The sequence below is a fragment of the Vidua macroura genome, chromosome Z, assembly GCF_024509145.1.
Source record: "Vidua macroura isolate BioBank_ID:100142 chromosome Z, ASM2450914v1, whole genome shotgun sequence".
Lineage (NCBI taxonomy): Eukaryota > Metazoa > Chordata > Aves > Passeriformes > Viduidae > Vidua > Vidua macroura.
The window spans coordinates 57123887-57268065 of record NC_071611.1 but is presented as its reverse complement, the minus strand read 5'-3'; the positions used below and the strand labels follow the sequence as shown (position 1 = coordinate 57268065).

The following is a 144179-nucleotide window of genomic DNA, read 5'->3' as shown; positions in this document are numbered from 1 at the left end:
TGTTTTGTTTTTGTTGGGGTTTTTTTTTGTAAACTAGCTTTAAAATTTGTTTCATTTTTCTCAGAATGCGCTACCACACTCTTAGCACCTGTGCCGTGCTACTAACATGGGTCCATTGTGTTTAAATCTCCCCTTTTACTCCCACCTGAGCCTTCCTGAAAATGGAAGACATGTTTCCTGAAAAGTATGTTCCTCACACATTTTTGCAAAACCTAGGAAATAAAATACTACTACTTAAAGGGAGGAGAAAGGAGAAGATGAACAAAATTTTGAGTTGGTTTCCTCCTCCCTAAACAGCAATGGACTTCTTAAAACTGCCTGAGAGCATGGGTGAGATGGGTACAATTTCTCATGAAGCTCAGCTTCATGAAGTAAGTTTCTTATAGTTCTATTTCTTTAGTGGTCATGGAAACAACTAGTTCTTTTTCTATATGTAAACAGAGTTCAGTGGAAACAGGTAGAAATTAAAAACTGAATGACAATCTACAGGTCTTAGATGTCTTCCCCCTCCTTTGCAGACCAACTCTTTCTTTCAACTCATGTTGTTCATTTTTGAGTATGCTACAAAGAAACCTTCTGGGCACTGCATACATTTTAAATATTATTCACCAACCAGGCAAATGGCATCCAAAGGTTCAGCAGCACAAGTATACTTAGAGGGAAGGAATTATCTGTTGCCTCCAAGGACAAAAAGAGGTGGACACCTGTAGGGTATCATACTCTTTTATGTTCACTGGAAATAAAACAGAGAGTACAGTGCAGAGATAATTTTCCAGCAGCAACTGATTACTTACCCAATTTATTAAATCAGCTTCAAAATTAGACATTTTTATATACAATTTTTCACATTTTTGCTTTATTCTTGACATTCATAGAATCATAGAAGGGCCTGGTTTGGAAAGGAAAGATCATCTAGCTCCAACCTCTCCACTACAGGCAATGAGATGCCACCCACTATGTTCAAGTTTCTCAGGGTCCTCTTCAACCGGGCCTTGAACACTTTCAGGGATGAGAAACGCACAGTTTCTCTGGGCAAAATGTTGCTGTGCCTCACCACCCTCACAGTAAAGAATTTCTTCCTTACATCTTGTCCAAATATCCTCTTTCAGTTAAAAAAATCTTTCCCCCTTGCCCTATCACAAGATGCCTTTATTAAAGAGCCTCTCCCTCTTCGTTTTAAGTCCCCCTTATGTACTGAAAGATTGCAATATATCTTTCAGTATACCATCTTTCAGATTGCTGAACATCCCCAGATCTCTCAGCCTGTCTTCACAGCAGTGGTGGTTCAGCCCTCAGATCACCTTAGTGTCTCTGTCTGGATTTTGTCCAACAGTTCTGTGTCCTTCCTATGTTGGGGACCGCAGAGCTGAATGCAGAACTGCAGGTGGGGTCTCACCAGAGCAGAGCAGAGCAGAGGGGCAGAATCCCCTCCCTCATTCTGCTGCCCATGCTGCTCTGGATGAAGCCCAGGATACCACTGGTTTTCTGGGCTGGCTGGCCCTCCTAATCAGCATAGTCTGTTGGTAAAAGGTTTTTACAGGTCAGTGAAAATCTATAATCCACATTACCTTGCATTGCCAATTTCAGTGTCTACCTCCACTTCGAGGAACAAGATTCTGGACACTAAAACTGCAGATCAGTTACCAGACTCAGTGAGATGTCTTCCTAGACAGCATCTCCACAGCAGGATCAATGCCAAAACAAAAAAATCAAAAGCCAACCAGCAGATTTATCCTGTAAGAAGAGATATACCTATAAAGGAATGACTGATGAAAAGAAGTACAACATCAGATAAACACCCAACACCAGAAAGAATGTCTCTTAGCCAGAAAATCTGTAAATGGTCAGTTAAAAATATGTGAGAGTCAAAAAGGAACATGAGAACTAGAAGAGACTATACAGTCCCAGTTTTCTAATGGTTTCAATGTTTTCCTTCCTCACCAAATGAGAAGCACTGGTAGGAATATTTTGCAGCTCAGATTGACATGACCTTGGATACAGGCTGGTTCATGGAGACTGGTGCATGCCCATGCTGTGAGAGATGATGTCAGCACAGTGCAGTATGACTGAGCATGGTACTGCAGAGTTTGAAAATGAGGAAATAGAGAAAAATTGAGCACAATTATGCTGGGCCTTCAAATTAAGCAAAGGAATTTTGACAATACTGAAACATAATTACTTTGATTGCAGTTTGGTTTTAGTAAAGTTGCCCCCTGAAGCATATAAATGCCACCTTTACTATGCTTCTCATGCTGATGGAAATAAAATTGTCTCATCAATGAAAGCAATTACACATTTAAGAACATAAATGTACACCAGACTCAAGAGGTAGTTATGCATATATTTTAATAAAGATTAAAAGGAGAATGACATTCCTTAGGATGAGAAAATATCTCATACCAATCCCTGTCTGGCTCTCAAGCTCCATATTTCAATGCATGATCCTCTGTCCTCTTCATAAGGAGCCAGTGCTGGTCAATGTTGCAGACAAGATTGAACCATCTATGAAATTTTTCAATACCGTAATTTAGATAAATACCTTCATGGTTGAACTACTTAAAACACTCTTTGATTCTATGAGCTGAGAAATCATTACAATCAGTAGAACTTTAAAAATTTCCTAAAATATTTGAGGGCTTAAAGTATATTTTAAAGTAATTTTTGAAAAGTATGCTATGCAATATTCATGTTCCTTTGGGTCTTAGTAAAAGTCACTTTTGCTGAAAACAGGAATTTACACCATTTTGCTGTTTCATAAATAAGACATCATAAATTGCCTCCTTCTTGATAATTTAAAGGTTAAAAAAATAACCACTATACCTAATGTAGGTAATAAAGTAAAAGTATGTTCACCTAAACACTTGCTTATACATGCCATATTTTTAGAGATGTATACTAATAATTACTGGGCAGTAGAATCTTAATGATGGCCAGAAATTGCACAAGAAACTAGAGAAATAAAAAGGTGATGATATAAAGAGATATGATATGAAGAGAGCTCCTAAACATGTATTTTCCCTGAATTCACTGTTACAGGATGACATGTCACCAATATTTTAAGATGTGGTAACATTCAATAATTTATCTGAGTGCTGCCTTTTCTTTCTTAGAAAGTTCTCATTCATCAGTTTCTTTAAATACCTGGGGGGGGTTGGGGCTTTTTTTTGGTTGGTTTTTCTTTGTTTGTTTTTTGTGGTTTTGTTTGTTTGTTTGTTTGTTTTGTTTGTTTTTTTTTCAAAAATCCTCATTGAAACATTTAGAGTATTTAATTTTCATATGGCTGCCTATTTAAAATCTGAACTTTAGGCAGTCACATCCTCCTCTGATTAAAAACACAAATGTAACTAGTTTTGATCCCTGACTCAATCAGTGAAACTTGTAAAACTTCAAATTCCTTCTGTGGAGCCGGTTACTGATAACATATTTAAGCTTCACATTCAGCAGTAAACCTAAATTCTTCTTGATATATTTTTTGTTCACAAGCTTACACTAAGAAGCTAAATACAACAGAAACACAAATGCTGACATTAAGCAATGAATGTTTATTACAGGAAAAGTTAAAAGAACCTTGTTTTGATCAAATACAGCTAGGAAAACTAATTTTAAAATCTAACTTAATGTTTAATTCGTTTTTTTACATCCCTCTCTGAATACTGAATTGGTATGAAGTGATGCAGTCCTATTAGTACATCACCCTATTTAGGCAAGTAGAATGTAGGCATTTCAAACACAGTAAGAATATTATTTTATAAACTATCTTATGTCATTTAGTTATCACAGCTTTTTAACACTGGAAACTACAGAGGACTCCTGGCTGTCAGTCAAAACCACTGTGCATGAATATCCAAGACTAAGGCACACAGCTGGTCATAACCAATTCAAGCCACATGATAAAAAGTGTTCTAAAATAGTGTGTTATGTTCCATGGCACCAAACACAACTGAAAAAAAAAATAGGAAGTTTCTGCTGAAATACTAGCATACTTTACAACAGGACAGCCTTCCTATTTCCTTGTAAAACATATTTTACAAGGAAACATATTGTTCTGGAGACAAGTCCTGGATGGCAACAGAACAGTGAAGTATTTGCATTTTCCAAAGTGCCAGTTGTTCTCACTGTAATGAGAAACAGCTGTTTCAGGATGATTTTTCATAGTCTTGAAATAATATGCAGATAAACACATGTAAATATATGAATACAAACCTGAATTTGAAAATCATTTTAGAGGAAACTATAACACTGGTAGAGAAAAGTATCTAATAAATTGCTTACATTTACATAGTTTAGAATATATTCACTTAAACACCCCAAAATCTATTTTTTACTTACAGAGAAACAAAATAATTCAGATACTTTGATGTTACTGAGTATTTGACACATTGTGGTGAAAGTAATACTTTTATGTAAGCATTTAATTAACATTAATTTTTGAGATTTGCAGCACATACAGTTTTGAGGGAAATATTAAAAAAGAAAGCAACAATATTAACAAAGAAAGCACCAAAAGAAGCACCACATTTTAAACCAAAATGTTTAAAAACACAAACAAACAAACTTGATCAAATGGTCATTGTTACTTTATTTATGGATTCCTACTATCCTCTGTGGCAATTACACACTTGAATGTTAGCTGTCTGTTGATATCCACATTTGTGTGTGATAAAAAGCATAAAACCCTCATTAAATCTGTGAAAATTAGAAGAAATTGAATTTACTTGCCATATCCATTTAGAATTCCATTGTTTTCATAACTCTTTAAGAAGATACACATTTACATTTGTGTTCTGCCTCAGATGATGTTACAGATGTCTGCAACTCTGGTAAAGAGAGGGGCTTAGTGAAAAACAAACACTTCTCCTACTATTGTCCAGAAATTTTACTTTCCCTATAAAATCAATCATTTTCCAGTTTTCAGCCCAAATTATTCTTTTTTATGTTCACTAGTTAAAATGAATAGTTTTCATTTAATTTAGAGTAAGACATATATATCCAAACTTTCCTTACAGCAGTTCTGGTAAAAATGCTTCATAACGCTTAGTCCTTTATGGATGAGATAAATTGCCAAAGGAAGACACTATCTGTGTTTGCCAGTGATGTATTTTTGATAACCTAAAAAAAAAAAGTTCTCTAAAAAGGGTCCAAGATACAATTGCACCCATTTCCAAAAAAAAACATTCCTCATGGTTATGCCTTCTCCCTGTCATTTCAAGATTAATAAATGTATCCTCCATAATTTTAAAGTATGAAAAAACAGAATAAAAGTATTTTGTACAATGAAAGGAAATCTCAGTGACTTAGTATTTAGCATCATTTTTTGCGGTTACTATTTTTATAAAGTTTTGGAGAGCAAGGCAGGTATGGTGAGCTTATACTCATCCTACTTCTGAGAAGACTAGCCCAAGGCTTTTATTAGTCAGCAACTCTGATACAATCATCACGCTGTAATAGCAATAACTTACTGTTTTTAACGAACAGCAGCCTTTGTTTTGAAGGGATTTGTGTCCCTCTTGGCTCTGTGACTTATCAAACATCCAAGACATCCAATAGTGTTTTAAAATGCACTGCTGGATATGCCTGATTGCCAGAAAGTAGATTTTTCCTTCTAGTATGTAAATCCTCCTCTCATTTTGTGCCTACTTATTTTCCATATATATTATTTTGCATCTTTCTTCACCATGCAAGACAGACAGAAAGTGTATCCAAGGAATGGTCTAAACAATCCATGAACAATATTTATAATAACAAATATTTTATTAAGCTACTTCTACCTGACTGTAAAGTTAACTCATAAAACAAATGAATAAAAAGGTTCTATAATGTGTACATAATTTATGGTGAAACATGTATTTATTATACTTTTTAAACACCTAGCTTATACTTCAGCACCTCTAAAATTGTAATGCCTTTAAAGCAAAAAAGTACTTTCATTCTTGGACTGTAACTAAAGACATCAAGCACAAGCAGCATTTTAGTTTCTCCCAGAGAAACTGCCTAAAGACTAACAGCAAGTGTCACTTCAGTTTAATGTCTGTCTGCTTTCAAGGATGTATGTTTTTCAAAACAGGGTCATGATCTAATATGCCTTTCGTACTGATTTTTTTCCAAGGCAATTTAAGCTGTCTGGAGGTTTGGGGATGTTACAGATTCTCATTTCATAAAAGTGGTAACACTTTAGGTAGTATCAAAACACCTTGCTTGTTCAATGCCAACAGAAAGTTCAAAGTATAAAAATACTGTGTGTTTTATAGATGTGTAGGAATGGCATATTCTCAAAAGTTCTAGGTAAATAACATTGAAAGGTTAAGAGTAGTAAAAGATGGTATAATGTTCTATCATTTAGTGGAAGCTGCACAACTCACTGGATTTTTTAGAGTCCTAACTTGCATGACTGCAGCCATTTAAAGAACAGTTGGGCCTTGCAGCTATGCAGTCAACTCTTGCAGTCAGTTGTAATCCTCAACATATTTCAATAACAAGACCTTTCACTGTGCACTGGGAATCATCCCTCAAAAATGTTTACTTGATAAATTCTAGTTGAGAGACATGCTTATGGCCAGTTATGCAATACAACTGTGTTTTTATAAAGCTTTATTAATAATACAATGTCTGAAAACTTCCTATTGATTATATCTCAATTCAAAGCTGTCAAATGCTTTAACATTAATAACTATTAAAATATCTGAGGTGTATATTATCCACCTAGATGTATAGATCAGAAACTTGAGAAACAGGCAGGTTGAATGATTTTCCCATCTGGTCTCTGTGTGCTTTGGAGCATAACCTAAATATAGACATGTGGAAAAGTTCAAGTAAAATGCTAGCTCCACAAAAGGCAAAATAATTTTGCTCTTTGATTCAACAGAGACATAATTTTATCCTCAATTCACAAGAAATTTCCTGACATTAAAGAAAATCTGGTGACCTTCCCAATTACAACTCCACTGGGTACAAGACAGATGCAACCCAACATACGGTAGTGAACAGGTTGATATAATCTCAGATTTCCTATGGCAGCTTATGGACTCAAAATATCTCTTTTCAGGACATGAAAAATTATAAAATGTAGCATGACAGACAATAGTTCAGGGTGCCACACATTTAGACTGGAATTAATAATTTATAGAATGACTTTTTAGTTTGGTCTAGAATATAAATGAACATGTCCATGTCATACTGGCACTGAGTTTTCTCATTTGCAATAAAATGATATCTAGTGCCTTTGAATTCAGAAGCCTCTCTTTCCTGTTTAACCTATTATCTAGAGTAATATAATCTGTGGAGCACTTGGTAAGTCACTTTTCAACTATCAATCATCCCTAAATAGTGCTCTCTCATTTTAAATCAAAAGAATAGAACAGATTTCCCCTTTTCTCCATCTCAGAGACAACAGTAGTCAATAAAGCCATCCATTTCAAATACAAGATTTATAGCTGACAGAATTTTTATACTATATACTCTGTATTTCTAAACACAATATTCATATTGGTAGAAAACATGCAGAAAATGCCTGTAGCAGCATCTAATGGGATTTTAACAGAATCCTGAGTCTTATGCAGGTACCTGCTAATTGACCTGCAGAGGAAGCATTTCATTGTGTGCAGCCAGGCAGCCTTGTTTAGATAAATCAATAGAGAAAAGAGAATTTGGGAGTTTTTAAGCAGAGGTTAGGGTTAATCTGTAAATGTGTTTTATCCCTTGAAGGATTTGTATTAATCCAGTTTTGTCTCTGATACCACTGATTCAAAGCTTACATTACAACTGAAAATCTTCTCTCTGGTGCTTTTTTATTTTATAAATACTCAACTACCTAAATGTGTGCTGCACAACAGGAGAGCAAGGAGAATCTTCTGGTAAATCTTTAAGTAAAACCCACATAGTTTTTAATAAGCAAACAGTTAGACTTACGGGAGAACGGGAGAACACAGGCCCCCTGACAAAAAAAATCCTGATTTCATTTCTGTCCTGTGTTGGATTTTTTTGCAGTTTGTTTTTTTCCTTATTGAAATCTTGCCTAATATTCTTCTATACCAAAAAAAAAAAAAAAAAAAAAAAAAAAACAAAACAAAACAAACAGAGTTGTTCTAACATAGGAATCTAACCTAATAGTCTTTGACATAATTCAGGAACATCTCAAAATCCAGGGGAATGAAACAAAAATCTGGCTGATATCTAGGATACAGAATTTTATGGGGTAGAATAGAATTACTGTTTCAAGATGAACCCCAGTAGAAAGATCATAAATTTTAATATCAAATGGTGGCTGCTACAGTTAGAAATCTCTACTTAAGACCAGGCAGGAGACAATTAACTATTCCATCTTTGCTAATGAGGTCCTGAAAAGCACCTTACTTCCTCCTAGACAGTACCTCATTGCCTTGCTCTCTGAGGGTCCCTCCTCAGAGCACAGCACCCTGACCTGCCAGTCCAGGTGCCACAGAAATGGCCTGGGGCACTCCTATCCTGCGGTAACAGCCACACGACAAAGGCAGATGGCCCCACAAGCACTGCTCTGGCTGGGACCATGCACAAACTACAGCTTCTGAAGTCACAGGTTCCTCTGCAAAACATGGGATGGTACTGGGGGCATTCAGAGCAGAAAGACTTGAAACCTCTCAACAGCAATAACCCACTGTGGACAAAAGAGCAGCTTTTGTCATCAGCAATATACCCATGTTTTATTCAATCTGTTCTAAGGCAGTAAATGATGGTACTCTGCTCCATTTCATAAATTCATCCATTTTATATAACACAAAAAGCCCTTTGTATGTTTTTGGATATATCCCTTATTCAAGGCACTGTAATAAAACAAGACTTCTGTTGCAAGAAAAATAAAGTACCACCACTCCTTCACTGTCCTGTCACCTCAGTTTCACATTATTCCTGCCCATAAGCTGACATTAATGTCTTTCCTTATCATGACATTTATGGTTTCCATTATTTTCTGCAGCACTCTATTGATTTTGAGATCTATAGGTCTTACATGAATTGTCCTTCAGAGCTCTGTCATTACTCCTGCTTGTACAATAGGTACATGCCCAAGGATTCAGGATCAAATACAGACAGCCTAGGCATGTGAGGGCTAAAGTAGTGGAGGTACTCCTTTTCCCTCAGGTGAAATTCAGCTTCCTTAAAATTGTAAGTATGCTTACATTTTAATGAATAACAAATATACTGATCATCATTATATTGATAATTTTTTCTCTCACTCCTAAATTCCTCAGGCCTTAAAATGGCCTCACAAACTAATTTTAAAAAATGTTAAAAACATGAACTTTAAAGCCTCCATAACGGAGTAACCAGAGCAAGAATAAACAGCATAAAAATGTGATGGTCACAACCAAAATAAGCCTATGCCAACCCAAGGCAAGACAGATTTCATTGCTGTCCAGATGGACAAACAGAACATTGTTAATGCCAGTTCTGAAGATGGAATTGTGTTTGCTCCTCTCCAGCATCTCCTTTCTAGTATGGTGTTCCTGTCTTATGCCTGAATTTGGGATCCCTTTGTTGGTGAAGGTGAGTACAACAATAAAGCTCAACAGAGAGAATTTCAGTTTAGGCTTCACTGATACTACTGACACTGATTCCACATATGCACAAAAGAAGCCAGTTATCGGAGAACACTCTTCTGAAATATTTCAGTTAGACCAAAAGCTCAGAAAATCATAAAAGCATTATTTCTTTCCTTGGTATTGATGGCTAAATTAAAAGCTTACCTATCCAGGCCTGCTTATGATTGTCAAGACTGAACTGGATGACTGGGTGCTTCACAGCAGATCTTTGTACCAGCAGGGTTCAAAACACCCTGTGGTATGACACTGTGCAAAAACAAGAGGAGTTTACAGAATTACAGACCAAGTCTTGATATCCTAGCATATGGGGTCAAGACTCTTCTGAATCTTCAGTTTATGTTCCTTTTGTGTACTTTCCAGCTATATCTATTTCTGTTTAGACTCATCACACTAGATGGATTCTTTTGAAAACAAAAGTAAGTCGTGAACTCCAGTGTGAGGTTTCTTTAAAAATAAGCCTGACATATTCCCAAGCAAATTATTTTAGTGTCATGATCTCAGTTAACTTTCTCAGAATTATGGTATTTCAAAAACATTTTGATAACACTTATTATACAGCCTTAATCCCATAAACTTTTTGCCATCCCTTTTGTTCTTGTTTATCACTGTATAAAAGCACCACCCACCAGCAAAAGTGGGTTATTTGCACATGCAGACAGGTAAAATGTCCATTGTCAAGGGCAGAAAATCCTTCCCCAGACTTCCTCTGACTTTGTGCTTTCAGAGAAGAGTCATGCATTTAAAATGCTATCATAAATAAGACAGAGAAAAATTTTGTCTTCTAAATTAACATAAATTATGATATCTGTGGCTAATAATTTAAGCAGCTCCACTTATGTAAACCCATTGCAGGACTTTTGAGGCTATTTGTTCCAAGTACATGCCATGAAATTACATACTTCCACCTCTTTATTTCAGACACAATTCATCAAACTGCAATGTCAGGTCTAAACCTGGGCTTTGTTTCTTCAGAAAAATATGGGTTTTCCTAAGAGAGCCCAGCACAGAGAGGCAGCCCTCCCCAGGCACATTTCCTGCGTCTGCCTGGCAGTGCTTGGTGCAGCACTCCACTGAGAGAAAGGGAATTCTGTCATCATGTTACTGTGCTAATAGAGTGTCTGCTGGCAAGCATCAGTAGGCTCTCCAGAAATATGACACAGTGAGATAAAGCTTATACAAACTGAGAGACATAAACATAACCTACTTGCGTTAATCCTGTAAAACCACAAGTATATGACAAGGGGAGGCAGCACTACAGAGTGCTGCAGTCTTTGATTCTCCATTGCAGGCTTTCACTCTGAAGAGACAGAATATAAATGCAGGTGTGTCTTCTGCCAACAAGACCTCACTTCTGTGCTCAGGGTAAGGCCTCTTTGTATCTCAATTAGCACCTGACTAACTAGGCTGGTTAAGACCCACTTTCAACACACACAGGAAATAACACCACATCCATTATGTTAGCGATCAGAGCCATACAAGTTTGTAGATTGTTTCAAAGATCAAAGACAGTCTGTCAGACTTCATTACCAGAAGAAAAAAGGGACTCTGACTTCAAAAGGCATTGCCTTGTCCTTTGTTTCCTCCTCAAAAATAATTTTGAACATGGTGAGCCACCTCAGAGCAATCTAAATTAACAAGGTTTTTGACTGTACCTTCTAGCTCTGGCTGCAGTTTGATCTTCTCATTCTTTTTCCTTTTCCTTTATGTCTATATTAAGTAAATGCTGATTGTTTGCCCCACTGGCTTAATACTGACACACATTAAGGAATAAAAATTAAAGCACTTCTTCAATCTGCTAGATACCTAAAATTGCTCCCACTGCCTCCCCCGGTTGTTTTGTCTTTCTCACTGCAATATTGTCTGCAAAAGGCTACTTGAAAATGTCTTTAATTAGTTTTTCCATTTTCCTGACTGAAGTGATACCTTCAGTCAGATTCATATAACTAATTATACTAATAATGAATATAAATAGCATCAAGATTAGAAAACTTGGATGCTGTTTGAGCTGTAAGTCTTACGGATGCCTTTTTAAAGGGGAGTCGTGAAAGCACTCACATTTTCCTGACTGTTTTAAATATCTTTAAACTATTCATAAGGGAATTTTTAGACTTTTCATAATAACCCACAAGGCAAAAAACTCATCCAGTTACACAAAGATCCAAACCTGAATACATTTGTTCATATGTCAATGCTAACACTAGTACAACAGTATACCTATACCCAGGGCTAATTTACACTATCAGTGAGGTCTCTACTGACAGTTCCCATAGCTTCCATCATAAACAAACTGACAGATCTAAGTCAACAGCACTGAGAAATTTAATCATTCTAGTGCAGGACGAACAGAAAGTATGCATCTTCATTTAATTCAATTTCTCTACAACAGTCATTCAGATACCACTGAGGAAGTGTGCCTTTTTTTGCCCTGTGGGATCTAGTTTTACATTTCAGAAACTGTGAAATGGGTGATGTGAACAGGTTTTTCCACTACCTGTAAGTACTTAGCTAAAATATGGACAAGGTGCTGATTTACCACTTCTTGGGCTCCTATCTTATAGGTGATGATCACTCATCCATCTGAAGTTACCCTGTAGATATCTGATAACATCCCCTTCTTAACATGTTGCTCTTATTCCTGTTACTCTGTGGGTTAGTATCACTGTAAATAAATTCCCAAAATTTACTTCTAGGTAACTCTTCAGGCACAGTTGATATTAATGATGTCAAAACCATGGTGGAAAAAGATCTACATATTTGCTAGAATGTAATACACTAATAAATATAATAATAAATAATAAACTAATAAATTTACACTAATAAATGTAAATGCCTGTGGAAACATTAGGATAAAATTAATGCCCTACACAAAGTGTGCTGGACATGCACTGCAGGAATGGAGCAAAGCCAATGTCTGAAATGGTCTTTATATTTATAAAGTGGTACATAAAATCAAAGCAATAGGTCCACAATTACTCAGAGGAGATAAGGAAAATTGGAAAAGCATTCAACCAAGCTGTTCCTTTTTCTTTCCTTTTCCTTGATTTTTTTTCTTTAACCTAGCATTTAAAATTTCTCATTTTGCACAGGCATAAAAACATCATTGGTGTGAAGTCTCTCTCAAGTCACATCTTTCTTAATAAGAATATTTTGTTGCATAATATTTTAGACTACATAGATCAACTAAATCTAGTTCCTGACAACTCCATGTTATACTTCTTCATGGTTTTTCCCATGATAATCCTTGAAGCATCATCCAAAATTTGAGGCATAAACTAATTAGCAAGGTTAATGACAAACAGCCAAAATGTGAAACTGCAAACAATGTCTGAACAGAGATGTTTGGTCTTTGACCACTTTTGCCTAATTTAATATCCCCACCTTTGTTCTTTCTCAAGTGTTCACATGAAGATAGACCTATACTTTTTTATATATATGCATATATAAAAAGCATATACACACATATATATGCACATAAGAATATATATAGAGATACACCACCACATTCACTGAAATTATATATTTATACGGATATAAAAATTAAGACTGTTCTCTTCAGAGTTTTCTTTAAGGTCTTCTTGCTTAGAATGTGTCTGCTCTGTGCAGGATGCCTGGATTTGTTCCAAAATTCACTTTTACTATTACACTATTACTATTTTCACTACTACACATGACATTTTAAACGACATTTGTGAAATAATAATTATGAGTTGCAAATGTGAGTCCCCAGCAGGCATGGCAGACTGAGGAGGCAGACTGCTGCACATAGCAGTCTCCAGGCTTCCTTCATAACGTGCCCATAGCAAACCATGTCAAGCTGGCAAGAAGGTAACCTGATTAAGGGTCAGGACAAAATGTACCTGGAAGTCTGCTAGCTAGGAATTCTTGGCTTTAATATACTCATAAAGACAAGACAGACTTATAAACTCTTCACAGTTGTCTTGAGTCCAAACAGTGAAACTTTATCCACTTCAAATCACTTTTAGCTTTTGCTTCCTCATAAAAATCATTGACAGAATCAAAAAGAACAGAACAGCAACAAGTGAGGGATTCAGTTTCTTCTCTGCATGTACACACACACATCTGTCTTAAGAGGTCTGTGATTTGGCCTCAGGTAAAGAAAAGCAAATCCAAGACTTACTAATCAACTTCTTCATGTCCACACTATATTTTATTGTTAAGTCTTGAAAACAATGGTGAAAATTTCTCTCTCTAATGGGCAGCATCCAAAAGTCAGGCAGTCTGCAGCCTGCATAAATAAAGGGCACCTTCTGCTACAAGGATGATATGAGGCTGCTCTGCAGCAGTTCATGGCTCAGAAAGTCACTTTGAATGCTGGAAGTGATCTTGACACCAAAACCTTCAAAATAAGAGCATGGTCTTCTGGTTTGTAAAATATATGAACTAATGGACTCTTTTTTATATGTGTTTATTAAGCAAAGTGTGAAATTGTTTTTCTTGTCCAGTTAATTTCTGCCTCCCTTTGCATATAATACTGGTTTGCTCACAGAAAAGGATGAGTGCAATCAACCATATGACCTAGGTAAGTTTAATGATTTTGCTGCATAGCTTGGGCCAATGACTGGCTATGCAGTTAATGAAAACAGCTCAGCAAGTCCATGAATTAGAGAGCACAAGTTAGATATTTATTTCTCTGTAAGAATACGTTTCAGATAGTTTGAAAAAATTGCACATAAATCTAGTCTTATGAAACATTCTAAAATAGGATGTCTTCTTGTTTCAAGATCTAGTTTTGTCTTTCATGACTATAAAAGCAATAAAGAGCTGAACAAAGACCAAGTTTGGACAGCAATACTCATAAAAACCATCTGCACAAAGGAAGTATTGGTTTTGCTCCCGCTTGCCCTATCCTTTTCTTCATTTTATTTCTTCCCACACACTTCCCCAGCTAGCTGGCCTGACTGGTAAAAAAAGCCTGACTTTATATATTGTCATCTTTAGGTTTTACAACGGTTCTTTATGTAAACAATGTTCAATTCCCAAATACGTGTAATGTTCTTGAGGACCACAGGCAGTTTGTATTCATCAGACCAGAGCAATAAGCAGAATCCTAAGCTAATGGCCACCTTGCTCATTACACACAAGCTGGCTGAATTTAACAGCCTCGTGGGAGCAAATGCTGTTTGCTGCCTGTTAGATAATGCATTAAAACGTGATTCTAGTTAGTTAAGAGCATTCAGATGCCACACAAGGAACACTGCACATCTGCATCTGTGAAATGGTCTCCCATAAAGAAGTACTCACAGGTTTTTTTAAACATTAAACTGCTTCAGGAAGAATATTGTGAGTGGTAAAGGCAAAGGAGTAGGTAAGGATTTATAAAGAAATTTCTTTCAAGGTCTACAAGAGAGTTTCAGAGACAGGGCAGGAGCAATTCTGTGACTCACCCAAGGATCACAGTACCATATTTTGGTACACTTGGCTTTATGCCATACAGGCAAAAGTTGTCTCCCTTTACTTTTCATTTGTGCAGAACAACCTGGGTGACAGCTTTCTCTGAGAGAGAAACTCCTTGTGGTCTCTGGGTCAAAAACCCAAAAACCTCTTAAAAACACTAGGTGTTTGAACAGGAAATGCCATAAACAGGGACCTCATCTATTTGGAACGGCAACTGGGAACAGCTCATCACAGATGTGTTCTGGGTTTTCAGAGGTACCACTTGCCATAAAATGTCTTTCATTTTCTTTTTGGAAAAATGTTTCAAACAAGTACCTTAATGTGACTTGTATTATAAGAGTGGCTCTCTCATAATAGTAAATATGGTCCCATCACGCAACACACATGACCTTTTCTGACAATTAAAAATAATGAGCCTTGGATTGAAAAATATGTTGAAAATAGTTTTAGAGATGAGCCAGTTGGCAGAACACAACCATCAGAAAATATCTAAAAAAAATATTTCACCTACCCACACAATCTCCCTGTGAGACTGTTCTGGGAAAGATGCACACTTCTCCACAGCTATTTGTGCTTGGTGATAAAAGTAGAATAGTGGGGCTCTACAGACCTTGTGGAAAGATTAGTAGAGGGGGAAAATAACGAAAGCCAACATGAGTTTGTTGTTTGTTGGCAAAGGTTGTTGGTTGTTATCTTATGGCTTGCACAAAGCTAGGCAGGAAGGACAGGGTAATCTCAGAATAATTCTATGTCCTTTAATGTCAATGAAATCCTGTTTATTTTACCAATCTAATGAAGCTCATTAACACAAATACATGTCTGCACAGATAAATTTAATATAAAGTAAGATATAGTAATTTTGCTGATCATTTATTCACAGGAAAAATGCATCTGGTTTAGGTGCCGATTGATTTTTGTTTTCTTCTGCTTGTCTGGGGCACTGCCTTGAACCCAAAGAAATGAATGGGCTCTGGACCATACTGACCAGACTATCTGGGAGATCTGAGAGGCAAAAAGAGCTGGCATTCAGGGTGTAAAGACAAGAAAAGGCACCAAAAATAAAGGCCAAACTGCACGAGTACAATTCCCACAAAAACCTTGTTGCAGGCCATAGTGGCCACTATTACATAATCAATAGTTAGATTTTGCCCCTAGAGTTGCATTGCTGCAGGAGAAGTGCCTGGACTAGAGCAGCTGGCTGGGTTGACATTGTAAAGAGTAGCCTTCCTGCACATGAAGTTACTACTGAGCTCAGCAGACACTCCAGGCACACCTTCCTTCATGCATCAGGACAGTACTGTAGAACTTCAGATAACATTGTGGTAACAGTTTTCAGACATGGTAACAGTTTCCAGATTTTCTTTTAAGCCATGAAATACCAATCCTTTATTTTTCAATACTAACCTTTTTTTTTTCTATATTATGATCAAGAATAAAATCAATAGATGAGGTTCTAAAGAAAAAAATGCAGATAAAATCTAAACATTTCTGTAATTTTCTCAACATTATTAGTAAAATATTTCACAGGATTCTCATTCATTAAGGTAACCCAGGACTTCTTCTTGTAGGGCTCTCCCTGTTTCTTAACACTTTGTCTAGATATGCTAAGGATGAAGTTTCCTATGTAATTTCTAAAATTTAATTTCAGCTACAGAATAACTAGTCATATTTTCTGAGTAAAAAATAGCAGTAAAATACTAATTGCTTTTTTCCATGCTGAAAAAAAATAATTTTTGAAAAAAAAAACCATATCTATTAGTGTGCTCAGAGACTGACGTGAGTGCACTGCAAAAAGAGCTGAATTCAAGTTCCCCAGGCAACTACCACTTTGGCATTTTCTAACCCAGTTTCCCACTTACTTTTCCCTTAATACCACTATGAGACAGCAAAGTACAAAACACATACACCACATTTAGCATAGGGTATTTCTCCTTACAGTTTTCTTGAAGCAGAGGTGTATTTATAAGTGATTGGAGGCTTGGGGGCTTGGTTAACTCACTGCTGGAGGCCTATATGTGGATTTGAAGTCTTAATAGATTGCTAGTGCACAGTAAATCCACATGCAAAGGCCAATTTGAAATTCATAGTTACACTTCAACCGGGGAAGGCAGTACTTACAGTGCCTTGGGCAAGCTGTATCAACAGCTTCAGCAGGCATAAGGGCAATTTTGGTGGGCTTCTTTTTCTTATGGGCATTTTGTCCCACAGCAGCTTGGGTAGGAGATGGAAGAAAATCTCACTGCCATGTCCTGTTCATTACCTCTAAGGATAAATAAAATAGCAGAACATCTCACATAATGGCAAGCCATGGAAATTAACCTAAGCTTTATGCAGGATATTAAGAAGAAGCGAGTTTTGGAAAATGAGGAGAAAAGAATCTGATGTTTCCAAGAGAGTTTGACTTTATCTCAAAAAAATGTGACATGAGAAAAATGTGGGTCTTTGCACTGGAGGGGTGTGAACAACTTCTCAGTCCTATATCACTGCCAAGATTTGACTGAAGGCAATTCAGAACAGCAGAGAAATAAAGCTAGAGAAACCTTTATCCTGAATGTCTAGGTAAGCCAGACTCTGGAGGCTGATCCATACAACAGAGTGTGCTGTTCATCCCACTGCTTAAATGAAATGGCTTTTATTTACTGAGCAGAGACCCTGCTTGATCACACCATCATGTGGTCAAGCAAATTGCTCACATGAAATGAGGAACTAGCATCCTAATTTTTAATTCTCCCACCCAATCACCCCCAGAGAAAGAGGGATTAGGTCCTGGGAAATTGCTTCATAAATTGGAAGCAGCGTGGAAGGAGCTGGCTATGGAGTGGCACCACCATTTGGCAGCACAGGTGCTGTTTATAGCAGGGAGGCACTGGCATCCTCAGCATGCTCCTCATACTACATGTCTGTGCATGTTCACTGGGCTGCCTTTACAACTGGAACAAGATGCTAAATCTGTCATTGTCTGTCTCTAACTTGACTCCAAATGCTGTCTGCTGGCAAATGCTGACACACAATGCCTGAATGAGGGCTCTGTGGAGTGTGCACTTGCGTTGCCCAGTCCACCCATCTCATGTTTCCAGTCTGATGAGATTTGGAACAGTCTTTCAGGAGCTATAGGTGTTAGATGAGATGATAAGTCTCATCAAGCACAGCTGGGAAATCTCCATTTTAGGATGCATATAAGAATAATCAATCAACAACTGTTCAGATTATTGTAAAGGCAGTTTGTTCACGCTCCCTCACACAAAAATATACATATTTCCCAATGCCTCCAGGGGTCTCCTAGAAATTATAAAAATAGGAGAAAACCTTTCACAACAGGTTTATTGTGACTGATGTGCTACTGAAGTGTAGCAGATTGAAACTGCATGGCATGTTGTGCCATAATGTCTGTATCTGGATTATTCCCTCTTTCAGCAGCTATCAAATTTGGTTTTATCTTCTTTTTTTTTAAGTCATTTTTGCTGAGTGAAAGTAATACAGTCCCTCTGAAGCTTCTGAGGCTTATAAAAAAAGGTACTTTATTTTTTCATTTGTATGCACACACTTGGGGTTCCTACAGTTTGTGCTCAATCAGTAAAACTGAATGGAAATAAAAATGAAAAATGAAAGATGTAAAGCTCACAGATTTATTTTTATCTTGAGAACCTTCAGGAAGGATGATTTTTCAGCCTCTAATCTTAATGATACAGCAGTTAAAAGGAGTGATTTTCTCTGTGATCTTTACACATTAATTAAGCTTTATTGTATATTTCTAGTTGAACTAGTCCTTGTTAATACCACCTCTATGAATCTCCCCAATTCAAAAAAAAAATTCTAGTTGCAAAACAATGCTTGATTTAAACAAGGCAATTAGAAGAGTTAGCAGTCTATATGAGAATAGCGGATTTTATAGTCTATTAAGAGTAAAATCTTTTCAGCAAAGTCCTGACCTATCTGTTTATAAAATAAGTGTTTTGAAAGAATGCATTACTTTTAGATGATTTTGTGTGGGCATCCTAAATGCTCAAATGCAGCCATAGATGCTCTACATAACAGGTACAAATTTACAACAAAACACAGTTCAACATATGTGCATTTATTGTCTTTTAGGGTGTCAAATAGTTTTCAGCACAGTATTTCGAACAGGATTCAGCACATCTCTCAAACATCCCAGTACTGTGAGGTGACTGGTGCTGCATTTCTCCTTTTACTGAAATAACAAGGTCAAAATGTACCATTTTGTGTGAATGTTCAATATAAGACAACTGAAGCCTTATTTCAGAAAGTACTTAGCATTCTATAGAGCCTCATGTTGAAAGCAGAGTTCAAGGATCTCCCTGCAATTTAAAGGTCTCTGTCAAGCACAGAGAGCAGATGTCAATCATCTGTGAAAAACGTAATCTAGGTCCCCATGGCAAAGGCTGAAATAGCCATATCTCTATTGCAGTGTTTCCTGCAAGAGGTTTCTTTCCTTCCCTTAGCCAACCTCACTGCACAGCCTGTCTGGACTCTGCAGAGAGGGACGTATGGCTCCTGCACAAAACAAAACAAAGCTACATACTCTTTGTACATGGTCTTATCTTAATTAAAGCAGCCATTTGAAGTCCTCCCTGCAGCTTATGCATTTTCGGCTTTTCAACTCCTGATGTGGTCTGGAAAAGGATGCAGCCTAAACATTCTTTGTGTCACTTGCCATTGTGTACTGCTCTGTATCATGGAGGTCTGAGGACACACCTAAAGGAAGCACCAATTTAACAGACACACATCACTAACTGCAGCAATGGATGGTGTTGCCTATGACTCCTCTCATTCTTCTACAAGCAGCTTCCCCCCTTCTCATGCCATTGCACCACTTGGCTGCACAATGCATTTGATCACCTCCTACCCTGGAGCCTTTGAAAGAGCCATGCATTTCACCCATTTTCCTGACTTTTCATACCTACTACCATGTATTAACAGTAACAGGACATCAATCTTAAACTAATTTTTTTTCGAAGTTCTTTGAGTGTTTGGTTTGAACTAGACGCAATGATAGGAGGAATCACTCCACACCTCCTTAGCACAAACTCTCTTCAATCAAAAAGAGGAATTTAAAAATATTCATATAGAGATTACAAGAAAGATGAGAAAAAGAAAGGAGATGTTTTATTGCTTTCATATTCAACACACAGCTTTCCATTTGTAACTCCCTAAACCAGAAGTTACAGCCTGAATGCAGAATTCTGCTTTGAACTACTCAAAAAAAACAGGGCCTCTGAAAAAACGAAGTGCCCAAAATGTCAGCGAGCCATGGGCTGCTTTGGTGAGTCACAGCTCTACAATACAAAAAGCCATCATTATGATTGCAACCAGCTGTTGGCTTGATACTGTTAAAAAAAATATTCAATATTCCGACTAGATTTTCTCCTACAAGGGGCATCTAATGTACATGCTACCATTTTACTTATGTTGTCCTTATTAGTGTATGGTGGGACATAGCAGTCATTCTAGAATAGGAATGCTCATTTTTATGGGGACTTGTAACATTAACTTTTTATTTGGGCTGATTGTTTTCTTTTTATCCTATAGTAGTGATGGGAGATCTCTCATGTTCTGCAGAGGCAGGTGCTTCAATTTATATATGCCTGATGCTGTGTTTACTATTGTGAAATATGCTTCCTTCATGAAAAACCCTGTTGGGACCAGAACAAAGACAAATCAATCATTCCAGAGACTGGAAATGGATATTGGAAGAAGTGTAAAATTATGAATTCCAAGACTGAGCAGATAAATCCAGCCTCTGATTTATTTAGCAAGTCTTTGCATCTCTGAATGCACCATAATTTGGGTTCAAGCCTCCATAGGGTTACTGGAGCAATATCTCCCTACATATCTAAAGAGCCTCCAAGTGGCTTCCTCTCAGGAAGTTTTTTCCTCTGAGAACATACAATTTTTTTTTGTTCGAATTTAAACAAGTTTCCAACTGCATTGCAGGCAATTAGCTATTTATTAGTGAAAGCATTGCCCTGTGAATTCTGTTGCAAGTAATGTATTACACAGTGACTCAAGACAATAGACATAAGATCAGTAGTTCCCATTCAACATCTATGGAGTAACAGTCCCCAGGATAAAAATGGGGCCAGTTCATAACAGTGATGCAAAAGAAATGCATGGAAAACACCCTAAAATTGAAAGCCAGTGGTACAAACCAGTTACCAAAGAGTAAGAAATCTGCTCTCTGAGCACAGTGGTGTTCAGAGGTCATTCCTGCTTCTCCTTTTCTTGTTCTTGGTGAATCTGTGATTAAACAAGTGAGGATTCCATTTAGAAAGAGAATTATGTATGCCTTCTTTCTCACTAGCACCTCAGTCACAATGAATCAACTCTTCGTCTACAAAATTCTAAACCTTCCCCAAGATTTACAGTAATTCAATAAAAAGATAAAAGAATTATCAAGACACTAACCACTGTGAAGCCCTGCTCACGTTACCTTGGTCATTTGCTTTCCAGCTGTCCAAATCCCATTGCTCTCTTTTGGTTTCCACCATTTCAACTGGACAAGCACACATTTTAGACACTCTGAAGGGTACCTACCATACTAAATACTGACATAATGAACACCATTAATATAGTACGTCTTGACAACAATGCCACTCAACACATATGCTAAACTGGTCTTAACATGCCAAGTGAGCAAGTTAAAAAAAATCAACTCCAAAAAAGTCTGTACTTAAACTGGTACTGTGCCCCCCCATTATTTCCTGTGCATTTTTAACATACACCTTCTATAGCTTAAAAAAATAATTACTTTCATTCTTGAAGTGATTTGGAAAAGGTATTTGCAAAACAGTAGGATTGCAATAAGACAGATTATTGTTAACAATGAAGAAAATTGCATTAACCGATTAGCTATGTTTATGTCTGCCAAACATGTAAGATTCTATTATTGACCCTCTGAACCTTGAATTTCTAATGACTTAAAATTTACAGGAGTATTTAATTTTTTTGCCTACCATTGGTAATAATGAATAAGTTATAGCTAGCATAGGAATAAATGAGATAACTCAGGAAAATTGCAACTGCTTTTTCTTACATTTCAATATAACAAATATAAAAAAATGCAAATTCTTGTTTAGCGTTTGACCATTTTAGACAAAAGTAGAAGAGCAATTTTCTTTACTCCCTTTTTAACAGGAAATGGGAAGGTAATTTTGAAATCTCTGCTTTTACTGAAACCAATGTGCAGCATCTTCATTTTTTAGTCACTGCTGATTAAGTTAACTCTGGGTAAAGTATGAGTCATTCACCACTATAGAAATTTTTGTGTTCTTGTGTTACATGAAGCAGAATAGAAAGAAGAAATAGTTCAAAATATTTCAGCATTTATTATTTGCAAGACCTTAAACTACAGTCAGGCAGAAGGAATAGACAGCAGTGCTCAGAGATTAATATATACATTTTATAGCTTGGCCCTCAGGCTGGCTTTTAGCCTGTGTGCTCCTGACTCCACACAAGATTTCAAACAATACTAAGTAATGATGAAAGAGGACTACATTCTATGAGAGCCTCAAGTAACTACTACACCAAATTCTCCTAATTTTTGAGGTATTGATGTATCATCCTCTATTATTTTCATAGGAGCAGAGGAGTTAACAACATGAGGTACTCTTTCTGTTTTGGATATCAATGCAGATAAAGATTGTTTCAATATACAGCACATCCCCTTTGAATGAAAGACCATTACATTTTACCTAGCTGACCTTGTAAGTCTAAAATCAGGGATGTTAAAGTCTAAACAATGTCCAGCTAAAGCATATCTTCTAAACAGTCTTTCAATCTAGAGCCAAGAACAGCAGGATAGGGAGTATTATAAAAGAAACAACACTTCCTTTGACAGCTTCTCCAAGTGATCCATCCCCCTCCCTCAAAGAAGACATAAATTGTTGCATCCTGGGTTTGGGTTCAGATTAGGGGTTCTGATCTGTGTTACCTAGCCGAGTTCTGTGTACCCCCGTGCACCCCCCGCAGTGGTCAGCTCTGGGCTTCTTACTATTGGAGCTAGCCCACGCCAGTCTTGTAACAACTCCCCCATCCACTCCTGAGAATTCTGTGCCCGTCACCCCGTTCCTGCAACCCCATTTGCCCCAGAGCCCTGTGTCCGTCCCTGCTGCATTCCCGTTGGTCGCCGTGGTCCAGGTCATCGCCACAGCGCCTGTCCCCATTGGGCGGGAGCCTCCTGTCCTTCCTGCCCCACCCCCTATATCATCCCGCTCCTCCCCTGTCCCGTTGCCATTTTCGTCCACACAGAGTTGGGAGAGGTCTGCGGCTTCTCCATCATGGCTCCCGCGGCCATTAAAGCCTCCAGCCGCCACGTGGACAAATTTGGACAATTCCCTCGCCTCTTTATTTTGCCCCTTGCGCCAATGGCAAAGCACAGCCAACCCGCCCTGGTGCACAGCAGCAGAAGTGCCCGGGAATCACAACAAACACCGGCTTCGCCGAGAAGTAGAGGCGCCCAAGCCGGGCACTTAGGAGTTGACCAGGGCCGAGAAAAATAATGCATTGTCGCTACAAATTCCCCTTCCTACTTGAATTTGTCTTACTTTTGGTTCCAGACATTTGTTCTACCTTCTGGTCTGTCTCATGAGGGTTAAGCACTCTGCCTTTCCTTCTCAGGAAGTTGCTGTTCTCTCTCATTATGCTGCTTTCTTTGATATCTAGATGTATTGAGGTAAAGGCTCTCACATTAATGCACTTTACATTCCACATTCCGATGGAATTTTGTTCTATTGTTCCTTATTCTTTAATTCCATTTTCAGAACCAGACTACAGAACTGTGTACAATATACACTGTTCCATAACCAGACATACACTTCCCATTTTCTCCCACTGAAGATTACTCATTTCAGAAAAGCATGTACAGGTGTTTTAGGAATGGAAACTCACTGATAGTTTCTTCTGAGTTCATGTTGTCTGCGACATCCAGATTTTTTCTTTCACATTTATTAGATATTAATGTTAGCAAGAAAGAAATCTTAACCAATGGTATTAGACTGTAGCAAATCATCCAGGCTTTCTGTCTGTAGTGTTTATTTTAAACATTGTTAATTAATATACTCCTTAGTGGATGAGAAGGCAGTATGTCATCCTCGTGTGATAGTGGCACATCAGCTGATTTTGTTTCAGATACAGAAGAGAAATGGTTATGAATACTTGTCTCTTCCCTGCATCATTTTTTAACACCCCCATATATAAATGGACTTTGCCATCCTTTGTCTATTGTATACAGGAAATTTTAAATATTTTTCTGCTCTTATCCTTTTAAAACAATTATTCTAGACTCCCTCAAGAGTGTTCTATACAACCCTAATTTTTCAGGTTTTATAGTTATTCATGTTTCCCCTCTTAGTTAATGCTTTGATTGTTTTAGCTGAAAAATTTATTTCTCCACTGAAACAGAAAACCTCCATTAAATCTGAGCTCTTCCTCAGACACATTATTGTAGTTTTTTTCTCTTCCCCATAAAATGTAAGATCAAAACTTTTATTCACATTTTTCCATCTGAATTTTATTTATACTTATCTTTGATAAATAAGGCTTTTTATAACCTAAAGTAAATATTTGACTGCTTGATGTCTTCCCTTTTCCTTACAATAAAAGCAAACAGATAATAATGATTGATTTAGAAACTACCAGCAAAAATCCAATCCAGTCATAATATTAAATTTATCCATCAATTTAGGGCTCTAAATGTGACAAATATATTCATGTTTTATCATTAGGGAAAGAAAAACATCATCAGTAATTGTTATGGACTTCAATGACTTTTATACAATGACTGTATCTCTCCTCCAAACTGAAATTTCACAGTAACAAAAAAGTCTCATTTTTAAATATTCAAAACAGTACTTGAACAGTAACTTTTCTTTTTTGTTCTGACTAAACAATCATTAAATATTCCCAGAATTCCAAAATTTACAATATTTAACCATAATTATTACAGCTCTACCTCATATTTTTATTGGTGTATTGATTACATGTAATCAAGAAAAGGAGTTTTATCACACCACATTCCCCTAAATGTATCACTAAACTACTCCAAATGTCCTAAGTATAATTTGCCAATGAACATGACTGGCTTGTAATGTCTCAGTACTGACAAATAGTTCCAAACAGGTATTAGGAAAAGATTTCTCCCCAGTTGGACTTACAACTTCTCTTGTCTGTTGTTATGGTATTTTTATTTCTATTTTTTTAATATGCATATTTTTCATTAGTTGCAATTCATCAAAATTAAATAGAAATTTATGGACAATATTTTTTAACTAATTGATTTTTTTTCCATTTAACAAATTGGTTTGCCTCTTAGTCTATATCAGACTTGCTGCTCTAGCACTCTTTCTTCTGAATTACATCATTAAGGCTTTTTCAAATAGTCTTCAGATTAATCTGGATCCCTCTAAAATGCAGACCACAATCCCAAATCTTGAAGAATACTGTCAGAATGAATATCTGAGCTCCTTAGTGTTTTCTACCTTCTCTCTTTCTCAAAAAACAAAGTTGGCTTTTTTTTTCTGCTGTCCTTTGCAATTTCAAGGCTATCTACAGATAGCATTGTGCAACTATCATGTAATTGGCTCCTATTTAAATAATCAATTTGATTAAATTTGCTGTACACTCCATAACCTGGCCTACTTGTGTAAGTATAATTTAAGACTTTCACTGAAGAGAAGTTCATATTCCTACTGCATAAAAGTCCTCTTTTGCATTCTCAGTATTTTTAGTAACAAGTCATCAGGCATTTCAATATTAATAAGTTTGTTGTTTCAATAGGTGTTTACTGAGAGGTTAAATCATGGTGCATTTACAAGAATAAATATTCCTAGCCAAGCTGAGCAAATTCTGTTTGTCATTTTTATCACTAGAAATCTCTAGCCTATTAATTTAATCATAACTATTTACTGTCACTTTAGTACAACTTTATATTTTTAAAGCTACCCACAGCAATATCTCTTTAACCTCTGTTTCCTTGAATACTACATAGCACAAGAATTTGCATTTCCAAAATAAACATTGTCTCCTACAGCTTTTGGCACAACTTGCTCTTTGCAAACCAGAGCTTTGTTCTGTCTGTGTTTCAGAACAAAAAACAATACAAAAACTTTAGGAGACCCACTAGGAGCATATTAAGAAACATATGCAGTATCAGAACAGGGTAAGAGTGTTCAAAGGAAGATTTCTTCCCAGTGACAAACATCAATCAGAAAGCATGTTTTTGACAGGAAAGGCTTCAGTTAAACAGGTTTTCTGCAAGTAAAGAATTAGTAGGGAAATAATTTTGAGACACATTACAATAACAGGTTATACGCTGTACGTATGATAATGTTAAGAAATAGTCCCAACAAATACTTGCAGTTTAGTAGATCATAAAAATTACTGTGAACACTCGCAAGAAATAAAAGTTATCAGTCAGGCCTGCCTTGTTTTCCAGGGGACTTTCCTTGATGTTCAGAGCACGGCACCCTCCATTCGGGCAAACAGCCAAGTTGAAGCAGTGGTCTGATATCAGTGAAGTTCTGATAGATAAAAACATAAGAGAAGAGACAATCTATCTTGAAAATATCCTTATTGAGAGCAGTGAATAATCCTCCTGAAGTCATTCTCAGTTTTCCAAGAATTTCATTAGACTAATATTTATCAAAGTACAACCTGAAATATTACCATCTCTGAAACTTATTATAAAGGGGGAGAAAAGCAAGCATAGAAAAGGATAATAGGGGTCCTAAAATTTTTCACTTTGTCTAAAGCATCTGGATACCACACATCTGTAGTTATCTCGCTAGTGGATGCCTCAACCAAAAATTTTCTAGATAGAGATGATAGTAAACATATTTCCACCTTTTAGGGTGAGTTTTCATTGCTTTCAAATTACTCATTTCTTAGTCAATCTGTTTCTCTTTCACCCTATAAGAAAGAGTCAAATCTGCACATTAATTTCAGTGGCCTTTAAGAGGTGCCACTGCAGAAAAATAAATCCTAAGTACTAGTCCTCCTTCTCCTGGGATCTTCTGCACGTGTGCAAAGTGGACGTGAAGTACTGTCATGCTCAACCAGAGAGAGTGGCCTCACAAGTAAAAGCAGAGACAACTTGCAGCATTTGAAAAAAGAGAGCCTAAGTACTGCTGAAACTCTGCAATGGAAAGCAATATTCCTCCCCTCTGGCAAATCTCCACCACTGGGACCATCCTGATGTTACTGCTGATCAGACACCCATTCCTACAATTTTAGCCTACCAGCAGTGTTTTGCTCCCCTGCCATAAAACACTGCACACGTAAGATAGATTTCCCTGCAGCTCTAAATGTGTATTTCACCCCCTCTTAATTTTATCATTACTTCTTTTCTTTCCTTGTCTTTTCTCACACATTTTTCACCTCCCAAAAGTATCTGTGCAAATTAAAGAGGAGTTTGTTTCTGCATAGCAGATTTCTTCTTTCTTGGCAGCTGTGCTTTAACCCAGGAAATATTTTAATCAGGCTTCTGAAGTAATAGGCTTGAACGTAAGCACACCTTCAAGAGAGGAGTACATCTCTAATAAATTTTGAAAGTAGGCCATAGGTGAAATAAAATACATTAACCTTAAAAAACACCATTCTTCTTAGATTGGGATGCCATGTATATATGTACGCAGCACTCTAATACACATTCATGAGAAGGCATTTGCCTCATCTAAGATTTGAAGCAGGTAATTCATACATTTCTGTAAACGAAAAGAGTCTGAAACACACTATAGACCTCAGTACAATGACAGTTGCTTTTTTTTTTATTATTTTCAGAGGAACTGATGGGCTATTAGCCAGGGAATAGTGGAGCCTGTAGGCTCTTTTAGTTTACTTTGAAAGTGTGACCTATGAGTTTTATGTGTGTACATCTATGTCTCACAAATCAGCTTCAACTGTGGAACAGTTTTCCTCTGTGTATACATAGATAATGAATTCTTCCTGTTGCAAAGTGACCTCTAGAGTCTGAGAACTCAGTTTCATTTCAATTTGTGTTGATGAAGTACTTGACAAATTGCTCTATTTAGAATCACGTATATCCTGGATTTCAGTGCTGAGCACTGCTACCCCTCTGACAAAGACAAATCATCCTATAAGGTTTGCCCTGTATCTTCATGTCATGGCTGCAATTACAGATGTGAGTCCAAAGTGTAGTCTCTGAACAAAACAGGATGCATCACAATGACATAATATTTGCTTTCACAAAGATAGAAGGCATTAAGCAACTTGCAGATTTTAGAAAAAGCTTTAAACAGAACATGTGAACTAATTCAGGAAAACCATACCTTTTAACTATGTAAGTGTATATTGATTTTTTAGGTAAGTGCATACAGATTTTTTTGTGTGGTTTGTTTTTTTTTTCCTTTAAATTAATATTAGTTAGATTCACTGTCAGTTCAATTTAGTTTTGAGGCTATAGATTTAAGACTCTCCACGACATAAAAAGCATTTCTGGAGCAAAGCCATGTCTTGGCTTCTTTTCTGACTCTGCAGGATCCTCCTGGAGGATCCATAACCCAATCCTCTTTATTAACCAAAAAAACTCACAACAAAAATTGTGTACTGTTGCTCTGAAGGCAAAGCCTTCACCACAGAGATGATGAAATCATGCACTTATGATTTGCCCTTCCATATGCTGCATTGATACAAGCCAATGATTCTTGGAGCAGCTGGCACTTGTTCCTTTTCTCCTTGCTCCTAAATTATTTCAGCTTCACCTGTTCCTTTCTCAAATTAGCTCCAAATAATTTTTCATTTCTAGGGTTATGCCAACACTAATAATTGTACCAACTGGTACCTTGACCTGAGATCAGTGGGCCACTCCTTTCTGAAATAGTGGGTTCTTAATTTCTTTGAGTAGAATCAAAGTTTTGCAAAATTATCCAAAAGATTCAAAAAGAATGGGTAATTTCCCTGAGCAATATATATGCAGCGTACAAACATATACTATTATGTATCTTGGATTCAAAAAATATATTATGTCAGGTCCACAAAACTGAGTGATCAATTAAAAAAGTGTGCCTAGATTAATTGGAAATTGTCTGACTCCAAAATCCACAGTGCAACTGTTACAAAGTTGATAAAGCCTTCAAATACTCACACAAGTAAAAATTGGACTATTTCACCAAAGATATTTTCTCTTTTTAACAATTTTCATCACATTAAATTTTTACTGACTCTAAAGCCATTAACAGTCTTTACCTTGACAGTATCAATTTAGGTCTTATACAAAAATTACTAGTTAAAATTACAGTCAAGGTTCATATTTTCTAACAATTAACTACTTTTGTTCAGTAAGAGAAAGAAGGCAGATACATGCTTGGTTTGCATGCTTCTTGAAAGCGAGAAATAAATCTTTACTCTTCTGATGTTTGTGAAGACCTGAGCATGCAGAGTTTGCAATGTAGTGGTATGTAGTCCACTTTTACTTTTATATTATCTGTTATATTTACTGGGAGTTTTTTTGTTTTTTTTTTAGAGTCTACTCTTTCTTCTTAGCATTTGCAAAACAGTCTCCTCCTGTTCTGCTCTTCAGTATTATGAGATAGTGGATTCTAAACTTTCCATTAATGGCTTTTAATTCAACTCTCATAAGTCCTTCATTACTGTGTTCAGTAGGAGCTGAACACATCTTAAAACCTTGAATAAGTCTCATTGACTGAAGGTTTTAAAAATAATTCAGTTCCATCTATCATTTATGGTCCAATGTGATTCAAAGACACCAACCACAATTCAGAATCTCTATGACTTTAAGAGAGTTCCTAATGCAAAAGCCCTAATCAGCTCCTAAAAATAATTATCAGTAGACAAGATTAAGAAGAATCCCTTGTTTATTTATATCCAAGTTTTATGTTTGTAAAAGAACAGATTATTAGAATTTTCCATATGTTTCATTTTAGGGACTGACATAGAGCTATCACTGAAAAAGTGCCCCTACAGGCTCTGAAGAACTGAGACAAACCAGTGGTGAAATCCATGTCTTACTCATCTAAAAGAAATCTCAGAAAAAATATATAGATAAACTTCAGTATACTCCAGTCCACCTTCAACAAGGACACTTTAAAAAATATGAGTATCATTACAAGTAATATTGCAGATATTATTTTCAGGGGGAAATAATCCCCCACAACCTCCACAGAACCATGTTTTCAGCAAGCACAAGTGTTCTTGCAGAAAGTGTTCAAGCAGCCTTCTTATATATAGCCAGAGTAAATCAGAGCAGACTTTCATGCAGATTATGTTAGAAAAGGAAGGAAGAACAACTTAATTTGGTGCCATGCTTGTTTTTGTATTTTTAACTGGGGTTAAGATTAAAAATTTTTTAAATTATATTGAAGTAGTATTTAGAAGAGACAAGATGTCATACGCAGGGTCACTAATCAAACACAGCCAAGATAACATGCACCATGTCTTGCTCAATGGGAACTAATTACTATAACATTAGCTTTGCAGTGTTTAAACAACCATTTCATTATATTTTTTTCTACACTGATTAAATTTTCTCAGCATTTATAATGCATCATTACATCTGCTTTGTGCACAGATAATGCACAGCATAGCTGATCATTAAAACTTCACTGCTCTCCTTAATTATTTTAAATAAATCAAATTTGAATAATTTGCATAAAGTTTTATAAAAAATTGCTAGTCCTTTATTAACACCACATCTTAGGTGTGAAGTGACTAGACTTTGCCACTTGTCAAAAGCAGGGTTTTTTCTGTTTCAGGGCCTCAGGGAACTATACATGCCAGAGGTAAATAATAGTAAGATCTAGCAATGAATATTGGTACACTACAGCACAGCCAAGCATGGTATGAGCACATGACCTTACTGCCGTTCTCCTTGTTGCTATGGCATTTTGTCTCAGGAGTGCAGTAAAGGACAAAAATTAAAATGTTAGTCTTGCAGTTCATAATAATCTTCATGGATGTAAGGAATACTTCAGAGAACATCGAAGGAAATGACTTGTTGAAACTCTTTCAAGAAGTCTGTATTCTCTCCAGTAAAAAGCTACAATGTAGCAGGTGTAGTATAAGATTGTTGCAGTGAAATCTCTGAGTCTGCAGGGGGAAAGCTACTTTTATGTTGTTTTAAACTAAGAAATTAAAAGCTGAGCTTATTTTTTTTAACATTGTGAAGCAATAATTTCTATTTGTAATTATTGACCATGCAAGACTTTATTTCTGTTTGCCATTTATGACATACTATTTTTTCACATCTCCTAGACCTCTTAATTTTAATGTATGAGTGTTAAATATTCTACTTGGACAGCATAATTTGCTGCCAGGGAAGACAGATCTGGGAATCCTGAGGGCCCTGGCTCCCAAATACACAATTGTGAATTACCAGGAATTTGAAGCACCACTTCAACTCACAAAGCATTATGAATTTTGGGGGAAACACTGTAATCAGAGTAAAAGCACTCTTCTGGAGGACATCAGAAAAAAATATCCATCTTCTTTCATCTCTACATCAGGAAGTTATAAATCTTGACAAACAAGAAGACTCAATCAAAGCTAGGCTCAGCTTTCAGTGACATTGGCATAAATCCAAAAAATCTTCACTCACTTTTAAGGAATAAAGACAGTAGTATTCAAAATGGAGATTTACCCTCACATGTTTAATATTTCTATTATTTTAATTAGAATAAGTCCTAAAATGGGGTGCTGAAGAAGATGTTAAATTTATTTCCAGTCTAACAATTGCTCTTCAATTATTTTACTTCTGCAATGAACCAAAATTATGACACAGATACTGTTAAATTGATTATTAATGGTTCTAGTCAAGATACTGTATCATCCCAAGAAGAATCCAAATAAATAATTCCATTGTCAGCATAGCTGTGCAAACATTGGTCACTCCCAAGGAATTATCTTATGACAAAAACAGTGAATTGGACAAATGACGGAAATATATTAGAGACTGATTTAAAAGATCATTGTGATGATGCTAATGATGAACATTTTCAACTGGGCAACATTTATTTTTTTTTTCCAAAAGGCATGTTTTTGTTTTGTTTATTTGTATATCTTTCTTTTCAAAGTCCCTAAAGCCTACTTTCCTCTTGTGTGGAATGTGATCTGTGCTCAACAGATTGGTTTCTCCTTGCTCTGCAGGTACTTCACAACAAGAAAAGAAAAGTAACTTCTACTCTTTCTATAGAAACAAACATTTTCTCTTAGAAAAAATTAAACATTTTATCTGCTGAGTAAAATATAACTCATCCTCTACCTTATCCTCAAAGAGAATATTTTTTCAATGGGAATTAAACAACACCAAATTATGTTAGATATATCCAGTCTGTATTAACTAGATAGCAGTAAAAGTTTTGTACTAAATATGAAAGCCCAACACCAGTTTCAGCTTGATAGGCATGCTGCTAATAATTAGTCCTCAGCAATATTTGTCTCAGGGAAGATTGTTCCTTTGTCCACAACCAGCTTTTTCTGAAGGCAGACGCTCTTGAATTCCTTTTTCTGTATTTATACACAACTATTTCAAAATAAAGGGCTGGCCTGTGAGCAAAGAAATGCATGCTCCTTCCCTTTCCTCCTCAGAGACAGCACACTGCTTGAAGTTTCTCAAATAAGCCAAACACACAAAAAGAAAAAAAAAAAAAAAAAGGAAAAAAAAACCCACCCCACAAATAAACAAAACAAAACAAACAAACAAACAAAAATCCCAGAAACCTGAAGGAGCCAGAAGATTGTAAAGAATACCAGAGAGTAACCTCCGTCTTAAGACTCAGAACCATTCTGCAGTGGTCCTATAATGAAGGCTTCTAAAATCCTTTCATCAGAAATAATTACAAGTTTCTCTCTTTAAGAGAGCAGCCTTCTTCAGAAAGCTTTACTCCCCTGTACCTTCAGCTGCCAGAAAATCAGAGGCGGGAAGCAAGAGTCTTAAGGGCCAAGCAAACCACAGACCTTTCATCTTCTAGATCATGAGACCAGATCCTTCAGCACAGCTCTCCAAACAACAACAATCTCTCATTCTGTGTAAACAAAAAAAGTGACAATGCCCTAGGGCTCATTTAAAACTCTTCAATGGAGCTGATTCTTCCAGTTTTCCCCTTCATTTCCCTTGAACCAATTTTACTTCATTTTAGGCTCAGAACAGCCCTCCCTCACACCAAAGGGATTAACAGGTGCCTTTGCACAGAGATCATGTGAGCTGATCCTGTGGCAGAGCAGGAGAGGCAGGATGTGTTTGTCTCCAAAGCAGGACAAATGTTCACTCTATCACAGGTTCCTCCCTGACACTTGTAGGATTTGTAGATGAGCACCCTTTTACCTTTGGTAACAGTAATACCTACTGCTCTCAGTAAAGCTAGGAAGGCTATGCCAGTGACAGTCTTTTTCCTTATGTTTTTTTCGGTTTTTTTCTTTAAATCTTCACAGAGCAAGTGGAAATGAATGACGTGGACAAAAGCTGCCTAAATAACAAGGAATCAAACTATGATAAAAATATATCAGTCAGGAAGTTCAACAGCTCTTAAGTCAATGAAAGAGATCAGGAACATATAAATGTAACATACTGGAAGCTATATAATTTTCTAACACAATTTTGGATAAAAAATCATCCCTGTTCAACTACAATCAGTGTTGTATTCAAAGAATGGCTAAAGGATAGTTGCTTCATTACTCTGATCAATATCCTAAGCCAGGCAAAGCTTTGCAAAATAGAGAGATGGAGAGATAGATCATATAATACATATAGAAGTATAATTCAGGCTAAATACTTATGTTCTCCCTACACTACTACTCTAAACTAAGTCAGTTACTTTTCCTGATCACATTTCAGCTCAGCTAGCAGTAAAAGATCCTTAACAGCTAATGCACTGTATTATTTGTATTTACTTGCAAGTATCCTACAGTTCCATTGACCTGCAAAGTTCCTGTGAAAGAAAGAAATATGTAGACAAATGTAGACCAATGTACAGACAAAACAACAAATTCAATCTATGAGTTTGAAGCCAAATTGTAGCATAGTATGAAGGATAACTAAAATTCATAGAGATTAATTTAATATGCAGAGTCAATAAGTATCAAAACCACCTTGGTTAAGAAGTAGAAGCAGTAGAAGTTCAGTTCAAGGTAAGTTTTAGGGTATTCAGCTCTGCTTTTCCTCATGTACCTACTATCTTCGCATCATGGTCAACTGATGAAGTTCTGCCTCAATGCAATTGCATCCTCTCCCAAAACCTCTGGGTTCTTTTCTATTACCAACAAAATTCATATTCTGTTGTGCCTGGTTTTACTACCCCTACAGCAACTATTTACCATTTTCTGGAAGCAAAATAAAAAAAAAAACAACAGCAAAATAAAAATAAAAAAAAAAAAGCATTATCTTTCTTTTATACATTTAGCATAACAGTACAGGACTCCAGGCATTTGACTATAAGAGATCCCATTGTACACTGTGGCCTCCTCAGTAGAGACTGCTATCTAGATCACACAAATAGGGACAGATCAAAGAAATAACAGAGAGCATCTTCACACAAAGCTTTTCAAAAAGCTCAGCTGAATCTGAAAAGAAACTTTCTAGAGCAGGAGTGTTTTTAGAATACAAAAACCATGAAAGAAAATACTTGATAATGAACTAACATATTCTCCATTAAAATGCAATTCTAATGAAATCATTGTTTGATACTTGCGGCGTGGGTTTTCGCTCTCCCCGGCTGCACGCGGCTCTTGGGAGCCCAGCTGTGGCGTAGCTTCCACGTGCTGCCGGGGTTTGCTGCCGCGGGTTCCCGGACACGGCTCCGTGTCTCGGGCGCGTGGGCTGGCCAGCCGCTGTTACCGTGCGCTAGGGACCCGGCAAAGAGGAAGGAATTTGTCCATTCACTCCGTGCTTGGCAGGAACGGTTTATTGGTCACACATGGCGCGGTTCGATGGAAAGACGCGACCGCTCCCGGCACTCGCATGGGAGAAAATGGCGTCTGACTGCCGGCGGGATAGGGCTTTATGGAGGGGCGGGGCGAGAGGATCCACGGCCTGCCGGCCAATAGGGGCGGCTGCCGTGGCGGTGACGCCAGCAACCGCGACCAACCAGAGAACCCCGCAGGGGCGGGCACCGAGCCGCGGGCTGAGCGGGATCGTGTGGCCAGCACGGGGTTTCCCGGGGCCGGATGGCAGGGTGGTTACAGGAGCAGCAGAGGGGTAAGATCCGGCAACAGGCAACATGGGGCCAGAAACCGCGGGGGGGGAACAACGCGGGGGAAACGCGGGATTACAGAACTTAACTTATTTTAATATAAATTAAAAACCCTAATCTAAACTCAAACTCCGGGATGCAACATCTCCCCGCTTAATAAAATATAAAAAGAAAGCAGTGGTGTTGATTCAGTCTCTCAAGCGGTGGCCTCTTCTCCTAGCTTCTTTTGCTGCTGCAACTGCAGTGACTGCTACGCAGGTGGAGAGGGCCTGGAGATGGTGCTGGGGTTGGTTCTTCTCAGGGTGTTTAGGGATAGGGAAACTGGGACAACTTTATTACAAACATGGGGATTTGGGACACACACAGACTGGTGATTTGGGGAAAAACATTTTTTTTTAAGGAGATTGTAGGGTCCTTTTTCTTTTGTGTCGCCTGCGGTTTGATGCAACCCCCCGATTGGTGGGGTCATCTGCCACGCTCAAAGGCACCCTGATGTTCTGAACTACCACCTGCACAGTTACCTGATAACTCACAGCTCCCCTTAAGGTGCTGTGGCCTGCCTCACTTTTATCTTCACGCGAGGCAGGTGCGCATTGTTTTTTCAGGTTTTTTTGGGGGGAATGGGGTCTCCCTCCCCCCCTCTCCCCCCTCCCACTGTCCCTGGGGGTGCCCTGCCCAGAAACGGACATTGAACCACAAAAAGTCCTCTTTGATTGCAGTGGAAGCACTGGCGTCTTGCTGGAGGCTGCTTCGGACCAGCGTTCTTTGGAGGCACGGCATCCAAGGCAGCAGTGTTCATGGATGCCGCTTCCAGGACAGACTTGTCCTGAACCTCCGATCCCTCTACATGCCTCTCATCTGTCGGCTCGACCCGTTCCATGGAATCTGGAAAATGCTCAGAGACCCACATCCCCCTGCTTCCCTCCCTCACGGGTCTCCGGGAACCCTGGGACTGCAGAGGCAGGGGGCTCCGATTCCCCCCCCTCTCCTTTTCCCTCCCGCCCAGACATCTGGGGCCCATGGGAACTTGGAGGTAGGGGTTCCCGTCCCCCCCCCTCTCCTCTTCCCTCCCGCCTGGCTCTCCGGGGCCCGTGGGAAGATGGGGATAGGGGTTCCCGCTCCTCCCTCCCCCCTCTTCCCTCCCGCCCGGATCTCCAGGACCCATGGGAAGATGGGGACAGGGTACGGGCAATAGGCCGGGGGCTGCCTCCCTCAGGCAGCGGGGTGGAGATGGCAGAGCTCTCCCCGGTGGAGGAGGGCGGAGTCGATGACTCAGCAGGGACGACATGCAAAGGACTGGAGGGAACACTCACTCGAGGGGGAACAATGGGTGAGGGAGTAACCTGACCTCCCGAGGGGGTGGCGCCCACGCCCACAGGGAGGCAGGTGGGGGTTGGGTCAAAGGCGGGGACACCGGGAACAAAGAACAGAAAGGGGTTGTGGGAAGAAGAGACCCTGCCATGTGGCTGCCCTCCATCTTGGGAAGACAAAGGGATCAACCACGTGGCCTCGGCCTCCTCAGAGGAACAAAGAAAGGGGTTTAAAGAAACAGAACTGCGCGGGGTAGCGCCGAAACTGGGATTTTCAACTGGGAAAAAGGGATTGGAAAAGGGGTTTAGGGTCGTGGCCTCAGCGAATCGACCGATCTCGCTAAGGCAGGGACGCCGGGATGGCTTGGGGGAGCCAGAAGCACGATCCACGTTTGTGGAGCTGCCCTGCGTCTCAGATCGACGGGGTGCTCCCCCTTGCCCACCCGGGTTAGGGGAAGAAGGGGTAGGAGAAGGGGATGGGGAAACAGATTCAGAGGGAGTAACAGATTTTCCGGATGGTTCTTTCCTTTCCCCAACCGAGTTTCGCGCGGGGTTAGTTTTTACTACATCTGAGATTAACAAATGGAATTTAGGGAAGCAGTCATCTATGGAGGGATCCCTACCGATCCCCTCTGCTAGCCTTTTTCCCACTTGCTCCCAAAATTCTGTTTTGCGCGCATCCTCGGTAGACAGACGGGGGAAAGCAAAGAACAACCACCGAACAAATTTCTTAACTAAATTTTTTGGGTATCGGCCCTTCACCAAAAGGATTTCCTTAACTTGGGAATAAAATTCCTTTTGTTGGGCAGATAGCACGGTCCCCATGCTTCTTCCACCCAAACCACCTCACCCCTGGGGCAGTAAAAAGGAGAAAAAAAAAAGCAAAAAAACGCAGGCGACTCCAGCGGCTGCCGTTCGTGCTGCGCGCTGCACGTCCCAACCTCGGGAACACGGCCAGCCCTCCCCGTATTAGCTGGACACGTTTCCACGACTAATACTTACCAGACTGAAGTCTCTGCAAAGAAAAGCTGCCACCAGGGTCCGGGAGTCCCGGGAAGTGTCCTTTCTGCTGCCCTCTTGGCTGCGAAAGTTTGCACTTCCTGTCCCATGCAGGACACACTGTCTGGTCCCCCGTGGGCGACGGAGACTTCACTGACGTACTTTGGAGAGCCCCTGCTCTCGGTTTCCGTCCGGCACGGAGCTGTGGTCCGGCACGGATCGCTGCCCGCTCTGGCTTGGCGGCGGCGCTCCCCCCTTGGCGGCGGCGCGGCCCGTGGCCGGCGGCGGCAGCTCCCGGCGCTGTTCCTGAAGCTCCACGGTGAACCTCCGTCCACGCGATCAGCTCAGCGCTGGCCTCGGCCCCACGTTGGGCGCCAATTGTGGCGTGGGTTTTCGCTCTCCCCGGCTGCACGCGGCTCTTGGGAGCCCGGCTGTGGCGTAGCTTCCACGTGCTGCCGGGGTTTGCTGCCGCGGGTTCCCGGACACGGCTCCGTGTCTCGGGTGCGTGGGCTGGCCAGCCGCTGTTACCGTGCGCTAGGGACCCGGCAAAGAGGAAGGAATTTGTCCATTCACTCCGTGCTTGGCAGGAACGGTTTATTGGTCACGTGGCGCGGTTCGATGGAAAGTCGCGACCGCTCCCGGCACTCGCATGGGAGAAAATGGCGTCTGACTGCCGGCGGGATAGGGCTTTATGGAGGGGCAGGGCGAGAGGATCCACGGCCTGCCGGCCAATAGGGGCGGCTGCCGTGGCGGTGACGCCAGCAACCGCGACCAACCAGAGAACCCCGCAGGGGCGGGCACCGAGCCGCGGGCTGAGCGGGATCGTGTGGCCAGCACGGGGTTTCCCGGGGCCGGATGGCAGGGTGGTTACAGGAGCAGCAGAGGGGTAAGATCCGGAAACAGGCAACATGGGGCCAGAAACTGCGGGGGGGGAACAACGCGGGGGAAACGCGGGATTACAGAACTTGACTTATTTTAATATAAATTAAAAACCCTAATCTAAACTCAAACTCCGGGATGCAACAGATACTGGAAAAAAAAAAGTTTTCTTCAGTGTAATATAGTGTTATCTGATACAAAAATTTAATTACTATCTTTGTTGGAAAAAAATTATGTGCAACTTATCTGATTCATTCCCTTGTGGATAAAAAGCGGAACAGCTTCCAACTGAAATTTTTCTCTATATGTCCATTTTTTGCACAAAAATGCTTCTCCTTTTCCCACCCATTTTCCTCATGGTTTTCATCTTGTATAATGATAACATCATCACGATTCCTGGAACTTAGCTAGGCCAAGTGGCTCAATCCATTTGTGCAAAGACATGAATTTTGCATAATCTAACAGGAGCTTAGTGGCATTTGGCTCATTAGAGCTCAGAAACTTATGGAACACTTCAAAGACTTTACTTGTGAGAATGACCAACCACTGGAACAGGCTGCCCAGAGATGTGTGGAGTCTCTCTCTCTAGGGAAATTCAAAAGCTCTCTGGACACAATCCTGTGCCACGTGCTCTGGTTTGACCCTGTTTGAGCTGGGAGGTTGGACCAGATGACCCACTGTGGTCCTTCTCAACCCAACTCAACCTGACCCATCCAGTGTGAAGGGGGTGGGAGTAGATGTGCTTGTGACTCTGCAGGATCTCTCTGTGGGAAGATGTCTTCTATCACTCTAAATATTTTCACTCCTGTGAAAACAAAAAGGAGTTCACAGTAATCCCTCTTTGGCATTTTGAGGATTGAGCCAGCAGTTCTGCGCAAATGAAGTGCCAGCTCAGGTCTGGCTGCGAGGCACCAACACAGTGAGCACCACTGTGTCTGTGCAATGACATCTTCCACTACATCCGTTTCTCTTTCCAGTCTGGAGGCAACAGGAATGTCCCCAGGTGCTCTGCTCCCATCTCCTCTGTGGCCATGGCTCAGTCAGGGCAACCCCTTCAATGCTTTTGACTGTAAAATTCAATCGTGATTTGGTTTTTTTAAAAAAATTAAAAAGCTTGTCAAGCTTAACCAAGAAAACTGAAGACTTGACAAAATAAAGAATTTGGGCCAGGAAATAAGTCAAGTTTAATTGCAAACAGCCCAATTCTCACCTGGCAGGAGTAAGGTAGCACTGCCAAGAGATCTAGCAGGTTCGGGACAGGCAAAGCTGCCTCACAGAGGATCAGCAGGTGCTGTTCTACAAAGACCTCATCTCTATTTGCAGCTTGCTCTTTGGAGTTAGGGTAGAAAATATTTCAAATAAGAAAAAAAAAAAAAAAGGAAAATTAATGTTTTTTTATTGTTCTGCTCTGCTAAGGAGAACTGAAATAAAAATAGAATCTGGGGCAGAGACAGCATTACATTATGGTAGCGAACACATTCATTTCTTCCTGAAAGATAATACTATCTGTCAAGATCTAGCCCATAAAGGGTTTCATATGCTACAGTTCCACTTCCTCATATTCATGCTGAAAAGTTCAGAATTTTTTTTCTAGGGGCCCAAAGCCAGAAATCATTCTTTCTATCTAGGTTACCTTAAGGATGAAAAAGGTTAGCAAGTCCAACAAGGCAGTGAATAAAAACTGGTATAAAGTGGAAACCTGAAAAGATATGAGGGTAAAGGCAGTATTCACAACATATTAGACACAACCTACCAAAGAGTTTCAGCAGGGGCAGGAAAATTTGGTTTAGCATAATCAGCTGCATTCATAGCAATTCCCACAGAGAGATGTCGAGAAATAAAACAAACAAAACTTTACTCTCATGTACCATTTTAAGGGTTACCACACCAGAAACCAGCCCCATGAAAATTTTCAGACAGAATTCAGGTACTACTTCTAAAAAAAGCAAAGTTACCCATGGGAAAGGACTTGTATTAAGATCATCAAAGCACTCTGTCAATTAGTTATTCTGTGCCCAGACTCAGGCACAGTTATTCTGTGCTCAGACCTCAGGGCTCTGAATGAGAAAACAGCAACCATTGGCTTGTGCTAAGCTTTGCTGTTTGTGGCTCATTGTGACTTATGTGTACAAGTCTGGAGCATTCTGCAAGCACACAATGACTGCAGGTGTAACACTGAGCACAAGCCCTTGAGACCTCACAAGGTGACATCCCCAGCACAAACATATTCCAAGTACTAAGTAGCAGCAGAAAGACACAAAATTTAGAGTTTTGTGATGCATATTTGGTACTATAGACTTTGGGGAGGATCCTTCATGTCTGCCTGATATCTTTTCCCATGTGGGAAAACGATGGCTGCTTTCTATCAGCGTACAAGCAATGCAGCATCTGTGATTGGGGAAAATAAGACCTTGCCCATTTTATGTCTGTGACATGTTTAAACTGCTCAGAGTCCTGTATGTTACGTAAAAATATAAAGCAGCCAGAGGTACTTTGCAGTACAACCCTCAGTAGTCCTATTACATAAAAGAGGGTCCTCGGGTACATGGAAACTCTTTGGATTGGATGTTATTTTAGATCAAAGAGACTGATGCTGGCAAAACCCTTTTTAAAATAGAAAGCCACTCAACTGTTCAATTAAATTGAGCTCTATTGCCTCATTCATGAAGCTGGACTGGAGCTTCACTGGAACAGACTGTAGAGTTGGGACTATGAGCTATTCAGTCTCATACATTCCTCAAAATACCTGCACAAAATCACTGAAGTCTCTATGCTGTGGCTTCTCCATGTTTAAACAAAATAATTGTATATAGTCTTCTCTACCCATCAGAAGACATAGTCACAAGCATCTCAAACTCATTTACATTCTTTCCATTCTTTTTGCCATCTTTAAACATATAAATCTCAAAATATACTTGTTGGCAACAAACAGACTAAAACCAGAAAAAGCCAAAAGCATTTCAGTAAAAATTCCAATGGCCATATTGGCATTAAACATCGTAGGACACAATAGACTAATTTCATTCCACTTACCACATTTTCAGCTTCATCTACATATACAGAGGTGCCAGCTGTATATTTTTCTTTGACGCTTTAGGTTGTGGAAAAAGCATGAGTTTTTTTGACTGGTACACTGTCCACAGTTAAGCCATTTGTTTTAAACTGAACACATTAAAATTTATATTCATTAACTTTCCCCTTTCTCAGTCTCATGGAAATGGGAAAAAGGTAGTTGAAAATTTGCATCTGACCACTCTGACAGCTGTTCTTATGCAGGTTTTTCAATCTAGCATGATCTATAATTTTTTCTGGTTAGTGAATAAATGTAAAATTACTTTTCAAATTTCTTAAAGGAGTGGCACTCTTTATTTTAAAAGAGTTGAAACTGCATAGAAAGGGACCTGGGGGTCGTGGTCAATAGGAAATTGAACATGAGCCAGCAGTGCCCTGGCAGCCAGGACGGTCAACCCTGTCCTGGGGGGGCATCAGAGACAGCATCGTGTCCTGCTCTGCTCTGCACTGGGGCAGCCTCACCTCGAGTGCTGGGGGCAGTTTTGTGTGCCACAACACCAAAAAGACATTGAGCTGTTAGAGAGTGTCCAGAGGAGGGCCATGAGGATGGTGAAGGAGCTTGGGGTGAAGCCATGTGAGGAGGGGCTGAGGTCACTTGGTTTGTTCAGCCTGGAGAAGAGACTGAGGAGAGACCTCACTGCAGTTACAACTTCCTCCTGAGGGGAAGAGGAGGGACTGGCACTGATCTCTTCTCTATGGTGACAGTGACAGGACCCAAGGAAATGGTCTGAAGTTGTGCCAGGAGAGGTTTAGTTTGGATATAAAAAGGTTCTTCACCCAAAGGGTAGTTGGGCACTGAACAGGCTCTCCAGGGCAGTGGTCACAGCACCAGCCTGACAGAGCTCAAGAAGATTTGGACAGTGCTTTCAAGCACTTGACTCTTGGGACTGTACTGTGTAGAACCAGGAACTGGACTCAATTATCTTGTGGGTCCCCTCTAACTTAGGATATTCTATGATTTCATTCTATCATGTATGATATATAAGAAATAAATGAAAACCTCATAACAAATTACTAATGCCGTTATAAAACACATAAATCCATTATAAATTCTGAAGTTTGTCCAAGTGTTCAATTTTCTTTCCTACATAATATGATCTAGAGAGTAGAATGTTTTAATGCATTGAAATCTTCTGGATTTCTTTACAGATAATTCATTGAGTAGTTAATGCTTACCTGAGAGATAGATTTGCAGGATTAGAATGACAAAATCCAAAACTTGAGGATATATTCACATAGTTCTGAACAAAATAGAATTAAAAAGGAGAAGAAACACAAAGAAAAACTAAAGGTAAAGATAAATTTAAAAAAATAGCAGAGTTGTTTGCTCTTGTTTTGTTTTGGTTTTTTTTAATTGGTCTGTTTGAATCTGGTTTTGCCACGATTTTGAAGTTCAAAGATCAATTTGTTCTATCAGTTTCTATGTCTTTCTGTAGTCTTTCTCCTTAAATTCACCTCTATACTGCAGCACAGTAACATGCAATCTCCTCTCACTCTTCTTCTAGTCCTTCCCCAGCATTCCCCTTCCCGGACTTCAGCTGTGTTACTGTCACTAGCCCAGATCAGCATCTACCAGAACTGCAAAACTCATTTCACCATAAGAAAAGGTGGAGAAAGGGGGCAGGAAACCTCACCATAAGATTAACTAGAGTGGTTCCCCAAAAGTTTGTAATTTGGGGATTTCAGCAGGGTGTAGTCTCCTAGACTTCTGGTGCATCTCTATCATTGCCTAGTCAGTGAAAATATTGGTGGCTGCTGTAGAATTAATTGCTCTGTATGCATCACTTAAACAGGGAAGAGCCAAAGACTATCATTGCCACAATTCAAATTATGCCACAAGCTAAGTCCTTATGGAAATTATTCTCTTCCTAAGGAGATAGCTCAATTTCTGAGCTGTAAAATGTTTGAATCAGATGTCTGCTTTTAAATCTGTTACTTCTGGCAAGGTTTTTGAAAGTCACCTCAGGGAGCAGTTGTGGATGAATAGAGGAATTTTCAATAAAAGTTTACAAGAAGTCGTTCTTTAAAAATACCCTATGCTGTACTTGATCATTATATACATTTTCAGTAGTGTACGACTCCCTCTCTGTGGGCTTCACCTCATAGAGACAGAAATTTGTCAGGTATTCATGGATGTTTTTCACTTGAACTTTTCCTGTAAACTGTAACTGGGGAGTCTCAGGTATTTTGGAAAACAGTGGCAGGTCTGCTCCTTTTCATACCACTGGCAGAGTGTATAAACAAAAAATCAAAACCAGGTTTGCTCATTTTCACATCCATTTACATAACATGATGTAGAAGGAGCTAACAATAACTGAGAACTCCCTTCTGTAAGCAGGGAGTCAGTTAAAGGCGACATCAGCCATCAGAGATCAACAGGAGCAAAAGTTAGACCTAGGGTAGAACTGAGTTACTGGATTCCCTAACCTGTGCATCTCAAAGGACCCTCACTTCGTTTCTTACAGTGTCTCATTTCCCAAAACATCAAGTCACAACATCAAGCAGGGACACACCTCAGCTGAGGGACCATCTTATTGGCCGGGAAGAGCCTTGACAGACCTCTGAGATGAGTGACTCTGAGTCAGTGAGTAAAGAGGACACAAATGGCTAAGTTAAAGCACTAGGAACACACACAATTGAGAATTTCTTCACTGTTCACATCCCAGATTTCACAGCCACATGATGAAGCACCTGCTATGAAATAAAATCCTGCCCTGGACAGGCTCCAATATCTAAAACAGGTGCTAATGACACTAACTGAGTCACAGTAGAAATCTGAAGTCCTGCAGGGTAATCATAAAACAGAAAATGAGAAATAGAAATACACCAAGAAACTATATAATTTATCAGAAATGTAGCATGTTTATACAAAAGCTACTTAAAACAGGTTCTAAAAGTAGCACTTAGGTCACTGATACTATATACAAACCTTGTTCTGTTAGAAATTAGAGGTTAAAGCGAGGTTTTTGATTAAGTATCTTATTCTTCCTTCCAATATCACAAACACTGGATCATGACATTGTCGTACCTCATCCCAGTCTGGCCATAATTTGCAATCTTTCTTTGTTTATTCATATCTGCCAGGGAAATAGTTGAAAATTTGGGCAGAGAGATTGTAAAATCTGAGTGTGTAAAATCTGTCAGTCAGTGCCAGGAATGTAACACATGACCTCACATAGACATATTCTTAGTTTTTATGTAAATGAATTAATGCAGAAAGATAGAAATTAATTAATTTTTTGTTTGTTTGGTTTGGGGTTTTTTTTGTGCATGATCCTTCAAGGGTAAAAAGCACAATGCTAAATCAGTACAGCAATTCACTCAGATATCCAGGCCTTAACCTTGTACCATTGAAATAAACAGAAGTTGGATCACTGACTTCAATGATATGATGGTATACTGTAATACCTGAAGCTTCATAGATGCATGCCAGAAATGTCACAGGGGAGTATCAGAAAACCACTGTAATAAGTCAGCATATCACTCAAGTAATATCATATGTGTTCCAAAGCACCTGTATCAAAACCTGATTTTGGAACACTCCTCTTGAGTTGGTCATTTCTCCCCCAGCAACCACATTTATAACTCTGCATCATCCATACATCTGAGACTGATAAATATGCTGAAAAGGTTATGTCATGCAGCAGTTGCTGAAGGGATATTACAAAAGGCCACAAGTAATAAGTCATGTAGGAAAAATTTACTCACTAATCTTAAAACTCTTAAAATCCTTCTTTGCAGAATGGCAAAATTGCTTGCAGGAACAGTGGGTGCCCCTGCCTAGATAACACTTTTCATTGCCTTCCTTTTCAAAGTAGTCTTCTATGACACAGTGTTTGGTACATTTTCATTGTTGAGTTGGTCCTTTTACAACTGCAGAAGAAAAGATGAGAATTTTGCATAGGTACATTTTAGCATGGAAATTACCTGGCTTTTCCAAATATAAGATGTGTATAAGGTATCACAATTTCCAGTGACTCCCAAAATAGTCTCAGCATATGGGAAATAACAAATATCTATATATATCTAAATATATAGCATGATTTCTGTTCTGTCAGCAGTTTTAATTAAACTATTTACTATTTCATTTCAACTCTATCACAGCACATTTGATGTCAAAAACATAAGCAGAGCTGTTTTTCTTCTATTTCCCCTTACCTACTACAAAATAAAACCAAAGAGAGATTTAACTGTTTGGTGTAAGGGTAAGCTCCAGAAATGAGTGCAATAAATGCTCTCAAAGCATTTTTTGTCTTTTGCAACACGGCATGGATATTGGAAACTCGTATTGGATACAGACTGTCTTTTTGATGTAGAAAGCATATTTAGAAACAAAGTGTATGGAATATCAGCTTACCTCACAAGATTAAATTATGTGAATATTTGCTTTGGCAGAGCTCACATGGAACTGGTTACTGTTTTGCAGGAAATTTTTAAAGATAAAATAAGGTTTGGCTCATCAAATAAAGGAAACTAAACTTCAACAGTTAGCAATCTAGGAAATTAAGTTTCTCTATTATAAATTTTGCTGTTGTTTTTCCGCTCAGGGGCAGAGATCATTTAAAATTATAACCAGTAGTTGAGCTAAAAGAAATCTTTTAGATTAGAAGAGCAGCTTCACTAGAAACTAGAAACTAGCAGCTTCTGCTGCTATAAACTTGCAAATGCAAATGACACGAGACACGAGTATCTGGCTACAATAGTGCTCCCAGGTGACGTCCTTGTTTCAATCTGCTTCTCTTGTGCACCAATGCCACAACAGCACAGAAATGGACAGTCCCCAGAAGCTCAGGACTAGTGGCTTGGAGCTAGAGTTCATCCCCTGGAAACCCTGTGATGCACATACAAATCCCACTTCAGCACCAGAAATGAGCAGGCTGTATGGGATGTGAGGATCAGTCCAGATTTGTCTCTTCCCCAGTCCAGTGGGAAATCAGCTTCTGCACAAAGCACATCTGATGGATGCTGCACTGAAGTATCATCCTGCTGGGACATCAGGACATTCTTAACTAGGCTAAGAACAAGGAGGGTGATTTGGAGGAGACTTTACTGGGTTTTTTTTCCCATTAGACTGGAGAGTGCAGGAAACAAGGGATGACCTTAGTGGAAGAGAGAATACTTCAAAGAAAGATGTAGTGAAGGCAAGTTTCATGAATTTGCTGCAGTATTACACAGGTTCATTCTGTACATCTTTAAAAGATGTACATCTTGTAAAGATATACATTCCGTACATCTTTAAAAAATGTTTCATGTAAAAGTATTTATTCTGCTACCAATATTCACCAAGTAGAAAAATACTTTTTAAAAGTATGCTGACTACAAAACTAAGCATGGAGTGAGAAACATTTCCTATGCATCCACCTTGTCATTCAAGAACTGAAACATTCCTGCAGACAATTCCAAGACTTTGCTTTTGAAAGATGCCTGATTGGGTACTAGAGTTTTCCCAGTGTGCATTGCTGTTGTTGCACCCATTTCAGTGGACACAACAAGATGGCACAGGTGTGTTACCAGTATACAAGTATGCCAGAAAGAGTTCTTAATCCAACATATAAAAGATTTAAACACATCTTCATTCTGTGTACAGGGAAAGGACCTGAAGCTGCAAGCACTCAGGACATTACAGGACAAAAGTCCTGTAGGTCCCTATCAACAGTGTGATAGCCTTCAGACCAGTAGAGAAGCACAGATTCCAATTCAGATACAAGGATTTGTGTTTGTTTGGTTTGGTGTTTGGTTTGTTGTTCTTGGGTGGGGTGTGGGGGGCAGGGGAGGCAGAGGGAGTGGTGGTTTTGGTTTGGTGTTTTGGAGGGCGGTATTTCTTGTTCATTTTTCTTTTATGGATTTGTTGGTTGGTTTTGGTCAGTTTGACTTTAATAGGGAATAAAAGTGTATTTTTTAATTGTAAAACCTGTCCTTTTAAAAACTGCCTGTTCTGAGTATTTAGTCAAAAATAGGAATCCTCAGCTAGCTGTTGCATCTCAGTAACAGCGAAAAATGTTTTAAACACCTACGATTCCAGCTGTCTGTGTAATTTCTTTCCATAAAAAGAAGTCAGACCAGCCGTAACTTGTTGTTTTTGAACCACTTAACCCCAGCATCTGAAAGAGCCATCTCCTCTATAAGATTAACTGGCTGGTTGACAACACCCTCTAATATGAAGATTCTACTCAGTAAGGATAGAATAGCCAGGGACTACCTCAGGAATTGTGTTTTGATTGCTCCTTACTTGTGTTACCTTGCAAACTTAATAGACATTTTGGGCCTATTTATTTATATATAGACTAGATTGTTAGTCATGGGGAAGCTGTGTTGACACCACTTAAACCCGACTGGCAACATTAAAATCACTGCCATTTGGAACATTATATTCTGACTACCTGTGGCACTCCAAGTGCAACAAATTTGGACATTAGCCTCTGGAAACAACCAAAGAAATTAAAACAGACTCTCCATCCTTCAAAACTCAGCATTTATCTAGCAATTTTCAAGTCAGTCAGAAAAGACACAGCCATAAAAAGGCAAAGAAGCACTTTTTTCCAAGCTTTGAATTAATTGCAAATGCCACTGCGCAACAATATTCAGAATTAATGCAAATGCTGAGGGCTGCTTGAGGTGATTGCATAAAAACACACAGCCATTAGGACTTTTCTGTTTAGCACAGCCTTAATGAAGTACAGCATTTTCCCATGCAGAGAGGCAGGATCTGCACTATTTACAGGTTGGTTTTCGTTCTTACTGCTGGTTTTTGCTCCAAGTGCAAAGGAGTACTTCAGCTGCCACCTCCTGGCTAATCAACCCTACTGCACAGCACCAGGCTGGCTCCCACCTGCCCTCCTCAATCCTGTAAACAAAGACCAAATAGGTTCTCCTTTAATCCTAATCCAAGCAGGTACTTTACTAATTGTATTTTTTACCAGTGGTAACGACTGAAAAACAACACTGTATTTTCAGACTAGGAACTTGGATGCAGCACAGAAGGAAAGTGACAGGTCCACTGGAGGGTGGGACAGGTACTACAGAGCCCCAGTAAGATGTCAGTACTGAACTAAGGGGCCAAGATCTGTTCTGCCAAGATCTGCCACATCCTGTAAAGTCTAACCTTCATGGGGAAGGTCAAGGATCTAAAAGGAGAAATCACAGATGATTTTACCAACATGATGGGGTAAAACTGGCCATTAAATAATACAGGTTGAATACAGGTTTGTGGTGAGGGAGAGGAGGATATTTACACACATAGTTTTTCATTTGATTACTATCATGACCTCAGTTTACAGGTAAGCCAACATACCATAGTCATTCTTATTCTGGAGATAGGAGGTAAGAGTGAAGTAAATGTCTTTGGGTGTCCAGTGCAATAGAGCACAGAAGCTGAAGCCTTTGAAATTCTGCATCTTGTTTACATAGGACTATGACCCTAAAGTAGATGGAAATGAAAAGGATTTGGGGCCTCTTTCAACAGGAATTTGTAAGGTTGCTGCTTCTACCTATGTATCTGTGGAAACATGAACTAAAGAGAAAATGCTTAGGATAAATACAGGCATTTTACATTGCTAACTCAGACTGACACTAAAAATTGTAAGATTCTACTCATAAAACTGGAATGAGCAAGAAAGATATGCACCTTCAAGATATCATGTTTCAAGCAGCCCTCATAGTACAAAAGTCAACAGAAACTGAGAATATGATAACAGATCACCCTTCTTATCAGTCCCATTCAATTCTGTTGAACAAGGCAGAAGTTGGACAAGGGTGGACATTTGAACCAAAGAAAGCACCATACTTAGTTAAAAACAGGCCCATGGAGAGTAGAAAGTCACAGCTACAACTCCATGTATAATTACAACCATCAGTAGAATCTAATATCTCCTCAACACAAGTCCTCAGCAGCTTGGGATGTTCTGGCATTGTGAAAAGAAAGTATCCCACTCTCATGCAAATACCTCAGACAAGGCCATGGCTGCATGCTCTATTCAAAACCTCTACTGATGGATGAGAAGGCCAGAGAAGTAGAGCAGTAGACTTAATCCCTGGGTTAAACAAGCAGCACTATTTCATTGTACTGTACACTGACTTGCAGCCAAGATGGACAACACTTACATAAAAACAGCATATTACAATAAAAATTGCTTGTACATTTGAAGTTTCCCTTTTACACTCACAATCTCCCTTCAAATTTTCAATTGTTGCAGATTTTTTTTTCTTTTCTGAGTTATGACGTTGACTTATCCAGTGCTCTGTGTGTATCAGTGTGTATCTGTGTATATCAGTGCATGTGCATCAGTGCATCAGTGTTTGTCTCTGTGTAAAAAGGCTGGGGGATCTCTGGCTTAAAAACATGAACATTGTTAAAATATTCTCTCCTGAAATTCCTAATATCTTAGACAGTAAGATGGGAAAATCAGCACCAACAATCAATATCAGATTGAAATTAATAAATCAACATGATAAAAATCAGAAAAGTGGGCTTAGGAGGTTTATCTGAGAAGAGCATGTCACTTACTCACACTAACATCACAAGCTCCCAGGTTTCTAACACTAAATATCAGCCTTCTATTCCCATCCAGTATTTATTCCCCACTAGTCCACACACATAGACTCCTTCCTCCCAGTCCTGATACCAGTCTCTCGAGAAACTCCTGACTCTCCAACTCCCCTAGCTACAGCCACCTTTGCTCCATGATCTAATAAAGGCAATTTTGTTTATCAGCAATTTCAAAGTAATTTTCAAATATGGCGTCTTGTCATAGGTAATTTGGCCTATGCCATGCACTGTGTAGGTTTGCATACAAGCCACAGTTATTTGCAAAACACTTCAAAATTATTCTTGATGATATGAACTGTATAAATAATATATTATTTCTTTACAAACTGTACTAATGCTGTACCCAGTTCTGTCACAATGTTTCCCAAGTTTAGAGCATTGTGACAAGGTTCTTATAAACTGTAATTACTATTTTTTAAAAATTAAACAAAACAAAACAACAAATCAATTCTCTTTAAATCATGTAGTCAGTTTTTGATTGAACTTTGGAATAAAGGCCAAATGGAACTAACCCCATTATCCATCTCTCTCTCTCTGCTTCAATCTGTGTTTCAATCACTTGTCACTAAGATGAAGCATAGTTTAAAGGGAAAAAAAAAGCTTTCCCTTCTGTCTGGGAAAGAAAGGGCTTGTTGAAACAGAATGCTTTTTCATTTGGGGGCTGACCTTGCTTTCATTTCCTTTCACTTTTAATCTGCACATCACTACAGCAATGTTACTAAGGCAGGGAGATAAATATCTGGCTGTTGTACGAAAATAACATCCAAAAAGTACAAGCAATTTATACACAACTGTCGGGACACAAACCTTTGGAATATTTTCCTTCTCTCCACTAGCTGTACAAGGAATCTACAACATCCTGCATTGATGATCTTGCAACCACCTCCTGAGCTCACAGATAACTGTGGAATTCTTGTTCTTTTTTAGCACTCTTAAATGTAAAAATGTGACACAGGAGGACAGTATTTTACTGCAGTTTCCCAAGAGCACCAATTAGTTTCCTTTCTTTCATCTACACTCGCTTGGCAGGCAGGAGTGACACTTTGTCTCACTGAAAAGGACACATCACTGTTAGGGTTCACAAACACACAAAGAGCACTGCTCTGAAGAAAGAAATGCAAGGAATAAACATGAGCATGTGCTCAAGGAAATGCAATGTAATACAGCTGCAGGGTTAAATATGGACACTGATAATTTTTCTGCTCCATCATCCTGATCTGCAAGTAATACAGCGCGGAACTGATGTTTCATCATTTGTTTCATCATTCATTCCTTGAGGAATTCACAGCTATGCAACATCAGTCAGAGTCAGATCAAAGATCCACTGCTAAAGGCAACAACTTTTTGGTCTCAGCTTGTTGTGTTCAGAAATGCAGTTTCTCTGCAAAAGCCAGACAACTGAACTAGAAAATTCATCAAGCTGTTCCTTTCAATTAGTCATCACGACATGCAGGATGGGTTTTAATGCTTCTCAGCATTCTGTACATGTTAGCACTGTTTTGTGAAGATCATTTTGAAGAAGCAATGCTGGAGGGAGGATCAGGTAGGTCACTGTCATTAAAAACACTTTCATTGACTTTTGCCAAAGTGAAACTGCTGATTGTTCATTAATGCACTAATCTTCTTTCCATACATTCAAGACTGCTTCACAACAAGACCTTGAAGCATGCATTCCATTTGGTTTTGTATTTCTTGCTCAAATCACAGTTAGAAAAAACACACTTATTTATTATTCTCATTAATAATCTTTAGCAGGAAGAAAATGTGTCAACTTTATCCCTGACTGATACAATGCCTGTGGGGGTTATGAATGCATACATGTACTGTTTCAAAAACAAGGAAGCTTTGGGATAAAACCAAATTACATTCCAAATCAACCTGAAAAAAAGTCAAACTAGGACCTCTGCATAGAAAATAATTCAGAACACCAATTAAATGCAGATTGTGATGGGACAGCTCACAAGAATATAGAGCAGGGAAGTAAAAGATTATGCATGGGTCCTCCATTTCATTATAGGACAGAAATAATAGTCATCTGCTAGCAAAGTGATAGCACCAAGACTTCTCGTATTTAGCTAGACAACAGAAAAAAAATAGCTTTAGGCTAAGCAGCATCAGCATAAGAGGCTAGAGGATAAATTTGAGGACAAATTTGAGAAAAAATCTTAAAGACTATCATTATGCCACCTTAGCCAAGATGAAGTAAGGGGAAAAGAAAGTCATTGGATACAAACATCTGAAGGAAGAAACATCAAAGGAAGAAGAATCATTTGCTGAAATAGAAAACTTGCTATGTTGAACAAAGAGATGAAATTAGAATAAGGACATTTAATACAGTTACTACCAAAAATAGCTTGTGTTAAAATATATCAGGATATGGAATATATCACAGCAGAACTGAAACTTCATAACAATTTAAAGGTAATTTCTGGAGGCAGAAAAATACAAGAATTCTGCAGTAGAAATGTGATGTTATGGAAAGTACCAAATAACAGTAGTCCTAGAGCACTTTTGTCCCCATACATCTAACTAATAGGACTGACAAGATATTTAAAAATTGCAAACATGTAAATGCTGCATTGGTAATAAGGCTAAATAAATATTTTTCTAAAAATGTTGGAAAATCACCAGGGCTTTGAAATAATTTACACATTTTTTCCACTTTGTGTAGACATATTGGGAAACATTGGTAAATACAACACAAGAGTATTTATGCAACCTTTTGGAGTAGAAGCTTTGGGCGTTTTTTCCTCAGTTTCAGTCCCTACACTGATACCCCAAAGGGAAAGAGTTCTACAGCAACCACAACAGAACCTCTGTGATACAGCACCACACCACCCAGGGCACACGAGTGTCGTTTGCATTTGGATGGAGCCAATTCCCAGGGGATGCCACCCTCCTGCAGTGCTGTGGCAGCACAGGCACTGTAACAGAAGATACTCTCGAGGGTTTTAAGTGATCCAGAGCTGTTTACATTATTTATTTCATATTATTAAAACAGTGACAGTCTGACAAGAGCTGCAGATTTTCAGACAGATATGCAGAACCAAGTGGCATAAAGCTTGCAGCCTGGCTGTACACAAAATTAAAAATGAACTGGCTACAGAGACAGATGCAGTCCCTCCTGACCTTAACAATGTTGATGTTTACATATGAACCTCCCCACTTGACTGCAGATAAGGAATGACAGACAATACTACAAATTAGTGAAGGTCAACAGAGCAGGAGGCAACAGTTAGTCAATTACAAAAGCAAACTCTCCACTAAAGCACCAAGTCCTGTGTTTTCTCAGCATAATCAAATGCCTGAGGCATGGGGGACTAATGAAATTGACCTGTTTTTCCTTTATCTAATCGACTGATGCCTAGAATTGCATGAACTTTAGGAGTGATAGACTTTAAGTCTTAGTATCATGTAGCAAAAGGCAAACATCTAATTAGTTAATCTTCAGGTCTAATGGTTGATCCTGCAATGTGCAGTTCCATCCAACCATGACAAAATTTTCAGTTTGAAGGGTTTATAAAGACAAAAAAAGTTGTTTACAAGCTATGTATGAACTCTACTGTGTGCTAGTAAAGTTGCTACAGCAAAACAGCTCTTGTGTAAAGAACAAGGATTGAATTATAAACAGATGTTAAAAAAAACAAAAACAAAAACCAAAACCCAAAAAACTAATGCTTTCCTCAGGCAAGATGTATTCTTTCTTTTAGAGATTAAAAAATCATTGTTAGTGTTCTTGAAATATCAAGGTGTCAAAATTTTCCTGATCCATTCCCCAGAATAAATTACTCAAAATCCTAAGTAGCCTTAAAGATACAGTTTTCCCCCTTAGCTCTATGGGTTGTCTTACATAACTATTCAGACACTTTAAAAACGTGTATATAGCTTCAAGATTTTAAAGGTTTGGTGTTTTTTTCCCACACATTTCCTACATATGGTCTTCAGAGGAATGGTCTCAGATCTTTCTCCCCACTGATAAGTATCTACAACAGCCCTGCTGCTTGGTGGCCCCTGCTTTATCCAAGACACTTGTGTGTGCATATTAATTTAGACGGCACTGCTGAGCTTTAACTGAAATAAGCTGGATAGTGGTTGCAGGTACTGTTTGACAGTTGGATTTTCATAGATTTCCATACACCCAGATCTCCCTGCAAGAGCTAGTAGCCAACAAAATCTGAACCCAAACCAGAAGATACCTCACAGATTTCCATCCGTGGCTCAATGAAAAAAGTAGTTGGACATGAAAGGCTCAGTAGGTTTTCTTTTACTGAAGGCTCTATGATACTCTTCCCCTCCAACTACACTCACTGAAGTTAGAAAATGGAGAGCAGCTATCAAACTCCACTATTATGTCATTTTCAAAATGAGAAGACAGATGTTATGGTTGGACACTGGCGCCATGCCAGCGTCCCTATGAAAATGTACTTTTTTAAAACAAATGTTGTGAGATGTTATTAGGAATAGAGTAGAGCAGGCCTAAGTTTAATAACAAAGGAAAAAAACTTTATTAAATTACTACTAATACAGAAAATACATAAACTAAATTTAGGATGAAGACTTTTTAAAACACCCCTCTTCTTCTTAATTTTTAAAAATACTTATTATGAAACATTACCTGGGATTTTTGATTAAATTACTATTTTTTTAGGTAATCTATATTCAAACTATTAAGGGAGAGAGAAGTCTCTCTTGCACCACAGACCCCCCAGGAAACACAGCTGCTACTCTGTGTTTCTCTGTTACACATGGCAACCGCCCGGGAAAAAAATCTGTTAGTGTGATATTCTTTATTCTATGTCACAGTGCTCTTACTACTGTGCATGGACAGACTGTTTATAGGGCTCTTTTAAGGATGCTTTGTTACAGGTCTAAAGATATAACAGTTTAGTTTTTCATCCTGGGATTACAGTCCCTCTTATTTTCCCCTGGGGATGAGGGGTCTAAAAATAGGACTTATTTTTTTTCTTGAAGATAGAGGGTATTACTATTCTTTCTTCAGCTTCTTTTGGTTTTTGCTACTCTTGTGTTGCTCAAAGCTGAAACAGGTTTCTCTGGGTCTACTGCATCCTCTTAAAATGCAGTCTCTATTGTAGGAGATTTTAGTTCAGTCTATGGTTAACAAGAAAAGTCTAGCTAAAAGCTACTTCATCATCTTCTCTTACTTAAATATTTCTTCTTCTAACATCTTAGGTCCTGGACTATCTTTCTTCTACTACAAATTAAGGAGGAGTAATATTTTTAAAAAGCCTTCATTTCTTGGAAAGGGTTAAACGTTTAGACTCCCTGGACGGCTGATATCTCGGTTTGGCGTTCCACCTCCTACGCTGGACATCCCCCCCCTTCTCCTCTGCCGGTAAATTTCTAGGTGCCGCCAAGCTCTCTGGTTTTTTTTTGGGGGGGCGGGGGTAAAGGTATCTCCGCTTCTCTCCACCCTTCTGTCCACAGGAGCTGGCTGGTTTCCAGACCCTCAGCCCCTCGGCCTACCTGGACAAGGCCACGTGGCTTCCCCTCCCCCACCCAGCCTAAGGCTGGGCAGGGGAGGTCTGCACTCTCTGACGACTGGAACTAAAAGAGAGTTCTCTTGGGAGTTCTTGCTTTTAACTCCCTGTGTTCTCAGAGGCGTGTCTATATTTTCAGTGGTTACTCTAGGTGCTAATATTTAAACCTGACTACTGATTGGTTTGACCTAACTTCTTGGAAAAAATTTACTTCTATGTCAAACCACGACACTCCACCCTTCACCTCTGAGAACACACATTTCTAAAATTATTATCAAAATTACATTCAACACACTTCTACATAAAATAATAACATACACTAACCCTCCACCTCTATATTGGTACTATAACTTAATACATGCTTTGTTTTTATTCTTTTTGATTTTATTTCATAGCTCTTATCTTATCTTTATCTCATCTTGCCTAGAATTTGATTCCCGGTCAGGGAACCAAAAATGTCATGGTTGGACACTGGCGCCATGCCAGCGTCCCTATGAAAATGTACTTTTTTTAAATAAATGTTGTGAGATGTTATTAGGAATAGAGCAGAGCAGGCCTAAGTTTAATAACAAAGGAAAAAAACTTTATTAAATTACTACTAATACAGAAAATACATAAACTAAATTTAGGATGAAGACTTTTTAAAACACCCCTCTTCTTCTTAATTTTTAAAAATACTTATTATGAAACATTACCTGGGATTTTTGATTAAATTACTATTTTTTAGGTAATCTATATTCAAACTATTAAGGGAGAGAGAAGTCTCTCTTGCACCACAGACCCCCCAGGAAACACAGCTGCTACTCTGTGTTTCTCTGTTACACATGGCAACTGCCCGGGAAAAAAATCTGTTAGTGTGATATTCTCTATTCTATGTCACAGTGCTCTCACCACTGTGCATGGACAGACTGTTTATAGGGCTCTTTTAAGGATGCTTTGTTACAGGTCTAAAGATATAACAGTTTAGTTTTTCATCCTGGGATTACAGTCCCTCTTATTTTCCCCTGGGGTTGAGGGGTCTAAAAATAGGACTTATTTTTTTTCTTGAAGATAGAGGGTATTACTATTCTTTCTTCAGCTTCTTTTGGTTTTTGCTACTCTTGTGTTGCTCGAAGCTGAAACAGGTTTCTCTGGGTCTACTGCATCCTCTTAAAATGCAGTCTCTATTGTAGGAGATTTTAGTTCAGTCTATGGTTAACAAGAAAAGTCTAGCTAAAAGCTACTTCATCATCTTCTCTTACTTAAATATTTCTTCTTCTAACATCTTAGGTCCTGGACTATCTTTCTTCTACTACAAATTAAGGAGGAGTAATATTTTTAAAAAGCCTTCATTTCTTGGAAAGGGTTAAACGTTTAGACTCCCTGGACGGCTGATATCTCGGTTTGGCGTTCCGCCTCCTACGCTGGACATCCCCCCCCTTCTCCTCTGCCGGTAAATTTCTAGGTGCCGCCAGGCTCTCTGGTTTTTTTTTTTTGGGGGGGGGGGGGTAAAAGTGTCTCCGCTTCTCTCCACCCTTCTATCCACAAAAGCTAGCTCAGTTCTAAACCTTCAGCCCCTCAGCCTACCTAAACAAGGCCGCATGGCTTCCCCTCCCCCACCCAGCCTAAGGCTGGGCAGGGGGAGAGTCTACACTCTCTGACGACTAAAACTAAAAGAAAAAATTCTCTTAAGAGTTCTTACTTTTAACTCCCTATATTCTCAAAAGCGTGTCTATATTTTCAGTAGTTACTCTAAGTACTAATATCTAAACCTAACTACTAATTAATTTGACCTAACTTCTTAAAAAAAATTTACTTCTATGTCAAACCACATCAACAGATATAATTAAAAATCATTATTAAAAAGAGGATAAGATTTGAGACAAACTCCAAAATTGTACTTCCTGTGTTCTGTACTCTGTACTTTTCTGTGTGTAATGCTTTATGCATTCACAGAAATATCAAGGAGTTTCTGCTGTGAGCAAAGCAATTCCCTAGGGTTTCCCCTAATGCATTCTGTTTGAAAATATATTTTAAAAGAAGTTCATCCAAGAGTGCACCACAGAGCACAGCACCTGTAAAGAGATTTTTCTGACACAAAAAACTATAGAACAAGGGGATGAAAAAACAGTTCTTGCAAACTCAAAGCCAGATTTTAGTCTTCATTTATGCACAGTTTGGTGACAGAAAACACAGATTCTTCCTCTCTTTCTCTAACCACACACAATATTTTACGCAAACACAAAAATGTTTATGCAGTTTTACATATGCAAGTACAACACACAATATAGAAAACCAACTTCCAAATTCATTCCAATTCCCCATTGTTATATTAGTACTTTCTCTGTCTAAACCACTAACAACATTTTTTCAATGTTCTCTCTTTTTCTTGGGAAATTTACTAGCTATTTTCCTTCCCTCCCAGCAACACATTTACTGATGCCTCACTAACATATTTCCCTTGGACCAATTTTGCTTCTTAACCATCTCTATGTCCCCCAGTGTCATACTGCTATTTCTGGACTAAACAATGCTTTCTATCACCACACAAGAGTCTTTCCCTAAGAGGCAAAACAATTTATTTGCTATTTCTCAGTCCTTTTACCAACAGGCTACTCATTTGAAAAACCAAAATTTGTTTTCAACATTCCTAAGAGGAGGACACTTAAAATACACACCATGAACTCAAGATTTTTAAACAATACTTCAAGTGTTCACATATGTCCACAAGCAAGTAGCCACAGCTTCCAAAGACTATTAAAACAATGCTTTATGTTGCCACTTAAGGCCATCTAGATCTACAGAAAAAAAAGCCAAGGAAAATGGAATTCCTTTAGTCACTGACAAGAGCCTACTACATTTATGAGCTGCCACGAAGAGAAACGTTTTAGAAGGAAATAGTGAAAAAGGGAAAATAAGTAGACTTTGTATCTCCTGATGATCAGATTTAGTATATTCTACAGGTCCATTTAGTTTTAGATGGGTCCACTGATGGATTTTAGAGACTCTTCACAAATTTTTAAGCTTCTCCTGAGCTAACTCCTACATAGTTTAAGGGAATTCACAACAGGCACTGGTCTGATAACATTAGCACTGTCATGCACAGTCAACTTTTACATAAATATTTCCATTCATCTGAAAAATTGCTTATACAATAACATCAACAAAAACTAAGCAAACATCTGAAGGCTGCATGTCTATTACCCACAGCTACAAATTAAATCAAATTACTAGTTTGCATTACTCTTAGTAGGATTAGTGCTCAAAAGTATGAGTTTCCCTTAGGATCTTTGAGAAATCAGAGCCCAAGTTTCCTTTTAATGAAAGATGGCATGTTTGTACTAGACAGAAAATTAACAAACACTAAGGTAAATTAGAAAAAATACAGTTTCACTAATTACTAAATATTAACTGTGTTTAAACTCCTTACCAAGGAAGGAATAACATTGGTTTTGCGACACTACAGTCACTTCTGATGCAGTAAAGTTTCATTTAAAATAAAACTATGTTCCGGAGAATGCCTTAAGATATCTTTCTTCTGGCCATCACCGTCTTTGTCTCATTGTCAAAGAGGTTTTACAAAGATCCAGGGGGAAAAATAGGGGAAGAGGAGACATTCATGTCCTCACACATAATTTGTGCCCTGCAGTACCGGGTCCTGTTGCACACATCAGCAGGATCAAGTATTTCCTACAGCATTGGGTGTGGTCTGCATGGAGCTCACTGAGCTCAGGGAGGTGACACCAGGAGGACTTAGGCTTCCTCTGACCACACTGAACAGACATGACAAGCTCTGCAGGACTTTGGTAAATATTTACACCTGTCTGCCTAAATGCACTGAGCACTGTGCAAGCCAGCTGCATCTCCACCACAGCAGACTTGGGCCCCTGCAGAATGCATCATTTGTGTCCCACTGGAAAAGAGAAGGTTCAGTTCCAGCTTGTGTAGAGCTCATGTCCAACACTAGAGCTTCCTCACCAAGGGAAGCAGACACAGCTCAAAGCCAAGGCCTCCCGTGTACCAACATACAGGACAGACTTTACATAAGACAAAAGAGCAACCTTACAAACTCACCCACAGACATCACCTATAATACACTTCACAAATTTTGAGCTGGCTCTTGTATTTTATAGTCTGGTTAGTGTTTTACAGCAAATTACTATCTGATAAATTGTCAGTTAACATACATGAAGGCCTAAGAGGTCCCAAGTGGGAAAATTAGTGAGAACGTCCTGAAGAGCAAATTTAAGCATATCAGTTTGTACAAAACAGATGCCATGGCAGCACCAATTTTGTGTTGCTGTTTTAGTTTAAGATACAGTCTTATGAACCAGAAAATATTGTAAACTTACATTGAGATATGAGGTCTTTGGAGCAAAGAAAATGGATCTTTGAAAGCAATGTTAATAGAAAGTGGTTAGCACATTCAGGCAAATGAAAGAACTAATTTACATGCAATTAAATTCCAGAGACTCAGAGAAGTAATTCTCAAGTCTGGCCAATCAAAAGCTAGGCATATAAAAATAAGAGAAAGAATATGTTAATTTATTAGTTGGGAAAAACTGGTACTCTCTTTTTTGGCAACTTGTCAGACAAAAGCCAAAGGAAATATATTTAAATGCAAACTTTCAGAGAGGTGGTTTGGCATATGCTCTAATTTGGGAAGAGGGCAAGTCAAGAGAGACACAAAGGAGGTTAGAATGTAATTCCTAGCATAAAGGAGATGTTGAAAATCAAGGAAAAGACAGCAAAGGAATATGAAAGAGTTGCAAAATCTAAGTGCTCCTAAAGGAATCTGTAGTATCTCATGTTTTTGTAAACCATAAACTATGTTTGCGATTTATGAGGATTACAATTTTGCCAAGGATAAATTGCGGCTTGAGCGATAAACCTTTAGCAAGACTGCAGACCTGATTTCTGTTTCACAGACAAAAACCTATTAAGAGAATAGGAAAAGGCACCAATAAAAATACTGGTTTGTAGTACTGAAATTAGCTTGTTGTACTATTGCAGGAACAAGGTTAAAGGCTGCTCCACTGAGCATTTGAGGCCAACTGGACAGCTCACTGGGTTGAAAAGCACAGCCACAGGATGTAACCAGGTTTACTTTACACTGTAATCATGTTTAACTGTTAGCTATTCTACATCACAGCTTGTGCACGCACATGACCAGTTACAGCATCTCACTCATCAAGAAATACTACTACTCTACAATGTTTCCTGAAATAATTTTGCCCATGTACTTATCTAAAACTCATACAATCAGATAATTATAAAATATGTTGAGTTGGAAGGGACCCATCAGGATCACTGAGTCTAGCTTCTGGCCTTGCATGAGATGCCCCAACTCAACCATGTACAATTTGAGACTTAAGGACTAAAATACAGTGATCTATTGTTGCATCCCGGAGTTTGGGTTAGATTAGGGTTTTTAATTTATGTTAAAATAAGTCAAGTTCTGTAATCCCGCGTTTCCCCCGTGTTGTTCCCCCCTGCGGTTTCTGACCCCATGCTGCCGGATCTTACCCCTCTGCCGCTCCTGTAACCACCCTGCCGTCCGGCCCCGGGAAACCCCGTGCTGGCCACCCCAAGCCACACGATCCCGCTCAGCCCGCGGCTCGGTGCCCACCCCTGCAGGGTTCTCTGGTTGGTCGCTGTTGCTGGCATCACCGCCACGGCAGCCGCCCCTATTGGCCGGCAGGCCGTGGATCCTCTCGCCCCGCCCCTCCATAAAACCCTATCCCGCCGGCACCCAGACGCCATTTTCTCCCATGCGAGTGCCGGGAGCAGTCGCGTCTTTCCATCGAACCGCGCCATGTGTGACCAATAAACCGTTCCTGCCAAGCACAGAGTAAATGGACAAATTCCTTACCTCTTTGCCAGATCCCTAGTGCACGGTAACAGAGGCTGGCCAGCCCACGCACCCGAGACACGGAGCCGTGTCCGGGAACCCGCGGCAGCAAACCCCGGCAGCACGTGGAAGCTACGCCACAGCCGGGCTCCCAAGAGCCACGTGCAGCCGGGGGAGAGCGAAAACCCATGCCACAATTGGCGCCCCAACGTGGTGCCGAGGCCAGCGCTGAGCTGATCGCGTGGACGGAGGTTCACCGTGGAGCTCCAGGAACAGCGTCGGGAGCCGCCGCCGTCGGCCAGGGGCCGCGCCGCCGCCAAGGGGGGGAGCGCCGGATCACAGCTCCGTGCCGGACGGAAACCGAGAGCAGGGGCTCTCCAAAGTACGTCAGTGAAGTCTCCGTCGCCCACGGGGGACCAGACAGTGTGTCCTGCGTGGGACAGGAAGTGCAAACTTTCGCAGCCAAGAGGGCAGCAGAAAGGACACTTCCCGGGACTCCCGGACCCTGGTGGCAGCTTTTCTTTGCAGAGACTTCAGTCTGGTAAGTATTAGTCGTGGAAACGTGTCCAGCTAATACGGGGAGGGCTGGCCGTGTTCCCGAGGTTGGGACGTGCAGCGCGCAGCACGAACGGCAGCCGCTGGAGTCGCCTGCATTTTTTTGCTTTTTTTTTTCTTTTTTACTGCCCCAGGGGTGAGGTGGTTTGGGTGGAAGAAGCATGGGGACCGTGCTATCTGCCCAACAAAAGGAATTTTATTCCCAAGTTAAGGAAATCCTTTTGGTGAAGGGCCCCTACCCAAAAAAATTAGTGAAGAAATTTGTCCAGTGGTTGTTCTTTGCTTTCCCCCGTCTGTCTACCGAGGACGCGTGCAAAACAGAATTTTGGGAGCAAGTGGGAAAAAGGCTAGCAGAAGGGATCGGTAGGGATCCCTCCATAGAAGACTGCTTCCCTAAATTCCATTTGTTAATCTCAGATGTGGTAAAATCAGACCCTGCGCGAAACTCAGTTGAGGAAAGGAAAGAACCATCCAGAAAATCTGTTACTCCCCCTGAATCTGTTTCCCCATCCCCTTCTCCTACCCCTTCTTCCCCTAACCCGGGTGGGCGAGGGGGGGCACCCCGTCGATCTGAGACGCAGGGCAGCTCCACAAACGTGGACCGTGCTCCTGGCTCCCCCAAGCCATCCCGGTGTCCCTGCCTTAGCGAGATCGGTCGATTCGCTGAGGCCACGACCCTAAACCCCTTTTCCAATCCCTTTTTCCCAGTTGAAAATCCCAGTTTCGGCGCTACCCCGCGCAGTTCTGTTTCTTTAAACCCCTTTCTTTGCTCCTCTGAGGAGGCCGAGGCCACGTGGTTGATCCCTTTGTCTTCCCAAGATGGAGGGCAGCCACATGGCAGGGTCTCTTCTTCCCACAACCCCTTTCTGTTCTTTGTTCCCGGTGTCCCCGCCTTTGACCCAACCCCCACCTGCCTCCCTGTGGGCGTGGGCGCCACCCCCTCGGGAGGTCAGGTTACCCCCTCACCCATTGTTCTCCCTCGAATGGGTGTTCCCTCCAGTCCTTTGCATGTCGTCCCTGCTGAGTCATCGACTCCGCCCTCCTCCACCGGGGAGAGCTCTGCCATCTCCACCCCGCTGCCTGAGGGAGGCAGCCCCCATCCTGTTGCCCGCACCCTGTCCCCATCTTCCCATGGGTCCTGGAGATCCGGGCGGGAGGGAAGAGGGGGGAGGGAGGAGCGGGAACCCCTATCCCCATCTTCCCACGGGCCCCGGAGAGCCAGGCGGGAGGGAAGATGAGAGGGGCGGGGATGGGAACCCCTACCTCCAAGTTCCCATGGGCCCCAGACGTCTGGACGGGAGGGAAAAGGAGAGCGGGGGGAATCGGAGCCCCTGCCTCCACATTCCCATGGATCCCGGAGACCCGGGAGGGAGGGAAGCAGGGGGATGTGGGTTTCTGAGCATTTTCCAGATTCCGTGGAACGGGTCGAGCCGACAGATGAGAGGCATGTAGAGGGATCGGAGGTTCAGGACAAGTCTGTCCTGGAAGCGGCATCCATGAACACTGCTGCCTTGGATGCCGTGCCTCCAAAGAACGCTGGTCCGAAGCAGCCTCCAGCAAGACGCCAGTGCTTCCACAGTGATCAGAGAGGACATTTTGTTGTTCAGTGTCCATTTCTGGGCAGGGCACCCCCAGGGACAGTGGGAGGGGGGAGAGGGGGGGAGGGAGACCCCATTCCCCCCAAAAAAACCTGAAAAAACAATGCGCACCTGCCTTGCGTGAAGATAAAAGTAAGGCCGGCCACGGCACCTTAAGGGGAGCTGTGATTTATCAAGCAATTGTGCAGGTGGTAGTTCAGAACATCAGGGTGCCTTTGAGTGCGGCAGATGACCCCACCAATTGGGGGGTTGCATCAAACCACAGGCGATGCAAAAAGAAAAAGGACCCTATGATCTCCTAAAAAAATGTTTTTCCCCAAAGCCCCAGGAAAACTTTCCAGCCACCCCAGTCTGTGTGTGTCCCAAATCCCCATGTTTGTAATAAAGTTGTCCCAGTTTCCCTATCCCTAAACACCCCTTAGGGTGCTGATGGTACCAGCACCTGTACCATCTCCAGGCCCTCTCCACCTGCGTAGCAGTCACTGCAGTTGCAGCAGCAAAAGAAGCTAGGAGAAGAGGCCACCACTTGAGAGACTGAATCAACACCACTGCTTTCTTTTTATATTTTATTAAGCAGGGAGATATTGCATCCCGGAGTTTGGGTTAGATTAGGGTTTTTAATTTATGTTAAAATAAGTCAAGTTCTGTAATCCCGCGTTTCCCCCGTGTTGTTTCCCCCTGCGGTTTCTGACCCCATGCTGCCGGCTCTTACCCCTCTGCCGCTCCTGTAACCACCCTGCCGTCCGGCCCCGGGAAACCCCGTGCTGGCCACCCCAAGCCACACGATCCCGCTCAGCCCGCGGCTCGGTGCCCGCCCCTGCGGGGTTCTCTGGTTGGTCGCTGTTGCTGGCGTCACCGCCATGGCAGCCGCCCCTATTGGCCGGCAGGCCGTGGATTCTCTCGCCCCACCCCTCCATAAAACCCTATCCCGCCGGCACCCAGACGCCATTTTCTCCCATGCGAGTGCCGGGAGCGGTCACGTCTTTCCATCGATCTGCGCCATGTGTGACCAATAAACCGTTCCTGCCAAGCACAGAGTAAATGGACAAATTCCTTACCTCTTTGCCGGACCCCTAGCGCACGGTAACAGAGGCTGGCCAGCCCACGCGCCCGAGACACGGAGCCGTGTCCGGGAACCCGCGGCAGCAAACCCCGGCAGCACGTGGAAGCTACGCCACAGCCGGGCTCCCAAGAGCCACGTGCAGCCGGGGAGAGCGAAAACCCACGCTGCAATCTATTTTGGTTTAACCCATATTTCTGAGGTTTTATATGTAGCTGAATCTAGCCTGCTATCTGGAATTAATATTTTTAAAGTTAATTAACTGAAAGGAAATCAAAAGCCATAGGGAACCTAAAGTATAGATAATCCTTCTAAAACTGTCATTACATTTCAGAGCAATCACATCTACTTTCCTGAAATTATGTCATCCTTAAGAATCAATGACCTATGTATCATAGCATAATAAATATTGTGTCATTTTTTATTAAAACAGAGTTTGGATTCAAGGAACACTGAAATATAAACATGTCACAACTGCTTTGTGTGTCAATATGCTCTAAGTGCCATTAAATGCAAAATCTCTGGCATTACAGAGCATCATTAAAATATGTTTTGTCAAACTGAGTATGTTTAATCAAACCTATTATATCCTAGAAGGCACACTGCAAAAGACAAGGACAGTATGCAAGAACTATACACAATTAATTCTATTCATAATAAAAGCTGCCAAGTACAAATTGTCAACTTGTTTAAAAACAGAAAGCTGTTACGTTGCCAAGTAATGGGGAAATAGTGTTTAGTAGTATTTCAAGCAATTACCTTAGATGTGTAGTAGAATAATGTAACTGTAGTATACCTAAAGTAGGAAGGGACCCTTTTAAGGATCATTGGGTCCAAATACCTGTGCCTTGCAGGACTACATTAAAAAAAAATCCCCACATACCTGTTGTCCAGACACCCTTTGAACTCTGACAGGCTTGTTGACATGATGACCACTTCCAGTGACTGACCACCCTCTCAGGGAAGGACTTTTTCCTTCATTGCATTTCCTTGTATCTTATCACTGTCACCACATAGGGGACATCAGCACCTACTACCCACTGCCCTCCCTGTGGAAGTTGTAAATCACAATGAGATCTCCTGCAGCCTCCTCCAGGCTGAACGTGCCAAGTGACCTCAGCTCCTCCTTATAAATCTTGCCCTTGAGACCTTTCACAGTCTTGGTTGCCCTCCTTTGGACACTCTCTAACAGCTCAGTGTCTCTCTTACATTGTGGCACACAAAGCTGCCCCCAACACATGAGGTAAGGCTGCTCCCACACAGAGCAGAGCAGAGCAGCACAATCCCCTCCCTCATCTGGCTGGCAATGATGTGCCTGGTGCTGTGCCTGATGCTGTCACTTTATGTACTTGAAGGTTTTTCCTTCCTCAGGCTGAACAACCCCAACTCTGAGCTTCTTGTCATAGCAGAGGTGTTCCAGCTCTCCAGTAATTTTCATGGCACTCCTCTGGACTCATTCTAACAGTTCCACTGCATACTTTTTATGGTGGTCTTGGATGCAGTGACCTGTGCCATGGCCTGTTGCTTTCATTGCTGCAAGGAAGGGTAGCAGCTCTCCACATGCTTGAGGCACTGCCTGCCTTCTCTTGCAGAAACCACAGCCATTGTTTGGGAAGGTGACTCTGCAGAGGTTCAAGGCTGGACAGGCTGTTTTCCATACTCCTGAGCTTTATGAGCAGCATAAGCAGAGCAGGAGATGACTTCAAGGACTGTCACAGCAAGTCCTGGGGTGCTGCCCTCTGCTCACATAAGCCCAAGGGAGTTTGGCTTGCAGGAGTGCCCAAGCCCCGTGCTGAGGGTTCTCCCAAGGTCCTAATGAGGAAGGGCTCTGCTAGACTCCTCCAGGTGATGGCACATTGTGCTCAGCTCATGAGCTACCTGACTGCTTGTGGCTCACTAGGAGAAGCCCCTAGTCTGGGCTTGCTCACATGCTCAGGAAATGGGCAGCTCTAGTGTTAGGAAGGAATTTTGCCCCACAGCAGATTGGTAAATCCCCCTGGGCCATTGTGAATAACTTGTCAGCTGCACTTGCAGCACCACAATACCACTGGTGCCCTGCCTCTGCAGTCAGGAAGGCTTTTTTCCCCTTGGGTCACACTGACATGGTCCCAGGATTTGGGGGTTTTTCTTCCTCTGATGTCCTAATCATGGAATCCTTGCCAGACCATCTGTGGGTTATTTTGAGTAAGGATCTACCCACCATTCTTGCAGCACAAAGATACCACGGGTGCTCAAATCCCAACAGAGCACTTTTCAGCTGTCCCTGTACTCCTTAAAACTGCAGTTTTTTCCTTGATCTTGGTCTTTGTTTCGTGTGTGTGCTGCATTGGGACTGGGAACCTTGTCCTGCAGCTGTGCTGTCAGCAGTGCAAGCACACAGTACTGCAATTCTGAGGCAAGTTTGGGAGCGAGAAGGGGAGAAGCTTCAGGCTTCTGTAGTATGGTGCCAGAAGCTTCCCCCCTGTCAGACAGAGCCAGGTCCAGCTGGCTCCAAGATGGACACACTGCTAGCCAAGACTGAGCCTGTCAGTGATGCTGGCAGGACTTCTGGAATAACATAGCTAAGAAGGAAACTTCTGCAGTATATTGCAGTGAAATTTTGAATGCCACTGCACATTATAACACATTTTCAGCTCTGGGATGTTTAAACAAATTTTACATGCTGCAGTGGAGTCCTTATGCCAGTGTGCAATATCACAGTGAAGGTAAAGCAGAAGCAAAAGGCAGTCTCCAGCTGTACATTCCTCAGGGAGGCCTCCAACACAAATAGATCATGCTGCAGCATAAACTCTAGCCTTACCAAACAGCACTAATGGAACACACAAATAGGAATGGCACAACCAATCCATTAACTTCTCAAAAACTCCTTTTTAAGCATAAGAACAAGTTAGCAGGTTTTGGCACCACAGTGAAAATGCAGAAATTAAGAAACCTCTTTAAACTCTTCAAAGATTCTCAGATAAAAGTCATTATCCTCTGTATAACTCAAGCATCCACTGGCTGCATTCACAACAAGGCATATTTGCACAACAGATATATTTATTTAATGAATATGGAAATTAAAACACAACAGTTGGTATTTACTATGCATTTCTTACATGAGCTATCATAGATCATTTTTGAAAGATGTTTCTATTAAAGCTTGCTTGTGTTGCTGCTCAGATTGTTTACTCAAAGAAATTTAACTCTTCAGGAAGCAGAGCAACATAGAGTGGAGTACCTGCTTCTTCACTAGAGCTTTCATAGCCATCTGTAAAATATTGGCTCTCTTTTGAAAAACAGTTCAGGTTGCCTGAGAATTGGAGCCTGCTACTATGTTAAACAGTGACCCTCCCCTCGGTTCCATTTTAAAATAGAGCATTTGTGACAGCTCCTGAAGTGATATACAAGAATCTTGTTTGGGGTTCAACTCTACTGCACCCTGGTTATCCTATAGGACGAAACTTATTAATACTTAAACATAAGCATTAAGAGTATCATGCATTTTACATAGAATGCTTTGGTTCTAACATGATTTCTTCATTGAATCACTGGCCAGCAAAGCACTTGCTTCCATCTTGCCTGAATTATTCATGAGGCATGTTCCTGTAGAAATCATCAACTTAACTGGAAGAATCACTCAGCAGAAAAACCCTGTCATATTTTATTTTTTCCCCTTTATTAAGTTCCATTGTTAATCAAAAGCACAGCATTTTTCCCCCAATAAAGAAGTAGTGTATGAAGAATTTATTCATGATCATGGGTTACCTGCCACACATCAGGAGCAGAACCTTAGACTTGAAGATGGATAACCTGCTGGGCAGAGGACAAAGTTCCTAAGAATCAGTGAAGAAATACAAATAGATAGATATTAGTAACATTTTTATATAAATAAAATTTGGTATAAGTAACTACTTGCCAAACATCTACTTTTATGAAGTAGTAATTATCTCAAAATAAAGGCACTAATATGACTGTAATTTTGAATTAACTTATAAAGGAAATAAAACCCACGTGTTGATATTGAATAGACACAATTTATACAATTATTTCAGGAAGATGGTATTTCATCGTGAAAGCTGAAAACGTATACAGCGTGCAACTAGCTTTCCGTCTTCTGTGGTTGCTTCAGTAATTTTGGGAACAGAATATAGTCAGTATTTTACAGGGAAAAAAACCCCATAACTTAAAAAAAAATCTGCTAACTGTAAAACTTGCAGTGAATTGAATCCAAATCACTAGAATATACTCCAAAACTTCACAAAAGAAAAGTTCATATCTCTGAAAACGGGACAACGAGACTTTTTTTTTTAAATCATTTATTTCAACAGAATATAAAGAATAAGACTGAATCTAAAATGTTATTAAATTCTCTAAAATGTTATGAAATTCACATTACAATTTTTTCTGATTTCAAGGTACTAGGAAGAGCAGATGCAAATCAAGAGGCAGAAACTCTCTTATCCTGTAACTCATACATCTCTCCACATCTAATTCAATTCCTCTAACAATTTGTCCTGCGCTTCTGAATTTTAGAACTATCTTTAAAAAAAGAACCAGAAATACTCAATTCCCCTCTCCTCGAACTTCATTATCACTTTGACTTAGTACCATCTTCTCATACACACATTATGAAAACAACAGGAATAATTTAGAACAATTTATACCTGAGGTCAACAATGCTGACAGGTTAAGTGAATGTTTCTTGCGTGATTATTAAGTACACTTACATTTCTCTTGATGTCCTTAAAAAACTTAAAGAATACATATCCTAAAGAAGAGGCTGCACCCATGCACAGATTCACTTTTAAAGCTGTAATATTCAGCATTACAGTTTTGAGCTACACTGTAGTCATGCCCCTTTCCCCCATCTTTGAAGTGCTACATGCCTCTAGAAAGATAGAACTGTTTTTCTATTTTCTGCAACAGAATGGCTGTGATTTTCCATGCATCTTGAGAAGGGCATACAAGCAAGGACCTCCTGTTAGGAGCTCCTAGGTAAAGTGTAAAATCTGGCCCTTAAAAGTTTGCTTTCATATTTTGTCTGTTATTATCAGACAATACTGACTTTTTTTTTCCATTTCAGATAAATCCCTAGTAAACAGTAACTGCAACAGAAACCGATGTTCACCTTTCTCATATCAAAAGCACATAATGCCCCAACAGTACCAGAATAGCTCTGCAAAATATCATCTGCAATTCCATAGTGACAACAGGGTCAAAAGGAAACATCACTGCTGTCTGAACAGGCAGGGAGGATTTAGTTTTGCAGGCTGAGGTGTAGGTTCAGCTTGCTGAGCTAAAGAAACTCTCACTGATCAGAGGGAGGAAAGTGCTCCACAGAGGGGAGAACTGTTGTCTGTCTGGCAGGACACAGGTGAACAAAGCCAAGAGAATGATAATCTCACAACAATTTCAAGATAACTGAAGTACATATTTTATCTACTAAAAATGCCTGCTCAAAGAACTGAAAGAAAATGTCTTTGGATAAGGCAAGGGTCACAGACCATAACTGTTCATTGTTTTTGGCAAATACCTGACTACTAGCACCTTTCATTATCTAATACATTATTGATACATTTCCGAATGAAACTGAATGACCAGCAAGATTCCAGTTATGTATAGCTCTATTAAGCTCCCATGAAAAAAACATGGAAAAAGCAAACCAGGCACTACTGTATGGAATTTAATTTGCTGTGAAAAGAAAACCCACATCATCTTTCTAGGGAAAATTGTATGAATAAAATTGTCATCTAAACCTAGTGTTCCCCACAATACTGACTCCACACTTGGCATACACCAGCACATCTAGCACTGACTGAAGACAACCTATCTAATCCCTGAAAAAAATATGGAACTTGATTTTGGATGAACTTAAAATCCCTTAGAGGACTACTTCAAGTGTAATGAAACACCATAAGCTGAAACATTAATATAGAGCAGTATAATTTTTTCCTCATTACCTTCTGCTGGTAATTACGGAAAAGAATCAAGCGTAATGTATGTGACCTCAGTTCTGCAAATGCTTAATCACAACAAGTATCCATTTCTCAGTATAGCCATCTTAAAATGTCTTAAAAAGAACATATAAAAACCCCACTAGAAATTTATTTTTACTTTATCTATGCATTTCATATACATATATATATATATGAGTCAACAATAAAAGGAAAACAAGCAACTAGAAGCAAGACTTTTTGTTTCATAAAATTTAATTTTCCTTTTAAAATGTATTTTTAAATGGGGATAAACTTCTGGTTTTTTACTTCTGGTGTATTTTAAAATGGTGATAAACAATAAAATGCATTTTGTAAATACATTATCTATATTTCCATTCATGTATATAAGCAGCAAATGGTTTATATATTATTAATTTGCAAAATATTTGTGTAGTTCTCTTCCACTAACACATGAAGTTTGTATGTCTTCATGTACTTTAAGTAATTTGTATATACTCTTTAATATCTCCCTTTATTGAGAGGAAATCTTAGCATTCAAGTCCAAAAGAATCTTTCAGTTACAGCTACTGAGGCTCTCAGTTACTGCTTCCATGGTCCCATAGGTAGAGCAATTCTTTTGCTGCTTAGTGACAGAAGTACCTTCTCACATACAAAAGTAGTTAGCAAGTTTTAGGAAATACAATGGGAATCAAAGAAATATTTCGTAAATATTAAACCACTAAACCAATTCAGCTAACCTAAGATATACTTCATAAACAGGACAATCCTGGTTTTATGTGGAACACCAAGCCACAGTGACAAGTACCAAGCTTTATAGCAGACATATCCTAACATAAACGACTTTTACCTAAGTCTCTGTACTTGTTTTGGCTGTGGTAGAGTTAATTTCCTCCACAGTGGCTAATACGGGCCTGTGTGTTGGATTTGTGCTGAACACAGGATTGCTAACACAGAGATGTTTTGTTATGGCTCAGCAGGGCTTACACAGAGCCAATGCCTTTTCTGCTGTTTGTACTGCCACACTGGTGCGGAAGTTGGGGGGGCATGGGAGGCAGGGAGGAGACACAGACTCCCAGGACAGATGACCCCAACCAGGTAAAGGGATATTCCAGGCTGCATGGCATCCTGCTCAACACATAAAGCTAGAGGAAGAAGGAAGAGAGGGATGTTCAGAGTGATGGCATTTACATGTGATGGGGCCCTGCTCTCCTGGAGATGGCTGAACACCTGCCTGCCCATGGGAAGCAGGGAATTAGTTCTTTATTTTGCTTTGCTGTTGTGCACAACTTTTGGTTTCCCTATTTAACTGTCTTTACCTTAGTCCATGCATTTTCTTATTTTTACCCTTCCAGTTCTCTTCCCGATCCTGCTGGTGGGGGAGCAAACAAGTGGCTGCCTGGGACTTGGCTGCTGGCTCAGGTTAAACCACAATAGTCTCTCATCCTACTTAAAACACACACGCTTCTCTCCTTTTTATTTTTGCCTGTTATCTGTGCCTATGATACAAAAGCAGCAGCTCTCAGGGCTGGGAGTCTGGAAGGATTGTGAATTGGAATACAAGGAACAAACCCCGTAACCAAAGCAATTTGAAAGTCACTGAAGCATACATTTTGTAGAAGGAGATAAGAAATGGCTGCACAACGGCTGCACAGTTCTGTTATTATGGTTTTCTCTTTTTTTTCTTTTGGTTTGGTTTGGTTTTTGGTTTTTGTTTTTAACGTGATTATAGCAGTCTGGGGAAGGAGAAACTGTGGGTGAGAAATAGAATGGTTATCTCATTGAACCTACTAGGGCACAGAGCTGGAGACAGCACTTGGTTGCTGTTTCAGTTTGTCAAGATATGCATGTTTGTGTGGTACCAAACAGGAGTCAGCCACCACTGCAGAAAGAGAGAATGGGACTCTGAAACTGAAATACTTGAGAAATTGCCACAGCAATTTAGTCTTCATGCAGGTTTCAGTGAATAACAAAGGAATCCTTTTTCTTCAAATAGCATACACAAAGCCACATCTCTTCATTAACTGATTGAATGGTGTTAAAAAGAGAGAAAAAAAGGAGTAGAATTTGTAGTATCATCACATGTGAAGAAATTCAGTTCTGTAGAGATGCAGTGGAACATACCACAGTAAATTAGATATTTTATTGCTCTGAGGCAGAAACAAATATATGATTTATGTGCATTCATGTATATAGACATAAAACACACAAACATCAAGAGAAAAGCATGAACCACTATCTCTTTCAAAAAGTCCCGTTTTTAATTAAATTTCAAAACAAGCAGGAACGTTGTAGAAAATAATGCAGCATAAGCAATTTTTTATCTAATGTAGCAGTTGAGAAGAAAATGGTCTTAAAATAATTTTTGCCTCTTTTGAAGTCACTTGAAAAGTTTCCTTTTTATCTCAAGAAAAACTAATAAAAGAGTAATTTATTGGTAGTATGGGTTTATGGGGCAACAAAAGTACAATGTTGAAGAAAAATACATTTATGTTTGTCCTGAGCATTTCTTTAATAAGAAAGCTTTCTAAACAAAAGGGGACGTGTGGTTTGTGTTCTTATTTTAAAACATTTCCATCCTTGTCTTTTTTCATAGACTTACTCCTACGGACTATGAAAATATGGTGAATTAACAGTGCTCACCTTTGAAAAATATTTGCATGCATTCAAAAGCCTGCTATCCATGCCACCAGTTTTCCAACACAAGAGATTGCGGCACATGGAAAGCAGATTTCATTTTGGTAGCAACATTTGGAAGTACAAAGTGGACAAGGATAAAGGACCAAACATGAGAAGCAAACACATTCCTTCCTTTTTAATCAATATCTTGTTAGACTGGTGGGTTTCACTCATTAATCTTTTGGTAAGAGAAAAATGAAACAGATTTACCATTACAGAAAAGTAAAATTGCAAATTAAATTCAGTCGAATTAAATTGCTTACAAAGAGTGCTACTTCATCACACACAGCTTCTGTCAAAAGAGTTTGGACTTCAGAGTATTCATTTCTTCGAGGTAATGTATTTATTGGCAAATTCTGAATACAAAAGACCTGAAAACAAACTTTCTAAATTTTTCCTCTTACACTGTGCATATTTTTAAAATCATGCAAGTTCCACCTAAAAATACTGTATTTTGTGTTTAATACCTTCAAACAAATCTGAAACTGAACTTCATGTGGCTACTGTGCTGCACCTAAATGCTCATTACATTAGAGCTGAGCTGGGACATACCAAAAGAAACTCAAAAAAATAAAATGCCTGGAGGTTTGCAATGCATTGTTTTTAATTTCTTCAGTAACTGTTGCATATTGATTGATCTAGTATTGTACAACAGAGGAAATTAGCAATTAAAGGCTTCCATGCATCCAGCATGAGATCCTACAAAATCCTATTATCCACAGGAGCAAAATTAAAAGAACAAGAGGAATCAACAAAGCTAAAAAGTGCTTTTTGTAAGCTGTGCAGAATTTGTCCTTTGCTGAAAAACATGAAAACTCTGCACAGATTCCACATACAAGAGTATTTAATGTAGGATTATAACTCAATTAAGGCAAATATTTCTCTGATCCTGTAATTCTAAGGCATTTTGCAGATGGCTATGAATCCCAGGCTGTAATACAAATTTCTTTCTGTTCTCTGTAATATAAACTCACATATTATGTAAAGACACATTTAATCTTCTGCCTAGGAAAATAAACTTCACAATGTAGGACAAAAGATACACTGTAGCTTGAGATGAATTTAAAATAAGGTAAATTAAATTAACACATACAATATTAAATGTGAACATCATCCACATATGTAAATATAATATTAACAATAAAGCTTAATTGACACCCATGTTTTCTCAAGGAATTATTGACCATGTCCCAGGGCACAGGGAAGGAAGATTACCAGTCCAGCAGGTAACTGGACACAGCATCACACACAAGGCTGCGCACACAAATTGCACAAGACTGCAACTTCAGACTCCAAGTTAGCCTGGAGATTGGTGTGCTACAGGAATAAACATGCCCTTTCTCTGTTCCAATGTGAACAAAAGTGCATCTATGCTATCATTAATCATATGAGACTGGTTTGCTTCAGATTTGTCAAAACTAATTCAGCTTTGCTGAATTTAGTGAGAGATACCGGATTTATCTAGACCGGGAGAAGAGGGAAAGGTTATATAAGCTTTGTTTGCATAGCCAGTCAAATTATATTGTTTATCCATGCCTAAAGAAAAGATCACTATTAGCTCAGGGTTAACTAAATCTTCTTAGCTAATCTCTGACCTAATTTTGACCTCTCTTATTAATTGCAGAAAAGCTTTCAGTAAAATACTGGTTAGTTGTGCTTACACATCCCCTCATCCTGCCCCCACCCCACTTCTGTAGTTTCTTGTCTTACAGATCATAAATTAAAGAAGAAATATCTTTTTCTAAGATTAATTAGTACCCAATTAGTTTCATGTTGTTACCTAGAGGGGAACTGAAGTAAAGACAAACATTAAGCATTTTAATCTCTTAAATGCAGAAGCATTTATGTAGAAGAAAGTATTATCAGAACCTTTACTTCACTTTACTTCTCCCTCCAGATCATAAAATATTATTTCAGAAAGCCTGTTAAAATACCTAATTCTTCTGCTTCTAGCAATTCCCATTAGAAAGAAGTACATTTATATCACTGCTAGAAGTGAAAAACTAAATACATGAAGCCTAGAGGATCTATAATTATGTTAATTGGTTGTAACCAGACATAATCATTTATCATTGCATCATACTTCTTACAGAGCAGTTTACACTGGGCTTGTTTAATTCTTTTAGTAGCATAATCATTGTATGTCAGAGTATGGATATGATTCATTTATATCCACAAGATCTCCCCATCTGAGGAAGACTAATTTTTGCTCAAGTAAAAGCAAAACACCTGAGTTATAATTCCAAAAATCACTTTTTCTACTTTTCTGTTTGTAAGTCAGAATTGTTCAGTTTCTTGTAAAAACATTTGCAGACCTAATTTAAAAATTAAATCTGAGAGAAACTAAACCCGACTGCATTGTAAAATATATGTAAATTTACAGAAAGGAGTTCTAATAATAGAAGAAATAAAAATCTCAAAGTTAGAAAGAACTGTCCAAATAACATGCTTTATGTTCATCTGAACTAAAGAATATCAGGAATTATGGTTTGAAAGTCTACTGTAGTTAGATACTGAAGCTAAAAAGCTCTGTAGTAATTCAACATAATTCTAACTGCTGAAGCCTTACCATTCTATCACATCCATATTCATATTTCTTGTCTTTTTGTACTGGTAAAAGCCTCTCCAAAATAAATTCATCCAGTTATACTGAGGATCGTATCTGACACCCAAGTGATAACGTAAGTCTAAATTATGTTCAGTTTTCTTCCTCTTCTCTACAGAAAATTAGAATGCTCCTCCTTCATCTGAACAAAGGCACCTGGCTTACTGCATAGATGAAAAAACTTGTCCATTACTGTTTGTTACATTGCTAGATAAACTCTTGCCTAAAAAGGGCCTAAAAGTTGTTTTATTAGAGTATAGTCAACTGTTTGGATCAAATCCAGATTCATATTCATTTGCTAGCTGCAAATAAATTCCACTGTACAGTCAGTACTGTTTTCTTTTATTTTAACATTATTCACCAGAAGCTCCATTCTTATTCTTCTGAGTTTGTGTTTATTCTTTGGCATGGGCTTGCCATATAAGCCATTTTTGAGAAGATGTTCCTTGCTGTGATGGATCTGGGCACCATGCTGAAGCTGGAAAGAGCATAAAGCTTGAAGCAGATGGAGTATAGTCTGCAGAAACATGAAGGGGTGGGGGACAAAAGAACCCCAAGCTTTTAGTAAGGTATGTTAGAGAGATCAATTATTACCCTTTGTTTCAGTCAATGACTACTTAAAAATGCTAATAAAATAAAATTTGGATGATAAATGCTATTAAAATATAACCTTTGGAGACACAAGAGGCAGACCTGAATAGAAGATGTACTGAAAAGAAACACAGAGCAGTCATACACCACCTGCGTAGTGCTATTCTTCACTCCTTCCTATGGAACCACTCAATCTTGACTTCAGCCCCAGCCACTGTAAGTTATGGCTTTGACTTGACCTCAGCAATGGACTATAATTAATTACTGTGGCTCGGTCAACAAGCCACATGTAAGTCACAATAACTAAGCTGTTTGTGCTTGCATAAAAATCCCCTGAGGCAGGGTTTTAGGAAGAGAGGAGGGACTCATGATCAAGGCAGCTGGACTGCAATCCTGGAGACTCAACTGTGTCCATGCTTCTGCCCAGAGGTATTGTGTAGGATTAATGAAGCCACACAAACCAAATTTATCTCAAGTGGTTCCTAATTGTAGACTCTTCATTTGCTGGTTGCCTGGCTAAGTCAGGGCGGCCCCATGAGCGGATGTGTAAAGCAATCGCATGTGTAACTGCAGTCAGCAGGCGCTGAGATTCTACTGAGAAAATTATGACTCTTAAGAGCACACAGGTAAATCAAGTGACATACTGGGTATCAAACCAAGTGTACATTTTTAATTTCCACAGCTCTCAACTTCAGTTCACTATCTCATATGCTGGGAATAGCACTCAGTTCAGAGATGGTATAAAAAATGCATGAATGTAGCTCTTGGCTACTGCAATGCTTAGAGAAAATAGAAATTTTATCTTTGAGAAGTAGGCTGAGCCAATTCTCAGTAGGAAGGGTGAGTCAGAATATAGGACTGGCAACTATAGACATTAACTAAGCATTCACTGTAAGACAGAAGTCCTAGTGAAGGAAAAATATGTTGTCCTAGCACAACAAAGGAAAAGGTAAGTAAAAAAACCCACATATATACACAAGTTTCTTGAAAACCATCTTTACTTAGAGTTCCAATTTCTGAGTCTTATTTTCTTGTGTGTCTACACACTTTGTCCAAGTCTGGGTTTTATAACCAATTCATTTAATATTAAGGTGAGTCTAGTGTCACAGAAGCAGACACAGAGGTGGCATACTATGTATTATGCTAGTTATAGGAGCAATTTTTGACCTGGGCACCTTTTTTTGGTAGGCAGATGTTGAGTACAAAAATATTAGCTAGCTGATGGAGAGCAGTATGATCACTCCAGGGTGAAGACTAGCATGTAGGGGGTACATGGATGGGCTTTAAATCTTTTTTCACATATCATTCACTACTAAATTCTGGGCACACAACTGAATTGCAGACTTGGCTCTGTGGTGTAAAAGTACTTGAAGGTGTTTTTCAGAGGGCTTATTAAATTGATATTACTAATGTCAGCAACAAAAGATTAAAAAGGATTATTTTCTTAATGACCTCTTCCATCACAGACTAGTGGGATCACAATTTACAAGGAAAGGCTAATGTCCAATTAGTATTCTCTGACCTGGGATAAACTTAAATTCAAGAACTATTAAGTCCCAAATTCCTCCAGTGACATGTAAGAGTTGTGAGCTGGCTGGTAGGCAGACATAACCCTGTGGGTTACATTCCCTAGCTGAGGAGTGCAGGAGATCAGAGGACCTGGCTTTAAAAAGCATTTAATCTTCAAGATAGCTGTGAGGGGGTATTCAGATCATCTCTGCTGTCTAGTTTTTGGAGAGAACAATTTATTTATTTCCATGCAGTAACATACTTTATCTCCTGTCACAAAATTAATTAGGTTTTTCAGAGTTAAAGATCACTTGGTTGTGTTCGCTTTTGGAGCACAACATGAAAGAGTCACAATAATCTGATCACTCTAGAGTTAATAAATGAAAAATTGTATCCATTGCTGCTTTCTTGTTTTAGTTTGCTATGCAACAAAACTATTACAAATGTCATTAAGATTTTAACTATCAAGTTTTACATTAATAGCTAAGTACCTTCGCTGCCCCTCTACCATACATAACAGAAAAACTGAGGTGTTTAAGTTTACATACTTCTTGTATACTCTTATTTTTTTCCATGAAGGAAAGAACAACAGCTGCACATTCAAGAGTAGACAGACAGGTGTTTGTTGGTTGTGTACGAATTACATATTGACTTGAAATACTGGGTTTTAACTGCACCTGAAAAATAGCAAACTCTAGTAAAATAAACAGGCCAGGATAATGGGTAACATGAGATACCTATTCTCTACACCAAGCAAAACACATCCCCTTTCCCTCTGTGTTCACTTGTCTTTTTGTTGTTTAGTCTCCCAGTAGCCAATGCCATGCTCATGTTCAGTGTAATAGAAGTGAGTCACCATCACAAACAAAAACTGCACATCTGTTACTGTATCAACATGGAAAGAAAATACAATTTTTTCTTAGAGAAAGACTAAGTGAAATTTTAGCAACTGATTTCAGTTGCCATAGATACACTATAACAAAAATAGAATTACTCACTGATGCTTTTTTTAATTACTCTAAACACACACACATGCAAGCTACAATATGTAGCTATATAGTCATTAACACTTTGTATCTTGGCAAAATATTACATGTCAAAGTTCTGAATCTCAGACTTCTAGAAACTGTATTTATTCACACAATGCATTAGGTCACCAATTAGAACTATTTGTTTAACAAAATCATGTCTGAAAATAATTTACTGGCTCTGCCTGAAGTGATAAGCACTTTTACATTATCTTGCAAATTAAACAATTTTAAGAAAAGGAAATTTAATTCAACCAACAGCTCCAAAAGCTTTTACCAGGTTTTTAAACAGTGGTTGTAACAACATAGAATTTACACTAGTTGACTCTGTGTGAAAATTCACATATTATTCCTTTATTCCTAAGATTTCCATCTCCAAACATATCTAAAATGCAATTTGCAAAACAAATAATATTTTAGCAACAGTGCCAGTATTCTTCACCAAAAATTCTCAGTTCTTTTTCTAACAACATTGTAGTGCAATACAAAAATCCCAGACACATTCTCAAAAAAGAACAAGTTAATTTTCTTTTTTTTAAACTCATCCCATCAACTGTCTTTTATTTTTCTTCTTCTTAAAAAAATGAATGAGTGATCCCCATGGCCATAATATTGTTCCCATTTTGCCTGCCAGAAGTCTTTCATCATTTCTCACTTTATTCAATACTTTCCTCCTTCACTTTTCTTGTTTTTCCTTTTATTCGAAATATTTCATTTTCCTTCATCTCTCTTACAAGCAATTACCCATTCCTTAAAGTTCAAGGTATCCCATTCATAAAAGGAAAACTCCAGACTGCTGAAGAGACATAAATGAGTAAGGTGAAATTCCATTGCCTTACCTATCCCAATTTAAAGGAAATTAAAAATAGTAAAATAAAAAAATAAAAAAAAAAGGAAACAAGAAAAGAGCAAAAGGCATTCTGGAAAGTACAAGTAAGTCACCTATAAAAACTTAATTTATGCAAATATAGGAAAATTCAGGAAAATTAAGCCTTTCTCACCTACCTTCTTCAATTTGGTATGGAAAAACCAGAAGAGAACAAAATTACTTAGGAGGGGAAAAATAGAATTTAGACATCAATGAAAAGAAAAAGAAGATAGTATTTTCATTTGTTACTCCTCAAGGTTTGCTTTGGTTTTATGCCTTCTCTCTGTGATCATGTAGAGATCTTCACCACAACAGAGTAGGAAGCCTAGTTATTTGAAGTATACAGAAAACTATGCTGGAAGAAGTGGTCCCTGCTTAGAAACTTCTACCTAGGTATCAAAACACAGGGTGAATTCAGTCCATCATTCTCCAACACATGTCCTGAGCAGCAAAGCAGACATATATTCAGACATTTTCTCAACAGCTAACAGCTACATTCCTCATGGAGTATCTCTCCAGAGGCTAAAATCACCTGATGGAGCACCTGCAGGCCCACTGGCTTCCTCCTCCTTAGATAGCGCCTTGAGGCTTTTTTTCCTAGGATTTAGGAATAGTTCTGTCTGCTGGTTTCTATACTTCATTCCTTGGGTCTCATGCTGAAAAACATTTGAAATAATCTACATTCCAGAGAAAGAAAACCTATCAATGATTGCAAGACAACTTCTATAAAGAAAAGGGACCTGCACACTGCCACACAACCATGGCACCAAAACTTAACTGCAGCTGTAACTGCAGCTCTCAAACAACTGACAAGACTCAAAAGGGCAACTTTCTAGTACTAACAGCAACAGCAGCAGCAACTAAGTTTCTTCTTTCATGAGAAGAAAGAGAAAGGATGGAAACAAGTGTCCCCATCCATTTTTCTGAAAAATTACATATTCCCTGGGATAAGATTAAAATACCATAGAGAGTGGTGGAGATCAGAGGAAGAATACCTGATCAAGACAACTGCCAGCTATAGCTTTTCTCTTAGGCTTCTTTTAGCATGCAATTTATCCTACTCTTTAATGCAGCACAATCTAAATAAAAGATCCCTAGTCACCTGAAATACAGCCAGGGTAATCTTTATCTACTGCAAATTGGACAGACTCACCAAAGCTCCCATCTGAAACAAGGTACATTTACTGAACCAATAAAACACACAATACTCTACCCACTCAGAGCATAAACTGAATGATAAAACAAAGCAGAAACAATACAGAAACCAAAACAAATTAGTATAGTTACTAAATATTTCAGATATAGGAAGATATCTTCTTGGAAAAAAAAATGCCTAGACATATGAAACATTTACTTGTCCTCAGACTTGATTGGGTAAGAAGATGACTTATTTCATTTTTCACCAAGAGGTCTAAACTTGCATTGTCTTTTGTGCAGTTAATAATTTCAGATACTGTATCGCAACAATCTCATCCAAGTTTCTGCATTACCTATGTGCACTAATTCTTTATCTGTCACCTGTGTATCTGAAATCCAGCTGAACAAATTTAGTTCAAATTTACAGAAATATTCATACAGTTAATTTAAACAAAATCACACTGTCTATCTTTTACACCAGACTTCAAAATCTCAGTTCAAAATGAGTATCCAGAAATATCCTATTTAAGTACATTTCAAAATAACAATTAAGGTATTTTAGAAGCACTTCTCCATAAAATGATAGATACCACAATACAACAACTTATTTGTTTTTTCTTCAAAGTAATTTGAAAATCATATGCATACTTTGGAATAATATCAGTTTCTAACAAAATACAGAAATGACAAGTTGAAAAAACAGCAGCCAGTTTAATATTGCTCACCAAAATAACAAGAAAGAAGATGGAAACTATCTCAACCAACTCAAACTAGAGAGGAATTTAGATAATCTGAATGCAATTACTCACTGGAATTCAGCCAAGACACTGAAATTAGTGTATCTATTCTCTGTAAGTGTGAAGGAGTTTGGGGACTTAATTTCCAAGCCATGAGAAATAGGAAGCAACGCATAAAATAAGGTTTCATTTCTATCTGTAACTCAAGACTTCTGCTTCCAAAAGCCTGAATTTCAGCAACTCTCACAAACTGTTATACTAACTTAACACTGGCTTATCTGCCAACGCACCATTCCCATAGCAAATGCTACAGCCTTTGAGCGTTTACAAAGGATTTGAACCACAATAAAAATTGTGACCCTACAGTGTTTCTTGGGGCAGAGTTTTTCTTCCAGAGCCTTCCTTGGACATGCTCCAGGCAACTGAAGACCCAGCTGATCTCATTCAGCTGTTCAAAATTGATGGGAGGAAAAGTGTTGCCTTGATGGGGTCAAAGACCTACTGTTTGAAATTTAAACATTTAAGTCAGTAAAGACAGGATACTGATTTCTGCTTTTATTTTAAATAATAGAACTGGAGGTCTAGCAGAAAGCTCTAAGTTCTCTCCTTAATATCAGTATCTTTCTACCTTTTCTATGTTAATGTCTTCATCACTACTCTTAGAAGATTTACTCTCACCAGCTTTACTCTCCAAAGAGAACCCAACCTTATGCAAAATTATATTTGGAAAATAATGCATCACCAAGAATTCAAAAAAGTTAGTCCATCTGTCTCACAGGGCACACTAAACAATTCTTCCTGGTCTACAGGCATCTCAAAAAAGGCAGAGGCATAATACACTTTTCTGTGGCTTCTATAAAAAAATTAATATCTAAGATCCCTTCCTCTTAATGTTGATAGTGTCTTTTGAAAATCAGAATGTCAGCTTGGGAATTAATTTGCTTAACTTTTCAAGAATGAAGGAAGAAAGTACCATCTGTCATCCTGCTTAACACAGGCACTAGTTACTGGTCATATGTTCTACTACTTTAATAAATACCTTTCAGAAAAAAAAAATTAGCCATTTGTTTAACTCAAAAGGCACAAAAAAAAAATCTCAGAAGGAATACAACCACATCCTGCTATCTTGTCCATCCTTCTAGAAGCTAAGAAAAAATTGCTTTTAAGGTGCTTAAGGAAGTAAGAGCTTTCTCTGGAAGCTACTGTAAAAACAACCTCAGACAGAAGATTGGTGACAGGCAGGGGAAGATCTTTCACTCAGTATCCAGTTTGCACAAGCACCTTTTACCAGTAAGCCAAAACAGTTTTCTGTATCTTATAGAAATTTCATGCAGTTAAGTAAAATTACCTTTATGCCAGAAAAGACAGGCTGAGTAAATTTAGTCTCAGCATGCTACTGAAATTTAAATCAAGAATATAAATAAATTACCTTGTTCAAAATCTTGGCTTTAATTTAAAGTGACATCTTAAAAGCATTCTCTTTTTAAAATACTGGAGGGAATAATTGCCATGCAACTGCCACAAATGGACAGCCTGAAAAAGTAGATAGCTGTCACAAAACCCTCGATCCATGACAGCATGACTTTAAAGACTTTGATGACTGGAAAAAGAGAAGCAGAAACCCCATTTTTGAAAAATTGGAAAGCAGAAGATCTAGAGATCTATAGAGAAGTCTCATCTGCCAGGCAAGCTTATGAAGCAGGTTCTCCTGCAAACCATGCTAAGGCACATGGAAAACAAAGAGGTGATTGCCTCTTTGAGGCAAAAAGTCAGCATGGCTTTACAGGGGAAATCTTGCCTTCTGTGATGGAGCTACTGGTGGATAAGGGAGCACTGGTGGATAAGGCCAGAGCATTTGACACTGTCTATCTGCACTTACTTTGGAACTTTGGACACTGTTTCACCAGATATCCTTGTCTCTAAATTGGAGACACATAGGGTTGATGGATGGACCACTTGGTGGATAAACAGTTGCCTGGATGGCTGCATGGAAGGAGTTTTGGCAAAGAGCTCCACGTCCACAGGAGACCTGTGGCCAGCGGTGTTCCTCAGGGTCAGTACTGGGGCCGATACTGTTCAACACCTTTGTTATTGACAGGGATAGTGGCATTGAGAGCACCCACAGAAAGCTCCTTGATGACACCATTCTGTGTGGGGCAGGGACATGCCAGAGGCAAGGGATGCCAGCCAGAGGGACCTTGGACCGGCTTGAAAAGTGGAACTGTGTGAACATCAAGAACTTCAACAAAGTACAAGCACAAGGTCCTACACCTGGGTCATGGCAATCCCAGACACACCCACAGGTTGAGCAGAGAAGTGATTGGGAGCAGCCCTGTGGGGCAGGACTTGGTGGGGATGGCTGATGGAAAATGAGCCAGCAGTGTGTGCTCACAGCCCACAGAGCCAGACGTGTCCTGGGCTGCACCAAAGCAGTGTGGCCAGCAGGGTGAGGGAGAGGATTCTGCCCCTCTTCTGCTCTGCTCTGGTGAGACCCCACTGCAGTGCTGGGAAGCTGAAAAGAGGGGAAATTTCCATTACATATTGGGAAGAAATTTTTACTGTCACAATGGTGCCACACTGGAACGGGTTGCCTAAGAAGGTTAGTTCTTTCAGTTTGTACCCATTATTCCTTGTCATGCCACTGCAGTTCCTGATGAAGAGTCCCTCTCCAGCTTCCCTGCAGGCCCCTTCAGATCCTGCAAGGTTGCCATGAGGTCTCCACACAACCTTCCCTTCCCCAGGCTGGACAGCCCCAACTATCTCAGCCTGGCTTTGTAGGGAACGTGCTCCTGTCCCTTTCATGTCCCTCCTCTGGACTTGCTCCTACAGTTCCATGTCCTCCTTATGTTGGGGACACCAGAACTGGGCACAGCACTGCAGTGGGGTCTCACCAGAGCAGAGCAGAGAAGAGGAGCAGAATCCCCTCCCTTGCCCTGCTGGCCACACTGCTTTTGGTGCAGCCCAGGACACGTCTGGCTCTGTGGGCTGTGAGCACACACTGCTGGCTCATTTTCCATCAGCCATCCCCACCAAGTCCTGCCCCACAGGGCTGCTCCCAATCACTTCTCCGCTCAACCTGTGGGTGTGTCTGGGATTGCCATGACCCAGGTGTAGGACCTTGTGCTTGTACTTTGTTGAAGTTCTTGATGTTCACACAGTTCCACTTTTCAAGCCGGTCCAAGGTCCCTCTGGCTGGCATCCCTTGCCTCTGGCATGTCCCTGCCCCACACAGAATGGTGTCATCAAGGAGCTTTCTGTGGGTGCTCTCAATGCCACTATCCCTGTCAATAGCAAAGGTGTTGAACAGTATCGGCCCTAGTACCGACCCTGAGGGACATGTATAATCCCCTTTGTTTCTTGTATGAATATTTACAAGTACAAGAAACAAAAAAATCCAAAACAAAACAAAAATAAAGCCAAAAAAAACCCTCAAAAAAAGCAAGAAACAAAAAACCACCACCAAGCAGGAGGCCTTGCTATCCTTAAAGGACACAAAACTGATTGGTCTTCAGTTAAAACAGGTAACTGAAATAAAGTCCAAGTACACATAGCTGCAGCTCTAACCCAAAAGGAAGAGTTTTAACTCCTGTAAAAGAACACAGCATGAGGCAGATCCAAATGTCAAAAAAACTAAGAGCTAACAGACAGTAAAAGTGTAAGGAAAGGAAAATATTCACGGGTAAGACATTAAAGAAGATATCATTGGCCTAGGAATATTTGGACTATATATTCTGCAGAAAATAATTGAAATACCACCTGGTTATGGTCTCAGTTTCTGAAATTGCGTGATTTGACCTATAACTAAGGAATTAAATAATTTAATACTACCATTAAGTTATGGAAAAATAATTATATTTAAGTACATATCATATAGGTTATTCATGCCACTTCGTAAAATGACTATGCATTTCCAGTTAATTTCCAGGCATTGCATATTTTGTATATAGAGAAAAAAAATCTAGAAAATATTTCTGGTAATATCTCTCTTGCTCTGCTTACATTTAAAAAATTAATGTCAGCCAACAGTTCAATATTTAATGCACTATTCTTTTAATAATTAATAAAACAGGAAAAGTGTGGCAAGTAAATTCAGTCAGTAAGCAGAGTATGAATGTAGAGAATGGGGTCATAAAATGAAGAAAGAAAAATTAATTACTTGTATTGTCACAGCCATTTAACTATAATTACTTGCAAATATCAGAAAATTGAAAATGAAAATTAAACACTGCAGTGTAAAAATGTAGCATCAATGCAATGATACTGTTTTTTGGAACCTACTAACTATTTTTGCTTTATGTAATTTCTTGCTTTCTTACTGTATGTGAATAGCAGTAAGCACTTCCTTGGACAGGGGAAAAGCGGCAGAAGAAGCTCCTGAGAATAATTTTGGAAAGGGCAGAAGGGAACATGAAAAGAAAGAGTAAAAGAATAAAAAAGTATTCAATTAATCTAGCTATTTGAAAGCAAATTAAATCAAAATTAAATAAATTTCCAGTTTACTTTTTACAGAATGTTCATATCCCATGAGAATGTCAGCATGGGTATGAGAGTACAAAATTTGCAAATGCTCCTGAACTGTTCTAGCACCTGGCTATTCAGACATTTGTTGAAGGGTTTGACAAGAATTATGAAAGAAAAGGAAAAAAAATAAAAGCAAAGCCTCTGCCCAAGTGTGAGGAGTCAATTCAGTTTTGTTTTTTTTCAACAATGGTTGTCAGAGGCATGTGGGGGAGAGGTTGCACATGGCCAGGAGGCAGCTAGGAGAAGATGGAGGAAAGCCTTGTCTCCAGGGAGACTTCGCTTGGCAACCATTTCATGTCTCACATGGGACAGGCAGTCAGCAGGGGAACACTGCAAACACTGTACCCCAGAGACACTCTCCAGTCAGATGGTAAAAGGTCTCTGCCAATGGACTGCCCTGGGACATTGGGCCAATGGTCTGCTGTCAGCAGGTGGACTTTGGGAGGAGCCAGGGCATAAAAAGTAACTGCACGAGAAGCTCTGGGTGGCTGTTCTGTTCTTTGCCTTTTGACTCTTCAAACATGCTTTTTGAGTGTGGGCTTTTGGCTTGGGGCTGTGCCTTTCCTTTTGAGGCTTGATGATTCAAGGGGCCTTTTTGAGACTTGCTTTTTGAGATTTCCTTGTCAAAACTTGCTTTTGAGTCGAGTGCTTTTTGAGCCTTACACTTTTGCCCTAGGCCCAGCCTTTTGGCTCTCCTGCCCTCGCTGGTTCTTGCTCACCATCGCACCTGCCCTGCCTCCCTGTGCCCTTAACCAGTGACCTGCCTGCTGCATCTCTGTGTCCCTGCCTGAGCCCATGTCTCACGGACATTGACAGCACTCCCTCACCTCAGATAGTAATGCCCTCTCTTTCCTTCTGTTTCCTCTCCCTCTTTTCTTCCTCTTGCTCTGTCTTCTCTAGCCCTCTTTGGTAGTGTAACTCCTTTTTATCTTGCTATCTCGTTACCAATAAATGGTTCTCAGAAGCAACATTTGCCTCGCTTGGCTTAATTTTGTTCCCAACCATCACTATTAAAAGAACTCCTTGCAGTTCCCCACAGTGAAACATGACACCAAGAATAAAGAAGCATACACTTCTGACATCTGGTAAATCATCTCACACCTTTCAGTCACAACAAAAATGTCACTCTATTGAGAGGTAATAAATACATATTTATGACCAGAAAAATGTCAATGATAATTCAAATTAACCTAAATGTTACAAGGACAAAATGCTGTTGATTGCTCAGCATCATATCTCAACTATGCCTGCAATCCTGATCCAAAATAATTCCCAGTTCTCTCCCTTTGATCTCAGTTTTCTCAAACAGCAGTTTCTGACAGTCCTAGCATGAAACATTTTGTCTTGAGTTCGATTTTTTTTTATGTTTTCATTGTTATAAGACAGCAGCTAAAAACTTAACACATCAATCATTTCACAATATGTAACAGATGTTAAGTATTATATTTATCTTACAAGTCATCATACACAGGATAGGTTATGAACTACTTACTTAATGAAAACAAGTTTTCTTGCTACTGCAAAAATTGCACAGTTGGAAAAAAAATATAATGCACAAACAAAAAATTACTATCAAGGCTCACAGAGCCTCCTTCACTCTAAAGACAAGTGGGCTACTCTGTGGGATTATTAGTAAAATCACCAGTGTCATACAGAGATAGGTAAGAAATGTGTTTGGAACAAGTCAGTGAAAATGCACTGTTTTTCTTCCACAAGTATGGATGGATGCTTGAATCAATACTTTCCAGGACAAGCCTTACTACAATTTTCCCTCCTGCAACCACTGTGGCTGGCCTTTGTAGCCTTGGGTTCTAATTTGCCTCCTGCCCACCTGCACTCTTTATTCATGATCATACTTCTTTCCCTTGCAGAATTAAACTGGGCATTGCTCATTTATTTAGGTTCTATGGCAAAATTTGGTATTGAATTTCTCTCATGTGAATTGTAAACTGCAACAAATAAAAATAGAGAGAGCAAAGCATAAAGATAAAAGGAGACTGTAAAATAATTAATTTACTGCTTGGCACTATTTATTATTTAGACCTCATAAAATCATTTGCTGAAGTCTTGTAACTGTGGAGATAAGAAAAAGTATTTTTATCTGCATCTCCTGAGCTCATTGAATAGGAGATTTTATAAAAAATTCAGTGAACAATCAGAATAAGAGCCAATTAAGATATAGCCAGATGACAATAGTGACTCTTGATATTCTGCTTTTACTTGTGTTCTGGGTGTTTTCTGTGTGAATATGAACAAATGGTTTTATATTTCTACTTTTACATTAGTTGTAATCCACTCTCAAGGTGTTAGAACAGTTTGCTATACAACATAAACTGTATAACACTTGTGTCTGTGAGCACTAACTGCATTAGAAGGAAGTTTTGACTTTCTCTAGAAGGAATTTATCTAAATGGCGTAGTACACTTTTAGAGTAACTGCTTGCTCTATCAGTGAAATTCCTCTGATTTTTGAACATGCTTTCAGAAACAAAATGCTACTCATTTCTTAATCCTCTAGGCTTGAAAATGTCAAATTCCCAAATAAAATTTTATTATCTGAATATACCAGAGGACTAGATCACAAGCCCCACTTACTGTTAAGAAGTATGATATAACTATTCAATGAACCTCAAACCATCACAGTTTCTCCACGAACTCATTCATGACTTTATCCATCATTAAGAGAAAAATAAAAAATTAAATTCAGCATTTGCTCAGCTATGCATAGTGCATAGCTGAGCAAATTAAATTATACATTAATTTTGAATTGATAGTTCTGATATTGCTGCAAGTTGAATTGCTGACAGAAGACCCTACAGTCAACTACAAATCAGTGTCCTATATCTTTTGACACTTTAGCATTTCATCACATCTGCCATACAATTTGCTTTAGACCAGGTGGCATTTTATGACTTCCTTCAGGGGAAGCCCATGGGACTCTCCTACCTAGTAACTCCAGCAGCACCACATCACTTGAAAAGTGGGTGGACCCCTAGAACAATGGGGTTTTTTAATGTCTATTCTTTTAAATAAAAAGAGTGGCAAGAGTTTGTCCCTTGCTTTCCATACTCCATGAGCAGTCACTTTCTTTCTTAGTGCTCAGGGAGGTCCGGAGAATAACTGGCACGTCCCTTCACTGATTCCTACAGAAGAGGGTTAAGAATGCTCTCCCAAAGAATCCCTATGATGACAGAGTTTCAAGCAAGCTGTTTGATAAGACTTACTCTCAGACATCCCATACCATCTGTGAATCCAGGCTTACCCAGCAAAGACAACACAGAAACCACAAACACAATCCAGTAAGTGCTACTCACTTTGCACAACATGAAGTTTTGACAAGAGCAACAAGGTAAGTTGGCAAAGAATTCTTATAACAGATGTTAATGTGACTGACTGGTGAAAGATCAAAACTCTGGAATCTCAAAGACCAGTTTGTGTTGACAACTACTCAGGCACATTACATGATGGTCAGTGAATAATTGAAAATAAACAGAAATGACTAAGTGTTTAATAAATATTTAATCACACCATCTTCCAAACTGTAACAGATTTGGGCCACGTTTCTCATAAGCTGAGGATAAGAAAAGCACCTGACAAATTGCTGAAGTTCTGTTCCATTGACTGGAGTTCTAGACAGTATATAACCTTGACATTTCAAATTTATAGGGCCTTTTCAGAAGACAGCACATCAACTATAAAGTGGCATCATTGCTTTTAATTAACCAGTTTATGAGGTCAAAGAACACAGTTTCTTATCATTGGTAACACCTTTTGTACACTTTTCCTTTGTATTGAACACAGTGAAGCATTTTGAGGGTTTTTTTTTTGTAGTACTATGGTATTTTAATTTAACAGTAAGTGTTCTTAACAACCTGATTATATTGTTTGCAAACAGAATTATGTTTAGCAGACTGTACCCACCTTATGCACAGACAATATCACAAAAAGGTCAAACAAAAGGAAGTAAATAAACTCAGCAGGAATGACCCTTTGACAAATGCAGTGCTGAGTAAGAACATTTGTGTGGTACCTTGAAACTTTGCAGTTTATTGCCACAAACAAGTTCATAAATCACCCTGAAGGTCTTGCCTCAAAACCATTATGTTTACCTTTAACAGGCAGCAAATGTACAACCTATTTTAACAGCTTTATGATGATGCATTTTACCACAGGATTCCTAGGATCTCATATAAATATGAGCAAACAGTTTAAAAAAAATGTTTGAAGAAAGAAAGCATATGGTAGCATTTACCTCACCTACTAGCAGATCACATTTTTTCTAGTTCATTTCAAGCCCATCAGACTGTATAATGAAGTAAATAAATTCAATAGGAAAAATGGGGAAAACTGAATTTAAGAAAATATTTAACTACTCTGGGCAAAATTTGGCTAGATACCTGGGCTGAAAGTCCATCATATATAGGAAGACATAAAAATCTCGGAGTTTTTATTTATTTATTTTCACAGAATCATAGAACAGTTTAATTGGAAGACACTTTTCAAGGGTCATTTAGTCCAGTCCCCCTCCACCTGGCTTTGCTGAATCTCATAAGGCCAGGTTCCACAGGTACACTTCTTGAGCTTGTTCAGATCCCTCTGAATGATGTCCCATCCTTCTGGAGTGGCATCCCACCACTCAGCTTGTAGTCATCTGCAAATCTGCTGTGGGTGCACTTGATCCCTTTGTCCGTGTCATTACTGAAGATACTAAATAACACTGCTTCCAGTAGAGACCACTGAGGGTACCACTTGCCACTGATTGCCACTGGAACCATTGACCCTCACTAAGCCACTACCCTCTGGATATGACTGTTCACCTACTTCCTCATCCATCTAACTGTATACAATCCAATCCATCTCTCTCCAATTTAGAGAAAACGAAGTTGTGGGGGACCCTGCCAAAAGCTCTGCAGGAGTCCAGATAGATGACACCTGTAGCTCTTTCCTGTAGCCCTGTCCACTGATGTAGCCCCTCCATTGTAGAAAGGGTTGGAACTAGATGATTTTTAAGGTCTCTTCCAACCCAAACCATTCTATGGTTCTACAACTCGCAAGAGAAATTTTTGTATATACTATAGAAGACCTTGAACTAATTACCAAGGCAGTAAAAAGCAAGTAAGGTGAGCTGTAATGAACTCAGGTACAAATAAATACTGGAGAGGGTATCCAAGAGACTGGGCGGATTGCTGGCTGGAACATTTCGGGCACATGTGGGGATAAAGGGCAGGTTGGGCCTTGCCTTTGTTGAGGCGATACCTTGCACTACACACCTCCCCCCCAGGCCTGTATCCCAGCCCTACAGTGGCCACCAGTTCCTGGCATGACAGATGCAATACTCCACACCTGGCCCTGGAGCCCCAGTCTCCCCCCAGAGCAGCCAGATGAGGGAAGTCCCACCTGGGGAAAGGGCGCAGGAAAACCACAGGGTAGTTTAGCCAGGAAATGAAGCAAGCACAGATCTTGACTCTACATCCTACTGGACTTCCTATCAGCTGAACACCATGAACGACAAGTGTAAGCTCTTTTCTACAGCTTTTCTGTCTTTCTCTCCTTCTTCTTCTATTTTCCTCTTCCTGGAGTTTTGAGAAACTTAAAACTGGATGGGCTTGGAGCCTGCTAAGTTGAATGGGGCATCAAGTTAATGTTTTGTGAAGTGTTTTATGTTGATTGTATGTTGTTTAAAACTTTTTGCCAGTTCTCTGCTTTTCTGAAGTTGCCATTAAAGCTTTCTTTTTTGTTTGACTGCTTGAGGATATCTTGTCAGCATTTCTCCCATGCATCTAACTCCAAGTACGTGAAAAACTGTGAGCCCCCTTTTTAAAAGGCTTGTCAAACCATTTTTTGGGGGCTTTACAGGTATTACTTTACACGTGATGGAAGTAAATCTACAAAGACTACATTAAGACAAATCTACTTAAAGTAGATTGTACTACAGACAATCTACATTAAGAGAGAGTCTTGCATAAAGCTGATCAGCCATCATATTTGATTACTACTGCTAAACAGAAGGTCAGCAAATTGGAATCCCAGTTCCAAATAACAATTAAAAGAATTTCTGTACTGAATCAACAGTTTTTCAATTTGTATTACTACAAGAAGTGTTCAAGGTGTATTTTGTGCAAAGACTTCAATGCAGAAAAAAATCTCGTCATCAGTGGTATTGCCTAAGTGCATGATAATTTAACAATTCCAAATCTGGTTCAGGATTTGAAATATTGTCTTCTCTGTATGAAAAGTCCAAAATGTACATAGATAATGTAGTCAGATGCCTGAGTTCTCCTCTAGTTGCTTGTGAATTTTTATGCACTTTTTTTAACAGGAGGCTTCTAGGCCTGAGAGGGACACCATGCATGCATTCAAGCAAGCAGATGTGCATCTAGCCCTTGGGCACTGAAGTTTGTATCAAATTTATTATTATAATCCCAAAATCATACTGCTGATAAGTAAATTGCCCAGTTAAGAGGTGTAAAAAAAAAATAGTTTTTTAATACGCTTTTATTAACATTTATCTACAGTGAATTTCCTGTGCTGTATTAATGTCCAGTTACTGAAATTCACACTCCCTACAGAACTCTCCACTGAGTTATCACTACCACTTTCAATAACTTACAGTCATGATGACATTTTGTCACTTAACTATTATACCTACAGTATTACTTCAGAATATGTTGAACAACATGGATTCACTGCAGGCTCCACTAACAATTTCTCTAGAAACCGTAAAATAAAATTACAATCACTATGAAAACAGACAAGTTACTGGTGCCTTGTTTAGCATTTTTGATACAAGACAGCATTTCTTCGTATGACACTTAGTTCTATTGAGGGTATTTGGTGAGGGATCTGCAAAAAGTGACCTCTGCACACTGATTCAGTCAGATTGCTTCTGAAGGAGCCATGAAGCAGTATGTCAGTTGTTTTCAACAGTTGCATTGAGCTAGATCAATACTGCACATATATCCCCGGATCTCCTAATCCTATTCTTAATCAGATTTTCTGCCAAGTTATTGGTATTACTGCAGTGTACCTAGATATGTGAAATGATAAGTAGAAACACAGCCAACAACATGCAGTACTCATGCAATAATCAGGGACTGTGTTAATCTTAAACTGTGATGTTAAGACTTTCTGAGGCTTCACTGTTGACTGGGTAAGAAAGCATTGACACACAACAATCCTCAAAAAAATTGACAGTTCTAGAGCTGAACATAAATTTTGTGGCCAAAAGATCATTCTGGATACTTTATTCTTATTTCAAGAAGTTCCTTTTCATCAACTGTCCTGGAAGTTTTGAGCATTGGAGGAATAACTTTTCCTCCTTAGAAAAGTCATGCATGACCTTATATACACATCATGCAGTCTAACACACAGGAGATTAGCACTCTTCTGATGCAGATATGTAAATAAATCAACGAAATTATAATTACAATTTTAAATTACATGGCCCTCAGTAAAAATGCTTTTTTATAGAAAGTTTTATAGAAAGTTTGCTTTGCATCAGTTGAAATACTCTCTGTTAAAGGTTGTTTTTCTACAAGGGTTACTGCAAATAGATGATCTTGGTATTGATAAAAAACTCTAGTCTCCAAATCTCTAAATGTTCACTAAAATGATGGTATAGGCAGTGTTCGTGAAAACCTCTGAATAACAATTAGTCTTTACACATACATTCTTGCAATTTCTGGATGGTTCTGCCATGTATTTTCAATATGGTATTTGAATTCTCTTGTAGAAGAAATACGCAAATTATTTTCAAATGTTAAAAGAGCAGTTACATTTAGTCAGATTTACTGATGATTCCCTCATCTCAAAGCTACCTCTTATTTTTTAAAAGCTCAAGCAGGATTGCAGACAGATCTGTTAAACTCTTTTAAAAGTGACATCTTGGGCTCCAAGAAAGCTGCTTAGAAAATAAATTCCACCTCAGGGAAGGGAGGGTGAGAAGGGAGAGAGAAGAAGAGCAAGAGAGACCCCAAGCATAACCTAAAGTTGGATATCAGAATATCAACTTGCATGAGAACCAGTGCTTGACAATACAAGCATACATTACAAATGCTCATGACTAGTCAAGCAGATTTCAGCATACAGTGCAAGCTGAACTAAACAGTAAAGCTCAAAGGTTAAAATATTGCTGTAAGAAACCAGATTTCAGATGATGATACCAATTTTCATGCAGCGAAGAAAGTACAAGGAAAACAAAATAGATGTGTTAGAAATTGTGAAGGCATGATGGGAAAAGAAAATGAGGTGTTGAATATATGAATAATAGCTATGATGAATGCATAAATAGGGTAATTTGTTGGCACAATGCTTCAGACATTATTATGCCCATTAAGTAGCAGAAGAGTGCATCAACAAAGAATTAAAAAGTCACGATGAATATAAAGCTTCTCCCAACCTTCAACTGAGCCCACCCATGTACAAACAGACACACCATTCAGACTAACAGTGAGTTAGAGGAGAAACAAGAAGTTAAATAGTCTGTGCAAATGGTAACATTAAAACTGGAACACTAACTTCATGAAAATATTCTGTAGTCTTCTGAGATATTTACAAAGTATTTTGTCATTACAAAATGTCAAAGCATTACAGATTATTAGGCAAAAATGTAACACATAACAACATAGGCAGAAAAAGCAAAAAACAGTGAACTACACTTTATGCCCCATACCTGACGGTCTAAAATCGAGTTTTTCTTTACTGTTGGCTAGATCAATGCTGATGCCTTAGCTTAAAATAAGAGGGAAATACAGTTTCCATGCACCTTTCCACATTCACTTAATCTATTTATTTGTACGTGAATACCAGAATATGAATTCTTCTTCCCACCCCTCAATATTCTCAAAATAAAATGTGGTGACACTGAGGTGGTGAGAGATGCTCCAGAACCTGGGCAGGGACAGTCCCCTTGGCATCAGCATGGCAGGGTGCAGCTCCCAGTACCTCTGCTGCTCAGTCTCATCACGCACATTAATATGCATTGTTCGTGACCCAAAACTCCTCTCCTCTGAGGAGGGAGCACATTGGCACCAGAAAAAAACAGAATCCAAGAGGTGCAAAAGCTCTGCTGAGCTCTGAATTAGAGCCAGTGTGCCCCAAAGGGCACTGAGTCACCCTCAGGGCTGAGTCACTGCCAGAAGGGCAGACAAGGCAAGGGGAGAACCCTATTGTCCCCTCCCCAGGTATGAGCCAGATGAGATGACAGATGAGCAAGAACAGATGTGTGCCAGTAGGACTTACGGACATGGCCTCACACAGAAAGCAGCACAGTACCTCTGGGACAAGCATGGATCTTGGAGGTCCAGGGTGGGAGGCAAACACATACAACAAACCAGGAATTCAAAGACTTCATCTAAAAGATGACCAATCTCCCTGCCAGTGGGCACAGGGCTCAGTGCAAAGCCCATCAAAGCCTCAGAACAATCACATGCTTCCTCAGATCCCACCACATTTAGCCCTGGAACCCACCTCTGCCTCAGTGTCACAGCAAGATATCCTCAAAATACCCCAAGAGTGGGGAAGGAGGGAACTGTTCTGAGCTGGCTGCACGCTGGGCAGCCACAAGACCAGGAAGATGGCAAAAATAATAAGAAATAAGTAAACCGCACTATCCAGAAAGTTCTGTAAACTTTTTTTCTTTATTTCCCATCCCTTCCAAAAAATGGCCAGCAAAGCCAACAATCACTGCGTAGCACTTTCCATACATTTTTAAGGGATAGGCATTTATTTTCTACAATTATCCAGCATAAGTATGATGACCCAAAGAGTTTCACTGGGTTTTTTTAAAATGGAAAACAATATCAAGTGATAGAAATAATCCATTCAGGTTTGGGATAGCAGATTCCTGGATTTACAACAGTGATCCAGATATCCATAAATAAAAATTATTATTTATTACCTACTTCCAATGAAACAATAAGCACTTGGGATCGATTGTCTACTTCTTATATATAAGGTTTTCAGGTTAACTTTTTCAATTCTTATTTGGTGCTGAAGGAATAGAAGGCCAAAAGCATGAGTTTAGTCATCTCTTCCCACTATGCTGTGCTTATCTCCTCATAAACAGAAGCAGCATCACCCACAGTGGCCTGTGATTGCTTCACACAATACACCACCACATGAGCTGTGCCAAATGGCCAGTTCTTCTCTCAAACTAATTGCATCAATTCCTCCAAGGTAACTGAATACCTTCTCTATATCCCCTCTGCAACAGCAGCTGTTGTACGAAAGCCTGCAGACCTCTTCCTCAGTTGTGGCTATGCAAAACATCCTGGGATAATGTGCTTCTCCAGAGGGTACTAGTACCCTACATAATCAATGTAATAATCATATTAAAGAACTATTAAAGCCATATAAGGAGCAGCTGAGAGAGCTCAGGGCGTTTACCCTTGAGAAGAGCAGCTCAGGGGAGACCTTATCGCTCTCCACAATTCCCTGAAAGGAGATTGTAGCCAGGTGGAGCTCCATTTCTTCTCCCACACAATTAAAAATAGGACAAAAGGACACAGTCTAAAACTGCCCTAGGGGAGGTTTAGGCTGAACATTAGGAGGAATTCTTTTACAGAAAGGGTGACTGGGCACTGGAATGGGCTGGTCAGAGAGGTAGTGGAATGAATCACTGTCCCTGGAGGGGAAAAGACTTTTAAGGAAATACTGGATGTGGTGCTTGGTATCAGTGCCAACACATTTAAAAGGTGGTGTTCTGTCCTAGGCTGAACCTGATGACCTCAAAGGTCTTTTCCAATCTAGTTGATTCTGTAAAGTCACCTTAAGCCCAGTGCCTCATAGGTTTTTGCTAAAAAGTTTGTCTGAGTTCATGCTTTGTAATTTAAGAAAAAAAAATCCATACAATGAGAATGATTCTGGATCAAGACATAAATTTGCATTTTTCTTATAAAGTTAAATATTTTAGATTCATATATATATATATTTCCTCTGGGGCTTCCTGGAAGAGCGTAATTTAAATTTCTTTTAACATTTTTTTCAAGGAAAAATGCTCTGCTGACTGAGCTGTTAATTAACACAGCTTTTATTGGAGATCTCAAGATTTTAATACTAATTTAAAACAACAGCAAAGTTTATTAAAATATCCCACAGTATCTTGATAATCATTCAACATAGCAGTTTGTATTACCCAAAATCAGCAAAGCTGTAAAGTAATACAATTAAATATTCCTTTCAATGCCTCCAATCTATTGTGTCTTTGTAGTTAAGAATTGCTAACCTCTTCATTACTAAAACATCTCTTTTCTACCTCCAGAATATTGATTCAAAGCACAAATCACCATGTATTGAATCTAGTTTCTTTTTGTATTACAGATAATGCCTATAGGTATGACATCCTCTTCACTTTTAACTTCCCCTCTATATAGCTGTTGTCATATCCACCTCATTCTCTCTCTGGGGCCAAAGCCTGCCTTCTTGAATTTCAGGTATAGGAATATTCTACTTACTTTTGTCTCAAAAAATTGCAATATCAACCCAAAGTTTCAAGATATGATCAGCAAAAGCTTTTTTCAAATAGAGAACCATTTACATAGTTTATTTAAATATGAATTATGATGTAGAAAACAATAATGTAGAAATTGTAAAAAGCCAGAAAAACCCTTCAGTGAGAAAGATGAAACGGAACATTGCCAAAGGTTGGACAAACTTTAGATCCTAACAGTGCTGGTGTTTACTTGCAGACAGTTTTATAACTACCTTCTCCCACATTACTGCTAATTTTAACCATTAAGAAGTTTCTAGGGGGGCTGCACAGGTGCCTCAAGCTAATTTCAACACGAAATGACCAAACTTAGTCTAACATGCAGGTGTGTACACAGCGCTCCAACACAGCCTTTGCACTGCTCTGCACTCAGTGGGTGTCTTCACCGAGCCTTATCTGTCTCACAGGTGATTGTTTGCAGCTACAGAACAAGTTGTAACTTGACACAGCACAGCACAAATAAAGCTAAAATAACAGTCAAACCACTAAATGTAACCTTTAAACTTGATCTAAGAGACTTTTAAAAAATCGTAGCAAGGCAATTCCAATAAAAAAGAAGGATAGGGATGGCAGAATATAACTTTCCTTGAAAAAAGGGCGAGATAAGAAGTAGAGTGTTGATGAATAAATGCAAATGTTAAAGACTACAATCGATGCAATACAGAATTCAAGTATGCACAAAGAAGCAAATCTCCAAAGAAAATTTTTTTGTATTCACGCTGTCTGCTAATGTTTTTCCCTAGAGCTTGAAGTATGATCCTTTGCATCACTGTTTCACAAATCAATGCCTCTGAACTTTCTCAGAAATGAAGTCTGTGACTCACCCCAGTGACAAACCACATCCAGTTGTTACTTCTGCGAAGTCTTACACCCTGTATAGTGGTGCCACCTTGCAGGGAGGGAAGGTACACAGTACCCAGTTATCAACTTCCATCCAAAAAAATCTCTGGGCTGTCACATCTTTACATGTTTTTATCCATGTTCCTGTACAGAGGGTTATAGATTAAATTTGCTAAATTTAATCTAATTTGCTAAATTTGCTCCTACAGCTATAAAATTTTGTACAAAACATCTTAACATACAGAAAACAGTTATGGGCAAATTAGGTGTCCATAAAATCACATGTAGATGTGATTTTTATCTAGTCTTTGTGGTGTAATAACCTCCTATGATAGGAACACATTTGTTTGTAAACATGAAATGTTTTTTTCATTTTTGTAGTGCACAGATACATCTTAATATCTTGGTGAAATCTAATGAAATAGTAAAATAAATGTAAAGCAAAGCAACAAACTGGGTATTATGGATTTTTTAAAATATAAAATATTTATATATTTATTAACTTTGTTAAGTAAGGTTTCATGCATTATAGTCAACACTATTGCTCAATTTTCCAAGACTTTTTTGGTGTAGTATCTGAGCACATTTTCATTATATTATTTTTACTTGTTCTATCACTTCAAAGTCTTTATCAGCTCCAATTTGCCTTAGGCAGGATTTAATACTTTTAAAAGCATTACTTGTATGTAAAATGTTCCATAAGTTTGCTGTCCATTATTTTAATAAAATAAACATTTTAACAGTCTCAGAGATAATAATTATGATCCAATGATGAAGGGAATTATTTTTTTCCATTAGTAAAACTGTTGGTATTAATACTTTTTCTAAAATACACTTACAGTTACATCCCTGAATAAAAATGGCAGCTTTATCAAAAAATTAAATGCAGACAAACAATCCTAGTCTGATGAAAATACTTAAGATATAGACACAAAATCCTTCATACGGTCAAATGGACAGTGTTTGTAACATATTACCTGGGACAGAATTTTTAATATGGTGGAGACCACATATGAGGAGAGTGTAACCCTTTCCTAAGAGGATAAAAATTCAACTTTCAGGTTTCCTATTTCTGCAATGTAAAATACTTATGCGGGGGAAAAGAAACACTTATTTCAATCTATGTATGTATCTTAAACAAGATACTAAAATTTTCTACACAAATTAGTTTTCAATTTTGCAAAGCAATGATTCACTATGAAGTTACATACACTAACTCAAAAACAAAGAAACACAAATTTCAAGTGAGAAAGTAGAAACCCTCAATATTTACAATCATCTTTTTTACAATCTTACAGATTGCTTAAATAATTGCTTAAGCTGTCTTTCTCTTGTTAGCTGGTTACATCCTCAGAAAACCACTCCCTTCTGATTGATCAGAAGCAAGCATCTATTAGACAAATTTTGAATTTTTATTTTACAATTTATAACTCACCTGCTTGGGAAGGCGAAAGAGAGAATTTTTGTAAAATATATCTTTAGCCTGACTCCATGTTCCATCTATGATAATCATAACAGATGGACTAGAAGACATCACTGCAACTTCTTCCAAATTTGTTGCTTCAGCTCCAGGATACAAAATGAGTATTGGGATTTCTACACACAGTTGCTAATTCAGGATACCTTCAATGCACAGAAACACAAAATTAAACTAATTATTGAAAGTTTTCATGACATACACATACTTTCAAATATTAGCTCCCACTCATCTCCACCAAATCTTACTTAGAATGTCTCTTTTTCATCTATCACTTTCACCTTCCAACACTTCAGAAGTTGTTGGATTTCCCCCAGCATCTAAGTGGGGCAGTCAAAAAAAAAAAAAAAAAACACAAAAGTGACCAGTGAAACCTGAATAAAGCAATATATAATATATTTTCCAATGCTTAATCACTAGTCTAATGAGTATTGGAGCCAAAGACATTTTGAATTGTTTACCAAAATTTAATACATGTATTCTAGAAAAATTTGTTCACACACTTGGCATAAAATTACTGCAATTATCCCACTTTTAACCTTCTATATAGAGAGCATATTAGCAGTTCATGGTCCACACCTACAGGACACTTTTGAAAATATTATAATTTCCAATGGTTTGGGTTTTTTTTGAATTGCTACTTATACTAACTGGTACAGTTATAGTTCCTATACTTTTACACTCTCTTCTTCCTTCCTGTTGGCTTCTACATTTGTCAATGGTACCACAGGAGTAACAACTGTCTATTAAGTGTACAGTTAATGTACATGGAAACTCCTGAAGTTTTTGCAGGACACCACTGTCTTAGTCTATAAAAACCTGTGAAAGACATTGTCATTTAAATAGTACTCCAAGTCTCAAAAGCCAAGTCTAAACTAGTCTGGCCTGAACACTCCAGGGATAGGGAAGCCACAGCTTCAGTAAGTGAGGAAACCTAGGGCAACGGAAATATTTCTCTGTCTGCCCTGAGGGGTTCTGACTCCCAGGGAAGCACTGACTTTGACCCTCATTCATGGAGAAGGCCTCCAAAGCCTCAAAATAAACTAGAGACCATAAAAGTGTGAAATAGATTATAGAGAGTAGTATAGTATGTCACTTGGGCGAGAAATTTAGGTTTTAGGATTTTTAGTATGTTGTAGATGGGGACAAGATAGAGGCTATAGGGTGTTGTCTCGTGTTCCTCTTTCTTCCTTCTTCATGGGTTTAGGTGGTATCTTGTAATTGTGTAGAAAAATCCGCATTGCGAGTCTTTAGGCGTCAGTTATTGGGTTAGAAGGGAAAATAATCTAGGTGTCACTTCTTAATTGGGCAACTTAGCTTTTGATTAGGCTTAAAAACCCTTGTAACATGAGGCCTTGTAACAGCCATTTTTGTGCTGTCTTCATGCATGCAAGGTCTGGTGCAGATAGCGTGCTGAAGTTTTGATTAGATAACAATAAAACAAGAAGCTGAAGACCGAAAAAGTCCTGTGCATCTCCTTTTCCTGACACAAAACTGCTCCAGGACGGTCTCCCCTGTCAGGGGAGCCCCCAGGGGGAGGCCCGACGTGGGGCCAACAAAGCCGTAAGTAAGCAACCTGCTTCCATGCCTCACCCTCATAAGGGTAAATAATTTATTCCTGGTATCTAATCTAAACTTACTATTCTCTTCCACTTTAAAACCATTTCCCTTGTTCTAGACCTTGCAAAAGTCCCTCTCCAGCTTTCTTGAAATCCCCTTTAGGTACCAAAAGGCTTCCATAAGGTCTCCCTTGGAGCCTTTTCTTCACCAGACTGAAGAATTCTAACTCTCAGCCTTTCCCATAAGAGATGTGTTCAGCCCTGTGATCATCTTCATGGCCTTCCTCTGGACTCATTCCAACATGTCCATGGCCCATATCTTTTCTGCATTAAGGGCTCCAGAGCTGAACACAGTACTCCAGATGGGGTCTCACCAGAATGTAGTCAAGCAGACTGGTAGGGGAGAACCCAGGAAAAGGCTAGTCTTGCAATAAAGACCGCATTACTTGTCTGAAACTCTTGCTCAGTCTTCAGTCTCACCTCAATCAGAAAGCATGAAGAAATTTAAAGCAAGTGTTGACTGTCCAAAGTATATGGCATCAAATAAGAAATTAATTCTACATAGTACTTCAGTGGTTATAAGGTGTAACTGATTTGGTAAGATGAGAAGAGCTACATGCAGTTGAAACACCATGTGAAGTGGAAAGAGAAGCCAGCACACCTTAGATGTATCGGAATGGAATTAACAACAGCCAGCACATAAAGTGGGCTCTTCATGATACCTATCAAGATCCACTAGGTGCAAGATCATGGACACAGACACAGGCATGCTGTAAATATATAAGTTCACACTGAGGAATTCCTATTGTCACTGTCACCTGGAGCTTTTAAGTTTCAGGAACCGGGAACCTGCACCACTTCTCCAAAAATCAAGCAAGAATAACGTGTATTTGTAGGGGGAAGCAGTGGTAGGACTGGCGAGAACTAGGGAAGAAAGAAATGGTTCCGAATGGATTTTGAGTTTATATATATGAGGTGTACTTAAACCTGCACTCCATTATCACTCTCAGAGGAAGCATGTGAAAAAAAAAAATTGAGAATGTTAAATTCAGACAGGATTGAAGTGCAAGACATTGAGATCCTGAGATTAAGACTCAAATGAGACTATACAGAATGTATATGAAATAAATGTGGAATGGAATTCAGTATACCAATAAGCCTGGAGATAGTATTCCACCACCTGACCACCCTCACTGCCAGCCTCCTCCCTCCAGCAAAAAGTCCAAACTGATTCAACACCGTATGTTTCTTTCCTGTCAACATCATTTGCTACAAAGAACAAACACACAAACAAATAAACAAAACCAAAACATAATGATCTGTCTTTCCCAAATGAACAGGGAAATAATTGTAAATAGAATCTGGAAATCTGTAAGATAAGCCTGTGGCAAACAGAAGTACATGGAAACTTCTCTGCCCACTGTTTTTTTAAGCCTTATTTACACTATAGTAATTTAGCATCATTTTATTTAACCAACAATCTTGTTACATAAAATCAAACGTAAGGGGCTTTTCCCATTACACGGTATCCAGTACGCAAGGCTTAAACCTAGAAAACTGGTCATATTTTCATGTTTGCCTTGAAAACCCAAGTCTTCAAAGAGCAATCTATCCTAATTCTGAGACAGAAGAGATTTTAAATCCTCTTAGAGGATTAAAAAAAAAAAGAATTCTTAAAACTATTCCAAATCCACATTGATTATGAAGTTCTTCAAGTTCATATTATGAACACCAGAACTGATGTTTTAGTTGACAATTCATTGAAAACAATGGTTTTCAATACATACTCATCCAAGGATCATAGAATCATCACAAAATCATAGAATGGCTTGGGTTGGAAGGGACCTGAAATATCATCCCATTCCAGCCTCCTTGCCAGAAGCTGGGACACCTCCCACTAGACCAGGTTGCTCAGAGCCCCATCCAACCTGGCCTTGAACACATCAAGACAGGGCATCCACAGCTTCTCTGGGCAGTCTTTCCCAGGGCCTCACCATCCCCAAAGTAAGTAATTTCTTCTTAATTTTTAATCTAAACCTACTTTCTTTCAGTTTGAATCCATTCCTCCTTGTTCTGTCACTAAATGCCTTTGTAAATAGTCTCTCTCCATCCATCTGGAAGGCTCCCTTCCTATACTAGAAGGTTGCAATTAGCTCATCTCCTTTCCAGGATGAACAATCTCAACTCTCATAGTCTTTCCTCTTCCTAGTCCTTCCATATCTTTAATTCCCACCAAGTGTTACTTCCATGACTTCCCCAACACTGGACATTTAAAATGTAAACATCTTGTCTAGACTGTGTTTTTGCTGAAAAAGTTTGGACCAGATGATCCTTGAAGTCCTCTTCCATGCTGGTATTCTGTAATTCTATAGTACATACGTAATGAATATCGACAGCCAATGATGGCCCTTAGCTGCTCTTATCCTCAAAAGAGAATGATATCAAGCAATTGAAGGAATATTCTCTAGAAAGACTATACTGAAGAAAAATCCTTTATACAGACACAATGACATTTCCAATACTTTCACTGGCACTTTTCAGTACTTGCAGACTTCAGAAAATGTTGGAATTCCCAAGAAAAAACAATTTGTATCATTTACAGTTGTAGCAATTTATTTCAATCCATTTAAGATTTTTATTGCAATAATGAAGACTAACATCAATCTGAAGATAATAATTTTCTCTTTCTATAAATACATCAATACATTTTTTTTATCTGCTTGACATTGCCAGCAGCTAACATAAAGCTCAAATAGATGATACAATTTAAAAGTTATGCTGTAAGACACAACTATGGCCTTGAGCTCCATAAGATAAATACTTACAACACTTGCTTCTCTTATAAATCAGCTTTAGTTTTGGTATGCAGCAGGTATTGCAGGCTTTTATAATCCATTTAGCACAAAAAGAATCTCTGCTAAGCAGAACTATTCAGATATTTCATTCAGGTCTGAATATCCAACCACTTTGTCACAGAAGATTTATACATTCTCATGATTGTACTTAAGTAGCATTTCATTATTTCTAGGATGCATGTTCTTGAAATGTGTAATTTAAACATAATCCCATTTTTGTACCATATACATTTTCATTACACATCTACTCAGTTGCTCTCAAACTCTCTAGGTGGTTTTAATTCAACACAGATCCAGTGTGAAAGGCAACCATTCAAATTTTAAAAATATAACACTGCCATTTAGTAGCAAACAATACTACTAATAAAGAATAGATGCTAACATATTATCTGTAGAAAACCATCAGGCTAATGACAACTTCTCAGTTTTTCTTATAATTTTTACTATCTCACCTTAGTTATAGGCAGGTGCCTCTGCCTCCCTCAGTACTCCTGTGCTTGGAAGACTGTGGACTGCCGTAATTCCTATAAGGTAGTAACTTCCATCAGGTAATAAAATGCATTAAAAAAAAGGTAACTACCCTCTCTCATTTGCACATTCAGAAAGGGGCTCTTAGGATCAGGACTGAAGCCTAAGAGGTTTCCAGCAAGAATGCCTCTGTTTTATCTACTTTTTTATCATTTATCTACTTTCTTTTTACGTAAAGCACAATCTTTAAGAACAGAAACATTAACACATGGATCATCATAGAACTGTTTCCATTGGAAAGAACCTCAAAGACAATAAAGTCCATAAAAAGTATCCATAAAGTGGATACTTAACACTGCCATGTCCACCACTAAACCATATCCCCAAACTCTTTATCTACAAGTCTTTTAAATACTTCCCAGGATGGTGAGTCAACCACTTTCCTGGGCAGCCTGTTTCACTGCCTGACAGTTCTTTGGGTGAGGATATTTTTCAATCTAAAACTCTCATTGAAGCACATTTTGAGAGCCATGTCTTCTGTCTGTTGCTTGTTAGTTCAGAGAAGAAACCAACACTCACCTCACTACAACCTCTTTTCAATTAGTTGTAGAGAGTGAGAAAGTCTTCCCTTAAGTGACATAGGCTGTGTTGGGTTCATGTCAAGGTATTGGTAGTAAGTAGGCTGCAAGAGTTATTGTGCTCCCTGTGAATATGCCCAGAAAGGTGCTACAGCCTGGGGAGAGCGCACACACTGAGGGAAAGTGTGAGGAGGAGGGAGTAGCAGAAAGGAACTGTTCTGGATTTATGGCAAGGCTGAAGTCTATAGTACTCAAAGAAAAAATAGCCAGAGAGAATGTTATCTAAATTATATTGAGAAATATATTGAGAAATCTGAAACTGGTAAACTACAGTTTCAGATGGAAATTAGCACATGTTCAGTTAACCAGCACTAATTACTTTCACACACAGAATGACAAAAGCTGTGACAGGCTGATGATCTCTGCCTGCATCTAGTCATTCTTGACTGAATGGGCAAAAATGCATGAATTTAGTTTGATAGCATAATGACACCAAAGCACACAAAAAGCTCACAAAAAAGTTACCTGAGTAAAGAATCAAAACCTGTAAACAGTTTTACATTCTTTGTGAAGAAGCACTAGAAAGTGCCATGTCTGTTGTATATAATTACCTTAAACAGCTTTACAAAATCAACAGAAATAAGTTGCATTTTATTACTTTTTGCATTTTTATTACTTTTAAAGTGAAACTACAAATTTTCCCAAGTGGTCCATTTAACTTCTGATCTAAACTACTGAACTGCAGGAGGGCCAGCAAGTATACTGATATTACATAGAATCACAGAACCATAACATCATAGAATATGCAGAATTGTAAGGGACCCACAAGGATCATTGACTCAATTCCTGCCCCTGCTCAGGACACCCCAAGAGACATACTGTCATGTGCCTGAGAGTATTGACCAAATGCTTATTGAACTCAGCCAGGCTTGGTGCTGTGACCACTTCCCTTGGGAGCCTGTTCCAGTGCCTAAGCACTCTCAGGATGAAAAACCTGATCCTGGTATCTAACCTAAATATCCCCTGGCACAACTTCAGGGAGTTGCTGGTCACAAGAAAGAAGAGATCAGTATCTGCCCCTCCTCTTTTCCTCACAAGAAGTTGTAACTGCAGTGAGGTCTCCCCTCAGTCTTTTCTTCTCCAGACTGAACAGACCAAGCGACCTCAGACACTCTTCACACAGCTTCCCCTTGAGGCCCTTCATCACCTTCATTGCTCTCTTCTGGACTCTCTAACAGCTCAATGTCATGTATACTGTGGTGACCAAAACTGCACACAATATTCAAATTGAGGCTGCCCAGTGCAGAGCAGATCAGGACAATCCCCTCCCTTGCCCAATGGCAATGCTGGCCTCATGGCCCCCAGAACACGCTTGGCCCTCCTGGCTGCCAGGGCACTGCTGGCTTATGTTCAACTCACCGTCAACCAGGGCCCCCAGGTCCCTTTCCACATCACTGCTTTCCAGCATCTCATTCCCCAGTCTACACACACAGCCAGAGCTGCCCCATCCCAGGTGCAGAACCAGCACTTTGTGTGGTTTGATTTCAGAAACCAAAGCACATAAATTTGTAATTGTCCTAAGTAACAAAGTGGTGCATGTAGAAATATTTGCATCTGGTGTCCTGTAAGTGTTCCTTCATTAGAATCTATAATTTTATCACAGCATCCAGAATCACCAAAGCGTGAATATTTGCAAGGAGGGAAGGCTTGAGAATTAGATTACCTTCCCAGAAAAATAAAATAAAGGCAAAATCACCCCATCCAAATAGTCACAAAATATAAAATGAAACTTAAAAACTATAGTGACAAGGTTTTTTATAAAAGTCTGGTACCAAAATAATTCAAACTTTTGACATGTTAGATATTAGATACAGTTGTTATCTCTGTTCAATATATGCCCAAAATTACTTCTGAGTAGAACAGTATTATTATACAAAAACAATTGCCTACAAAATTTTATTAATAGCCTAAAAAGAGCATTAATCCAATAAATTGTATGTTATTCATGCATAAGAGACAATAGCTGTTTTTTGCCCTAACATTTCCATAGTGAATAGCAAATATACTGCTTTAATATATTGCAGTTGTACAAGTTTATGAACAATCCAGGGGAAAGACATTAGCACTTTTTTTTGCCTATCCTACTACACTTCACTTTTTTGAAGTTCTGTATCTTTGTAGAGAGCATTTTAATAGACATTCTTCAAGTGTAAAGGCTTTTGTAATTGCAGTTTCAGAAAACCATACTGTACAGTGTATATCCAGCTATGTAAATTACACCTTAACTTTGTATTCAAAATAAGTAATCACTTTACTGACTTGAAACACAGATGCCCTAGCTACCCCTCTGTTCTCCCCCACACTTTTGTATATTTCAACTTCCCTTGCTCACCATATCACGTGTATTAACAATAATATTCAGTTTTTATTGAAGGAAAAGAAAACAGCAAATATTAACAAAAGTGTTATTTTTACAATACCACCATGCTCTAAGTACTCATGCCAAACTGTTCACTTCTAGCTTAATCATTTTAGTACATCAAAGAAATCCCAGTATCTGACATAAATTTAATCAATACCATAAAAAAGGTCAAAGTCTTTGACTATTTGGGGTTAAAAAATCTAGATAATTGATGGAAGTGGTCTTTTATTTGAGAAATGCTGTTTGATAAGCCAAGTCACCATGCAAACACCTCATAGTTCCAGTAGAATTAAAATGCCAGATTGCAGGAAGAACAGAGAAGACTAGGAAAAAAATCACATACTAGCTCTTAAAAAACTGGATTAATTCCTTCTCATCTTTACCATTATGGTGTCAATTATATGTTGAAGATACCAAGTTGTAGAAAGACTTTCCAAACTTGGATCTTCAGCTTTTCTGCAATATAGGCAAATCAAGAATAAGGTAAATGTAATCTACCCAGTTTGTGTGTCAGTTTTCAACCACAAGAAAAAAGTGTACCCAAGAAGGACCTAAGTAGAGGAAATTCTAAACAAAGCAAAGCAAAGCAAAACAAAACAAATCAAAAAAGTGCTTTATCTTTACTCTTTCATCCAAACACCAAAAAAAGTAAAAATCCTGATTTTCAGTCTTACTGTCATAACCACTGGACATCTAAATGTTACACTTTCATTCAGGTCATGCCAATTATTCCATAGGATCCAATTCTGGAGCTCCTCATAAAATCACTTTGTTCTTTTCATATGTTTTGGATGCTGATTACAAAGCATAGGAAATATAACCAAGATACACTTGGACAGCAGACATGCCTTCCCCTTCATGTGATGGGCACTGAGAGCTACCCAGCTGAGATGGTATGTACACTTGCCCTTAAAAGCAGACCTCTGCCAGCTATAGATTCACTGCTGTTAATTTGCTGCTTGGCATGCCACTGCTAGAGCTGCTGTGCTGGAGACTTCCAAAGAAAATCCGCTGCTGCGTATGGCTTAGGTTTCACTCAAATCCATAATGACCATTACATATGCTCACAAAGGTTGCCTTGAACTGTTCTGAGTTTTAAGAGCTGTTGCCAAGAGCTGCTGGATCCCCCAATAATACAAGTATTTCCACTACCATTCTATTATGATTATTTATAAGAGTATAGGAAACCATCCAGGTTATCACTTGGCCAAGTCAGCCACATGGTAGGGTTCTATATGCATGCAGAGAAAGAATGTGGGCACCACATCCTGCCTCCATCTGCAGGTACTGTCCACACACAAGGTCAGTGACAAGGTCACTGTCCACACACAAGGTCAGCAGAGATTTTGAGTTATACTGGCATATACCCTTCCAAACCATGCACTCCTGGTGGCAGCAGAGGACACAAATAGTGTTATCCTATCAGATAACATCAACAAAAAGCAAAGCATCAACAAATGTGAAGCCTTAATGTGCTTCAAAACAATGATACTTCTAAAATATATCAGCAAACATTCTGTAATAATTTATTTCTTCAAAGTAACAAAGACAGAAGTCTTGCCCTGACAAGGGTCAAGGTTGATTAAGTTGCCTGTACAGTAGGCACCAAACTCCTTACACACAGCATGGCTTTTAAGAAATCCAGAAAACAAACAAATCCAGTTTAGTTTGATGTAGCAAAAAATGTAAGATAAAGCACTGCAATTTGTGAGGCTTTAGCAGGGACTTTCACCCTAAGAGAAGATTAAGGACCAGTACAGCCCTTCCCATTTACAGTAAACACTGAGACAAGCCTGCAAAATGCCTGTTCCTTTGTTTTTACAAGGAAGGAGTATTGCTTAAAACATTGACTGAATTCATTTATAGCTAAGAAGAAAAAACTTGTAGAAATAACACATTGCAAAGCTGGAATGTAACTCTTGTCCATCTCTTGTCCATCACTCTTCCTCCCTCTTCCCAAGAAGGTGGACATAAACTCAGTAACTGAGCACTCCTAATTTTTACAGTCTTACATGTACAGTACAAAGCAGGCACTGCAGATGCTGAAAGTGTTACGCTTTAGCCCCACACCTGGGTAACACAGATCACCAAAATCCATATTAGCCTAATGAAAATGTTTGTTTCTATCACGACCTGCAGCATGGTTTATAGCAAAAAAATCTAACAGAATTTGAGGCTGAGATGTTCCACAAGAGGTTTTGACCTAAAGACGATCCTCTAGTTTAGAGAAATCGCTGGATTCAAACTTGAAAATGCTTTAATATTGTAATCATCAATTCTAAAAGAATTGAAATATTTACTAGGCGCAGACTGTATTGACAGTGTTCTACCTGATGCGTATCAATTTGAAAAGTTGCTTCATTTTCAAGTTTAACATGAAGGGAGTAAAATCTCCCTGTAGCTTAAAACCTTTAAGGTAATTATTAGAGTTATAGAAGACTGAAAGAAATGTATTTTTAATGTTTTCTAGTTAATACACAGGCAGCACAAAGATGTGCAATCCTCATTCTGTATTTCCTTCCAATATTTTTGTACACTGAGCTCTACAGAGAGTTTCCTCTAAGGATGTAACTCAATTCAACAATTAATTTCCTTTGTAAGTATTCACAATTTCTATTTGCTTTACTGAAAATGTATGTAGTAAAACCTCACTGGCTTTGCACCAAGACCTCGTTTCTAAGATTTGCTTCATCTAATCAAGATTAAAGATGCTATATGGTAAAGCAGTATTTTCCAATGTCTCAGAATATTAGAAAAAATATAATTTAAAAATATCTGAGAACTCTTTTCTTATGATTAATTTTAAGGTAAAGAAAAAGTGAATATATTTTTTTCAACTCTTTTTAAAGAGTTTCTCACCACGAGGCCACTTTCTCAATTTCTCATACTTGAGTAAAAACTATTAGTTTTACTTCAGTGACACCAAATGGTTAGTCAGATAAAGCAAATCAAAAAAGAACAAAACAGAATAGCAAGACAGACCTAGTACTAGGAAAGAACAGAAGTGGAAACAGATAAGAGTTTGAAAGTAGCCATCTGAACACTCCAAGAGCAGAGAAACTGAAACTGTAACCTAAAGGAAGACTATTAAGTGCTTCTGACTATCTTTGGAAATCAGAAGCTTATATCAAAAGTGAGTGTGCACACTTGAAATAAAAATTAAGAATGCTGTTGGCTATTTAAAAAGACACTGAAAGATATATTGCTATAATTTAAAGAGAACCAGAAAATGCACAGGCAATCCTGCTCACCTGTTTCGTTAAAACGTTGACCAACCAAAATTTTACATTTGTCTGGAGGGAGACAAGCTGCTAGCAAAGGTACTGTTCATAACACTCAACTTTCCTGTAAAAAAAAGTTACTTTTGCATAAAGTCAAGAAAGGCTTCTATGAATTGTTAATGTTTTCATTTTCTATCTCTTTTCTATTTCTGTTGACTACAGACAGAGAAAATATTTTAGCAGATAACAGGACAAAAAATCTTCATGGCAAAACCTCCCCAATCTTGATGCTTCAAATTGTATTGTCTTGATTGACAATATTGAACTCAGTCTCAACTAATATATGATCACCATCATAAATTTGAATTAGGCTATCAGTATAAAAAACAGTAACAAAACTTCAGAGAAAATCACAGAATAATGAACAGTGGGCAAAAAAAAGCATTAGCATTAATGAAATAGTATCTGGATCAGTAGAAAACTAGGGTAGGGCTCAATTTCCACAAGCAGATGCTAAAAAAAAAAAAACATGGGTTGCAAGAAGAGAGAGTGTGAAATGCAAACATTCTGCTGTCACTTCATTTCAGAGTTACCTGGACGATGACACCTACACTGCCACAAAGACTCGGTCTCATGCCATTCAAGCTGGGGTGACCAGGCACCTGAATATATCAGGTGAGGAAGGTGACCACCACGCCTGGGTGGCAAGCAGGAGCTCTTCTTTTCTCAAAGAGCATTAAAGAAAGCTGTGATGAAGCAGGACTTCAGAAAATTGAGGAAGAAGGAAGTAATAACAGCTGAAGCAAACCATCTAGTCCTGAAACACAGCAATATATTTCTGTGCTTCATTTAGCAGAGCTGACAATGAACTTTTGTCTAGACAATAATTAGTACAATTTTAGCTTCAGTTAGTGGGACGTCAGATTTTGTTTTCCTATCAAGGAAGCAGATGCATAGTTTTATCTTGCACTTAGTGAAGACAGCAAGCCAACACCAAAAATGGAAATTTCAGTTTCTTTATTAGTCATAAGATGAACAAAGGAACGTTATTAGCTTAATCTATCAGGAGGCAAGACACTAGATGTCAGGTAAGGATCATGAAAGCCTTAAACCCAGTAAAATAAGTAAGTTCTTACAATATTCTCAACCTGAATGTCGGATGGTTCAGAAAATGAACATTCAAACATCGGTCCCTAAATGGGATTAATTAATGAAACCCAGGGGTAGGGGTGCAGGGTTTGGTTTACCTTTTGATTTAAGAGCCGTATCTCAACAACAGAGTATTTGTGGACACATGAAGCCCTGATTAACTCATTCTGGGCATATATTACTTCCATAAATATCAATGCGCAGCTGTCTGCATTCTCACATTGTCTTGCTACCGATGTACTGTTAAAATAGTTTTCTGAAGACTTATTACTGTTACCTAAACCTTTTATTAATTTTGCTTTTTCTGAACCTTATCTACTGATCCTCAACAAATAAAACATCATGGAGTTGAAGAACTAGCTGTCCTGCTACATCCACCGTCATTTTTCATGGCAGCAGCAGCATGATGTTTTCTAGGGACAGACGATGATCAAAGTAACTTGGGAGTGAAGTGCCAGTAATGGGAGGGAGAAATATACTTCAAACTGCCATCAATTTCTTCTACCTCAGCAAAGCAGAATAAGCCATCAACAGTGGCACAGTATTATTTGTTTTGTCATAATTAAATAACATTCCAATTCAGTAGTCAGAGGCCTCCTGTCTTCATAAGAATTTAAGAAGTGGTAATAAGGGAACTGGAAGAAAATCAACTCTTTGTCTCTGATAAGCAAAACCAAAAGATTTGCCATTAGTCAGGAGAAAGTTATTCAACTGCTCCCTATAATGTCATATCCCTACTTGAGAATTACCTTTCCTATCAAAGAAATACATTCTCTTACTAACAAAGGAAATGGAATTTTCCAATCTAAAAACAATGGAAGCTAAACAAATAGGAAGCTAAAATATAAAATGCAAAGCAGAAAGGAATTGAGAACAGAAACTTAAGAGCTGAATCAAACTAACATTAAAAAAAGGTTTCCTTTGTTAATAATTTTCCTCATTTAAAAATTTGTATTTATCCAGTCTGTATGTAACATTATCATACCAGCAATTTTATATTTACTGGTTTGAACATGAGAAGTTACTCTCCTTTGTTCTCCTCAGAGATAGTAATTTGCAACTCTCTGCATAATAGTCATTTGCAACTCTTTGTTTATTCATTATGTGACTACTGAAGTACATAGATAGAAATAGGACTAAAGGATTTACATGGCGGGCTGACTTTGGTTGGCCTCTTAGTGCCCACCAGCCTCTCTCCCTTTTCAGCAGAATGGGGTGGGGAAATAAGATGTAAATGAATCTGATCGGCAGAAGCAAAGGGCAGAAAGAAAATAAATATATTTTATTCTCCTTTTCCTATCAGCAAGCAAAGTGCAACCATTTCCTGGGAAATAAGGTCTCAGCATATGTAGCAGTTTCTACACAAGCCTCAATGAGAGACGCCATTTTGCTACCCACCTTTCCCAGCTCTTACTGTGTTGTCATATGGTATGGAATATCCCCCGGTCAACCCAGCTTAGCAGTTCTGGATATGTGCCCTCCAATCTGTTGCCCACCCCCAAGCTACTGGCCTTTGAAGGCAGTCCTGGAGGCACAGCCCTGATGCTGAGTGACCACTGCTCAGCAGTAGTCCAAACACTGGAGGCACACATCTCTGAGACCTGCAGTGTGAAAAGCTAAGTTCCTGCCAGACTCAAGGCAATTTACTTTTGCACTGGCTCTTTTTCTGTTTTCTGGGAGTTTGTGATAGTTTTGATTATTCATCTACAATGAAACAACAGTTCAAACTAATACAAATATTTATTGAAACCAGCAGGTATACATTTCCTTCTTGTTTGCTTATGAATTTTAAGGGCAAACAGAAAGAATTTCCCCCTCACATTTTCTGCTGTTCACTAAGAAATACTATATGGAAGAGGTATTATAATGAGCAACTCAAAGCTAATTACTGGCATTAGATCAATATACAAAATCATTAAATACACGTAGTCTAAATCTTCTTAGATGATTAATGTGGAAAATTCTTACAAAAAGTAAGGCAGGGAACAAGAAACTTAAACAGATACCCTCTGCTATGCTTCAGGGTTCTGTCCTGATAACACACATCACTCAGGTTTTGAAAAGTACATTTTGGTCTACTTGCAATCACTTCAAGAATAATCAAAGTCAAAGGTAAGACAAAAAGGGGCTTGTACACCTAGCTATGCCACTGACCTATGGATCGTAACAGCAGGAAGAAAAAAGGAAAAATTACAATTATTCTATTTACTTTTATTTATATATATATATATATATATATATTTACATATTTGCAAAGAAAAAAAATCAGTCTGAGCAAATAATTTCATCACCTTTGCACTAGTCCTGATGCTGTGTTTCTATATTTTTAGTTTTTAAATTAGTCTCATGATGAGCAATGGTGCAATAACACCACTGAAACCAAGTATTTAAACCTTAACATGGAATTCTGTATTATCCTTGGATTCCTCCACAAATAAAAATCTAAATAATTCATGTAGCTATTATGCAAAATGGAAGTTTGACAGTACAATTTCTCACATGTGATCTGCTATTCCACAACAAGTGATTCTTCTCCCTTTCACAATACATATTTCAAAACTATGTGCAGAGGTGCTTGGCCTCTGGATAGTGTGAATGTGAAGACATTAGTCACATTAATCAGAACACAGTAAATGTTTTTCCTAACTTTCTACATTACTATCTTCCCTCAATACTAGTCTCAATAGCACCATTAGATCATAGCTGAAGGCTTAGTCCAATGCACTGCAGACTTCCAAAACCAACAATGAAGCACATGGTGGATGACAGTTAGGAATGATGTGCAGCAGGGGAAAGATATTCTCTACCTGGTTAGTTTAATGGGATATTTTTGAAACGGACTGTTAAGAGTGTGTCTGTAATGCAATGGCAGACTGAAGGATCACATACAGTCCAAAAGGCTCATCTGCCTTCAAGATTGATTGGGTTTTGAGTATGAGCAACTACAAGAAAAGGGAACTTAGCTTTTGTCATGTATGCCTCTGCAGTTATGTAGTCAAAAGCACCACCTGTGACCAATTCCAAAGATTGCTGTATGATGTTCTTAGCTTCCTACTATTTAATAGGACTTATCTCTGATAAGCCAAGGGTCCTCATATAGTTGGATAGTCTCCCAATGGTAGTTTATTTTATGAATTATCATTATGTAATATAGAGTAATGGAAAACTTGCATCCCATTGTAACACACAGCTGTTCTGGTTGCTAAATAATAAAAAATTGTTTTTATTTTTATAAAAATAAATAAAAATGTTTTATTATTATTTATATATTATTTATTTTATTATTATTTTATTCTGGAAGATAGCCTTCCAGACAGACACAGGAATGCTGTATAAATCCAGAAAAATCTGCAGACTTTTTCTAATACTGTCCACCATGAACAGGAAATTCAACACAATTAAAATGCCAATTCAGTATCTCTGGCATATTTTTAAACTTCTTTTTCCCAGCAAGTGACTTCAGTGTATATTTAGGTACTTTTGAAATAGGAAGTAACATGGAAGAGTATTTCTATTATACACAGTCCATTAAAATCAGTTTTCCCATTTAGGGCCCAAATATGTCATGGCTTCTGTTTTATTTCCCTGTGAGAGAAGCCTTTTTTTAAAATAGGGTATTTTTGTGTTCTGCTTAAATTCCTTCAGGAAATGACTCTTTGCATGTTGACTGAGCAGCTGTGTGATGTCAAGCAAACAGCTGGACCATGAGAGTACAGTTTTCTGAATTCTACAGTCTAATTTGCAGATCCACCATCTCCCCAGATCTGTGTAACTGTGGTACAATTTCTAAACACCTTATGATTCACCTCCACTGTCAACCGAAGAGAAAAACATCAATGTATGTCTTCCTACTGGTAAACCAAAACATACTGTTCTGAAGCTGAACTGTAGTTTTTCATTGGGGAAATAGCTAAGGGCATCACTAAGATGAATAGCTTAATTCACAATTTTAACAGAACACTAACATCAATAAAAGACCACTGCTGTAATCAAAATACATTTCTCCATGAATCAACTCTAAGCACCTCTGTGTTCATAGAACCACAGAATATGCTGAGTTGGAAGGGACCCATGAGGATCATCGAGTCCAACTCCTGGCCTTGTACAGGATACCCCACAAATCACACCCATGTGCCTTTATTTTATGTTACTTAATAATAATGTTATTTCATTCTTACAATTTGTACAAAGGTAAGTAGATTTCAATTCCAGTAGGACTATACAGTTGAGATATCTTGCATGCATGGCATTACAGAAATAAGGTGAGATTTCAGAAGATACAATAATTCAGAAGAACTGAACAACAAATATTGCAACTCAGATGAACTGGCATTCAGTCATGAAGTTTAAAAGGAAAAATCATTATATGATTGCCCTGGCTTTGGCTGAGATATAATTAATTTTTTTTCCAGTAGTTGATACAATGCTGTGTTTCGGATCCAGGATAAGAATAATGTTGATAGCAACAACGAAAACATCAGTACATTAAGTAGTGTTTATCTAAGCCAAGGACTTTCAAGTGTCTCACACTCTGCCAGTGAGGAGTTGCACAAGAAATCTTGAGGGAGCATGTCCAGGTAAACGACTTGAACTGGCTAAACATGGTTATTTCACACATAGAATATCATGCCCAGTATTTAATCTGGGGATGGTCAGGACCTGCCAACTGCTACTCAGGGATGGGCTGCGCATCAGCAGGTGGTGAGCACTGTATTGTGCATCACTTGCTATTATTAATAGTAGCAGTACTACTACTCCTGTATTCCACTTTGTTTAATTTATTAAACTGCTCTTATCTCTCTCACAGAAAGTTTTACATTTTCTCCCTCTGCTTCTCATCCCCATCCCATCTGGCAGAGGGGCAAGTACTGTGGCACTGCATGGTACTCAGCTGATGGCTGGGGTTGAAGCATGACAATGAGCTGACAGCACAGCTATTTCCTCCTGCATACCATTTGCTGCATTAGGATTAGAGCTCAAGTCCCATAGTTACACAGCCTTACTCACCTATGCTGGATGCTGAATTATATACAAGCAGGTGAAGACCTTTAGTGGATGTACAGGCAGGAAAGGACACAAACACACCTTCTGAGGATGGCTACACGGCAAAAGGGAGTGAGAGAACAATAAAAATAATCAGCAATTTATGAAAGAAGATATAACTACATTGCACAAATACATATCATATTCCCTAAGAACTTCCCCTAACCACATTGTATTAAACCTCATATAATTTTATGTTTGAAACTCCTTTCACTTCCAAAAATAAAGAGGCAAGGCTTTCATTGAAACAGCATTTTGAGAACAGTGTTCAGACACTTCCTGTGTTTTGGTTAGGGTTACAGCACTCTAAAAATTCTTCTGTCATCTTCAAGATGAGCACCTTACTAGTATCCATACCCTTATTAGACAAGTCTGTTACTGCTTTCCTAACAAGTTCATTTCAACAATATGATAAGCTATAATAGAACATACAATATTTACAATTTATATAATATTTATAATGATTGATTAGAATATAACATTTTAGAAGTATACACACATGAAAACCCAGACATGCTGTATTTTAATTTTTTATAATTTCATCTATGCTGAAATATGTAGCAGACATGTAGAATGAAAACAAAAAATCCTTATTAGGAACATCTAATCTAAGTCAGAAAAAAAATATTTAAAATTCTTTAGTGTACTGTCTTAAGCTGTTGAAATTACTAGCTGAAGAACAGTATCTAAAGAAATTAACTTATGCTTAGTATGAAACTGATCTGCTGGATGATCAAGGATAAACAGAAGCAAAGAAGTAAACTTGAAGATTTTCACAGAGAAATTGATCTGTCATTCCAGAAAAAAACACATTCATGTGCACGTGCATGGACAGATGTCACTCTAGCTCTTTGCATAGATTATACAACTACTCAGGAAAATGAAGAATTTTTTTAACAGTTAAACTGCTACATATATTCATCAATTAAAATCACACCATCTCTGCAAACAAAACTCTATACACTTAAAATATATAAAGTCGGCATTTTCAGCAGTGATAGAGACTTGGAGCACAATTTCACTTGCATTCTACTTGTAACCTCTACTGTTAACAGTTCATATGTTGACCACACAGGAGCGACAGTAAGCAATGAATCACTGCAGCAGATGTGATTCAAAGAAGTGAATTCTGAAGACAGGTTCAGATTAAATTCATGACGAGCCTGAGAGAGAATGAATTTGCTTGCTCACAAGAGCATGCACCCAGACAGGTAGACTAAATGTTACAGTAACTAATGTTACAGTGATCCACACCAGTACAACTGCTCCCCATTCAAATATTAGTATTTAATAGTAAATGTCAGCATTATAAAAAGGCAGTAAGAACTGATAAGCTCCTCTTTATCAGTTGACTGTGCTAATTTAAAACCTGTACTTCAAGCCCCAGCTACTGAGGCACAGAGGCTATTCCCTTCTCCACAGGATAAACCCAATACCAGTCACAATACAAAGTGAGGATAGGGGGAATGTTGATGCAAAACAAGAAATTGGTACTTCTCAAAATAAGCACCAGAAAAATAAATGTTAAATATTTAAACAAAAAGGCTCATACACAATAAATCAGCCTAATGACAAACTGGAAATTATTCTGATACACTCTTCTGGTGTACCATTCCAGCAGCCTGCTGTCTGTTTTTCCTTCTAGTACTGTTTTTTTCCTGTTGCTAATGAAGCATAAATTTGGCATATTCTGCTGTATTAACGGCCAGGTTTCGGGCCTAAAATTAAGCACTCAGTAACCTAACTATTAAGTGGCCTACCCAAGAGACCTTCATCGCGAATGAACTGAAAATAACCTCACTTCCAGGTCTGACGGGTTATTCTCTAGTGCAATCCCTTTATCTTTTTCCCAGATGTTCTCAGAGGTGAGCAATTTAAACGAAAATCTGTTTTGATAACAACCTAGAAGCAGCAAATTCTGTGGAGACTGATTTTTGCCTGTGCCCTGATTATTAAGTCAAAGTTCATCCTCTTTTTGATCATCAGGTTTATCAGAAACTCAGGTGTGTATACAAAGTGTGACTCCTTGTTTTCTCCCCAGTAGCTGGTTCACTCCAACAGCTGGTTTCACTTACAAGATAAGTTGTTAAAGGTCTTCCCATTATAGCATTTTCTGCTGAAGAGAGATGAAGGCATAAAAATCTACTACAGCAAGCCGCTCCAGAACAGTTAGCTGTTGACTTCAATCCCATGAGCTACACTGTTCATTACCTCTCATAAGCACACAAAAGAACTTCCAGTGATTTCTGACCTCAGGTTGTTTAATTATAACAAATTTCACTAGATATAGTGAAAATAGTTATCTATTTTCAAGTCTCCCTTTGGTATATGCTTTTTGTATTTTCCACACTGGTTTGGATTTTTCACAGATAGCTTTTTAAGCTTTGTTAATCTCACAGAAAAAAAAATCAACAAACACGAACAAAAATAAGGAAATTACTTGGAAAGTAAGTATTTTCAAATAGCTACAAAATAAATTCTGCCTATAATTTGATCTGTAGGGAGCACAGCACAGACTATGAAAGATAAAGAATTTCCCAATATAATTACTTACATATGCATATACATCACTTAAGCACTTTAAGCACTCAATTAGGTACCTAATTATGTTGAATACATACTTTTACAACCCCATCATGAGGGCAAAAGAGTTACTTCTGTAATTTTACTTTGAAACCTAACAGTTATTTGTGAGACAAAAAAACACCAAAATTATTTGTTCATGAAACCAACATTACCAGTCCACATCTGTGGGACAGGAAGCACTGCAAAACAAACCAAGTTCTGTTCCACCCCCACAAAATCTGCCTTTGCTCTGAGAAAGGCCACCTAGGCAGAAAAGGCATTTAGTCTTTTTCTTTTGTTTAAAGATGCTGGTTTACTCTTGCCCTACATACACAGCTGATGTTACAGAAAAGAAGCAGCACCAGGAACTTCTTTAACACTGAACATCATCTTTTTCTAATTTCTGTAAATCAAAGTAGCATTCAGCTCTAGGCAGGAGTGGTAGTGTTCAGAATATTAAGGAAGAGGTTTGTGGGTTGAGATTAGGATTTTGCAGAGGATAATTTTTTTTTTATTATTCTCCTGTATGTGATTTCAGTACAGCTCAAAGATACCCAGTGGATTCCTACCTGTTTTTCAATACAGCTTTTCTAGCACAAAAAAATTATGATGAAGTAACCTATCACAATTACATGACTAAAAGAAAAAAAAATAATCATTCCATATCTCGCAAGAATGTTCCATATGAAAAAGACAGCCATGTACATGTACTGACCTCATAGCTTTCTTTACATTATTTATATCACAATTAATGATACTCAGAATAACATTAAGTCTATTTTCCCAGCAGAACTGAATCTGGACAGGGGACTGTGGTATCAGGTTTAGTGTGATTACTAGTTTCTGGGCAGAGATACTCCAAAAGTACATATGCCATAGTCTGGAAAACAGTGAGCTAATTCTGGAGCTCTTTCCAAGTCTCTGTATTATTTTACTGCAACTTGCTTCAGAACTTTACCTTGCTATGTGTCCAAAGGCTTCTTCTGAGAACAAGCATCATTCTGTGAAGTGAGTGTACTCATACACCCATGCTCAGAAAAATACAGGTAAATTATTCAAGGATTTAAACACAAAGTAAGCAAAAACTAAGAGTTGCAGACTTATGCTCAGCATTTGTAGACATTTTTATGTAAACATACAGAGGTTAAGTATGCCAAGCACACGTTCCAGAAACAATGCTTCCAATATTAAAATAAGGAAGAAGCTGATGTTTATTAACTACTAACACTTGTAGCAACATACTCATGTTCCAACACATATTGCCAAGGTCAGGCCCCAGACTGTATTTTCAAAAAAACATGCCTGCCAAAACAGAAATGGCTGCTTCAAGTAAATTAGATTTCTCTACTGTTTCTGTCAAAACACCAATGGTTTCAAGGTCAAAACCCACCTGAGAAATCTGAAGAAAAGCCACAAGTTACCATATGTTTGTTTTATACTAACGTTTTTATGCATGTTTTATACTGACACAAGTCCATTACTCCCATGTATTAAAACAACATTCAGGAGTTTTACATAACTGGGGGGTGGGGGGAGGGTTAGAAGTTTAAAAGGAGAAGCCCATTTATTTTTAAAAATTTGAAAATTAATGCTATTTTTGCTACTTTTATGTTAGAGGGAAAACATGAACTAAAAATTGATTTCAGAAAACATTTTGCATTCTCCACCTTAACCACTACAGCTATAGAGGGAACATAAAAGAAAGAGTGGATTATACACAGATAAGTAGATCTTATACATAGACATGTATAAACTTATGCATTTTGGAAGAAACAATCCTAACCCAACAATTAGAAAAAAACACTGTCTGAAGTTAATACGACGTAACATTCAATAGTACAAACTTTCAATAAATAATCCTGTGAAAACAGCAGTTTAAATCCAGGCAGTTCTCAAAAATGCAGATCAGTTGTAAAGTGTTACTAATAATTAAACACAGAACATTTTTATGACACTACACAAACCTCTGGTGTGCACTCTGAGTGCTTAAGAAGCCAGATCAAAAATGCCTGGAGTAATTTCTCATGTCATCAGCACTGTCTGGGTTTCTTCTAGACTTATTTTGGACATTCTTTACTCAAGCAAAATTTCAAGTCTTATTTTTAACAGGGTTTCCTGAGAAAAATCAGGCATTATCTGACTTTATTGTGTTCCAGCTCCCATTCCTTCCTTCCATCTCTTTTAAAAAATTTAAAAAGTCACTGGTCATGAGGCATAAAAATGTAAAATTAAATCCTTACAAACTTCATTAGAGTCAATAACCACATAAAACACAGTATCAGAAACACAGGTGGAGGGAGCATCAAGAACAATAATAGAGGACTTCCTTTTCCACTTGATAATCTGGTGTAACATCAGCTTCCTGGCAAAGAAGAAAGGAAAAAGGAATTAAAAAAAAAAAAAAAAAGGCATATTGCTAAAGTTTTGCTTCCCACAAGAAGTTATAAATAAATAAAACAGGTGTGTGGGTTGGTTTTTTTCAGCACTTTAGTCTTTTAATGGTGTAACCAGTGAATTGAATGGAACATACGTCTGTTCCCAGAGTAAAAACATTCACCTAAATGTGTATGCACAGGAAATGTATCTAATACAAATCACAGTGAAAATCTTCTGCTCAAAGAAAATATTACACACAATAATGGAAAAAAAAAATTGTTTATATGTTACCCAACAATATAAATCATCTATTTTGCAAACAAATTGCCTTCAGGTATAAAAAGGTAACTATTTAAAGAACATTTAGTTATCCTGCACAAAAGCTTTTGTAACCTTTTGAACAAAATAAAGACAGCAACTTTAAGCAACAAAACACAGAAATAAACTAATTCAGCTGATCTGAATCTAGAATACTTGTTCTAATTCATATGAAAAGTTCTACCACAGCTCTCATGCTATCATGAGAGAGCTATGAGGTCCTTCGATGTCTCTTCACTTTGCAGATCATTTTCCAATGCACATCAAATGTTCACTGTGCTAAAGAGCTTGAGGCCCCTGAGTTTGAATGTCAGGACTTCACATAATACCATATCACTATCAGCTTCCTCCTTTTACTGCTCCAGAGTACCAGCCAGAAAAAAAAAAGCATCCTCCTTGAAACACTCATTTAGATCAACGCTCAATGGATCAACAGCAGAATGGCCTGAGTTGGAAAAGATTTTTGAGATCGTCTCATTCCAACTCCCCAGACACAGTCAGGGACACCTTTCAGAATCAGGTTGCTCAAAGCCCTGTTCTGGCTGTGAACACTTACAGAGACACTCCCCTGGAACAACTGTTCCAGCGCCTCACTACCCTCACATCAAAGAAATAATTCCTAAAATCTAATTTAAACCTAATTTTATCTCTTTTAACTTCTAGATCTCGCTCCTTTTACACTTTAAACCTGCAATATATTCTGGTACAGGTTCCAAGACTTTTCTATCTAGCTCCAGGAAATGGCATTGCAGTACTAAATATTAAATTCACTAAAATATGCCAGATTAAATTTAGCATTTTGTACCAGAACATATTTAAAGCAGTATCACAAACTTCCAAACCAACAAGACCATAAAATCAACGAATTAAATAGAGGCTACCATTGTATTCAACAAGTTTATTTCCAGAGCACTTTCCTCATAGTTGTACAGTTGATAAAACATTGCATCTGTTCTTCTTGCCACAAGGTACTATCAACACAGCAAACTTGGTCACAGTATAAAGAGGCATTCAAAAAGCAATGCAGTATTTTTAGACAAAAACTGCCTTTGGATAGACCTAGAATCCCACTAGAACTAATGAGATCAAGAGATACAGTAATGGGAAAAGGCAATGGGATGGAGTTAGAGATACTTCAGAGAAGAGGTACAGAAAGAGGTTCAGACGGGGGACAGGGAGACAAGAGCTCCCTGCCTCTCAACAGAGCACCCACTACTAGTGAGCAGCTAGGAAATCACAGAACTATTTCCTAGCACTTAGATTTCTTGTAGATTTCTCAGATTCCATGTAAGAGCAGAGAGTTGCTAAGAGTTGGTACTCATACATGGTATAGTGAGAAGATACATCCTTGCCCCTCTTTCTGTTTTCTACTCTAACTACAGCCACATATGCAAAACACTGATTTTCCATCATAGTCAATCAATTTGAAAACTTTGCTTTCTTGTAAATTTGAAACAATCTTGGGCCTCTGCCCAGAGCAGTGGACTTCAGAAAACCTGAATAAAGAATAAAGTAGTTAATTCACAGAAGCATCAAGGAACACCAACAGAGACTAAGGGCAAAAAGAAACACCTATTTACATACATTACCTATTACATTCATTAACATTATGTTACATCAAATAATGGGCAGGTGGAGAAATTCACAGCAATAAAAAGCTGTCCATCATCAAAAATTCCTAAAGCATGAAGGTATGCTTTTTAGTTCAGAAAAATCACAAAACCACTATTCCTATCAGCCACAAATATCACTCTACAGGTGCCCAGTATTTATGACAATCCCCAGGCACTTGTTATTCATTATTCAGCTCTCCACCACAGAACCTCATGTTTGACCCATTTGCTCTGAGTATGGTTTACTGGCACAAATCACTATTTAAAAAAAAAAGAAGCAATAGACCATCATCCAGCTCCTACAGTCAGCAAGAGAATATAGAGCTCAGCGATGTAAGTTTTGAAAACAAGAGTTTAACATTTTAACATTTACTTCAGAACAACCCAATATATTTCAGGGATTATGACCTGAGCTCTTACTGGGGGAAAAAACCCCAACAAATATATCTCAAAAACAGCTAAGTTTTCAGCTGTTGACAACTAGCTGCTAGAAACAGGATTTACATCACCAACTCATTTCATCTTCAGCACCAAACAACAATCAGCTTGTAATGATTTTTAGTGAAAGTTGAACTGAAAGTTCAATCTGAACAACGGTAGCAACATATTTCAGAAGCCCTACTTACGAAGATTACAGGATATTATTTTCCTAGAAATAATATGGACATTAAAACTGGACTAAAAAGGCGACTTTCCAGAAGTAAGAGACAGAAGCAGTCACTTAGTTCTTGACAAGCTCTGAGTTCTCATTAAAGAAAACGTTTTATTTTTTTGAAAATTACATCAGTTAGTGCAGTTCTTCAAAAATTAGGCAGATATACATACATACATACATTTCTCTTTAGAAAATGTGTATTTGTAAAAAAAAAAATCTAAAATTAATGAAGAAAAGCATCTTTCCTTACAAGTATCTGGTAGCTGATGTATCATTTTGAACTTCTATTTCACATTACCATATTCTTCACAGTGGTTTTCAACACGAAGTAAATTGTACAAGAGATTTTATCCTCATTATCAGTAGTAGCAGCAGCAGCACATATTGAAGACGTAGTATCTAGAGAATTACCAATTATGGGTGAAGCAGCTTTTATGGAGAAGTTTATAACACTACAGTGACATGTAATTTTTTATACTATGTATATGCAATTATACTATGTATATATAATTTTAAGTTAATTTGGACATTTCCTTTAGACTTTGACATTACAATAGGAATCAACAGATTACCCAACAAAATTAGCAGATTCTTTAGTACAGCATGTGTATGAACCCTGTAAGAGTATGCTATCCTTAATGAGCAATCTTTTGTATATTTTTATGCTGAAAGTATACAGACAAAAGTCAATATATTTCAAAAATGTGGACAAAGGCAGCACAAACCTTATTAAAGGCTTTTAAATGGTGCTGTGTTCTCATGTGTCCATTTCCCAAGGCAAATTACCTTTCTGCCTGACCAATTAAATCATAAATAAATGACAAACAAGTTTGTTTGGGGATTTTTTTTTCCCAGTCTGGTATGTTCATGGCAGCTTTACAAGCCTAATCAAAATATATCCAATACAACAAGTATCTTCTAGTGCTTTAGAAGACAAAAGGTGCAAAGAAGAAAAAACCAAAATATCCACACTGTATAATTTTCAGAACTTTTAACAAGGAAGCAGACTTTGGCAGGCAGCTTTCTTGGTAAATAACTTAAATTAACAAATCAATAGGAGAACATTCTTTCAGCAGCTTAACTGTTTACATTAAAGTTGGCTGTGGTTTCTACTGGAACTAATAGGAGTAAATAAATAAAATAGTATTTAGCTTATGCAGCACTGCAGTCATTACAGAAAGGCCAGGAAAGCCAAAAACATGAGATTGTTGACATTTTCATGCATCTTGGCTCTACAGTCTGGCAAAATACCTGGCACCCTGACAAGCTTGATGCCAGACAACTAGCAGAGCTTTAAATTTGTTGAAGAAGGTGAAGCAGTAAAGGCATTTAAAGTGTGCCATTGAGACATTAAGAAGTCTTACATCAACAGCTTATAATTCCCAATCTGTTTCACAAGCTCAGATGCTACCACAAGAAAAGACAAAGCAGAAAGACTGTGTAACCAAAACATCTCATGAAAAAGTCCTGAATTTCCCAGGGAAGAGAGGAACCCACCAATCCAAACAGGAAAGAGGAAAAAAATTTTAAAAAGAAAAAAAGAAAACATTTCCAACAATATAGCACCATCATCTTGGGTCTGGTAGGCTTGGTATTCCCTTGCATGCCTACACAAAGAGCCTCTCCACACATGACTCTCAGAAACTGTGGCTGACTCTCCCTCTTCTTCTCAGTCTGGTAGCTTGGTGTGAGGGAACACAGGTTCTTTAGCAATCCATGTGTAATAAAGGTTCATAATTAAAACTGCAGTGAAACAGTTAAAGCTGAGATTAAGATACTGTTAACAGGAGCCACTGACAGTACATTCCAGGTGCAGTGAGGGCTTCAAACAGCAACTGAAGCTGTGTAAATGCAGTCTACAAATCTCAAGTTAAATTTACCTAAAATCTTACTGCACTGTTGTTTTTTCTTGATTTATTGATCAAAAAAGGATGGTTACCATTTTTAATTAAGGGTAACATTGCAAAAATCTATCCAGGCAAGAATAAAAACTTCTAACACTAAGTCCCAGCTTACAGGGTTTTTTCAGTTTTAAGTTTGAATTGCATAAGCAACGGTATCTTCAAAACATGTTGACCAAGTTTCAATAAACCGCCCTTTCGATCCCTACAAAAGGAATAGGTCATTTCAAATTTGAAATTTAGGTCTCTCATGCAACTTCATCTTATCTAATATAGTATTTTAAACACAGAACCTATTGAAATGTATACTTTATTTTTTAATAACAAAACCAAGTCTGAGTCCTAGTTTGAAACAAGCAGATGAAAAAAGGGAGTTAAATTAAAAACCCACTTCTGCACCAAATGAAGTCAAGGGAATTCTGTCATTGATTTTTAATGACAACAGGATCAGTGCCCAGACATATTTCAGAAGTTAGAACAGCTAATTTCTTATGTCTCTCAATCCACACAGCAATGTTATATCCTGTTACTTCCAGCTATGAATTTAATCTTTATTCCTTTCAAAAACTTTTTAAAAGCCCTATTACATGAGGATACTGTTATAATTTATTATGATAAAACAGAGCACACAGCAGAATTCCCTTCCAAAATTATATTTAGCATGAATATTAAAGTAGATAACGTCTATCAGACAAAACTCCTTTAAAGAATACACAGAAAGAAAGATTCTGCAATTTATCTTCAACTGAATGCAAGCAAAAATACATTTACTGGAGCTTCATATGACAACCTGTATGGGGAAAATAGTTAAATATGAAATAGCATATTCAGTTATAGTATTCTAGTATAATATTCATTTCTGCCCTAGATGGTAGAAGAATGGAGCTGTGTTTAGACACTAAGAAAACTTCAGTATAACTCAACAATATAAAACAATACCAAAAAGGCCATGTGCAATGTTCTGTTCAGACTTCCTGATGCCACTTAGCTGTGAGAACACTTTAAATGCTATACTGCACTCTGGTGTCCTTTTTCTGAAGAGCAGCACTTCTGTCAAATACACTGATTCTGATATAGCATCTATCTTATTAAAAAGCAGTCAGTCCGTTTCCTGATATAATGCAACAAAATAATGTATTTTAAAACAGTGTACCTGATACTTAACAGTAAAAAGTTATTTCTTTAAAATATGTTGATTTTTACGGAATACAGAATATCTCTTTTATTTAACCAGGCATCAAATTCATTAAGCCATTCTAAAGCATTTTCTGGATACTAGGAGATGATGCTTTTATAATGCAAACAATTAATTCAGCACAAATGGTTTTTAACACTTAATATAGCAGTCACCACATCAAACCTCAGAACCACAGTGATTTTTACCACTCAAGGTGCTTTGCAGGCTTCAGGTCCTAGGAAAAAATACCCCACAATAATGCTTTCTTTTAAGTAAGAAAGTTAGAAGTCTGTTGCATGAATGAAACTTTCTTGTGTAACTTGGAAACACCAGTTTTATTACTAGTGTAGTATGTATTTAGCAAGCATGCTTAGAAAAGTTATCAAAAAAACAAGTTTAGACTGCACTTGAGTACCTCATTAAAAAGCTGACAGGAATAAGAAGGATCACAACAGTTAATAGTTAATTTTACACTCATAAAAGTATCATGGTCTGAGAGGCCACTGGTATTAAACAGAGCACAGCAGTAAAAAGCTATAAACAGACTCATAAAATAAAGTTGGACAGCTTTGGACTCAAAGAAAGCATAATTTCAAAGGCTTTGAGCCAACTGATGTTAGCCTACCAGAGTCTCACCAGGCAACCAGCTCTAGCATTTAACCACTCCCAGAAAGTTTATTAGTTTTTTTGTGAAGCTGAAACACAGCTACACTCTGATTGAGACTGACAGAACAGGGCCTCTTCTCTCACCAGTGGATGCTGCTGGCCCATGCTTACCCTGCTGCCCACCCCTGCTGCAGAGTGGTTCCCTTGCAGGCCAGTACGCAGGCTGAGAGTGATACTGGGGCTCTTTAGCCCTGGAAACTGAGCTTCAAACGTGCTTCAGTTCCTGAGGTTCCTCATGACTAGACAGCTGTCAGTGTCTCTCTGAGCAGCAGCTCTAACCTCCTGCAGTACAGCAATTGCTCCCTCCACCTGGCTGTCACCTGCAAGCTGGCTGCCCATGCCTTCCACCCTGCCCGCCTGGGCACTGGGACCATGTTCAATAGCTCTGCCCGCAGCATAAACCCCCACAAAGACCTCTCCTACTTTGAACTGTAGATTGCTTGAGCTCAACAGACCGGGAGGCTCTCTTTATTTTATTTTGTAAACCTATTACCTAGTCTGTATCTTCCCAGCTTGACTTTCGTAGAAAGCTCTCAAACACTCCCTTAATATTCTTAAATTCAGATAAACATAACCATCCCCTACTCCAGAACCAGAACCTGTCATCATGGTTAGATACAGTTAAACCCATTAACCAGTCTATCGAAGAAGAGTGTGCTGCTCTTCCATTTGTCCCCTACTCACATTTGTTTTAGTGGTACATGACTTCATTAGTCCTCTGATAGAGCCCCTACTAAATTCCTCCCTGACTCCTCTCCCAACAGTTACAAAATCTGCATTTGCCAACATGAACTGAATACAAAATGAAAGCAGTGGCTCAGGACAGAATTATATTAAAGCATAATATAAATTTAATAGATTTTGAGAGATTATATCCACTGTACCATTATAAACGCTAAAGACATTACTGAAGCAGTTTTAAAGACTTAAGTTCCATGATATTTGGGTGCCTAGATATCTTTAAAACCACTTGAGTTTAAAGCACATATTCACCAGCATCCCTGTTCACTTTTGTAAGGCATGAAGCAGCCATAGGTGTAAGTAGGCTTGGGGTACACTAGGGGTTATTTTTTAACCTACTTGGAGGTGACATATTCTAGAAGGCACTTAAAATCAACTTAATACTGTATTAGCTGCCTGCTTTCCATGCATTAGGATTTTTAAAAGAACTTTGATGCTCGAGGAGAATTTGACATAGATCTCCAGAAGAATTTGCACAATTGGAATTCTTTGATCTTTCTTTGGTATTTTAATGAAGAAATTTCCTACTAGAAAGTACAATTAACAAGCCCTTCTATTAAAAACAAAATAAATTTATAATGATTTTAAAGCTTTACAACTTCATTTGTTGAAAATTCTAACAAAGAGAATTTCTCAAGTTTCTAACCAACAATTCTAATAAATCAAGGGTGAGGGGAGAAAGGTGGATTGTTCCTAAATTGCTTAAGTGTAATACTGAATTCAAAAATACCAGGAAAAATAAGTTCCATACATTATAAAATTGAATTGGACCACTACTGTTTCATATACATAGCAAACCATAAGAACCTCTGAATCATCTTTTTTCAAATCCTCCTTTTTTATAAAATACCACTGTCTTGATTTACCATTTTACAGCTGTTAAGAATATAATCCATTGTTAACAAAACTAGCCTTATCTCTAATTCACTTTTCTGGCAGTAGATTTCCTCAGTGCTTTTTAGATAAGGAGTATTTTCTTTCCATTATCTGACAAAAGCATCAAAATATTGAATTCCTGAACATTTTCTATTCCTTCCAATTTAATCCACTTATTCTCTTCCTAGTGCACAATTTGCCTACTTTCAGTTTAATTAAACTAGACTTTGGAATAAATAGAAGTGCTAAAGTGCTAAACAGAAATACAGGCAACAATGCCAATTCCCTGATATAATAAGAAAATAGAAGTATTTTATAATAAATCTTGTAAGGTTGAATAACCTGGAATTGTCAATTCACACAAAAGTGTGCATTAAAAGGCGCTCCTTCCAAATGTAGGATGCATGCATAGTCAGTTTTATTTAATATTTTTTGCCTTTTGGACAACAGTTGATTGACTGCTTAAAAAAGGGGAAAAAAGGAAAAAGCTCTCAGAAAATTGTACTATAAATTATTAATATATAAAAACTAAGGAATACATGTAGAAAGAAACAAAGATAAGCCACAGTAAGTATTTGACTATTCACTAGGTTAAAATTCATGTTAACTTTACAACATAGATTACCTACTATCTACTACTTTGTGCCAGAAGAGCCATAGGATGAGGCCTCCAGAACTCGTTTGGTCCACTTTCTTTACATGTTCAGAGGAAAACAAAAATTAAGTACTGCAAGGACACATTCCCCTTCATATAACTAATACAGCTGAACATTTCCATGAAACTAAATTTGAGATTAAATAAAAAATCATATGTTAGAGACAGTCTGCAGTCTTCCATATTGACATGCTAAATAGATTTAGGAACTGAGTTCAAGAACTCAAAAAGAAATTTGTACCATACATCATAGGAATAATTGGTGTAACTCAGAAATTGTATGTAGAAATACGGAGTTTAAAAATATCTATTGACCATGTCTTGCAAGTCAAAAGACAGGTATGCTTCAAGTAACAACAGAGACAACTACTAGGCCAACAGATACAGGAGTTTGAACTGAGATTATTTATTCCAAGCAAAAAGCATTACAGATTTTTGATGAAAAACATTTAAGCAGAGCTTGTGAAGCAAAAGTACAATTCTGTTAAAGCTATAAAAGTGCCAAGTGAAAACTGAATCCAGTGTTCAGAATACTATTTGACTTTTAAAAAACAAGAAAGGGACACACAGGTGCATTGCAAAAGATAAATGTGAATGGGAGATCGGGGCGTGGAATGACATACAGTCATTAAAAGGAAGAGAGAACTCCAACAAACAATTATCACAGCTGAAAGGGAAAACAAAAAAAAATTATTAATGAAAGAAATCAGAAAAAAATCAGGTGGAAGAAGTCAGATGACCCTGATAAATCATTCTCAGACTACTCAGAAGAAAAAATAAATTCTAAGAAATTCTAGGCATATTGTTTCAACAAAGGAAGAAGTTTTGAGTGATGCACCTGAAATGACAGGAAAACTTTTTTAAAAACAAACCTCAAAGTGAGGGAAAACGTAAAAAAAGAAAAAAAGAAAAAAAACCAAACAATAGGTAATTGAAAAGAATCTGACTGAGTTAAGATCAATTAGTCACAGGATGCTCAGACAAGCTCTAGAGTACATTACATAATAAATAACTCCGGGATATGTCAGGGCTGGCTACCCTCAAAAGAGATAGCACTGAAGCCGAAATTTATGTATGCCAATATCAGACATAAACCCCAGAAATTACATGAAAAATCAGTGGATTTGCTGCACTTAAACCAACTCTTATTTGGGTATATGGATAACAGTCTTCAGCTACTTTAGTAACCCCTACAGATTGGAAAGTAAAATTAATCTTTTTCTAGGTTTTTGCTTTGTGCTGTGTTTACAAAAATCAAAAGCAAATCAAGAAAACCATTGGCATTTTTTAGTATTCCCTACAATTAAACTGGGAAGGCTTGATCAATGTTGAAACATTTTTGACCTCCTTTACAATACACTACCATCCCCAAGGAAAAGGTGTATTTGGTGTAATTACAGAATAGAAGCCAATCAAACGTATTACATTGTTTTAACGAACAAGATTATTCTCTGATGCAGTTCTTTGGGAGTCTTTGGGAGTGCTCCTATTAACCTTGAGTTATCCACAGACCTTATGTGGCCAGCCTGACATATTCTTTTTCCTTTTTTAATGCCAACAGATCAAAAAGTATGCTAACCAAGTCAGATGAGGCACAAAACCAGCAGCCTAAAAAGGTCTCTTCTCATTAATCTGATCACAATATAGTATGAAATTAATAAATGCCTTTGAAATCTAGTGCAGCACAAATAAGTAACAATGAAATCACAAAATCTTTAATTCAGCAACAGCTCTGGCACCACTTTTTTATTGATAATACAGACCAAAGAACCAGCAGCACGAGAAACTACTGCATATACAGTAACTGCTAAAAACAGAAAAAAAACCCAAAAACAATGTTTAGCTTGATATTTATAATTCTAGCCAAGAGAAGATACAGAATTTAGTGAGCAAACTACAATCATTTAAAGCAACATTACCAGAAGCATGTTAAGATTATAAACAGCACTGAAGTTCCAATCTAATGCTTGATATTTTTTCCACTTACCTTTAGCTATTCTTCTTGAAATGTGGTACAGATTACATATATTGTAGTTCATCAATTTCAAACAAGTTACATCTTAATTTGTAGTTGTAAATTCTGCATCTTTTTTACTACCAAGTGCACAACTTCAAGACCCCCTCTTAACATTCCTCAAATCTCCCTGAGCATCTTCTATTGAAAATAAATAAAAAACTTAAAAGACATTTGTGCCTATCAAGCAAAAAGGGTAGTTCTTGAATGGAAGAAACTTTCTATTTGTATGTTTTTGCTATTCATGCCCCCAGCCCTATTCAAATTCCTTAGCCTCTTCAGAAGAGATGATATATTATGGCATAAATATCTCTGCTTCTCCAGTGGCAAGAAAATCAACATTACCACTTAAACCTGAAATAAATTTTCAGTTTGTAAAATAACTTTCTGCTGTTGCAAAAATAGGCACTTATTGATAAAATAATCTGCAATCTGCTGTAAAACCATTCAGAAATGTTCTTCTCTTAATGAGAAGAACACTAACACTTTCTTGCTTAATAACTTAACTCACCTTCTAGCTCTCTTAAGTGCAGTGCTCCTTATCTCTCAATCGAAACACACATGGAAATGCTTTCAAGTAGGCTAAGAAAACATAAATCAAGTAACAAAAAGATACGGTCATGGCAGCAGAGTCCTTCTTGCAATTCACTTTGGCTACAGGACTGCCAAAGCCCTGGAGAAGGGTCAGACACCTGACTGACACCCAGGTCTCTCTTACCTTCTCAGCTGCCTATATAACTACATTACCAGAAACAAGAATATACATCTACCCTAATGAATTCCTTATTTATATAAAATTCACTGAGTGTTGGGAATAAACACTTACAATACATTCATGGTAAGGAGATAAGAAATCTTTGACAAGTACTTCTAGCTATTTTTTCAAGAAATACAACCTATAGGTGAAAGGCCCTCAAAAATTTTATCAGGCTTTTCTGTGTTAAGATTAGCTTACAAAAGCCTTATTCCAGTTATTATGTCCCCAGGTCTGGACAACATTTTGGAAAACCTATGCAAGCAACTACTGGGTCAACACAAGGATACAATAGAATTGCAAAGGCACCATATTTGTTGAAAAATAATAAATGGAAAAGGCACAAGAAAGAAAATTCAGTTCCATAGGCCAAAAGTCTATTAAGAGATAAGTAATTTCTGATTCCTTCAGCTATACTGGAACACACAGAACAATTTACTTGCTCTTCTATTAGAAGCAGCAGCTGAAGACAACACTTTTAAAAAACCTAGTTCCTCTCTCCAGTTCTTCCCTTCTAGGCAATCCCCTCTTCCCAGGCCTCAGACTGGAGGTGTGCCACTTACAAAGTCCTTCTACAAAAATCTAAAAGCAAATATAAGACTTAATTTCATCAACATAATCACTTTTCACACATGCTCTGTTATCTGCTAAATACTACTACTTACCAAAATATCTTTCTCAGCAAACGCTGATGCTGCAGATGCTCTAGAGATAGCCACATAAACTACACTACATAGCATTTCCATAACGTAACCTTTGACTGTGATTAAGAACTAGAAAGCCAGATTCATGCTTATGAAAGATTACTATCTCTAGCAGTTTCTGCCTCATCTCAGAACAAAATTTTATTACCACCTACTTGTGCTCTTCTGACAGATCTCATATTCACCATTGTTTCTTTACTATCAGTGGTGGGTTGACCCTGGATAGGTGCCGCATGCCCACCAAAGCCTCTAGCACTTCCCTCCTCAGTTTAACAGGGGGAGAAAATATAATGAAAGGCTCATGGGATGAGACAAGGACAGGGAGAAATTACTCACCAGCTACCATAGGAGGCAAAGACTCAGCTTAGGGAAATGGGTTTATTATTAATCAGAGTGAGACAACAAGAACAAAACACAAATCCTAAAAACACCTTCCCCCACCCTTCCTTTCTTCCCCAGATCAACTTCACTCCCAGCTTCTCTACTCTCAACAGTGTTGTCACTTCATCACACACTGTCTCTGCTACTCCTTTCTCTGCAAGGGGGGGACTCTTCACAGTCTTCCCCTGATCAAGTGTCCCTTCCCACAGGAGACAGTCCTCCATGGACTTCTCTAACATGACTCCTTCCCCTGGCTGTAGTTTTTCATGAACTGGAACCAGTGTGGATCCCTTCCACAGGGTCTCAAGTCCTGCTAACAAACCTGCTCCCATGCAGGTTCCTTGCCCTATGGGTCTGCAGGTCCTGCCAGGAGTCCACTCCAGCCATGCTTCCCACAGGACCACAGCCTCCTTTGGGCATCCACCTTCCCTGCTGTGGGGCTCTCCAAGAGCTGCAGATGGAGCTCTGCTCCACCACAGATCTCCATGGGCTGTGGGTGGACAGCCTGCCTCACAGTGGTCTTCACCATGAGCTGCAAAGGAATCACAGTGGTGCTGCTGCCATCGTTCAGTCTTGCCATGCGGTGGATCCTTCTTGAAGCATTATTGCATGTTAAGGGAGCTGGTTGATGTTATTACAAGGACAGTTTTGATGATCTCCAGATAACAAGAGAGGTTGCTGAAGTCTGAAAAAAAGCAAATATCACTCCTCTCTGCAAGGAGGTCCAGGAAAGTACAGATCAGTACCTTATATCAACCCCTGGGAAGACAGTAGGGAAAATCCTCCTGGAAACCATTTCTAAACAAACAAAAGAAAAATGGGTATTGAAAGTAGTAAGATGGATCTACAAAGGGGAAATTCCATTTAATCAACTTGATGGCCCTCTGTAGTGAGGTGAGTACCTTGGTGGATGAGGGGAAAGCAGTAGATTTTGTTCACCTCAACTTTGATAATTCTTCTGACAGTGTCTCACCCTCCTAGACAAGCTGATGAAGTACCACCTGGATAAACTGACAGTGAAAAGAACTGGCTCAACAGCCGGGTGCTAAGGGCATGGCCACTGGGATAAAGTCCAGGTGGAGACAAGCCCCAGACATTCATACTGGGGCTAACATCATTTAACCTCTTCTTCATTGACCTGTATGCTGGGACAGAGCACGCCTTTAGAAAGCTCACAGCTGACAGGAGTGGCTAGCACATGGCAGTGTGGCCATCCAGAGGTCTGACTGATGATAAAAGAACCCCCTCAAGAAAAAGTTCAGAAAAAAATGTAGGAAGTCATCCTGGCCATCACAAAGGAAGCTGCACTTATTTCAATACAAAGGGACTGGAGGGTGGCCTTTGCTTTAGATAAACTTCTCTGTGGATCAATTGTTTGTGTAAATGGCCTTCACCAAGAAAATCTAGAGACCATTATCTTCCTGACCCTAAGAAAACCAATAGAGACAATTATTTTTTTGACCCAGCCAGACCAGCATAGAAGAAGTATTTACATGGTTTAGCATAGTACAAAAGCTGAACAAACACAAAATGAACTTCAAAAAGAGCAATGGGTTTCAGCTGGGTTCAACTCATGCATTCCCTTCTAGTAACTAGGGATGGACAGTGAACATCTAGAAGAACCCTATCTGGGAATTTTGGCCTCTGGCAGGACAGACCTCTACAGACTGGAGAAATGGGCTAGAAGGAACTTCATGAAGTTTCAACACAGGTAAATGCAAAGCCCTGCATAGAAAGAACAGCCTCAGGCAATACATCCTTTGGAACCAAAGAGCTAGCTGGAAAACAGCTCTGTAGAGAAGAAACTGGCAGAGAGGCTAATCATGAGCCAGCAAACTGTCCTTGCCCTTGACACAAAGGCCATCAAGAGCAAACTGGGCTGCATTTAACACTGCTGCCTGGAGGTCAAGAGACGTGATCTGTCCTCTCTACTCAGCACTACTAAGGACATGTCTGGAGTGTTGGGTCCAGATCTGGGCTTCCCAGAACATAACAAGCTTATTGGAGTAGGTCCAACACACAGTTAAAGATGACTAAGGGACTGGATGGTTTTGTATAAGAAGAGGCTGAGAAGTTGGACTCTTTGTCCTGGAAAAGAGAAGGCTAAGGAGGACATTATGCCTGTGTATAAATGACTGATGGGGGGGGATTGAAGTTAGGCTTTTCTCAACAGCACTCACCATCAGTGCAAGAGGCAAAACACACAAAACTATGAAACTCCATCTGAACACAGATGGAGTCAAACACTGGAAGAAATTCCCAGAGCAGTTGTGGAGTCTTGGTCCTTGGAGATATTCAAAACCCAGCTGGACACAATCGTGGGCAACCTGGTCTAGCTGATCCTGCTTCAGCAGGGGTTTGGACCCAAGATGATCTCAAGAGATCCCTGCCAACCTCACCCATTCTGTATGTAAGAATCTGTGATGTCAGCAATGTTGACATGACAGAGTGACCAGGCTACAGCCCCAGCTATGTCAAACCATGAGAGTGATAATTGACAATTATGTCCTCATAGGAAGTGGGTATTCATCTCCACACAGCAATAACAAAAACATGCCAATTGAAAAAAAATCATCCCAAAGTACAAGTAATAAAAGGCTATGAAGCTATTTTCTTGCAACAGCCATTGCTAAAATACTTAATGCATGCTTATTTCACTTTCTGCGATTGTTATTCAAACTCCAAAAATTCATGTTTGCACCTAAACACCGTAACAGTGTGCTATAAAGCAAATGCATATATTTATTGTGCTGAAGAAAGCCCAAATTGCTTCTTCAGACTCAGCCTTTATATGATGTAACATAATTATTAACAAATATGTGACACTTATATAAGAACACTACATTTTTCCTCAAAATATGAAGCAGCACCATGTCATCACAAGTCATCATTGAATTATCAATGCTATCAAGAGCCCTCACAGCACTCAAATTAACTGTAATTATTTTACATATAGGTAAAGGGTATATTTATATTAACAAATTAATGTTACTCTTGTTCTTGCCCCCCACCCTTGAAATACATGTACAGCAGTGCAGCATATATAACAGCAGAACTGAGAAAATACCAGTTGTTGTTAACCTAACTTTACAACATAAACCCTTCCTGCAAATATAGAGGACTGTTACCAGTGGGTATTTGTGATGGCCTGCATGAAACCTAGCAATGTTCAGAGATGATACATAATACTCACAGTTTAAAGTCATAATTTCTCCTGAAAATATTACCCAGAAGTCATCGTATAACAATGGAATTTTCCATATGTACAGTCAAGATTTGTAGCAAGAAGTCAATTGTGTATTCATGGCTCTTGTACTACTAAAAGGCTTTTTCCCTAACAGAACACCATGTATCTAGAAAACACTGAAATCTGACCCACAGAAGTTCACAATTTCAAAATGTTAAATTACTATCAGCATCACACCACAAAATCAAATTCCTGTCTTACATTACTTTATTTTGTTTTTCAAGCTAATAGCAACTTGGAAACTATATTAAGCCTATTCTCCTAAATAAATGTTTGGGTGTGGGGTTTTAACTTCTGAAAGCAAGTTTTGGCAGACAGACTATTAAATTCTTTCCTCAAGAATAAAAACTGTCAACTGCACATACCTCATTTGCATCAGCTGCTTGCCATCTCAAACACCAATCATAAGCAGGGTCATTTTAAACTTTTTTCTTAAACCAGTACTTACACACACAACACCTTCAAAATGTAAAATTGTTTCATTTATAATATACATTATTTCATTCAAATTCTCCCCCATAAGCTATTGCATATGTTAATATTTTCCCCACCACCACCACAGGCAATAGGAAGTCTCAAACACGTAACACTTAAAAACATCTTGTTCCTTCAGGACACACACGTGACCTTCACATTATCCAAAATGAAAACTTATCTACCTTACTCCCACATTTTTATTTCACATCTTGACTGACTGAGCACTTGTTAGCAAGTTGTCAATCAGCTGTCTTGCCATTTCTATAAAAAAATCAGAACCTCAAGTCGGTTGCCCTGAGGAATCACCAGATGGTGCCTAAGAGAACCCACTCTTCCATGCTTTTGCACTGAATTCAGACTTAAACCGCATTCATTAAGGAACCTTAATACAAAAATCTAGAATTCAGAAAATTGAGGAAGTCAATTAAATACACCTGGCCCCAACCAACACCATGCTGTTAAGGGTAATACTGCTTCCCATGAGGCACCCTAAGTTACAGAATTACCCACTTCAAGTCATGCCACAGAAAGTCATGATCAATGAAGAACATAATTTAGCTATAATCCTGAAGAACAGTATGGAGAGGATACAGTGCAAAAATACACTGAATGTACAATTTAGTCTTGCATTGTCACCACCACAAAAAACCCCAGACATTTTCCTTTTTTCTTAAAAAGCAGCTCTGTGGTCTTTTAATTCTCCCTGGTTTATCTGCCCCTGCATTTCTTTCAGTGACTGTGCACGTTGTTCCCATGCTCCTCACAAGGAGCTGTAATTCATCCACAATTCTTTAGGAAGCTGATGTTTTAATACTCTACATGGTAATGAGGATCTGGACAAATACTTTGCACCATGCTTACTATGAAAGAAACAGAGAGATACCTATTATAGAAACCATTTTTGTACATGACTCATCAGAGAATCTGTTCAAAATTTAAGGACCTGACGTAGATACTGTGAAACACACCAACAAAATAAACAACAACAGCAGTACTCTACCTCAACATTAAAAAGCTCAGTAAGGATGACAGTGGGTTAACTCTCACTCATCCAATTCCTTGGCATGTAAGGAGTACAAATACTAAGCAGTAAGCAACTATTACAATAAAAAAAAAATTAAAAAAAAAAAAGAACTTCACCAAAGAAGACTGCTAATGTGAATAGAAACTAAAAATAAAAATATGATTAGTAGAACCTTACAAAAACACCTGGTTTATATGAAAAGAATTGGCATGGCTTTAGGAAAAGGAAACCCTACTTTTCAGAACCATTTAAGTTCTCTGAAAGAGTCAATAAATACAGGGGTGAGAGCGCTGTAGCTGACAAAAATCAACTTTGGCTTTCCAAAAGAGTTCCCAAAAGGTTACTAGGAAACGAAGCAGCTATAGGATGAGGAAGAATCCTTACAAATATAAACAGAAACGCATCACCCAAGGTATAAATCTCCAGCTAGCTTGCTCATACCTGGAATAATATGTGCAAGGGAGGACGGTAGAAGCCACAGTCAAACTAAAAGTCACTGCGGTTTGTAGGCCTGTGATGTGTCCTTGCTAGCCCGATGTTGCTGATACATGGAATTTACATGGGTTCAAGGGGGACTGGAGAAATTAACATTAAAAAACCCATTATATTTACTAGGGAATATTAGATACAGAACCACATCCAGCTCAAGAAGTTATTTGAGCTAAAAGTCATTGAAAAGAGGGCAGCAAAAGGCAAGTGTCACTCACCTGCTTGATCTTCATCTTTGAGTATCAACTATTGGTTATGACTACTTTTTCTAACAGTGAACACTTTCAAATATTATGACTTGCACAATACATATATTTTTATTACAACTTACATATAGGAAACTCACCAGCAATAAACACTGACACTTGAAAGAGATCGCAACTACACTGTTAGCAAAATTACGTGCCTTTCCATTCGTTTCACCAATAACCAGGAACAGATGACTCAGTATAGGTGCTGAGAAGCTTTTTTTTTTTCCTGGCAGGTATGCACACGCATTTCAGTTCAGGAACCTGCACTCACTTTACTAAAGAGACATACACACGTAAGCATAAAACGAGGTTGTAAGGTATTTCTGTAAGACCATAAGTCACTGCCTGCTTCAAAAAGACACCTGAATTCACAAGCTGTATTAACCGGTGCTTGAACGGATTTCGAAATTAGCTGTAGCATACAAATAAAAGGTGTAGCACCCTCTCTGTGTTGAGCCTTTAGGTATTCCCCACCACATTTACCGACTCATTGGACAACAGAGTTAATTGATGTTATGTTATTGTTACACAAGAGGTGTGTACATGCTTTCAGGACATGATGGCCTCAGGACAAAGAGGCAACAAGCAGAAACTGAGACACACGAAGTTCCACCTGAACATGAGGAAGAACATCTCTACTGTGTCTGGAACAGATTGTCCAGAGAGGTTGTAGAGTCTCCGTCACTGGGGATATACAAGAACTATCTGGATGCAATCCTTTGCCGCGTGCTTTGTGACGGTCCTGCTTGAGCAGGGAGGCTGGACCAGATAACCCGGTGCGGTCCCTCCCAGCCTGACCCGTTCCGTGACAGTGCGATGCCACAGGCGCTGGAGGGCGCACAGGGCGAGTGAGACCCCGCTCACACCGACCCGCTCTGTACGGGTGTCCCTGAGGGCAACTCAGTCCCCGCCGAGCCACCGACCGGCGCCCGCCCGGAGCCTCAGCGCCACCACACGGCGAGCGGGGCGGGACCCACCGGCCCCGCGGCACCTCCGCGGCCCCACGCCCGCGTCACCTGCAGCGCCCGCACACGGGCCGCCTCTCGCAGCGGTCCACCGGCAGCTCCCACACGCCCTCGCCCTCGCCCTCCCCGCCCAGGGCCGGGCCCGGGCCCGGGCCCGGATCCGCCCCGCCGCCGTTGCCGCTCCCCTCCATGCGGGCGTGGCGAGACCGCGAGGCCGCCGGCCGCCAGGGGGCGCCATCGCGCAGGAGAGCGCGCGGCCAACGCTCACGTGAGGAGGCGGCACCGCCCCTTCCCGGAGCACGTCCAATAGAAGCGCGCAAAACGCCGGCGGAGCCCCGCCCACTGGGGCGGTGCCAATGCGAGATGCTCGCGGGGCGCGACTGGCAGGGGGCGCGGTCCGCCACGCGGCCGTCGCGCGGAGCCTCTGGGGTCTTCCCCTTCCGGGAACGGGGAGCCCCGCCCGCCCCGCCACTGCCCTCACCGCACGGGCACCGGTACCTCCGAGGGACACCGACAAACAGCCCAGGCCTGCAGCTGATAGCGCCCCGCGCCGCTCCTGGTGCTACTAGTAACACTCGGGTGGGAGAGTGAATTTTTGATACTGTTTTTTTTTTTGAATCACAAACTTCTGGTTTTTAAGTAATTATCTGATCACTTCAATTGATATTTTACTCCAAGTGCTGCAGAGTAGGAGTTCAGTGCCCTAGATCCCTTATACCCCGTCTTGGGCTCACACAACTCCGGGAGAGTATCTGCAGCACAAGATAAAATGTAAGTTATACTGTGGTCATTAAGATAGACGTGTTATTAACATATCTACCTTAATGACCACAGTATAACCGTGGACTTAATAACATATATTGGAGTCCACTGTACACTACAATGAAATTTAACTCCAAAGTTGTTGCAGTTTACATTAGAAATCTACTGAAATATAGCAGCCAGTAAGTTTCCACGCAAGAGATCCTCTCCTGAAATTAGCATCTGCAGATGAGTGGGCTGGTTGTGTTATTTCCTGTTTTCTGTTCTGTATCCAAAACAAACTGTATTGTGTTTACGTATTTACAATCATCAGAGCCATTTGATGTAATTCAGGCCTCCTGCTATTAGATTAATGCACAATATTAACATAGTTTTGCTTTTAAGTTGTGTGTTTTTGTCCTGTTGTATTTGTAGCTCAAGGTACACATAAACTAATTTTCTTGTGTAGCCATAAAATAAATTTACCTCACAAGATTGAAAAAAATCAGAGATTCTGAAGCTGGTTATATACTTATACACTGTAAATTAAAAAAAAAAAAATAAAAAGAACCACCAAAGAAAAAAAAAACCCACCAAATAAACAAGCAAAATGAGAAAAACCTAGATAAAAAAGGATAATATCTCTGTGCAAATTCTAAATTATAAAGTTATCTATTGCTAGTATTACAGGCCACCTACTTTAGGACAGGGAGACTAATGTGGGTGGTGGGAAAGGCTGAAACTTTTTTGTTAAGCTGAAAGCCTTATCACAAGGTAAGTTGTTATAACCTACAAACAGCTTATTTAGGCCTACTGTTAGAAGGATCACAGTTGTAGTGAACAGGACAAGAAATATTAATGACTACTTTCCTAGTTCTGCCTTACTGAGAAGGGTCCCCATGCAGGGCTACCAGCAGCAACCTGGATATGCCTTCACAGCTTTCCACAAGTCTTCAAAGACTTGAGTTTTTTATCTGCTCTGCTAAGTATAATCAGCTTTAAAAGAAAGTAAACCATTGTAAACTAATCTGGTTGGACCACACAAAAGAAGAAAATAGATCTGCAGCTAGATGCCTAAAATAAATGTAACAATAACTTGGTCTGAAGTAATTTTGTTGCCAGGGAAAGGGGTGAACGTGGCAGTTGAATACGGAGAGAGGATGTTTTTGTCTGTATGCATATATCTGAAGAACAAAGTGAGTCAGTTGAAACTGAAGGAAAATGGAAACATGAGATAAGGTTAGGATAACCTGACCATGACTAAAACCTAGGCTTGAGAACAGAGGGTTCCTGTTAGCAGAACATTGCTGTTCTGGACTGCCAACAACAGTAGAAGGGATTAAAAGCCAGCTGAACCCTAACTTTTTTTTTTTTTTTTTTTTTTTTTTAATAACAGAGCTAGGTTCTGCTATATCTATATTGTTTCAAAGCATCTTTTCTCACTAAAGGCCAAAAAACTACAAATTTAACACTAAATACTAATTTTTAAAAATTGGAAGCATTATTTTTTTGGCCAAAAACATCTTGTTGGAATAAAGAGGGATTTAAGAGGAAAAATGACTGAATATTGAAATCTGAGACAAAAAGTAATATATATTTTATAGCAGATCTTGATAATCTTTTGCAGGCTAATAGGTATTTGTTTTCACACTATCTTTTTAATGCATTAGTAGCTTGAGTATTCAATGTGCAGACTTGAGTGCAAATTAACATGTCCACTATCATGTTGGAAACCTGAGGAATTCACAGCATCTCTTTGGACCAGTGTTTACAATTTGTAAATTCACAGACCTAAATGGTGGGGTGACTGGGAGCTTCTTGCTTGCATTTAATACATTTGATGTACTGCACTGTTCCCTTTTTGGGATAATAAATGGTCACATGTTTAGTGACTCATTGTAGTGTGGAAAGTACATTAAATTTAGTGGAAAGTACCATTCTTCTGCATGTCCAATCTCTTCTGCATCTCTTATAAACCATTTATCTTTTAGTCTACAATTTAGTATTTATTTTATTTTAGGGTTAGCCCTTACTGAGTAAGAACAAGTTACATTTGCTGCTGCAAGTCACCAAAAATCCCTTCCTCGCCAAGAAGTTAAAATTTAATATACATTTATTTTAAGAGATGTGAAAAAGCTGTCAGGATTGCAGTTCTCAGAGAAGCATATGCAAATGGCAGGTGTAGTTTCCAAGGAGCTTTAGCCAGTTTAATTTCAAGTCCCATGTTTCTACTGGCTGGTTTGACTCAGAGTTTCAAATACCAGCATAAGTAATTTGAAATCCTGCTGGATACATTATATTTTTTTTGTTGTTGTTTTCTTTGTAAAAGCTGTGTCCTTGTACAGAGTGTTCCTTCATGGCATCTCACAACT

The 144179-nt window shown here is 38.7% G+C and overlaps 1 protein-coding gene across 1 annotated transcript; it reads right to left on the bottom strand.

Annotated features, from left to right (window-relative positions):
- Positions 1–76025: 76025 nt before the first annotated feature.
- Positions 76026–141257, bottom strand: DTWD2 (DTW domain containing 2). The gene is given in 7 exon segments (XM_054004010.1): positions 76026–76244; positions 78376–78504; positions 99881–100028; positions 100030–100068; positions 111052–111149; positions 117182–117272; positions 141118–141257. Coding segments are annotated over 7 exon segments (864 nt in total).
- Positions 141258–144179: the final 2922 nt, after the last annotated feature.